Source organism: Drosophila rhopaloa, unplaced genomic scaffold (genome assembly GCF_018152115.1).
Source record: "Drosophila rhopaloa isolate 14029-0021.01 unplaced genomic scaffold, ASM1815211v1 contig_155, whole genome shotgun sequence".
Taxonomy (NCBI): Eukaryota; Metazoa; Arthropoda; class Insecta; order Diptera; family Drosophilidae; genus Drosophila; species Drosophila rhopaloa.
Window position 1 is genome coordinate 3,370,408 of NW_025335034.1, and position 111,859 is coordinate 3,482,266.

The 111,859-nt window shown below is 42.3% G+C and overlaps 18 protein-coding genes across 30 annotated transcripts; 11 read left to right on the forward strand and 7 right to left on the reverse strand.

The window, feature by feature from the left end:
• Positions 1-1,589: 1,589 nt before the first annotated feature.
• Positions 1,590-7,479, forward strand: LOC108041273 (protein krasavietz). 4 transcript variants are annotated; one of them, XM_017119168.2, is made up of 9 exons: positions 2,164-2,427; positions 2,622-2,700; positions 3,395-3,643; positions 3,713-3,813; positions 4,420-4,558; positions 4,815-4,980; positions 5,213-5,456; positions 5,529-5,871; positions 6,609-7,479. In XM_017119168.2, exons 3-9 carry the CDS (start codon positions 3,406-3,408, stop codon positions 6,644-6,646), a joined length of 1,269 nt encoding a protein of 422 aa, XP_016974657.1. In that variant the 5' UTR covers positions 2,164-2,427; positions 2,622-2,700; positions 3,395-3,405; the 3' UTR covers positions 6,647-7,479. The 4 variants fall into 4 exon arrangements, with proteins under 4 accessions (XP_016974648.1, XP_016974657.1, XP_016974665.1 ...); XM_017119159.2 differs by lacking the exons at positions 2,164-2,427; positions 2,622-2,700 and adding an exon at positions 1,590-1,714; XM_017119176.2 differs by lacking the exon at positions 2,622-2,700.
• Positions 7,480-10,767: 3,288 nt separating this feature from the next.
• LOC108043008 (V-type proton ATPase subunit E) lies at positions 10,768-13,757 on the reverse strand. The gene is made up of 5 exons (XM_017121535.2): positions 13,637-13,757; positions 13,427-13,539; positions 12,698-12,910; positions 12,297-12,623; positions 10,768-12,234 (listed from the first exon to the last, which is right to left on the reverse strand). The coding sequence occupies exons 2-5, from the start codon at positions 13,457-13,459 to the stop codon at positions 12,127-12,129; spliced, it is 681 nt and encodes a 226-aa protein (XP_016977024.1). The 5' UTR covers positions 13,460-13,539; positions 13,637-13,757; the 3' UTR covers positions 10,768-12,126.
• A 266-nt stretch (positions 13,758-14,023) lies between these two features.
• Positions 14,024-16,038, forward strand: LOC108043009 (splicing factor 3A subunit 3). The gene has a single exon (XM_017121537.2). The coding sequence runs from the start codon at positions 14,272-14,274 to the stop codon at positions 15,781-15,783; it is 1,512 nt and encodes a 503-aa protein (XP_016977026.1). The 5' UTR covers positions 14,024-14,271; the 3' UTR covers positions 15,784-16,038.
• On the reverse strand, positions 15,926-16,685 carry LOC108043010 (DNA polymerase zeta processivity subunit). Its single transcript, XM_017121538.1, has one exon. It carries the CDS (start codon positions 16,628-16,630, stop codon positions 16,028-16,030), a length of 603 nt encoding a protein of 200 aa, XP_016977027.1. The 5' UTR covers positions 16,631-16,685; the 3' UTR covers positions 15,926-16,027.
• A 552-nt stretch (positions 16,686-17,237) lies between these two features.
• LOC108043006 (serine/arginine repetitive matrix protein 2) lies at positions 17,238-26,880 on the forward strand. 2 transcript variants are annotated; one of them, XM_017121533.2, is made up of 7 exons: positions 17,238-18,012; positions 18,096-20,351; positions 21,048-24,990; positions 25,445-25,512; positions 25,577-25,705; positions 25,838-26,028; positions 26,079-26,880. In XM_017121533.2, the coding sequence occupies exons 1-6, from the start codon at positions 17,725-17,727 to the stop codon at positions 25,997-25,999; spliced, it is 6,846 nt and encodes a 2,281-aa protein (XP_016977022.2). In that variant the 5' UTR covers positions 17,238-17,724; the 3' UTR covers positions 26,000-26,028; positions 26,079-26,880. The 2 variants fall into 2 exon arrangements, with proteins under 2 accessions (XP_016977022.2, XP_016977021.2); XM_017121532.2 differs by having other exon boundaries at positions 26,094-26,880.
• Positions 26,881-27,068: 188 nt separating this feature from the next.
• On the reverse strand, positions 27,069-37,164 carry LOC108039678 (dihydropyrimidinase). Of its 3 annotated transcripts, none has more exons than XM_044457384.1 (12): positions 37,035-37,164; positions 33,563-33,650; positions 33,439-33,502; positions 32,879-33,069; positions 32,743-32,819; positions 32,189-32,323; positions 32,065-32,127; positions 30,861-31,007; positions 29,120-29,343; positions 28,620-28,855; positions 28,010-28,483; positions 27,069-27,891 (listed from the first exon to the last, which is right to left on the reverse strand). In XM_044457384.1, the coding sequence occupies exons 2-12, from the start codon at positions 33,639-33,641 to the stop codon at positions 27,812-27,814; spliced, it is 1,770 nt and encodes a 589-aa protein (XP_044313319.1). In that variant the 5' UTR covers positions 33,642-33,650; positions 37,035-37,164; the 3' UTR covers positions 27,069-27,811. The 3 variants fall into 3 exon arrangements, with proteins under 3 accessions (XP_044313319.1, XP_044313318.1, XP_044313320.1); XM_044457383.1 differs by lacking the exon at positions 29,120-29,343 and adding an exon at positions 30,391-30,629; XM_044457385.1 differs by lacking the exons at positions 27,069-27,891; positions 28,010-28,483; positions 28,620-28,855 and adding an exon at positions 30,391-30,629 and having other exon boundaries at positions 29,325-29,343.
• Positions 37,165-38,347: 1,183 nt separating this feature from the next.
• LOC108039684 (GTP-binding protein Rheb homolog) lies at positions 38,348-39,934 on the reverse strand. Its single transcript, XM_017116762.2, has 5 exons — positions 39,561-39,934; positions 39,360-39,431; positions 39,055-39,262; positions 38,870-38,999; positions 38,348-38,812 (listed from the first exon to the last, which is right to left on the reverse strand). Exons 1-5 carry the CDS (start codon positions 39,607-39,609, stop codon positions 38,723-38,725), a joined length of 549 nt encoding a protein of 182 aa, XP_016972251.1. The 5' UTR covers positions 39,610-39,934; the 3' UTR covers positions 38,348-38,722.
• Positions 39,935-40,240: 306 nt separating this feature from the next.
• LOC108039683 (RNA-binding protein 42) lies at positions 40,241-41,368 on the forward strand. Its single transcript, XM_017116761.1, has one exon. It carries the CDS (start codon positions 40,339-40,341, stop codon positions 41,254-41,256), a length of 918 nt encoding a protein of 305 aa, XP_016972250.1. The 5' UTR covers positions 40,241-40,338; the 3' UTR covers positions 41,257-41,368.
• Positions 41,351-44,055, reverse strand: LOC108039682 (phospholipid phosphatase 5). Of its 2 annotated transcripts, none has more exons than XM_017116760.2 (4): positions 43,927-44,055; positions 42,485-42,798; positions 41,997-42,415; positions 41,351-41,933 (listed from the first exon to the last, which is right to left on the reverse strand). In XM_017116760.2, the coding sequence occupies exons 2-4, from the start codon at positions 42,742-42,744 to the stop codon at positions 41,524-41,526; spliced, it is 1,089 nt and encodes a 362-aa protein (XP_016972249.1). In that variant the 5' UTR covers positions 42,745-42,798; positions 43,927-44,055; the 3' UTR covers positions 41,351-41,523. The 2 variants fall into 2 exon arrangements, with proteins under 2 accessions (XP_016972249.1, XP_016972248.1); XM_017116759.2 differs by lacking the exon at positions 43,927-44,055 and adding an exon at positions 43,514-43,824.
• Positions 44,056-44,091: 36 nt separating this feature from the next.
• LOC108039685 lies at positions 44,092-44,767 on the forward strand. The gene is made up of 2 exons (XM_017116763.2): positions 44,092-44,499; positions 44,558-44,767. The coding sequence occupies exons 1-2, from the start codon at positions 44,180-44,182 to the stop codon at positions 44,703-44,705; spliced, it is 468 nt and encodes a 155-aa protein (XP_016972252.2). The 5' UTR covers positions 44,092-44,179; the 3' UTR covers positions 44,706-44,767.
• A 747-nt stretch (positions 44,768-45,514) lies between these two features.
• LOC108039681 (phosphatidylinositol 4-kinase type 2-alpha) lies at positions 45,515-52,461 on the forward strand. Of its 2 annotated transcripts, XM_017116757.2 has the most exons (9): positions 45,515-45,641; positions 45,811-46,205; positions 46,263-46,905; positions 49,658-49,776; positions 50,028-50,158; positions 50,618-50,813; positions 50,874-51,679; positions 52,028-52,096; positions 52,159-52,461. In XM_017116757.2, exons 2-9 carry the CDS (start codon positions 46,041-46,043, stop codon positions 52,160-52,162), a joined length of 2,133 nt encoding a protein of 710 aa, XP_016972246.1. In that variant the 5' UTR covers positions 45,515-45,641; positions 45,811-46,040; the 3' UTR covers positions 52,163-52,461. The 2 variants fall into 2 exon arrangements, with proteins under 2 accessions (XP_016972246.1, XP_016972247.1); XM_017116758.2 differs by lacking the exons at positions 45,515-45,641; positions 45,811-46,205; positions 46,263-46,905 and adding an exon at positions 48,552-49,091.
• Positions 52,462-52,595: 134 nt separating this feature from the next.
• On the reverse strand, positions 52,596-55,719 carry LOC108039679 (DNA cross-link repair 1A protein). The gene is made up of 3 exons (XM_017116755.2): positions 54,577-55,719; positions 54,064-54,517; positions 52,596-53,842 (listed from the first exon to the last, which is right to left on the reverse strand). Exons 1-3 carry the CDS (start codon positions 55,644-55,646, stop codon positions 53,003-53,005), a joined length of 2,364 nt encoding a protein of 787 aa, XP_016972244.2. The 5' UTR covers positions 55,647-55,719; the 3' UTR covers positions 52,596-53,002.
• Positions 55,720-56,766: 1,047 nt separating this feature from the next.
• LOC108039688 (protein-L-isoaspartate(D-aspartate) O-methyltransferase) lies at positions 56,767-58,270 on the forward strand. The gene is made up of 4 exons (XM_017116765.2): positions 56,767-57,077; positions 57,139-57,275; positions 57,567-57,971; positions 58,033-58,270. Exons 1-4 carry the CDS (start codon positions 57,023-57,025, stop codon positions 58,114-58,116), a joined length of 681 nt encoding a protein of 226 aa, XP_016972254.1. The 5' UTR covers positions 56,767-57,022; the 3' UTR covers positions 58,117-58,270.
• Positions 58,271-59,361: 1,091 nt separating this feature from the next.
• On the forward strand, positions 59,362-62,066 carry LOC108039687 (transcription initiation factor TFIID subunit 6). Its single transcript, XM_017116764.2, has 3 exons — positions 59,362-60,268; positions 60,333-60,502; positions 61,138-62,066. Exons 1-3 carry the CDS (start codon positions 59,495-59,497, stop codon positions 61,949-61,951), a joined length of 1,758 nt encoding a protein of 585 aa, XP_016972253.1. The 5' UTR covers positions 59,362-59,494; the 3' UTR covers positions 61,952-62,066.
• Positions 62,067-62,482: 416 nt separating this feature from the next.
• Positions 62,483-71,750, forward strand: LOC108039328. 2 transcript variants are annotated; one of them, XM_044457058.1, is made up of 13 exons: positions 62,483-62,635; positions 63,977-64,256; positions 64,311-64,518; positions 64,981-65,052; positions 65,666-65,987; positions 66,270-67,479; positions 67,557-67,916; positions 67,974-68,431; positions 68,486-68,584; positions 68,644-68,954; positions 69,010-69,295; positions 69,359-69,523; positions 69,912-71,750. In XM_044457058.1, exons 2-13 carry the CDS (start codon positions 64,019-64,021, stop codon positions 70,116-70,118), a joined length of 3,936 nt encoding a protein of 1,311 aa, XP_044312993.1. In that variant the 5' UTR covers positions 62,483-62,635; positions 63,977-64,018; the 3' UTR covers positions 70,119-71,750. The 2 variants fall into 2 exon arrangements, with proteins under 2 accessions (XP_044312993.1, XP_044312994.1); XM_044457059.1 differs by lacking the exon at positions 64,981-65,052.
• A 70-nt stretch (positions 71,751-71,820) lies between these two features.
• On the reverse strand, positions 71,821-97,638 carry LOC108039332 (inositol 1,4,5-trisphosphate receptor). 4 transcript variants are annotated; one of them, XM_017116291.2, is made up of 21 exons: positions 97,489-97,638; positions 96,867-97,049; positions 84,704-85,008; positions 84,518-84,588; positions 84,338-84,453; positions 83,216-84,020; positions 81,903-83,122; positions 81,279-81,448; positions 81,064-81,219; positions 80,854-81,007; positions 80,651-80,792; positions 80,552-80,578; positions 79,543-80,192; positions 78,210-78,701; positions 74,782-77,547; positions 74,520-74,712; positions 74,336-74,458; positions 73,939-74,111; positions 73,716-73,880; positions 73,232-73,657; positions 71,821-73,175 (listed from the first exon to the last, which is right to left on the reverse strand). In XM_017116291.2, the coding sequence occupies exons 3-21, from the start codon at positions 84,802-84,804 to the stop codon at positions 72,609-72,611; spliced, it is 8,517 nt and encodes a 2,838-aa protein (XP_016971780.2). In that variant the 5' UTR covers positions 84,805-85,008; positions 96,867-97,049; positions 97,489-97,638; the 3' UTR covers positions 71,821-72,608. The 4 variants fall into 4 exon arrangements, with proteins under 4 accessions (XP_016971780.2, XP_016971779.2, XP_044312992.1 ...); XM_017116290.2 differs by having other exon boundaries at positions 97,419-97,638; XM_044457057.1 differs by having other exon boundaries at positions 96,867-97,638.
• Positions 91,063-110,052, forward strand: LOC108039327 (glutamate [NMDA] receptor subunit 1). Its single transcript, XM_044457060.1, has 15 exons — positions 91,063-91,182; positions 98,398-98,673; positions 98,757-98,879; positions 100,183-100,407; positions 100,507-100,709; positions 101,636-101,801; positions 101,868-101,973; positions 102,185-102,345; positions 103,383-103,599; positions 105,536-105,731; positions 105,785-105,997; positions 106,187-106,615; positions 107,556-107,728; positions 107,783-108,039; positions 108,835-110,052. Exons 2-15 carry the CDS (start codon positions 98,488-98,490, stop codon positions 109,180-109,182), a joined length of 3,003 nt encoding a protein of 1,000 aa, XP_044312995.1. The 5' UTR covers positions 91,063-91,182; positions 98,398-98,487; the 3' UTR covers positions 109,183-110,052.
• LOC123037232 lies at positions 91,177-91,991 on the forward strand. The gene is made up of 2 exons (XM_044457061.1): positions 91,177-91,616; positions 91,671-91,991. The coding sequence occupies exon 2, from the start codon at positions 91,714-91,716 to the stop codon at positions 91,909-91,911; it is 198 nt and encodes a 65-aa protein (XP_044312996.1). The 5' UTR covers positions 91,177-91,616; positions 91,671-91,713; the 3' UTR covers positions 91,912-91,991.
• Positions 110,053-111,859: the final 1,807 nt, after the last annotated feature.

The following is a 111,859-nucleotide window of genomic DNA, read 5'->3' on the forward strand; positions in this document are numbered from 1 at the left end:
CATTTAGTTATTGGTAATTTAAACGATCGAAAGAAATCCAGTCTGCCTTTATCGAGAAACCGGAGGATCAGCTAACGGCCACTCTGACCAATTGAACTCGAATGGCGGCACCAGATCGAAAGATATGCTCCGATTTTCGCACAAGGCTTCTATGGAGTGGGCGCAACCGTATCCCTCGTTTGTATACTTTAAAATATAAGAATTGCCAGTATTGACACTTTTAAGACTCTGAAGGGAACTGTCTCTGTTGTCAGAGCAGAATTTTCCTTAGGTTCAAAAATGGGCGCAAAAACAAAAGCCAAGAAAAATGGTCTGCAAGAGCTTAGGGCAGCTATGATCTCTAAATTACGTTATTATTGTTTTCTAATTTTGTTGTATAGCGGCAGACATGCCTTGCCAAAGTAGTTGAGAATATCCTTTAAAGGCTCTTTCCCGCAAATAAGATTTTTAAATTTTAACTGTTTGCTAATAAGTCCAGCTGATTGACAGTACGTCCGTAGCACACTCAATATTGATGATCTCTCAAAATTGCTACCACACTGATTAAAGTTCTTCCGCTGGCGAACTCGTTTTTCTATCTGAGTATTAGGTTCAAATTTTCGATTAAAATTTCCATAAAGTAGCAATTAAACAATTTAATACCCTAAAGCCTAGTACTCAGATCGACAAACGAGTACGCTACCGCAAAAACTTTAATCTTTCCAGTGTGACCAGCATATCGAGAGTTCTTCAGAATTAAGCGTGCTACGGTCGTACTGTCAATCAGCTGAGTTTGTTGACAAGCAGTTAAAAGATATTATTAACTACCTTGGCAAAACAATTCTGCCGCTGTACAAAGAAATTAAAAAACAATAAAATTTAAATTTAACAGATGTTTTTTTTAATTTACTGATAATTATTTGCTAATTTAAAGTTCCTAGCTGCACTTTTATTGTGTTTTTCGTAAATTTTTGATCTAAGAATTATTTGGCTCTGAGAAGAGGCACCCCAGATAGTATTAATGTTGTTTTGTCCTCACATGTAAACTCCTGCAATCGACTTTTGTGAGTTTTTTGAGTTTTTCCCTCCATTTCTTATAATGTTCAGTGAGAAGCGCACGCCAAAAGATTAAATTTTTTAATCTTTTCGCTAGGGTTCACCCAAAGTTTATTTCCGCAGACGTGGCAACGCTATGGAATTTTCTGGTATTTTTTTCGTCGATCAGGAGACCGACGTGAAAAAAAGGCCCGACGAAAAGTGAACGCCAGCTGTTTGCCTCTCGCTCTCTCTCATGACTGGCGTACGGTTTTCGTCGATCTGGATACAAGCTTAAATATTTTTATTTAGGACAAAACGCAAAATTGAGTACTGGCGCTCTGGTAACACTGCTTCATCGTGCCATGGATAAATAGCGTTTTGTGAACCTATTTTTCGGTTAATTCAAAGTCAGGAGCTTGTTTCACACTAAAAGGCATTGTGGCAAAGCTTTACACAATCGAAAATAGTTATTAAATAATAATTTTCAAAGAAAACGAATTTTATGCCAGGGAGGTGTGACCAGTTGGCGGTGAATACAAAATTCTAGCATTTTCCAGCTAATCTTGCGAGATTTAAGGGTATTTCGAGCGGAACCAGCTGCGGGCCCTCTGCAAGTCGTCGACAAGAAACAGCCCAACAGCTACGCTACACGAAAAGTTATTCTATTCGCAGCAAAACAGATTTTTTTGTTTTAATCGTAAGTACTTCAGTGCAAATACAAATTATATTAGATGTAAGATCAGATATGCCTAGTTATCGGCGGTGAACTCCAATATCTGCATTTACGCGAATTATGACGAATCCTTTGTCTGCGCCTTTGTTAGAAAAGGGGTTATGTACGAACTACGTGGGTACATATGGCGTGGTTAGTCATCGGTCGCCCATAAAATGTACGCAGTAAAGCGTTTAGTGGCCAGCGGGCCTTTGTCTGACTGTACCTTGCACATTATTTAATAAGAGCGACAGAAATATGCACACTTTGGACCCCCAGTTTTTTTTTTCTTTACATTCGCAGTTTCCCTTGTTTCGTTTCCCCCTCTTCAAATCCTCCATTCGCCATGTCAATGTGTCGCTTCAAAATGGCGCCGAACCACATGTCTTCGTTATCGGTTCGTCTCATTCGGACGTTCGTTCGTGTCATTCGCTCTCTGAATTTCATTTAACAAAGTGGTGCGCGCAGACGGGGCGCTGGACTTGAGGCAAACAACACATACCTAGTAACCGATTGTGATAGCTGTTAAAAATAGAATTCCGGACGTAGTCTGAAATTGACCCGAGCAAAATTTTTAACGTTCATTTTAAAGGCAGAAACGTAAATTACGTTACAAAAAATATTCTTTGGCTTGCTCCTCTTTTGTTCGTTGTTGAGTGAGTGTGTGCATGCGTGTCAATTTAACAGTGCAAAAGCTCGTAAGTAAGAAAAAAAAAAGAACGAAAAGAGATCTGTCTCTTTGCTATTGTCGGCTCACAAGTATTAGTAAGCTCTGCGCGAGGTTAAATTAAATTACAAATTCTTAAACACGTTCACACACGCACCCGCTCGCCAGTTGTGAGAAAGCAACAGGCGCACACGCACGCACACACTCACCCAAACCACACACCAGCATATAGACCTTCGATTACTTGCGAGGACAAGCGGAAGCGGCAAACACACGGCCAGACTTATTTCCGTTGAGTGAAAGTGTAAGTTTCAGTTCCGAATATCTGCCAATGTGTACTTGGAAATCTATGTATTTCCATTTTTGCGTATTCGCTGCCTTGACAATTTCCCCAGTCAGCCAACACATATAGAAGCAACATATAGGCCGTGTTGGTGTGTGCTGTGTGCACAATGACCTCGTTTCGTGCCGCGCGCTACCTAACAGAGTAACGTCAAAATTTCACTTTATTTCTCGTTTCTTTGTCGATTTCTTGGGCGGGCGGTTCTTCTCGCCTCGCGTTTATTTCATTTCTTCATCCGACATTATCAAACTGTAAAAATTAAGTGAGTGCGAAAGAGACAGGTGGAGTGTGCCCGTTCTCCGCTCGTCAATGTGTGAGTGTACAAAGCACATGTACGCGAGCATTTTTAGGTTAAGGGTTTTTTACAGAAGCCTAGTTTTCATCAGATTTCTTTAAAACAGAGGTGTAAGCTTTTGAATTCTTAAGTCATATATAAGCACCACTAAACAACTCTTATTATTCACTCCCACGAGCTCAAAATACCAAAAGCAGATCGTGTAGTGACGCCTTAGACACCATTTACTGTTCTTTCACTCTTTAGAATCTTGTAATATTGAAACTCTCTAGTGACCTTGACAACTTTCTGTACCTGATTTTGTTGTCACATTTTTAAACTGAAAGAGCTTCCATCTCTGATCGATTTTTTCCTTTGCAGCAATTTATTGTATGAGTCAAAAAACTGAAAGACCAGTGCTATCGGGTCAACGCATCAAGACCAGAAAAAGAGATGAAAGAGAAAAATATGACCCAACGGGATTCCGTGATGCGGTCATTGCTGGTCTCGAAAAAACTGAAGGCGACCTGGAACAAATCTCTAAATATCTAGACAGCGCGGGCAACAAGCTCGACTATCGTCGTTACGGTGAAGTTCTCTTTGATATATTGATTGCAGGAGGTCTACTAGGTGAGTCATTTTGCCTAGAAAGGTTCCCAAACTATTTTCTGACTTTCTATTGTTTGTTTTTGATTACAGTGCCTGGCGGTTCCATATCTCAGGATGGCGAGAAGCCGCGTACAAACTACTGCATCTTTGATGCTCCCGAGAGCATGGAGGCCATGCGCAACCATGAGCAGGTTTGTAACAATTTCGTAAAGTATTAGATCATACAAAGATAAGATATTTAATAATAAGACTGTCAAAATGTGCTTATATTATTTAGATTATTAAAAATAATTGGACGTTTTTAAAATTAGCCAAATAAATTGTATGATTAATCTTTTCTCGATCGACCATTAAGTTTCGTTTTTCAAAAGAAATTGTATTAAAAGTAGTTTTTCTGCATATCATTAGAACCGATTATAAAGTTTTACAAAATAATCGGTGTCAAGAGAATGCAATATGAATCGACACATTTACTTGTCTCTGGTTTGTTCTAAACACTAACAGTCTGGAGATTTCTTATGCGTCAACATATATTCTATATATAAAATACTCTATTTGAACAAGAAACTCGATTAAATCGAAATGCATATTATTAGAACCGGTTATCCATCTCAACAATGTAATCGGTGTCACTATATGCTAAATAAAAAGCAACATTTTACTTGTCTTTACTTGCGAAATTACTAAACTAGCAATCTAAAGATTTCTAATGTTGCTACAACGCTTACCATTATGGAAATGAATTGATTCAAATGGCACAAAGAAATTAACCTGATCATGTTTTTTACATTTTTTAGGTATTTGTTAAGCTTATCAGACGGTACAAGTACCTTGAGAAAATGTTCGAAGAAGAGATGGGAAAAGTTCTATTATTCGTAAAGGGCTTTACTCCAAGTGAACGCATCAAGCTTGCGCGTATGACTGCGCTCTGGTTAGGTAAGCTATTATTATTAAATACGATTGGGTTGGTGTTTATAGCCGGCCAATCAAAATATTAAAATACTTGAGTCTCGATAAACACATTTTAGACTTAGATCTGATGGCCAAAACTAAACTCACTCTTGGTATACTGACTCTTGGATGACTGCCCCATCCAAAAGCCACGAGCCCAAGGACAAGGTCGCTTTCAGACCCTGTTAAGCTCTTTTGCGAGAACGATAGACTAAGCGTTTGCATCTCTTCTTATCCACAGTTAACGGCTCTGTACCGCCAAATGTCTTACTGGTACTAAACAACGAGCACCTGATCAAGGATGGCATTGCACTGGAGTTTCTACTAGAGCTGTTCCAGACGTTCAAGCAAGAGAAGGGCATTGCATATCTGATACAGGCGCTTAAGAAGGGTGGACTGGAAAGCAAGTAAGTTTATATATTGGCTTGTAATCAGTGTGGAATGTTCTCAGGAAGATGATTCAATCAGCCAGTTGTGCATCTTTAATTGATATTCCTAGAGTAAGAAAATTCGACGGAGTTTTACCCATTTCGCAAATGAACTTTTGCTTCATTTGGGTGCCGATTTAATTTCGTACACTATTCAAATCAAAATTATCTATTTCGTTGATCTGAACTAATCCATTTCGTTTCACTTCAGACTTATGGACTTTTTCCCACCAAACAAACGTACTGAGGAATATTTTAAACAAGTTTTTCTTGACAAAGAACTCAACGAGATCGTTAAGCTGCATAAGGCTCAGGCTAGCCAGGAGGCGAAGCGCGAGCTGCAGCAGGCGCTCATCGATGATATCAACGATGACAAGCCACACAATGAGATAACCTCAGACATTAAGGAGTTCTCTCAACGCACCAACATTCCCGATCATGAAATTATTGTCATTGTAAGTCGAGATAACCGATGTAAATACCGTCCGTTTTATCCTTAATTCGTGGCTATCTATGGTTTTTCCCAGATTTGGTCCACCATCATGTCATTGGGCGAATGGAACAAAAAGGAGGAGCTGGTTACCGATCAGGCTGTTCGTCACCTAAAGACCTATTGCACATTGTTGCAGGCTTTCGCCTCGACAGATCGTTCAGAGTTAGCTCTAATCTTGAAGGTGCAGGAGTTTTGCTACGAGAACATGAACTTCATGAAGGCCTTCCAAAAGATCATTTTGTTATTCTACAAGACCGAGGTCCTGTCCGAAGAGATCATCTTGCGCTGGTACAAGGACGGTCACTCCAACAAGGGAAAGATGCATTTCCTCGAACAAATGCGCAAGTTTGTCGAATGGCTCCAGTCAGCCGAAGAAGGTTGGTATTTCTTGAAATAGGACTAGTGCAATTTTTTGAGAATGGTCTTGTCCTAAATGGCTTGATTCTGGTACACAATTGCAAGAGAAATTTGGGTTTTTGCTTGCCTCGTTGCTTTTCATAACACTGAGTTACGCAGGCCAATGAAAACTTGAACAATATAGTATTTAACTTTACGGAAAATGTATAAGCAAGTGCAATTTATGAGATTGATTTTGCCCTAATGGCATTTTCATTGTACAAAACTGCAAGAGCATGTGAGTTTTTTGCTTGCCTTGTTGCTTCACAAATCCCTAAGCATCACAGGCCAATGAAAACTTGGACAATCTTCTAACTGACATCACTGAGCATACTTCTTACCAAGCTTTTAAAGTGCTACTATAAATTTGGGGCCAATTTTAAAGGGTTCATTTACAGTATGCAAGAGCATAAGAATGATTGGGTGTCCATATAACCCACTTCCATGGTTAATTTTGGCCAATAATTGTTTGGACAACTACACACATTAGTATTAACTATCCTTCTGCACAATCCCGTTAAATAAGCTCCAAACGTTTATACGTTAGATTGAGCTAAAAGGGAATTATGCCAGAGCATTTGAATGGTTGGGTGTCCAAATAACTTCACATAGTTACATTTGGCCAATAATCATTTGGACAGCTTTACTAAAGCAAAATAAAATTAGTTTTTAACTTTTTTAAATTGCATACTTATGTTTTCCCCCTATTTATTTTCAGAATCGGAATCTGAAGACGAACAAAAGAATGGAGAGTAACACGTTGGTTAATGGCTAAAAAAAAAGGAACAATACAATCGGAGCCGCCCTTTACCATCCGATAATTCGGAACCAGCATCTGCAACAGCCAGTCGAACTATATATACAAACCACCCTATGAATAACGTCATTTTGAGAAACTCCACCTATATAACACTCAAAAAATTCCAACAATAAAGGAGAGAGTAAAACAACCGTCATGCTAGAAATTAAATGTTCGTAGTCCTCTGTCCGATATCTTAGATTTCCAACTGCTTTCTGTATATCAATCGAAATTTCACATTTAGTTCCCGTTGAAACACCCAGTATACCCAAGATGAACAGATAAGACAAACTGATAAAAATGTGTTAATAAAAGCTTAAAGTATAACAATACCAAAAAAAATCAGAAAAACGCAGTCAACGCTCGAAACGCAACTTCATACAGGAAATCATTCGATATCTATTAAACTTCGAGACCGACTAAAATTCGACTGTACTGTCGAAGTTAACTGTGCGGAAACCGATTAGGAAATATAGAAAAACAAGGATGGTAGAGACGCTTTATGTTAAAAAAGGGCTGTTTCCCGTTTGTATGTTCGCATTATTTATTTACAAAATTATTCCCACATATGCATATAACATCAAGACGTAGTATTCTTCCTCAAATGATCCGCTCCGTCGACAAAAAAGGACATCGACGAGTTGTTTTCAAATCGGAGATTGAGAGATCAACATTGACTTGCATGCTAGCAAGTTTCACCGAAACATATTTGAACAAAATCGATGAAATTACGAAATATTAATTGCATGGAAGTACATATAAGTATACAACCATTAAATGAAAAACAACACTGAAAAGTATTTAATTGTAAGGAAAAGGTAATTATACCCGTTACTCGTAGAGTAAAAGGGTATATTGTATTCGTGCAAAAGTATGTAACAGCTAGAAGGAAGCGTTTCCGACCCTATAAAGTATATATATTCTTGATCAGGGTCACTAGCCGAGTCGATATAGCCATGTCCGTCTGTCTGTCTGTCCGTCCGTATGAACGCTGAGATCTCGGAAACTATAAAAGCTAGAAGATTGGCATTTTGCATGCAGATTCTAGGAGTTCCTACGCAGCGCAAGTTTGTTTCAAAAAGGTGCCACGCCCCCTTTAACGCCCACAATCGCTTGTATACGATTTTAAAAATTTAAATATTTCGGAAAAGTAAAAATGCAGTTTTATTGTGTTTATCAATACCTATCGAAATGTAGAAGAAAATTTTCAAATCGGACCATTCGTTAAAAAGTTATGCGTGATCAAAGTTTCTATCTCCATCTCCCTCGCACTCCCTTTACCTGAGTAACGGGTATCTGATAGTCGGGGCACCCGACTATAGCGTTCTCTCTTGTTTTAATTTTATTTTCAGCTCAGATTGGAGTTTTGCGCAATTGGGGTGCATGTTAACGTTAAACTATATTATAGGGCTTAAACATATTAGTCAAAAGTTTGCATGCAGTGAAGATTGGAAGCTCGGTGTTTTTATACCCTTGCAGAGGGTATTATAATTTTGGTCAAAAGTGTGCAACGCAGTGAAGGAGACATCTCCGACCCTATAAAGTATATATATTCTTGATCAGGATCACCTCCTGAGTTGATATAGCCATGTCCGTCTGTCCGTCTGTCCGTCTGTCCGTCTGTCTGTCCGTCTGTCTGTTTCTACGCGAACTAGTCTCTCAGTTTTAAAGATATCGAATTCAAACTTTGCACACACCCTTCTTTCCTTTGCACGCAGTATATAAGTCGGAACGGCCGGGATCGGCCGACTATATCCTATAGCTGCCATATAACTGATTAATCGGAAATGCCATAACTCTGCTGTTTGTTAAGTTACGAAGTTGGGACTTTCTATGGGTTTTATATTTGGCCAATCAATACGACGTACCAAATTTCATAAGGATCGGCCGACTATATCCTATAGCTGCTATATAACTGATTGATCGGAAATGCCATAACTTTGGTGTTTGTAAAGTTAGAAAGTTGGGATTTTCTATGGGTTTTATATTTGGCCAATTAATCCGACCTACCATCCTTCATAAGGATTGGCCGACTATATCTTATAGCTGCAATATAACTGATTGATCGGGAATGCCATAACTTTGGTGTTTGTTAAGTTAGGAAGTTGGGACTTTCTATGGGTTTTATTTTTGCCCAATCAATCCGACATATCAAATTTCATAAGGATCGGCCGACTATATTCTATAGCTGTCATATAACTGAACGATTGGAAATGCCATAACTTTGGTGTTTTTAAAGTTAGGAAGTTGGGATTTTTTATGAGTATTAAGAATGCATCATATGAATAATTTTGGAGAATATAATTTGCAGAATATTCTGCAAGGGTATTTCAACTTCGGCTCCGCCCGAAGTTAGCTTTCCTTTCTTGTTATATTTCTCGTTCGTGGGATGTCGGAAACTCTAGGTTGATTGGACTATACATGTACATATACATGTAGTAATGATAAAACTGGACATACATATGTATATAGGCAGGGCCGTAACCAGGTTTATAACACAAAAGCACCTAAATCTATGCTGCACGGTTGCTCGAAAAACTTCAAATGAAAGCAAAGCGAAACCAAACTATTGTATATATATTTGACTTTTAAAAGCTAAGTTTCGATAACAGTACTTCAAATTTGCAAAACAAAAGCAAAATTTTTCTGTCGCATTTCTATCAGCAATTTGGAATCAAATATTTTAAAAATAGAATCTGGGAGCAAGATGGTTCCTAATGCCGGCCGAAAAAAAATATTAAACATTTATATTTATATAAAGCTCGAAACATTGCTTTAAAATTGTATGTGTTGCTAAAAATGGATTTCTAAGCTTTAGTCGAACCTGTTACAGTTTTCTGTAAAAGAGAATGGTTCTTTTTTGTTATACCCTTGTAGAGGGTATTATAATTTCGGTCAAAAGTGAGCAACGCAGTGAAGGAGACATCTCCCTATAAAGTATTTATATTCTTGATCAGGATCGCGTCCTGATTTGATATAAGCATGTCCGTCTGGAAATACCATAACTATAACTAACCATCTGACCTACCAAATTTCATAAGGATCGGCCGACTATATCGTATAGCTGCCATATAACTGATTGATAGGAAATGCCATAACTTTAGTGTTTGTAAAGTTAGGAAGTTTGGATTTTCTATGGGTTTTATTTTTGACCAATGAATCCGACCTACCAAATGTAATAAGGATCGGCCGACTATATCCTATAGCCGCCATATAACTGATTGATCGGAAGTGCCATAACTTTGGTGTTTGTAAAGTTAAGTTGGGATTTTTATAGGTTTTATTTTTGGCCAATCAATCCGACATACCAAATTTCATAATGATCGGCCGACTATATTTTATAGCTGCCATATAACTGAACGATTGGAAATGCCATAACTTTGGTGTTTTTAAAATTAGGAAATTGGGACTTTTTATGAGTATTAAGAATGCATCAAATGAATAGTTTTGAAGAATGTAATTTACAGAATATTCTGCAAGGGTATATCAACTTCAGCTCCGCCCGAGGTTAGCTTTCCTTTCTAGTTATTTTTTCAAAATAACGATTTTTCAGAAGTTGTATATTTTAAAATTTCAAAAGATAAACAAAAGATTCTCTTGTGATTTCAAAAAAATTTTTAAAAAGTTAACCTTTTTGACAATTTATGAATTTTCCATATATTCTAAACTAAATGTGGGAATTAATTTGTGGCCGAATGTGGGAAAAAAAGTGGGCAAGCGTTTAAGCTTTTCAAATTTCAAAAATTCGATTTGAGTCGACCCAAGTTCTTTGAGCTCATGCCCGTCCGAATGAACTTCAAAATCGAATATAGATCTCGTAGAGGGCAGATATTGGGCATAATTTTTTTAAACTCGCACTGAAATACTTGCTTAGTTAATATTTATCAATACTAGAAAAATGTTCCCAATCGCACCATTACTTTACAAGTTATAAAATATTTTAAGTGCTTCATATACTTGAAAGAGCGGGAGAGAGCGAAAAAACTGGTAGCGGGGGCGGGGTGATGATTGCTCTCAGCTTGTTGTGTTTTGCATTGCAAATCCTCCTTCCTAGTAATGAACATGTATTATAATTAAGTATAGTTTTTGGAAATACTGTTTTTATTCAACATAAATTTTGTTTAAAAGTAATTTTTCTTGCATTTCGTATTTCATGTAATGTATATAGTACTCGATGTTATATAATAACGCATATGCTATTTTGTATTTGTTTGCTAAATTTGTAGTTATTCATCATATTTGAACAATTTCAATTTACTCGGTAACGGTTAAAAAATGAGCCTGAAGAATACACTATGAACATTGGCGAACATGCAAATACAAGGTTTAAATTAGCTGTAGTTCCTGCGTGTTAGTCGTGTGTATGAACGTGGTGTTGCTTTAGAGCCTGATGTGGTGGTGCAGCGGCGAGTGGAAACGGTGGCAGTTCGTCAGCCCCTTAAATTGAGACAATCTAATTTCCATTTTTTTTTTTTTTTAGTAATTTAAGTAATTATTTAGTTTTATAGTTTGGAAGCTGAACTTCAGGGTCAACAAATTTAGCTTGGGGCGCTTGGCAATACTTCTTCGTCGTGGATGCGGTGTATTATAGGGCTTAAGTGTTGCGTGCTTAATAGTGTGTATTCGTTACTTTCGCTAGCTTAACAACAGACATTGATGATTTTCGGGGATTTGATGGGCCGGTGGCAGCTGCACAAGTGGCCGTTGCCCTCGAAGCAGCGAAATCGGTCATTTGGGTCCATTTCGGTTCTTCGCAGGGCAACAATGCTGAGTGGCTACTTGCGTAGGCTACCAGCGGCACTGGAAAGGGTGATCCGCTGCCGTTGTTCCTCCTAATCGCTGCACATGATAATAACAAACATAAACGACATAGACATATAAAACCTCAACAAAGACTACAGACGACGGAAATTAATGTACAAAAAAGAAAACAACGCAAAAAGAGGGAAAAAGTTAAAAACAAAATTCTTGGACAGGAATGTATGCAAAATTTTAAAGTGTATGTATACAATATAAGCACATTCCTGGACCTACTGCTCAGAAATATGTGCCTTAGTAAAAAAAACGAACAAACTTTAACAAACTCGTATTATGCTTTCGTATGCTCCTAGGATCATGTCCTCTAAACTATATAGTAAGTATTGGCATACAAACATATATATCAGAGTATATATATGTGTGTTTGGTGTGGGTATCATATAACTGTTACATACACAAGGACCGGTGTTTCAGTTTCCCTATACAAAGACAACGGCAAAATTATTTTGAAATCGAATATAATCCTAGCTGTTGCCCGACTGCCAAAGGATGAGTTTACTTGGGTTTAATATTTAGTGGGTGGAGCTTCTCTTGTAATAACTTGAACTTTTCCTGCTGGTTAGGTGTTGATGCTGGTTCTCTTTCTGATTAGTTATGTTTTTTTTTGCACTTAAAGAATTTAGTCGGTGAATTTGCGATTAACGTTGCGTCCGAAGAGGGCGTTACGGATCTCGGGCACCAGCTGCTGTGAAATCAGCTCTAATCTGGACTCCAGCGTGTTGGGCACCTGCAGGGATTATTGAGTTTAGTCAAGAGTGTGGTTCTACCATAGGTCAAGAGTGTACAAACCTTAATGCGTCCGTTCAGAGCCAGCAGCTCAACACCGCCGCAGGTATCAGCAGAGAGGAAGTCCTTCTCGTCGATGAAGAGATCGACGTTCTGGTTGATCTGGGCCTTGTACTGCTCCACGGCACTGGGCAGGACATCGCGCACCAGAGGCACGTCGACCTCGCGGCAACGCAGGATCACCTTGGGTTCCATGACCTGGAACAGGCCCTGGACGATGAGCTTGGTCAGCACGGTCTGGTACTCGGACTGCTTCTTGGTGACCTCGCCGAGACGCTTGCGGGCATCGTCCAGCACGCTGCTCACATGGTCCTCGCGCACTTTTAGCACCTGCAAGAAGGTTCAAAGGAATACCAAATGAGTTGGTTCCCGAAGGCCAAGGCCACCGCCTAGGGAACACCCACCTTCAGGCGAGCCTGGTTGAGCATGTTGGAGGACTGGATCTTCTTCTGCAGCTCCACCTGCTTCTCCTTCTTCTCGTAGTACTCCATGATCTTGAGACGCTGCTGCTGGACGAGGCGTCCCTTCTCGATGTTAAACTCCTCCTCGGCCTTGGCGTCGATCTCCTCGGCTTTTTCATTGGCCTCCTGCTCAATGAACGCCATCATGTGTTTGATCTGAAACAGTCGTCCTGTTTAGTAGTTGTCCTTTTCGTCACATGATAACTGCATTCGCTGGGAATCGTCTAATAACCCTATCTTCTATTTATTTTCGTTTAAGTTTTTGATAACGTAAGGGGTTTGCTGGTCGTGTGACAGAGAGTGCGAGTGTGGGGGCGCTGGGCTAGTCGTCTCGCTCGAACACATTGCCCCATTGCGGGGCCGTGTCACATGACCAGCACCAATTTTTTACTCACTTTTAATGAAAAGTATTTTGACAAATACTTTGGGAGGTTTATAATAACTAATAAATCTGAGCATATTGCGGGTTCTCTTTAAAGATTTAAGCCAATCAGCCTAATGTCAGGCCAATAAGACTGCGGATGAAAAGTTCACATGACTTGGGGGAACATTTCGGATCCCATGACTTCGCCATCTTTATTGTTGGGAGACAAATTTTCGAGGAATCCCTTACTTTAAGTATTATTCCCCATGTCCAAGAACGACCTTCGTCGCTTTCCCGCTCTCAATTACCTGTTTCTGTACATCAGCATCGCTCAGTGCCATCTTGACTGATTTTTTCACTCGCACAAAACCGAACCGAAAGGAAATTCAAGTGTTTCGAAGAAGTCCACGTAAAACCGTGCCTGTAATAGTTACAAATTTAGTTAAGCTAAAAAATTCAGAGCCGAGTAGGGTTGGAACTATTTGTTAACTCGAGGAAATTGGAAAACGATAAGTTACTTTTGCCTTCTGCCCAACGTCTGAAAATTTTCACTGCAAATCGATCATATGATTTCACGAAAAGTGTGACCCTGCAAGCGAAGGGGTTAAAATGTGTATTTGTTGATGAGTTAGCGCTGTCGGACCATCAATGTCACTATCGATAGCCGGTGATATCGATATCGTTATTGTGAAACAACTGACGAAAACTTGACCAAGTAAAGACCATTCAGACCATTTAATATCATAAAGATTTAATTATCATCAAAATAGTTGCAAATATATATATAACAAATTCGTTATAATCTCATTGTTAAGTTTTTAAAATAATCTTTATTCTTTTTTTTGACCTGGGCTAAAAATGCTGTAAACTATATAATATAACTCAAATTTTTAACCTGCGTCTTTGACGTCGACTGTTTTTGTAAACGCTTCGCAACCAGATTCATTATATTGCATTTTTAGGTGCTAGTGCGAAGAGGGTATAAACAGCGTACTTACAAATTCGATATCGATGTTTTCCCATCCTTGCTTCGTGGTGACTGTTTTTTAATGTACACACGCTAGCTAAAAGAACATTTTGTTTTCGTCGGTGTTTCGGTGAGAAAAAAGGCTTTTATTTACATTTTACTCTTGAATCTTCGCACTCGAGAGCCATGGAGACGCTCCTGGAGCAACAGCGGCGCTACCATGAGGAGCGCGAACGCTTGGTCAAGCTTATGGTGGATGAGCATGCGACCAAAAAGCCGGGTGAAAAGGAGCGGATCCACTCGGAGCACAGGCTAAAGTACCTCATGGAACTCCACCACAACGCGACGTCGCAGCTGCGCGACCTGTACGAGGACAAGGACAACGAGCGAAAGGCGGAGATCGCCGCTCTCTCGGGACCCAACGAATTCAACGAATTCTATGCCCGCCTCAAGCAAATCAAGCAATTTTACAAATCCCATCCGGCGGAGGTCAGTGTCCCGCTATCCGTCGAGTTTGACGAGATGATCCGGGTGTACAACAACCCAGACGACATGAGCGCTCTGGTGGAGTTCACGGACGAGGAAGGAGGCGGACGGTATCTGGACCTCAACGAGTGCTACGAGCTCTATCTAAACCTGCGGGCGGTGGAGAAGCTCGACTATATCACTTACCTGATGTCCTTTGACCACGTCTTCGACATACCGCGTGAGCGAAAAAACCGAGAGTACCGAAAGTACATAGAGACCCTCAATGATTATCTGCACCACTTTATTCTGCGTATCCAGCCCCTGCTCGATTTGGACGGTGAGCTTCTAAAGGTGGAGCTCGACTTCCAGCGCCAGTGGCTTCTGGGTACATTCCCCGGCTTCTCGCTTAAGGAGACGGAGTCGGCGCTGGCCAATACAGGCGCCCACCTCGATCTCTCTGCTTTCTCGAGCTGGGAAGAGTTGGCATCACTGGGACTAGATCGTCTAAAGTCCGCTTTGGTCGCTTTGGGTCTGAAGTGCGGCGGCACCTTGGAGGAGCGCGCCCAACGGCTGTTTTCCACCAAGGGGAAGAGCACTTTGGATCCCGCCTTGATGGCAAAGAAGCCCAGCGCCAAGTCCGCCAGTGCGCAGTCTCGTGAGCACGAGCGCCACAAGGAGATCGCTCAACTGGAGGCGCTGCTTTACAAGTATGCGGAGCTTCTCTCCGAGCAGCGAGCGGCCACCAAGGAGAATGTACAGCGAAAACAGGCTCGAACCGGTGGCGAGCGAGACGACAGCGACGTGGAGGCCAGCGAGTCGGATAACGATGACGACCCCGATGCGGACGACGTGCCGTACAATCCCAAGAACCTGCCGCTCGGCTGGGACGGGAAACCCATACCTTATTGGTTGTATAAGCTTCATGGCCTGAACATAAGCTACAACTGCGAGATCTGCGGCAACTTCACCTACAAGGGCCCCAAGGCCTTCCAACGGCACTTCGCGGAATGGCGCCACGCGCACGGCATGCGCTGTCTTGGCATTCCCAACACCGCCCACTTCGCCAATGTCACCCAGATCGAGGACGCGATCACGCTGTGGGAGAAGCTGAAATCGCAGAAGCAGAGCGAGCGCTGGATAGCCGACCAGGAGGAGGAGTTCGAGGATTCGTTGGGCAACGTCGTTAACCGGAAAACGTTTGAGGATTTAAAGCGCCAGGGACTGCTCTAAGGAGTTGATTTATATGTCGCTGAAAGACTGGTCAATCGTATGCGGTGAATAGTAATCTTGATGATTCGAATTAGTTTTGTTTTAAAGATTTGCAGCCCAGAAAGAACACCGAAAATATTCTAAGATTACCAAACTATTCCTCTTGATATTTAACGACCTTTAAAGTTTTTATTATTTAAAAAAGCTAATGTCTTGTAAACTATTCGACTTAACACATAATCAACTATAAACTTCAAACTTTAAATCAGCCAAGGATATGAGCTTGCATTTTTAATCCGACATTCTCCACAGTGGCCAGGGGTAGCAAGGAAATGGTTTGGGATGGCTGTGACTCTGCAGTCTGGGCCTGTAGCCAGGGAAACTCCTGGTACTGGGACTCGTGACTAAAGCGGACAAATGCATCCTGGGTGGTGTGCAGGTGGACTTTGAACTGGCAGCTTCCTGCAGGAAGTTTGGGAAGCTGTTTCAGGCGCTCGGATAGTTTGTAGATGGCAGCGCGCAGTTGCTGCTCAAATTCTATTAAATGAGGATCCTCCACCGTTGATTTGCCACCTGCCTCCAGAGATTTAAGGTGAAGTTGGTAGCTCTCCAGCGGTTCATTTTCTTTTTGGTACACTATCACCACCAGGCACTGCAGCTCCTGGCGGATGAGCAATTCCCGGGCGGATCTCAAAACGCTCGCCAGGTAATTATTGAGCGGCGGGAAAATGGAGACAAAGACCGGCGTGTTGTAGACTCGCCTCTTTTTAAATATCTGTGAGGGGTATAAACCACGAACATACAGAATGTGATTCAGGAGCACCTCTATCGCCTCCAAGTGAATGTCAGCCGCAATCTCCGCCTGCATTTCGCAAGCAAGCGCAACTTAATTAAAACAATGAAGATTCAATGAATATAGAAGATTGTGAGTTATCGATAGTACCGAATGCTCATAAAAAGTTCTTATTGAAGTATCTTTCCCAGGATTTTAAAGATATAAACTAGTTTGAGTGATTTCAATTTAATTATGAACTTTTTGTTAAATAAGATACCATCTTATTTCCATTTAATAATTTTATAAAAGTTTTTTATAAATTAATTTTAAAATATTTTTTAAATTTTATATCTTGCAAGCTATTATTTAAAACGTGAAATTACTATTTTAATCAAAGATTTAAAAAGAGTTTACTCATTTGTCTTAAATAAAAAAAATTCAATTTAATATTAAAATGAATTCAGTACTATTCAGTTCAGTTGTAATAAAAAAATTTAAGTTAAATAACAAGATCGAAAATCATATTTACGCAAAACTTATTGCTTACTTAAAGCTCCATTCAATATTGAATTCCCAATTGAAACCAAATAAACGAATCCGTTCGATTTTAATATCATGCAGCATGGCATCAATCGTCGTCAGCGATACATCGTCGGACGCAAGAAACTATCGAAAGGGCTCGCTGGCGCGTTCTTCCACCACTAGCTGAAAAAATGGCTGAAATCCTAGTGTGTGTGTGAAGGAAACAGTGTGAGAAAAATTTGCGTTTGCTACCAATTCGGAAATAACGGAGTTGCGGCGTCAAAATCGGACTCCATTGCCCCCTGTCCACCGCAGCTGCCACGCCCACGATTTCCTTCGAAGGCGGCGACGGGACAAACGTCAGTCGGAACGTCCGAAAATTGGCAATTGATGCAACTCTCGGCACTCGGCTATCCACTCACAGCGGCCTGCAATTACAGACAAGCCAGGCCAGAAACTGAATCCACCAACTCCGGCGGGTTATCATATCGAAATGTGGCTACCAGGCCGAGCAGAGAAACTACCAGGCGCGGATAACTAGATGAAAATTGAGCGACGAGCACTCCCTATATGTAATATATATGTAATACACACGCGCCTGCCCCGCCGACAGTGTACACACATCAATATATCGGCTTGATACACACATACGCAGTTGCATCAGCATGTCCGACCGTGATTCCGATTCCGAATCCGACGCTGGCCCGCCCGTGAATCAGCAGCGGGCACAGCGGAACCGGCGCTTCATCATGCGGATCGAGTTCAAGGACTCGGACACGGCCTCGGATCGCGACCTGGACGAACTGCCTTCTTGTTCAACGGCGACGAGGCTGCGACGCAGCGCCCGCCGCCAAGAAGTGGACTCGGAATCGGACGCCGTCCCCTGGAAGTCCACCCGCAAGCTTCGCAGTCGCCATGGACCGCAAAGTGACTGTTCGTCCAGCGGCAGCGAGGTAATGCTTTCCTTCCTGACCTTCACTTTTGCTGCTCCTTCCTGCTGTCATCATCTTTCAATGTTCCACATACTTAATTTCAGATCAACCAACGGCCCAAGCGCATCAGCAAGCGGAAAAAATTAGAATCCTACCATGAGGAGGAGCAGGAGCAGGCGAAGGCGCCCAGTGCTTCTGGCAGACTGCAGCCCACGACTGCTGAGCCCGATCCCGGTTTCAGTTCCGACAGCAGCAGCAACGATCTGCTGGAGAAGTGCCCCATTTGTCTGCTTACCTTCCGGCAGCAGGAGATCGGCACGCCAGCCACCTGCGAGCACATCTTCTGCGCTGCCTGCATAGACGCCTGGTCCCGAAATGTTCAGACCTGTCCGATTGACCGCATCTCGTTCGACCGGATTGTGGTGCGGGAGTCCTACGCTAGTCGCCAGGTGGTGCGGGAAGTCCGGGTGGACTTGAGCAAGTCCAAGACCGAATTGGCACTGGACGATGAGGCAGAGGGCGCGGTGGCTTCCGAAGAGGAGCTGACCAACTGCGAGGTCTGTGAAAGTCCGGAGCGGGAAGATGTGATGCTGCTTTGCGACAGCTGCAATCAGGGATACCACATGGACTGTCTGGACCCGCCGCTTGACGAGATTCCCGATGGTTCCTGGTACTGCGACAATTGCATTGATTCTGAGGACGAAGATCCCAATGAGCAGCTGGACGACTTGAGTCAGTTGTACGATGATATTAGGGGAATGGGCTTGCCGGAGACTCGACTCAGGGTGCGGGAGGTGCAGCAACCCCCGAGAATCCTGCGCACCAGCCAAAACGAGCGCATTCGGGCAGCCGTACTGCGACGCACTCGCTCCGGTATTGCATCAGCTGAAGATTCAACTTCAACCCGAACGCGTACGCGCACTACCACCACTACCACAACCACTACAACAACCACTCGTCGCACAACTTCTAGCACCACCAAACGTCCCGCTCAGCGTCGCCGGCGGAGGAGGACTCGCCATCGCACCTACGTGGTTGAGTACGACCTGAACAACTTTGACGAGAAGTTTGCCCTGAAGACGAGCAAGAAGGTAATCCGGCGACGTCGACGGCGGCGTCGCCGTGTCGTGGCTTCTGCCTCTAGTGCGGAACCTGGTCGTCGTCTTACCGCCAGCAAGCGACTGGCGGAGCAGTTGGGAGTGAAAACGGACGGTGTGCAGCGTTCACATCTAAGCGGTGGAGGGGCCTCCAGCTTCTCGCTCTTTGGGAACGCCAACGATCTGGAGTACTTCTCAGACAGTGAGCCAGACCCTGGGGGCAGTGCCACTTTTTCTGGATTTGGAGCGACTGCCGTGCAAACCTCAGTGCGCATTGCTAGTATAGGAGCACCGCGCATCCGTAAAGCGTTGCTTCAAGGTAAAGCACGCGTAGCTGCCACGCCTTCAGTTCCGTGTCCAGCTTCAGCTGGAGACATACTGTCCTCCATTTTGGATCTTCAGGATCGCTGGCACGACGCTTCGCGCAACCTGGGCGATGTCCATATTAGGGCAGATGGTACCCTCAACCTCCCCCAGAGACCAGCGGTTGCAGCAACACGAGTAGCAGCGCAGCCAGAAGCTTCTTCGAAGCCGGAGGAGCATGTAACCCAGGCGCCACTTTACCAGCGCGGAGGAGCCGGACCCAACTTTGGTAGGGGTGGAGGATCAGGAGCAGGTGATAACTACAACAATCGTTTCAGCGGAAATAACAGTTACAGGGGTGGTGGAGGAGGCGGCGGAGCAACAGGTGGTGGTGGAGGATCTTCCTCGCGTCAAGCGACGGGCAGCGAAGATGGCCAAGCGGTCGGCGGTTTCAGTAACCAAAACTTCAGTAGTCCCAGCTCCAACAATGGCAACACAAATGTGTCAAGCTTTACTCCCTTCCACCTCCGCTTTAACACGCCCACCCGCCAGCAGCAACAACGCCAGCAGAACTTGCCCCCTGCCAACCAACCCACACCACCTTTTCGAGGAAGTGCAGCACATTCGGCTGCGGTGGCATCGCCAGTGGGCAGCTTTCCAGGACAGCCTCCGATGTTCGCTCCTCCTGTAAATCACCATGCGGCACCGGTAATGGGACTGCCGCCATTGCTAACAGTACCACCTCCGCCCATGCCTCCCGCCAGTCTCCCATGGAACACTCCGCTATTCAAGATGAACACGCTGCAGCAGTCACCGTTAAAAGCCAATGATCGAAACGTGGATGACGATGCCGACAATTGTCCGAACTTCTCAATTTACTCGCAGGAATCGCAGGCGGTGGCCAATGCCTCGGCTATGTCGTCGGGGGTTCCACAAGGACCGGCTGATGTGTCTGATAAGGTATGATACTGACATAATTATACTTGAAAAACGTCAAACCAATTTAAAATTAACAAAAAAGCGTTGCAAACTTTTGACTGAAATTATAAGACTCTCTGCAAGGGTATAAAGATTGCGATGGTATTAGTTAACAAAAAGTATTCGAAATTTGTTTTAGATAGCTAATGTAAATACATTACTTATGTTATGGGCTTGACTTCACAGAGTCCCTTTATTGATGACTATTATGATTTTACAAACTGCAAGAGATATAGAAATCAAATTTTGTAGGCATCCCGAGCAGATCAAGTTTGTCTATTATGTAGTAGATCATTTTTCTTCCACGGGATTAGTAATTTGTGACAGAGTAATAAATTCTAAAATTTTTTTGGTTTTACATCCTTGTTTGAAACAAATTCACCAGATAAAAAATTTAAAATTATAAATATTTAAAATTTATAAAAGTCAGTTTCCACTAAATAAATCGAACCTGAAGGCTACTTGTTGGTTTGGCTCCCTGTCATTAGGAAATTATATAATTTGATGAATATTGTCTAGACTAATGTTATTGGGAAAAAAGAAGGTCATAGTTTTGAAAGGTGTGCAAAAAATGTAACTTTACATATATGCTTAAGTTCTTAGTTTTTTTCTGTACCCCTCTAATAGCAAGCTTTGGTTTTCTTATTTTCATACACTTAATCGTTTCTACTATGACAGGATGATGACGATATGAATGAAGATTTAGTACAATTAGATGATGATGACGATGACAACGAGATACCATTGCCCCCGGGACCCGAACCCGAATCCGTACCCGAAAAAATCAATGATGATTTGTACGAGCCGGAGAATCCAACGGATGAGCCGGATGACCCGGAAGTAAACGAAAAGTCCTGTGATGGTAAGCCCATAGAAGACTCGGAGGCCTCCGATCACGAGTCCAGCAACAGCATCTCCAACGAACCCGCAGCCCCTCTAGAGGAGAACGATGTAGAGGAAGCTAAGTCGCGCAGCACTCCCAGCCCGGTGGTTAAGGGGGACCGAGTTGCTGACCGAGATCGGGGTAAGGGCGTTTTAGAGCTGTATGATGACAGCGACTGGGAGGAGTTAGACATTGACAAGCCGAAGGAATATGAGAAGGCCCTTGGGACGGGTACCGAGGGACATGCCAGCCCCAACTCGGCGACATCTAAGAAGCCAGATTCCGAAAAAGATGGAGATGGTGAGAAGGATGACAACGCAAGCAGCAGCGAGCACGAGCAGGACCGCTCTTACACGCCATGTCTGGACGAAAAGAATATGGCGGAAGGTGAGGAGGATGAGGCGACGACTGGGGCAACGGAGCAGAACGATGCCAGCACCAGTCCCAAGACGGGTTCCTCTAAGGCTTCCGATGACGAGGAGGATCCGGATCAAGCTATCGTCACGCATGTTGTGTCAGAGGATGATCTGACCAACGAGAACGGCTCAAAGCGACGCAGTCGAAGTCGCGGCGGGGCGGCCAAAAGGGGCAAGTCCAAGTCTAAATCGCGTTCAAAGCGCAACAAGGATGAAACATTCAAGAAGGTTGGTAAACGACAGAAGGATCGCAACTACCGTGCTGACAAACCGGACCCAGAGCAGAGCCCCGAGCTGGGTTCTAGGAGTCGTACTCCAAAGAGCCGCACCAAGAGCCCGAAGCGAATCAAGACCGTCAGTCGTAGTATAAGTGGGAGTAAGAGCAAAAGCAGGAGTAGGAGCAGGAGTCGTTCTCCCAGCCGCATTCGGAACAGGCGTCGCCGTGGCAGCCGCTCCAAGTCATATTCCCGCTCCCATTCAAGGTCCCGATCGCGTTCCAACTCACATAGCCGCCAAAGATTTTCTCACCGTGGACGGGACCATCAGCGTGGCTTTATGCGTGGTCGTGGAGGCCTGCGTTTCAACTACCGCAACCAACAGTTTCACAACAGACCGTTCCAGCACTACAACCACAATTACCACCAGAATCATAACTACCACCAGCAGCACCATCAGCATCAGCATTACTTTAACTATAACCAGCAAGGTCAGCACCAGCAGTTCTTTCAGCGTCCTAAACGAAGAGAGCTACCTCGATATGATGTACGGAATGTGGTGGGTGCATCGAGGCATCAACACCACGCTAAGGATCGCTATGGACGAGACGCAACGCGGTCGGGCAGAAGTCGTTCGGGAAGGCGCAACTCGCGTAGTTTCTCGCGAAGCGTTTCGCGAGGATCGAGGGGTTCCCTGCGTTCCCGTTCTGGTTCGCAAAAACGGTTTCGCAGCTTTAGCATCTCGCCGACGCCACCACCAGGAACCTCCCCTTCACCTCAGAAGCAAGGCGGTCGAACAACATCTTCGGGCAGACGCTATGCCGCGCGCTCTCCCTCGCCGCTGCAGCCTCCTCCAATTGAAAGAGACCGTAGCCAAGTGTCTCTGCACTCCAGAGGATCCCGCTCGCGCACTCCCAATCGCATTAATGGAGGAGGTAATAGATCGCCCCTTTATATCGGCTCACCGCGTTATACGCCACGCTTGAGTCGCAGTCGGAGTCGTTCCAAAAGTCCCAAGGATGCCCCCAAGAAGAAGAAAAAGAAGTCGGATAAGAAGAAAAAGAACAAAAGGAGAACGGGTAGCGGCAGTCCGACGACGGCCGCGCGGATGCGACGCATCTCGCGGCAGCGCGATCCCTTTGAGGATGCTGACGACTTCCTGGCGCCTCAGAGAAAGCGAAAGAAGGGGGGAATGACCACTAGTCAGTGGTCACCATCGCCTTCACCAGGCCGCTGCGATTTCTTACACGATGGCGTATGCCAGGACAAGAACCCGTCTTGGACGCCGCCGCTGGGATCGCCCAAAGGTCCCGGTGGTCACTACGACAATGATGGCGGTTTGACGCCCAAGAGGGCAAAGCGCAAGCGGGATAAGAGCAAAAAGAAAAAGAAGCAACATCCCCTGGAGAAACAACGCAAGGAGAAAAAGCGTAAACGGCGCACACAGACGCCAGAGCCACTGCCCTCTAAGGAGATATTTGCCTCGGGCAATAACATTCTGGTGAGCGTGAGCTTCAACAAGGAGTCAAACACGAACAATGCGATCTCCACGTTGGGTTCTCAGCAACAGTCGATAGTCACTATGCCATCCGGCAGGGAAGATCTGTTGAGCAATCGCATAACCTCTATCGATCTCCTGACTAACAGTAACATTAGCAGCGTTGTGGGAGCAATCAAGAAGGGGAAGCGGGACAAGACCCGCAAGCGCAAGAAGCTGGAGGCTAAGCCGGTGGCCATCATCGATCTGGAACGCTCACCCTTCCAAGTGCACCAAGAGCCGGCGGATGTCATTGTGCTTACAGACAGCGAGGATGCGACGGACCAAAACTCTACGAGAAGGGAGCGGGACAGGGACCACGATTTAATGAGGGAAAACGGACAAAGGGAAAAAACCCCGCAGGTCGGTTCCCTGGACACAATCATGGAGACCTCGTATGAGAACATGACACAGTCAACTGGCCCCAAGACGCCGCCGGAGCCTCCCCTCGTCAAGTTCAACCTGCCCACCAAAAAGATGCAGCACAAGGCGCGCAGCAATCCGCTCCACGAAGACGCTGATGATATTAACTCTGCAGACGAGCTAGAGACGGCCTGTTCTCTGGCTCCCGAGGAGCAGACGCCCCAGCACGGCCACGGCACCCATGATGGGGGGCAGAAGATCGGTCCAAATACACCTCCGGAGTCGGGACCATGCTCGCCAGATGCCTACGATCCCTTCGAGCCAACCAAGTCACCCTCTCTCTCACCACGATCGCCCACACCAACGCCGTGTCAAAGCTTGGATCAGCAAGCAGCCGGAATGCCGGTGAGCAGTGCAATTGGATCTGGATCAGGAGACAAAAATCAGAACGATGCATCTCATGCAACCGTGTCCAATGCGAGCACCAGCACCCAGACCCAAACAAGCGTTCTCAACCCGGTGGACCTGGTGATGGCGCTAATGAACAAGCCGAATCAGAGCGGAGCTATCCAGCAGGAGAGCGAAGTGAGCTCCGCCCAGTACATCAGCAGCAGCTCCGTCAGCCTGGCCCTGGGTGTTGGGTCAAGCACTGGTGGGGGAGGAGCCGGCGGAGGCGACAGCCATGACAAGGGGCCTGATGGCAAGACGATCACCGTTCTCTCTAATGTGCTGCTCACGAGCAGCAGCGTTGTGTCCAGTTCGCAGCACATACCGTCTATATCTAGTCCAACGCCGCCTTCGAAGAAGTCCACTCCGCTGCCCAAGGCCGGTGGAAGTGTGGCCAGCAGCAGCAGTGGCGTTGGCAACATGCCCACCACGAGTGGTGGAGTGGGTGGCCTGCGAAACGGCAGCGCCATCGGGAATGCCGGAGGATCTAGCAACGCCCTAGACGACTCCTTTAACATGGATATCGAGAGCCCCTATTCTCCTGGCTCGGCGGACTACGAGGACCTGTTCGAGCCCCCCACCTTACAGGAGGGCAGTAGGCGAGCAAAGGGTGGAGCCTCCGGGGGCAAGGTGGAAATTTTCGATAACCTTTTTGGAAGCAGTTCGCCCGTGGGCAACATCCGGGTGTCATCACGATACAACACAGCGGCGGGCAAGAAGTCGCATCGCAGCAAGGGTGACCGCAAATCAAAATTAAAAAGTGAGTAGTGTTTTCAGTCAAAGCCTTGTTGAACTTCCGAACGACGTTAAAAAGTTATTTTAGTTACCCGTACTTATTTATGATTTCTTACCAAAAAAGATAGTTTAATTTTTCAATGCTAATAATTTAATTATTTTAATTTAATTTAAGTTTGTTAACTAATGTGTGTTTCATGAGGTGATTTGTGAAAACTAGTTGGTATAATGCTTGGCAAAAATTAAAAAAAAAGGAAATTTCAAAAAAAAGAAAAAATACTTTGTTACATTTGAAGATCTAGGCAGTGTTAATGTATGTATGTAATAACCAGCAAATCAGTTAAAAAATTAAGTTTAGAAGAATAAACACTGCTATGCGCCAGTCAAAAAAGCCGAAGCCAAGTCATTGTACAATTAGATAAACAATTGAAATTTAAAAAATTCCTTCACTCTTTAATTAAATTTTATTTAAATTTAAGGTTCAAGAAATCCTGATATTTATGACGATGTGCCGAATTCGGCAACGGATCTGCAAAATAAGGACAGAGTGAGTAAAAACTAAACACGCTTTTAGAAACAAAAAATATATAAATTTGGTATGTGATTTGCAGCTTTTACGCAAGTTAAATCGACAAGAGCGTGTCGTCGAGGAGGTGAAATTGGTGTTAAAGCCGTACTTTAACAAGAAAGCTATCACTAAGGATGACTACAAGGACATCATGCGGAGAGCCGTGCCCAAGGTAAATAGAATAATTCGTTAAGTTAGTCCGAATTAAATTAAAAAAAAGTATCTGCAATATATACACACCACATGATAATCTATCAAATTAGAAGAAGTTAGTATACGTTTTATTTTATTTTCTTTCCATTAGATCTGCCATAGTCGATCCGGCGAAATTAATCCACACAAGATTAAAAATCTTATTGACGCATATGTAAGGAAATTCCGAGCAAAGCACAAGAAGTTAAGTCTCCTTAACACGGGGCAGGTTAGCAGTGCGGTTAAATGTGCCGCGTATTTAAAAAAACTGTAAGCGAGCAAACGGGAACCTAGGATGTGGCAGTAAGTCAAAATTCACATTTGCTTTTTATTTAAACACCATAAAAATCCAGTTTGTATATTTTCAGCGTTTGGTAGAAAAATCTAAAGAATTTTGCGGTCGCATGCATTCCTACAATCTACCAACAAATGAAACCAACAATATTCAGCAGCCACCATCGCAAAACTATGGGAAAACAAAAGGAAAAACTCATAAACTGTCATTAACTATTGGAATTTAGTTGCTAAGTCAATTTTAGGTCACTTTACGAATGATTTTAGACTGTAAGCGAAACACAGAAGTGAAGATTTTAAATATTAAGCAGAAGCAAGTTTTGCCACCTTATTTTCGGTTTCCCAAAGCACTACAAAAACACTTTATTTATATCAAGACTAGTTCATTAGATTGTTTATTCGTACGACACCTGTAATGATAATATTATAACTATTTTGCATGAGCATTAACCAATTGTAAGTAGTTAAGCGAAGGCAAAACAAATCTGTATTTTACCTCTGATAATTTAAATATTTAATTTAAAACACATCTGAAAAAATTACTGATAACCTCAAACCATTGGCTTGCATTGAATAGCAAATTCCTCACAATGTCGTTCATGCAGTCGAGTATTTTTCTTGAACGAAGATTGTTATCGAACAATTGTAATTATGTATTCATATGAATAGCTGCATGGCCAGTTATGCAGTTCTTCAATAAAGCACTTGATTTTGCATAGTTTGTCAGTCATTATTTTTGAATAAAGAGTAAGAGTGTTGGCATTGCAACACAATTGATAACAGTAAATATAAATATACAAATTGTGCTAAATCGTTTTGTAAATATCCATATAAATAAAAGTAAAAGCGATTAATAACTAATCCAACAATGTTGTCTTTATTGATCTTGTCTTTTACCTCTTTACTAATACGTTCGATTCGGAACCTCCCATTAACAGCTGGTGCAAATAAAATCTCAATTTAGTTTCAAATTTCGAAAATCTTTCTATTTTTCTCAGCATTTCAAAGTAATATTAAGATATCAGTTTTTACTGGAAATTAAAACAAGCTTTTCAGTTTTTTGGTAAAGTTTATTAGTTTGATCTTTGTGTTCTGCTTTTTTTATTAAATGTATGTATATAAAGTATGTGTTTATAATAAATAGTTCTGCACATTTATAATTTTCATTGAAAAAATGATTGAAGTATCTAATTTTAGACATCCTCAGATGAAGTGCCGAATTTGCTCCCAAACGGTACCTTGTCTCACGTGGCATGATCGATGTACTCTTCTTAAAGCGGGGTTATCAATAAACAATTGCAATAGTGTAATATATTAAACTCAGTTATTCTATCGAGCCTTTTGATTTTGTTTGGATTGCCTATTTTAGCTTTCAAGAGTACAAACAAATTGTGCTACATTTACTTGTAAATAAACAAAGTATTTAGAATAAAAGTGTTCAACAAAAAATACCTTAATACGCAATTTCGTTTGATTTTCGTAGTCCTCAATTCGGCAATCAATTTTACTTGCTTAAAGGCTTCTTGGTTTAAGAATTTAACAAAAAGTTTATCAACGAGAGGCAATCGGTTCTAAATGTTAAGTGACGAAGCAGATTTTTCGGTTTTTTCTTAATCGTTTTGTGGCTATATGTACTTATTTTGAAATTTGGTTAGATTACGATTTTATTTCAGGGTTCTATATTAAATGCCAGTTTAGTTATCGAATGAGCGCAGACTTTGGCTTACACTGTCGTCGGAGATTGTGCGATTCCGCATCCACACACATTACGATGCGACTTCTGGTGTGTGATCTACCAGAATCCGGAAGACTTTCCGCCAGGTGGGTTCTTCACTTTAATGCACGCTCGAACGCCAGACCTGTCCAGTTCCTCTGTAATAAATTGAATTAAGTTATAAAAAGTTCTATCTGTGATAAAGCATACATCCATATATGAGGTATACAAATGGTTCTTGATAGTTAACTACCAAGGATTTTAGGAGTTACATACCGCTTATGGAGAAGGACGACTCCTGCATGTCACGCTTGCCATCGACGCGTCCACGCACCGAGGGCGTACTGCACAGTGATCCTTCCGCCGGCATGGCCAGGTTGCCGGCCAGCATGGCACTGATGGGCTCCTGCACTGGGATTTGGATGTCAAGCTCGGCGAAACGCTTGGCCACGTTGCCGTTCAGCTTCTCCTCGTGCTGATCCTCCGGCGGCGACTGCACCTTGCCCTCGATGATGTCATAGACGAATGGGGGGCGGACGGGCGTGGGAATGAACCGTCCGAAGCCCTCCGCCACTCGCACGTTCCCCTGCTCGGCGCAGATCCTTCCGCGCACCAGGACGAACTCGCAGACGCCGTGCACGGTCATGCCCTCAAATATGTTGAAGTCACATGCGTGGTGGTGGGTGTCCTTGGAAATGGTACGGGTGGCATTCGGATTCCAGATCACAATATCCGCATCCGAACCGACAGCTAAACAGAGACGGAGTAGGATTCAAGTAATTATTATTTAATGCTATGTTAAATGTATTGAAAGTATACCAGTATCCCACTGGAAGGGTTTATTCTTGATTTCGGATTGGAACTCGTGGTTTGCAATATCACTTACCGATGCGACCCTTCTGGGGATATATGTTGAATATCTTGGCCGCATTCGTGCTAGTCACGGCCACAAAGCGGCACGGATCAAGGAGACCGGCGTGCACCCCCTTCTCCCAGACCAGCGACATGCGATCCTCCACTCCATTGACTCCGTTCGGAATCTTGGTGAAGTCGCCCTTTCCCAAGGCTTTGTGCTCCTTGTTGAAGGTGCAGTTGTCGCTGCCAGTCAGCTGCAGGTCATCACTGTGGACACAATGGAAAATGTGATTTATTGAACGGATAAGAATAATCATTTTCGGAGGTCAGTTAAACGAAACAAAACGAACAATCACCGGCAGGGTGTGGAATGCAACGAAAATGTTCTGATTCTTGGATACTTACTTCTATAACCGGGTATATGTGGAATCAAAGTGAGCCGGTAAGCTGGTAGTTTCTAGACTAGTTTATAGCACTCGCTTAATTAAACCAATGGTGCCTTTGATTCCACATATACAGGGCAGTACTTACTAAGCCAAGGACTTCATCAACTGCCTGGGTGTCTCGGCGGAATCGCGGATCGGGGGACTGGTGATGCAGTAAATGCGGTCGCCCTTGGGCACGGCGCTCATGGAGCGACCCAGGGAGCTGGCCAGCGTCTCCCCGAAGACGCAGTAGCCACTGCGACGGGCGCGACCCACGAGCTCGGCGGAGGATTTGCTGGTCAGGCCGGACACGAAGAGCGGGGTCTTCATCTGGACGATGTGTGAGCGTGTGAGTGAAGCAATGGCAAACAGGGAAACGTCATCGGATTAGTGGGTTAGATCGGGCAAAGAGCGCAGTTAGTTAGTTAGTGGATGTGATTCAAGCAGGCAAAAGCACAGACCAGTTAGTATGCGGATTAACCAGCTTCAGCATAGACAAGTAATCCCAGGACCAGAGACCGTAATTATTGTAGGTATGTACATGTACATAAGTTAATGTTTAAAAACGACTCACATAAATTTTAAAGACATCAAAATCTATTTTCTTCTACAGTTTACCTAAATTACTCAAGTAAATGCGGGAAACTGATTTCTAATTTCAGAATTAATTTAAGAATTACATTTACAAAAAAAAAATACCCATGACCAGCTTTAACCACATTTGAATGGAGCCCCCGCTACTCGCTTTTTTGGGATCTTTAGAATTCTTTTTACAATAGTCGAAAACAAGGTACATCACAGTGTGGCGTGTTCAACAAACTTGTAAAATAACGAAAAAGGATTAAAAAAATTAAATCATAAATATTTCCCAGTTATTAATTTTGTAAGCTTGTCTTAAAAATTCTTATAGGTTTGAGACCTGCCTAATTTGAACTTGGCATTGTAATCAGTATCCCAACATCGTTTACTAATTTGCAATTAAGTAATTTAATATTTTAAATCTCCATTAAGAAATTAAAGAGCTCTTTCAAATCTCAAAATTTTGAAATTGTATCAACTTGATTGAATTTGCTGATCTTATTAAATAATAAATGAATTCCTATCATTTTTTCAAAAATGAAAAAAAGGTTTCTAGGATCTTAATATGCCAATTTAACTCAACGTTTCTAATTGAACTCGTTGATTGGTACTTTCTTTTAACCCTTGCAGGTCTCCAATTACTATTCCCAAATAAACTAATTAAGTGCCAGTTTGAAAAGAAACCCATAATTATATTTACGTCAAGAATAGAGTCGTAGAGGATATGAAAAGCTAACATATTTATTGACTCAGATTTTTACGGTCCCGGCCCGGAGTCTGAACCCAGGCACAACTTACTTCGCCAGCAGCTTCATCAAAAACTCGGGGGTCGTCTTGTCGGGCCGCAACGGCGGACTGAGCACATGCGCCGCCTCGTGGTCGAAGCCCAGGTGCTGGCAACAGGTCGCATCCGTGCCCAGCGCCGCGGCCAGGGTCTCGCCCATTATGTACCGCCCCCGGTATCGGTGGCGGGCCCTGGCCAGTTCAATGCCCGCCGACTTGCTCATCACGTGGACCACGTACAGCGGACAAGCGGCCTAATATATGTACGTTTATTGGGGGGTTATATCGAGTGCCGCATACCGCATACCGCATAATATGTACAAGGGTGCATCATACACAATGGAAATAATAAGAAATCAAAATGTGTAACATAAATAAACCGTAATTACAGCCCGGCCAAGTGACTGGCACTTAGCCCGCGTGGACACACACCGCCGCCTCCTGAGTCCCTCCCAGAGTAACTAGCGCCTTGGGAGTGGTCTTACCTGGTGGGCCAGCACGCAGGCGCGGTGCACGGCCTCGGCCTCCACTTCCTCCGGTCGCGACAGCTCGTGACCCTCCGGTCCATTGATGCCTTCGGCCAGCAGGCGCTGCGTGTTCTTCGCAATGATGTCGCCATTCTCAGCGTGGACCTGCGGAAACGGATCAAGTTGCGTTACAACTGGCCTTAACGGAAAAGGCAAAACAAATAATAATAAGAAACTGATGTACTAAAAAGAAGTGTAACGAACAACCAAACAAATTCGAGTTACAAAAATTTTGAGTATTGCATAAATGCGTATTTCCCATTTAAAACAAAAAGAATTAAAAACAAAAAATTCGCTTAAGGTTCTGGGCATTGAATTCCAAGTTTATCACTTATGCCCAGATGCCTTTAATGAAACAAAATATTTTAACTGGCATTACGTGTTGTATGAGCAAGTTTTAATGAAACTTTGAGACCTTAAACTTTAATTAAAATTGTTTCGCTTTCGAAAACATTATCACACACCAAACTCTAATTTTTAACCAGGAACTCGACTGCACTACAAAGTTATAATTAACAAGAAAGGAAAGCTAACTTCGGGCGGAGCCGAAGTTGATATACCCTTGCAGAATACTCTGTAAATTATATTCTCCAAAAATTATTGATTATTATTATTATCTTAATACTCATAAAAAATCCCAACTTCCTAACTTTAAAAACACCAAAGTTATGGCATTTCCGATCAATCAGTTAAATGGCAGCTATAGGATATAGTCGGCCGATCCTTATGAACTTTGGTAGGTCGGATTGATTGGCCAAAAATAAAACCCATAGAAAATCCCAACTTCCTAACTTTACAAACACCAAAGTTATAGCATTTCCGATCAATCAGTTATATGGCAGCTATAGGATATAGTCGGCCGATCCCGGCCGTTCCGACATATATACTGCGTGCAAAGGAAAGAAGGCTGTGTGCAAAGTTTCAACTCGATAGCTTTAAAACTGAGAGACTAGTTTGCGTAGAAACAGACAGACGGACAGACGGACAGACGGACATGGCTATATCAACTCAGGAGGTGATCCTGATCAAGAATATATATACTTTATAGGGTCGGAGATGTATCCTTCACTGCGTTGCACACTTTTGACCAAAATTATAATACCCTCTGCAAGGGTATAAAAATGCTGAAAAACATTAAATAAACTTGATATTCTTGACTTACCATTGCGACACCATTTAAATGTCGAATGCGCTCAAAAACATCTAAAAGGTCTGAATCATTCAGCTGAAAATGGTAAAAAATAATGTAAATATAAAATAATTGCTGTAGTTTAAAATTGACTTACCTGATATAGACCCTTGTATGCCATGAATGTTTTGAAGGAGTTCACTCCGAGCTCTTTGCACAGAATGCCAATCTCCTCAGACACCGACTTGGACCACCAGGTGATACCCACATGCAATCCGTAGTCGCAGCACACCTAAATAAACATGTGCATTTAGTAAGTTTGTTAAAGAATTTGAAGTGTAGTTTTTATGAAGTGGGGAAATGCAATTCGTCAATTCGAGATTTAATGAACCAATCTAACTGAAAGGGCTTAATTTTAAAAATGTCAAATTGGCATCATGACAAAATGAAAACTACTGATTGATGAGCTATGATGAAGATCTGTTCAAATGAACTTTTATAACTTTGTTTATTAGCGACTTTTCTGTCAATTATTTTTAATAAAAATTTTAATATAATTTAAAAAAATGGTTTTTAAAACATAGAAATATTAAAACTTTGGTTGCCAAACTACATAAACTATTGGCTGCCTTAATGTTGAGGGATGTTGATACTTATATCTTCCGATTAAAAGGGAAACGCAAAGTTATACCTTTCCTTCATATGTCTCACCTTAGGATCAGCCCAGCTGCGCCACTTGTCGTAGGCTTCGATCATCGACTCATGTTTGTTGGGCAGAACGAAGTCGACTGGGGAAATCGAAAGTTTAGAGCCAAGGGGACTCAAGTCTTGCTAGGCATTTTCTTACTTATCATGGTGGTGCCACCTGCAACGGCGGCCCTGGTTCCATGGTAGAAATCATCGACGGCCACGGCTCCGCCGAAAGGCAACTGCAAATGCGTGTGGGGATCGATTCCTCCCGGAATGATCATAAGCCCGCTGGCGTCGATGGTGCGGACTCCTCCCGGTATCGTAATTTCGGAGGAGGGTCCCACAAACCTTGAAGGAATAGAAGGGTGGATTTTTTCTTAGACTGGGTTGATTTAGGCTTTGAGTGAGAAATATGTATATTTTTGGCGAGTCATGCCAACGCCCTTAAAAATTGTGCTTAAGTAAGTGAATAAAGTACTAGAGTTTATGGATGACTAGAGTACTCCTTCTGGTATGATTATGATCGGAAATTATTAATTAATCGGAAATCATGAAGTCAAATTGAATTAAATTTATGAAACACAATAAATGATTTTTAAATTCTAAAAACTTTAAACAAACGAAACAGTTGCTTTCATTTGAAGTTATCTTAAAACCATAAACATAACTTTATTTTCACAGTATGCAATTTATAACTATCAAATTGTTTAAACATACTTGATAATTCCGTCCTCGATGTACACGTCCGCTTTGAACGATTTATCATGGTTGACGATCTCGCCTGTAATGAAATCAATGTTTCAACTTCAGTTTCCCACACGGAGTCTGTAAATGAGCTTACCATTTTTAATGTAGACACGATTCTGGGCGCTCTGCAAGTGAATCGGCACCTTCTTAACCGGTTTTGGGCTAGTCGACATGGCGAGAGTCTGCAATTAAATGAGTGCTGTGAGTGAGTGCTAGACTAGACTGGGGAGGATTTCCCCATTTCCCACACGCAGACACGCGAGCTGGCGTTTTCATTCATTCATTTGGGGTTGTTGGGCCTTTTGTGGTGGCCCATGACTCATCGGAGGCATCGCTTCAGGACGGGCTCCAGACACGTGCCGTACTTTAAGCTGCGCAGACTGAACTTAACCCCATGCACTCGAAAAACGCAAATTAAACTTAAATTTATTTAAATGGAAAATGGAATTAATTTCTGAATTTCTAACAATGTGTTTAGAAGTCTAAAGAAAATTACCCATTTTGGATCATAATTGCTTTTACAGCATTTATACATACTATAGATACTAGTATCTAACTATCCCAGTTCCCCCGCTTGCTGAATTATAATAAACTTTGGCAAAACTATGTTCTTTTCGACTTTGGCTCCACATACTCTTAAAAAGGACAAAGGAACTTCAAACTTTATTATGTTTTGAGTGTATGCACTCTCGAAATCAGTAAGTATTTATGCTGGGGGGTGCCCCATAACACCCCTTATCGTAGGGTAGATGCTGTGACCCACAGTGCAGAGACGCAAATGTCATCGCAGCTCGTTTGTCTTTTCAGCAGATTGGTTCCTCCACTTGGAAAACGTTTTGTTCCGCCGGCAGACACACCGAACGCAACACAATATGGTAACTGCATAACAGGCAGAATATTAATGTTGCGCCTAAGCCATTACAAGGGCCATCTCTTCCGACGTCTGCGCTGCAGTCGTAGCCCAGTCAGCCAACCAGGCCAGCGGTTATTAACCTCCGATGGTCTTGGTCTCCGCCTCTCGTGGCCCTCTCAAGTACTGAGTATTTGGTGTGGAGTGCCGATGCGACGTACTACGCCCTCGTCACACACTCTCTCACATCGGATGTATCACTATTGTGGCTAGAGAATGGCATTGACGATGGCCCTAAAGCCGCTAAGTTCAAATTGTGCCACACGGCACAGCGAACTGAAAAAAGAGAGTAAGTCAGGGCGGTGCGGAAAGCGTTTGTTATGGTGCTATGAGTAGCCTCCGTACAGCTGCGGTCAATGTGATTTATTTCATTACTACTGCTTTTGGAAATGTGTCAGCCAAGGAGTTACCCTCCTACTGTTTTTCCATAGATATTATGTCGCCAGAATAGCGATAAATAATTTTTAAATATCGTCAAAACTGCGTTTGGAATTTTGTATGCTATAAAATGTCTGTCACGGTACTACTTTTTATTTGGGACATCTATGTTGTACAAAATGGACAACTACGTTAAATGGAAAGGACCTTTGAATCATGTGAAAACTTGAAGAGCATATGCTGGAGTGACAATAAACAATCAAGAATACACAAAATCCATAAGAGCTGTTGGGGATTAGAGGGCTCTGTTTTCTCAGGCGATAGCAGCTCACACTGATTTCTTAAAGCCCAGGGCGGGCATTTCTCTGAGTGTATTTAAGTTCCGCCATATTCGAAATGAATTACCTATTAGCAGCTACAGCTTTTACCGCAACTGTGCGTCTGCATACTTTGTTATGGTAATGATTATTGGGGTGCATGACGTGTTTGAGGATGGCAACATTTCATTAATTCAATTTCAAATGGGAGCCTGGTGTCCACCGAAACCAGCGCAATATTGGATAAGTGAGCACTTTCCCCTTTGGTGGCGCACATCGAAAACAAAATGAAGTGCATGTGCTGGGATGCAACGAACTAGATTATCTCTCAACATGGGTATATACACTCGCGGTGTATTCGAATGTGTATATAATGCACACAAGTGGGTCTGTAGGTACATAATGCAATTAATGCAGCCGTATTAATGTTGGGGAAAATGTGCAAAGCTCATTCTCTCTAGACTTTTTGTAGGTCGCTAGAGCTCTTTAATTTGTAAAAATACAAATGAACGAATGTTTTTGTGCCCGCCTTTATTACATTCAGTGGTGTTCGTAAGCCGGCTGTCTATTAATTGTTTGTAATTTTGCATCAGCCACTGACACTTGCTGTTCCAATTAAGCACTCTAACATGACTCCTAGGCCAACTAAATGGTAATTTCTCATATGTACGAGTATTTCAGATAGATTTTAATTGTGGCACACTAACAAGTGTGAGTTAGTAACTTAATGGAGTCCGAAGACAGTAATATATTAAAACGCGGTTGATATTTCCTATTTTTAAAATTAAATGAGACGTTAAATTAATTTTTTTTGATCTGAAGGAATTTTAGAAGTTATATTCTTTAAACGTCAGAGAGAAATACATTCTTTTGAGGTTTTGGTTTAAAGATCATTATTTTGAAAAGTATCAGAAATGTTTGGACAATCAGTTACCCATAGTTAGAATGTCACTCTGAACATAATTAAATCCGTTTGTATTTGATGATATGTTTAAAAATGATTTCCATTTTTCACATAATAAATTGATTATGAACCCAAATGATACATATGTAGTCATCAAATAATACATCAAATACCTTTTCCTTTCCGTTTGCTGTATTCCCTTAGTAGCAGAATCGGCCGGTTTCACTCATTTAGAGGTGGCTTTTATGCCGACTATAAAATCTTTACTTATCTTATCAGTCTTGGGGCCCATCCTCCAGATTTCGTACCACTGGGGGTATGGCTATTATTGACAAACGTGCGCCACTATCGCATCTCAGTTGGATGAACCTAGAAATCAAGTCCTGACCCCATGTGTGCTCGATGTACAATGTACACAGGCACAGCTAAGTACGTCAATAAAATCAATTCCCCGCAGGCACATCTCCGCAGACGTCGCGGTGGGTTATGCGATTGCCGGTTTGCAGAGTCCAACGACTTGGCTCTTCGTTTGTTATTAAATCGATAAAAGGCAGCGGGCCCGGAAAGGAAGCAACAAGAAAAGCCTGTACCTGGACCCACCCATCGGCAATCGGTGGTCGGAGATGGAGATGGAGATGTACATTGCACCTGATTAGCGAGTTGATAAATGCAATTGCACAAACATATCCACACTCAGGTGCGCTTTATGTTCATATGTACGTTTTAGTGCACCTGCATGTACATATTGGGGTTGAGAAATGCCGTCATTCGATCAAAACGCACTCGCGAATGCTGCTTACAGCGTTGGAGAAATTTCAAATTAACGGCCAAACATAATGGGATATGTATACTAATGTGTGAGTCTAATAAAATTTGAAAATAGAACGAAAAACGGAAAAAATACCCACGCATTGCGCACAAGTATACACACACACACCTATACACTCGACCAGAAAAACAATTGCAATACAGAAAATAGGGAAAATCAACTCGCTTTTCTTTTGCATTGGGTACATTCACGAATTAAATCCGCAAATGCTTTCTTTCGGGAAATTACCGTTAAATGGCTACAATCTCACGCGATTTGGCAGATGAACGAATTTAATTTACACGCACGCACAAGTTCACTGCTTGAAAATCGAAAAACATTTAACTCTCGGTCCAATTGGAACTCGCCTTTTGGTGGGTTTTGTCTTTTCATGGTGGATTTTCTAGCAGCTGATGGACCGGCAGTGTGACCACCTTTGGTTGTAACGCAAATGTAGGCAAGGCGTTACGGGACTTTCTGCGTTTTCTCCCAAGTGGTCATACAGTTTTGGCGCCGATTGTGCTTATGTCGATTTTTTTTCAAAAATCATTTTTTTTTCAAACCAACAGTTGAAATATGTAGTTGCTTGAATTAATAATAAAGTGTGATTTGAGAGTGAATAACGCTTCGCAGTTTAAAAAATTCCAATAGGAAGGCTAAAAGTTCTGCAAAGAACATCAGAGGGGCTAAAAAAATAGAAAGAGCCAAAAAGAGACCAAAAAGCAGTTATTATAGAATAGCATCAGCAATTTCAGCATTTTGTTTTTGGTTCGAGTAAATTCGTTTTTTCTAAATGATGAAAGAGGTTTCGAAAATTTGAAATTTCCTGCTTTTAAATAACTATCCTGCGTCACATTTTCTGATTTCTAAAAATTGTTAAACATTTGTCCGAGGCTATACATGTATGCTTATTGTGTGAGAAATGGGGTAACATAAATAGTTTTGATACATTTTTCTAAAAGGAATTACTTCAATGATAACATTTAAAAAAATTAAAAATAAGCAATTGTAGTTTTGCATTTTATTTTCAATTTATTAAAATTTAGTCGTTGAAAATGTCAGCTAAGAAATCTCCCTTCTGTGTTAACAGCAGCGGTGTTTGCTGGCGTTACCAATCGAATTCTTACAAGCAGAAATTATTTAAAAATTAAAAATATATATTTGTTTTATGTTGTAAATAAATAAATATTGTGAACCTGTTTTTTTCCAACCCTAGCTTAAGTCCAAGTCATTGTATTATGGGCTGTTTCTCATGAAAGGAAGCCTAAACCACAGCAAAACAGTTTAAATTGTTTTTCTTGGGGGAAACCTTCATTTCTGACCTTTAAATGAAAATGATTGCGAACCCGTGAGTGCCCCAATTTCCTAAAACCTTGACGACCAATATCCTTTTATATACAAACATAGCTGTGACCGACATTTCTTTAATTTGTTTCTGCCTGTTTATTTAGGTCACCTAAATACCGCAACGATCCTTCACTTTAATGTCCTTTCTTGTTTCATACTTTCCAAAAATTCACCAATGCCCTGCATAATCAGACTAAAGAAAGAATCACGCAAAGTACTTGGAAAAATTATATTTAAATTGGAACTAAAAACAAAATGTTGATAGAATTTGTATATGAACTTTGTAACTGAATTGTTGTTGTGAAAAAAGTGTACTAACTTAAACCTGTTGTCTTGCGCTAAACGCGAACCACAAAACCTGCTGGGCAGCGTTAGCGGACGCATCTAAATCGCTTGATGTTGGTTACTTGCTGTGTGGACTTAAAGCTATTAGGTTTTTAGATTTTCCTGCTGCGCACAAGGGGCACGGCCCGCCCCCGCCACTGCACGCCGGCCCAACTGTGTAGATAAGAGATAATCGATTTTCGTATTGCCATAGCGATTCGCCGTATTCCCAGCAGTTCGGCCGTAGTTCCAGCTACCCAGGCGCCCTACGATACAAGGCAACTGCTCTTCTCCTGGGGATTGCCGTTCTCGTTTTCGATCAGGATCAGTAGCTGATGGAATATATCTCCCACAGACTGTGGAGGGAGGTTACTAAGTAGCTTTCACTTAGTTAATGTGGACCTGGGACTTGCCTCGTTTTGTTTGGCGGACGTTTCCAGAAATGCTGCTCGCCAGGACTCGGCCAGCTTCTTGCCCTCCTCCGTGGAAACGGTTCGTTCCTGGTGCAGATCAGTCTTGTTGCCCACCAACACCACAGGTACGCTGAAAGGCAAGGTAAATTAGCTGATTTCCGTTTGGAACCCAGTAAGATGCCTACTATTTCTTGCCCATCACATCCAGCAGCTTCTCGTAGATTATCTTGATCACCTCGAATGACTTTTGGCTGGTTATCGAGTACACTAGGACGTAGCCGTGGTAGTCCATGCTGTATTGAACCGGGAATATGCTGTACTCGTCCTGACCGGCCGTGTCGATGAGCTTGACGATGTAGTCCTGGGATTTGACGCGCTCGTTCTTTGTGAATGCTGCGAATGGGAATTACAAAACATCACATCTGGCATCTTGCAATAGCCATCCCAAGCCTTCGTGGCTCCTGAGAAATCCTGTCGGGATGTCACTTACTATTCTCGATTGTGGGGTCATAGGAGTCCACGAACTGGCCTTCAACGAATTGTATGCAGATCGATGATTTGCCTGCAGGTAAAGCGCAATTATTTTAAGGAATTGTTCGCAATTGTTGCTATTGTCAAAATACTACGCAATTACAACTGCCAGCAGCAACAGCATCTGCGGGTTTTAATAGTCTTTCTTGTGAAAACTCACCCACTGATCTGTAGCCCATCATGGCTATATTGCGCTCCTTGGTTGGCATTTTCCTGGGGTTTAATGCTTTCAAATCTGATGGGAAAAGTCTTGGTTTTTGGGGCTTTTCCACACTTTTTTTTTGTTGTCGCACCTACGACTTTGTGTGAGCTTGTGTTGGTGTGTGCCTGTGCGACCGTGACTGTGTATGTGGGGGATTATTGCTTCTTGTTTCACTTCGCTTGCTGGGTATACTTGTTGCTATCACAGCTAGGGATTTCCGACGATTTTTAATTCAATTATTATGTATAAAATCGTCGAAAAGAAAACAGCTATTCTCAAGTTGAGTCAGTGCTGGTGTGGGCTTAGTGAAGACGACGCCGAAATACCACTCCCAAGTCGCCCAAGAAAGGCTTTTTATTCGTCATTGTGGAATGGTCATACCGCGCGTTGCCACACAAATTTAACGGTTAATTTTTTGCATATGGAAATCTAGATTTCAAATCTTTAAAATTGTTCAACATTTTTTTCTTCATACAAAGTCAATAGTTTGTGTAGATTTCTTTACTGTTCTTCTGTTTACTAATGTACCTTTTGTGCCCAATGCTTGTGAATATTTTGTAAGGCTAGCTTGTACCTATTTTAGGTACACTCGATAGTTTAAGCATGCAATCGATGTTTAAAAGATTGAACAAGTAATCGGTGTGTTCATAGTGCCATCTCCTTTTCTGCAGCATTTTTCGTAAAAATTTGTTTTGATTTAAATCATTAAATAATCGTAGATCCGAACCCATTGCAAATGGGTACAAAGCGACGCAACATCGAGGACGAGCTGTCCCGGTTCGAGGCGGAGATCTCCAAGCCGCCGGCCCGCAATCTCTTCGTGCCCAACCAGGTGCGCCCGATCATCGCCGCCAACACGTACCACAACGTACAACACAAGTTGCAGCACCACCAGGGGAATGGAGGATCCCGCCTGACCGTACCGCCGCCCCCGATCCCGCCACCACCAACCTTCATGTCCACCTTCGTGCCCACGGGCAATGGCGGCGGCTCCTCCGGCGCCAGCAAGCCGATGTCCGCCTCACCCGTAGTCCTGAGCAGCGCTCCTAAGCTGTACCAGTGCCGGCAATCAGTGCACGTGCCCACCGTGGCCGCGGCACCATCTATCGACATCAACGCCGTCTCCTTCGACGTAACGCAGAAGCTGAAGAAGCTCAAGGCGGAGAAGTCCGGACCAAATCCTATAGCCGAGGAGGCCATCAAGGCGGCGCGCGCATCTTCGGCGCTGCAGTCCTTCCAGACTACGGAGCGCAAAAAGAAGGACCGCAAAACGGTGCGGATTGCCGGTGGCAGCGTGTGGGAGGACTCCTCGTTGGCAGACTGGCCCGACGATGACTTCCGCATCTTCTGCGGCGACCTGGGAAACGACGTAAACGACGAGGTGCTGACCCGGACCTTCAACAAGTTCCCCTCGTTCCAGCGAGCGCGTGTGGTCCGCGATAAGCGGACGGGTAAGAGCAAGGGATTCGGCTTTGTCAGCTTCCGGGAGCCGGCCGACTTTATTCGGGCCATGAAGGAGATGGACGGACGCTATGTTGGTAGTCGGCCCATCAAGCTGCGCAAAAGCACCTGGCGACAGCGCAGTCTGGACGTGGTCAAGAAAAAGGAGCGCGAGAAACAGGTGTTACTGCAGGCGTTCAACTCAATGAACTGAATCTGCGCGTGCATCCCTTGTCCTTTAGGCTAGTTTCGGTCACTTTGAAGTAGCAAATTAGTTTTGGGTGTTGCTGCCAAAGATGAGCAATAAATTTACGTTTAGCAATTGACGCACTACTTTTTATTGGAGAATCTACTTATAAACCCTACCCATTACGAGGTAACCCAATAGCACGTTTGTAAATTGGAAATACAGCGATGGTTTGATAAGTTAAGAGGAGCTTAGACGGGAAAGCAATAATTGACTATAAATTACATAAAGCTTTTAGTACCATTTGGATTGTTCCTTGCCCCCTATGAGTGGCCTCCGCACCACGTCGCCCTCGGCCCTTTCATCACGGCTCTCATTCTCGTCATTGCCTGCTAGCCGCTGGTATTGGTTTACCTCTTTCCTGGGCCACCGGACGAGCGGTGTGCCAGCATCCGGGCCAAAAATGGAAGGATAGTATTGTCTGTAGCTTATATAGCCCGCAAACAGGCCAATTAGGCCGCCTATGGTCACATCCTGCCAGTGGTGGTGGTAGTCGCAGGTGCGACTGACTGCCACCAGCAGAGCGATCACCAAGGGAATCACTGCGATGCAGAGTCGCCAGCTGTGCCCGCGTCCCCTGATGTCGAAAGCGTGCAGCTTGGCGCCCACATAGTAGGCGATGAAACCGAAACTAGCGAAGGCAACTGAAACGACGGATTAAAACTGTTAGCTGGGCATTCGACTACCGATGTCATGCACAAACTCACACGACGAGTGTCCGCTGGGGAAGCTCTTGCGGCCCTCGTTTATGTCACCCGGGAGCCCTGTGCAATTGAAGTCCAAGATGGAGGAGTCCAGGCTGCTCGATGTGGTGTTGAGAACCATCACGCCGTCGGGAAAACAGCGGTAAAAGTAGTCGGGCCTTGGCCGCCCTACTGTTATCTTCAGCATGCTCGTCGGGAGGCCATTCATGCACAGAGCCAGGGTCCAGGCCCAGCTGGCGGCTCTAAAGTCCCGCCTGTCTTTGGTGAACAAGTAGAAGACAACTGTGACCAGGAATGGAGCCACTATCACCCAGAAGAGCAGCTCCCCGCCTTTGACGATGTCCGGTCTCCTGGGGTTCTTGTACAGCCAGAGCTCCTCCTCGTGGATTTCCCGCTTGAAAGCTGTCATAGTCTCCAACTTGCTGCAGAGATGAATCATGAATGAGACATTGACATCGTCAGCATTGCGGATTTGTCACAAGGAAACTCACGCGAAGACAATCACGAGGAGAACGCGGAGTACCACATCAACTGCATCGCTAAGCCTCCTGTTGGAGCTCCCAGAGCCAGGACTATGGTCCTCCGGATGTCCGGGCTGAGTGGAGCTGCTGTTCGGATTCAATGAAAGCTCGTTGCGCCACATTCCGTCGCCGTTGCTCTTTGATCCTGTACGCCCGACGTCCTCGGCGGAACTCTCGCTGAGAGTGCGTCTGCTGGACTTGTATTCTTGACCTTCCTTGCCCGACGCCATTTCGTTAGCCCTCTGGGAATAATCGGTTGTCAGCTTTTGTCTGGTGCTTGTCGCCTGAATAATTAAAGAAATAGGTAAACGCCGAGTCATTAATCGTTGCACTTATGTGAAGGGTAAACATAAGAGGTCTTTAACTACGCCAGCTGTTAGCCGAAATACATAGTATGCCGTATCTTTTTCCGTGAATGAGATATTTGTAACTTTCAGAGGCTTATCAGCAGCGGGTTGAGAGGATTTTCGGAGAGAAATAGAGAGTATACCGTTTGCGGCCAGGCCAAAACCAAAACCTGTAGTATGGTGATGGACTGGGCAAGGTGTGAAAACCTCTGATTTCCGCGATAAGATACACACAGAAAAAAATGTTTTTCAAAAAGAGTAGCTAAATAAGATTTTGATAAGAATTACAACTTCTTTACCTAACATGGCAAAATTTGGCTTTGGCATAGAGCTCCAGTTTAGATCCCATCGATAAAAAATTATTTCATTATGTTCAGGATAACACAAATATTAGAGTAGTGAAATGTTTGAATACATCTACATAGTTATATAAATGCTGGTCTCAAATTACTTGTAAAATCATCATATTAGTATATAGTACATTGTAAAAATATTATATTAGTTTTTCTCCCTGTGCACACTCGCCACGCTATGCGTCAATGTTTGTCATCAAACGCGGTTACGTGTGGCAGATATCGCTATAGTGTAGATATGCACACATGATGGTTTTAATAAGTTAGGCGTCATAAACAATATTGGCTAGCCGGCGCACCTGCTCCTTGGCAATACTTCCGATATTGCCGTTTCGGTCGATTGGATTTTCGCGGCGGCGGCTACGTAAGTCCGCCGTATAGCTATCGGGCATTATCACACGCTGATCTCCGGGGATATTGATATTTGAGTTGACTTTGGAACTGTTTGCACTTGGCGCACTAGCTGTGGCATCCACTTGTTGCTCTCGACGTGTTTTCGACTTAGCTGCCTTCCGACTGCTGCTTAATGCTAATTGCAGGGCTCTTTATAAACTTTCTCTAATCTCGCGACAGCATCGTAAAACAAACAGCGAAGTAAACCCCCTCCCCCCTTCACAAAACACCAGAAAACAACAACAGCTGTTTGCCCTTTTTGTTAGTCAAATTCCATTCCACTAGAGTTTGCAGTTTGTGGGCTGTTTGGCAAGTTTACCTGTTAATTAACCATGTTCGTGGCGGCAGCAATTACAACTCTTTGCATTTCAAACGTGTCCACGCGACAGAAATACTCATCTTTCTGCCGTTTCGTTTCGGTTGTAAATTTGCAAATTCGCCCTGCGATAACTATAGTTATCGGCAGAGCTGCCAACTCGGAGTAGAACATTGCTTAAAACAGGGTTGTTGGTGGAATCATATGATAGAAAAATCTCGGTCGCCGCAAGGGATATATAAATTTATTAGCCAAAATGACCGCCGGAACAAGTGAAAAAGAGGCTGCTGGCCAGCTGCTGGATAACTTGTACCTGGACATGTTCCACCTAATCGAGGAGCACACCCAGTGCCGCGTTAATCTGGAACGGAGCAATGCAAGTGGGGCGATTCTCCTGGCTCGCACTCGGTTCCAGCACGGAGGCAGTAACTCGGTGTCCACGGCTCAGATTCCCACTGAGAACAGTGCCGAGTTCAATGCTCTCTGCCGGGTTGTGGACTCCGAAGATGGCATATGCGTCGAGAGGCAGGCGGTGGACAAATCCAAGGGCTATGTGGAGCCCCTGCACTGGTTCTCGTGAGTACTGATAACGCTTAAATGGGTCATTGTGATAAATGCGCTTTCTTTTTTTTAGGGTTCTGCCGCCCATGAGTTTGCGCCATGCCGTGTCCAAGTTTAAGGATTGCATCGAACTTGTGGCGGAAAGCACAAATTTACAGCGACAGCTGGGAGAAGCTTTGGATTGGATCGCTAAATTGCGTCAGATTGCCCTGCTAAACTAGTTATTAATTACCTACCCGAAATCCATACAATAATTAAGAATAAAGTAGAATTGAAACCGTAATGATGTATTTAGTCAAGTGCCTAAGTACTAGGAGAATGGTAAAATGGTCCTACAATGAATGCCATGGTATGCTCGGTACAGACAACGTTTACCAAAATATTCCAAAACATATTAAACTTTACCTATTATTAATAATGAAAACATTAAAAATCATCATGGCTAGACAACATTGCCTTACCCTAGGAATAAATCAGTTTAATGCTGCTTGCTTGCATGGCATAACTTAATTTATTAAATCGGAAGAATCATAAAATTTTCTATAAATCAACTATATTTCTATTTTCCTTTGGTTTAAAAATAACAAAACAATCGTTTGCTCAAGAAAATGTTTTTAATAAAAAAAAATACGATTTTTTTGTATAGGTCTATAAAACGACTCTTAAGATAAGAGACTGGTCAAAATATATATGTACGTATGTCAAAATGAGCACAAAAAATAAAAATTATCACAAATTATTTTTTTTTTCCAAAACACAAAAGTTTTTAAAATTTTTTTTCAGGAGTATCGTTAATTTATCAAAAAGTTAAAATAATTTTTAAAGTTTTTAAATAGAGTTTTTATAAGCCAATATGTTTAATTAAATTCTTGCATACTTGATTTGTGTTAAATTTGTTTTACGAATTTCACTATTTGTATCTCAAATCGATACAAATATTTTTTTGAAACAAAATTCCGGCTACTTGGGGTTAAAGTTTTCTGCGCTCTCATGTCTGGCGCTGCCACTTAGAGAGAACAGAACTCCCAAGTGGGTAGCGCCGTGCATTCTACTCGTCAGCTGTTTGGATTGTCAACCATTTTCGCTTCGTGTTCTTGGCGAAAAATAAAGTCAAACGCGTAATTCGCTAGTTATTTTTGTTATTGTTATTTTTCATGGTAAGTCCCTTTTTCGTCGTTTTTTGAGACACCAGCTGTTTCCAGACGTGTTCCTTTACCATTTTGAACGCTGGCAGGAGCAGAGGATTGAAACCAAAAATCGATAATTTCCAAACGAAATACAAGCATAAAATTGAAGCAATTAACAAGAAATGTAATCAAATTCTAGCCCGAATAATATAAAAACAGTAGAGGTGAGCATGCAAGCAGGGGAAGATCGGAGGAGCAGATAACAGAAAGCAAACCGACGCCCGAAAAGTGACAGATAGAAGCGTAAGAAGAAGCTGCAGCACAGCGCGGGCCTTTGTTGTTGTGACTGCCACGGATCTGGGGAAAAGCACCTTCCACGCCCTCCAATTCCACACCCACACCTATACGTGCCTATAACCCGCATTGGGCATGAGCGGTGCACGGGATCAGGCGGATCCCCCGCTGCTACAGCTTGAAGACGAGGAGGACCTCATCGGCGACTTTGTCAAGAACCAAACGCCAGCCAGCAGCCAGCTGGCCCCGCTCCTGAATGGCTTCGAATCGACGACTAACCAGTTGACCACAAAAGTAGAGGTGGGTGCGCTCATCTCTTCACCACAATCCTTTGTAATATGTGTGCTCTTTCCATAGATCAACACCATTGGAATGGGCAAACGGAAGACCAGAAGGCGAGGCAGAAAGGGGCGGGAACCCATGTTACTGTCGGTCGATGATGACGAGTACGAGGAGGAGGTGACAGAGGAGAAGAACCACACCAACGGCCTGCCTCCAGGGGAGGAGAGTGCCGGGGGCGATGCCGTGCTTCAGAAACCGCAACTGGATAAGTTGGTCATACTCCACGACGACCACACCGACGACGGCGACGACGAAGATGGCGAGGAAGAAGTGTTGCTGAAGAGGAGCTCAAACCTGCGCAACCAGAGATTCAAAGGTCGCGCTGATGAGAGCATTGAAGGCAGCAGCCAGCAGGCACAGATCATCAGTCACATAGCACCCACGAAGGCAGCCACATCTGCATCGACAGCGGCATCTCCGCTGAAAACCACTTCGCACATTGCCCTCGCCCGTCATTCGCATGACGAGGCTGACGACATCTGCCTGGTGCCAGAAATCGACTTCGAGGGCATGTCTACGGACGCAGGCAGCGACAACCGGGAGTCGCAGCCGCTCCTGGGAGGTGGCAGTGCCAGCCACGGAAGCCGCATCAGCGACCTTTTGGGTGGGCTCGGACGCGGGCACGATCATGTGGAGTTTGTGTCGAACACATTTGGCGGTGAGTGTGCATCAGTCTAACGAAGTCGTACAAGTTACCATATGTGCGGCTTAAAACTCTGTATTCCCCATCCCTTCATTGCCATGTGTGCACTCAAACTAGATTGCTCCTGTTTGCTTTGAGGCTTTATTTATGTAATACTTATCGCTTTGGCCGCCCCCATATTCTGAGTAATAGAAGCGCTAATTCGAATTAGATTTTGCTTACAGGGGGCCTCCCGTTCACCCCGATAAAAAATATATTTTATTATTATTTTTGTTCAATATACTATACAAATGTGGAAGAAAGATTAATAATATAGATCTAGAGAAAAATGAGGTCAGACAGAACTTCCACCTGTAATTGCATACAAGTCCAATTTTTTATTTATTTCACCTTCTAAAATGTGCAGCTTCAAAAAATAGTTCGATTACAAAGCTTAATAGTTCAAATGAAAACAAGTTTAATTTTATGGTGTTTTTTGTAAAAAAAAAACTGTCGAAAACAATCAAATTTAGCTAATTTAATAGTTTAACATAACAGTTTACCATAAAGACAGTTTTAAAGATTTTGAACCATAACCGCCCTTAACGTAAATGGGCTAAGTTCATATCCGGCAGAACGTGCAGATATTTACCAAGACTAGAATATTCGAGATTGTTAAGCCCTTATATTTAAATTTTATGATACATAGACAGAAGTTGATTGCAGTTTTTTATTATTTACTCAACTTTGCTTATATAAGTAAATCATTTATAAATACTAGTATATGTAAAATTATAATTATAATCAATACAATTGAACATTGATCAAGACTTTCAACCCTAACAAGGTCTCACTAGTTCCAAACCTCCTACCGACATAAAACTTCTTTCGTATCGTAATAATAATAATAATAATTTTACTCAAAAGCTTGTAACTTGTATATTAATGCTGATTTAGTTGCATATCGGCCAACAATATCTTTAAGCTGCAATAAGAAGTTTCAAATTTTGATTTATCAAAATCGACTGACAATATCCTTATTACCGGCTCAATCTGTCAAACTGAACGTCTTTTCGCATTTTTAAATGTGAATCAATTTATCGGGTACTACGACTTTATCATATCCTCTTATAGAAACCATAAATGTACAATCATTGTGGACGGCAGTAGACGTAGTGACGAATTGCACTTAATACCTAATTTATTTTAACAAAATAATGTTTATAAAGAATTTAAGGCTTAATTTACAATTAACGAATAGGTCCTCTGGCTGTCAATAAAACGATGGATATTTTAAAAACCTCATTGTTTTTATGATACTAGCCTAATTTTTTTTGATTAACTAGATGTTTTTACAACATTTTGTGCTATTGTGGTATTGGCGCGATCTTGAATCATTTTCGGTGACATGTGTTGCAAAGACGACTCGCCCTACCGCATTTCATCATGTGATGAGTAATAGCTTACAATCCCGTTGCTTTGTATTTCAAAACGAGTATTTTGCATTTGATTTAAGGCAGTCCCAATTGCTTACATTCGTTACTGGAATGGAATGTTTATATCAGGAGGAATGTAGTAGTAACCTTTTGGACCTACACAATCAACTGAACAGAGCTCTCCCGTTGTTCGTCAACTGCTGTAAAGCTTATCGTCATTGCCCCAACTTTCATATTATTTTGTATAGTTGTGCGGTTTCTATTAGATCTAAAACAAAAAATTTTGTGTTGTAAATGTTGGTTCAGTTGGATGTTATCGTGGTCCCTTGCTGCTCTGGTTTACAATCAGTTGAACAGAACTTTACAAATTTCAAGGCCGGCGTTTTTAAAGATGGAACTTGTTCTGTTGGCAACTGTCGCCAATTGGACATAGCCCCATGGCGAAGGCCAACCTTAAGATAGCTAAGGATAACAAGGAGCCATTGTCAGGTCCAAACTTAGTCGCAACTTCTTCCAAACCGAGTGACAATGAGCAGCCTACGACGAGCAATGGTGCGCAGGAGAGCAGGTCCTCAGTGGCTTCCGCCTCCGCGCCTTACGCCTGCATTTGCTGCGAGGGCAAGTGCCAGTTGGAGAAGGACTACCTCGAGACCCAGTCGGAGTTGGAGGGGGATCCTCCCTTCCTGGTCAACTCACCGTCGATGGCGCGGGATTCCAAAGACACAGTCACCGTCAAGATTGTGGCTCCGCGATGCAATTGTGCCAACTGTCCGCTGAAGAACATCTGTAAGTGTGTTTGGCCCTTATCGAAACGCTTTGGCTATGCTAATTGTGACCTGCTTCCCCATTATCAACTGCCAACTGAGTTGACGGCATTTGACTTCACAGCGCATTTAATTCGATTGTGTCTCCATGTCGCGGTTGTCGAGCAGCAGTCGTGAAAACTTTATCCAGCAAGTGTTCACCATTTGCCAGGACTCGCAGGGTGATTTCAACGACAATTTTGACTTCATAGGTATCGGTAGCATTGAGTAACTTCTATATGTTTTAGTCCCTTGCGTTTCATTTGTGTTTCGTGTGGGCTCGTTAAAGTTAATTTTACACAACAGCTGGTCAGGCATTGCCGACTCATTAAAGGCATTTACACGCCTGTTGGCGTATTAATAAATTATTGAGAATACAATTCCAAAGCAAAATTGTCCAATTTGTATGAGAAACTCGCAGTCTGTCTTTGTACTTTGTTTGAGGCTAAGGCATGCGAATCTTTGTCCTTCGCACGAACTTTATTAGTAATTTTAAGCTTGAGCCCGAATAAAACTTTATTTCAATACGATATTCTTTTATACTTACAGATGATCCGCTTTTCTCGGAGATTGTGGCGAAGGCGGAGGGAGCCATCGAGCATGGTGTGCTGCCCGAGCGCATTTACCAGGGTAGCAGTGGTTCCTATTTCGTCAAGGATGCCTCCCATGTGAGTATAAATGCTGGCGGAAATCTTCCAGCCTTTCATGCGCATTGTAGAAGTTTGGTCTTAAAGTTGTAGACCTAAAATTTCCATTTCGTTATCTATCCGCGCAAAGATAAATATATCAGGAAATCGGGGAAGTTTTGCAATTATGATGTTTTTGCAGATCTTTTGGGTTATCCTGCAACAGTCCATTTATTGTGATAAAAATGGTAAATCGGTTCCATAAGTTTTAATAATAAATTTTCTCCGTTTAGCAATGTCTTGCTGTTTTCAAGCCAAAGGATGAGGAACCCTATGGCAGACTGAATCCAAAATGGACCAAATGGATGCATAAGCTGTGCTGCCCTTGTTGTTTTGGTCGTGCTTGTTTGATTCCCAATCAGGGGTAAGCCACTAATATTATGTTTCCGTAAATAATTTTAATAACAAATACAAAAGTGGATTATGCTTAAAAATGGTGACGACAAAAATTAATGTATTAATTCATGTGAAATCTTGAAAAGTGTCCTAAGTCAATATGTAACCTTCAATTAAATATACAAAGTAGTAAAACGACTTAGAAAAGATCTTGTAATTATACATATTTTTGTTTTTTTGGAAAAATGTGACTGTTGTTTTACTGAAAAGCTTTAAATTCAAATTTAATAAATTAAACTACAAATATGAAAGCACTTTCATTATATGATATATTGAACACAAAATTAAAGATTACTTTTATTGGCATAATCCTAATTTATACGACATATTTATGTTATTTCGCCGCTTATTACTTTATCAGAAAATTGAACATTAATTCTGCTAGCTTGGGCTCACTAATTAATTTTATTATTATATTATTATTCAGGTACCTTTCCGAATCAGGTGCAAGCTTGGTCGATCGAAAGCTTAATCTGAATGTGGTTCCAAAGACGCGTGTGGTTAGACTGGTGGCCGAAAGCTTTAACTACGCCCGCATTGATCGCCAAAAGGCTAAGCTGAAGAAGCGTATCAAGGAGCACTATCCATCGGCCCACTTCAACAGGATGAGCCTTCCCCTGAAGGTAATCAAAATCTCAGAAAATAATGCAATAAGTTTTTTCAACATTCGAAATTCTTTGCAGACTGGCTCCTTCCAGCTCTTCGTGGAGGGCTACAAGGATGCAGACTACTGGCTGCGTCGTTTCGACAGCGAACCTTTGCCGCCGTCGGTGGCCAAGTCCTTTCAGTTGCAGTTTGAGCGCCTTGTTGTCCTTGACTATATCATTCGCAACACGGACCGAGGCAACGATAATTGGTTAATAAAGTACATTGCCCCAAAGGTCACGGGCCAGGTGGGCGGCACCGGGGGCCGGACTATGCATGGTGTAGTGCGTCCCAAATTGCCCGGTGCTTCGGAAATCGTTGATCTAAACGAGCAGCAGGGTAATCGGAATGTAAAGGCCGATGGTGTCTTAAGAAATCATCCGGCGGGAGAAGCAGCCACAAATGGGCAGCAGGACAGCAGCAGCCTGGCCAGCAGCGAAGATGAGCCCTCCTCGAGATCCCCAACGTCGGAGCCCGAATGGAATGTGGTGAACTCAGCCTTTATCCGAATCGCTGCCATCGACAACGGCCTGGCCTTTCCATTCAAGCATCCGGACTCATGGCGAGCCTATCCCTACCATTGGGCTTGGTTGCCACAAGCGAAGATCCCCTTTAGCGACGAAATCAAGGACCATGTCCTCCCCCAGTTATCAGATATGAACTTTGTAGAGGAGATTTGCACGGAGTTGTTGTATCTGTTCCAGCAGGATCGCGGCTTTGACAAGCGTCTGTTCGAGCGACAGATGTCCGTGATGCGGGGCCAGATCCTCAATCTCACTCAGGCACTGAGGGATGGCAAGTCACCAGTGCAATTGGTTCAAATGCCAGCCGTTATTGTGGAGCGGTGAGTATTCCACGATTGTTAAATACTAGGGTTTAACAGCTTAGAATGATTGTCTCTGTTTTACAAGTAGTCAAGACTCTTAATTGCAAGTTATATTACCAAAAAATTTAATTTGTTTCAATTATTTAATTTGTTTTCAAAAAAGTCTGATATTTTAATGAATTTTTAGAATTCTAAGAACTGCCACTAAATCAAAAGAGCAATCGTTTTTTGCAATACATACTAAGCCCTGTTCTGCCTGTACTACTATAAATGATTTATTTTTCCTTGTCTTACCATGAACGGAATATTAAAGTTTATTCAAATTGTCTACTAAATACCTTCTCTTATCTATCGGTTTCTTTACAGATCCAGCGGCAGTCGTTTCTTTTCATTTACGCAGCGCTTCCAAAACAAGAGCCCTTTCTTCTCTTGGTGGTAAAATTACCCATCTAATAATAAAATAGTTAGGTTACTCTCTAACTTTTGTCCATTTTCAGCTAAATGGCCATGGAGGAGCCCTTGCTTACCCCACCAAAAACCAAAACGTGCAGTCCGGACCTGCCGCCTCATCATCATCATGTATATGCGCCTCGTTGTTTTCTAGTATATTTCTAAATCGTAGTCAGTTGCTGTCGGCGAGGAGCCCAGAAATGTTTTTGTTAAATGTTAGTTTTCTTATGGCCAAAAGAACCAAGTCATACGGTTTGGCTTACCCAAGGTTATATATGTTTGTCATGTGTTTGTATAGTCAATTGTTTGTGCATAAAATAAGATGAAATCGAAAGATCCTGAAGAGTGAATTCAGTGAGGTTATTTTGAAAACAAACGCTCAACCGGTTTATACTTTTAGTTTCTTTATCATTTAACTATTACTTATTATTGGAATAATCAAAACTCATTTACATTCGTTAGCACTCGAAGCATCATTGAATTAGTTAAACTTACTCATGTATGGATGCCTATTGTTGTTTACATTAACATATATTTAATGGTTTCCTTTTAAAAACTGTCATTTAATTTATTTATAATGTACGGAGCATCCTGCCCCAAACTAGTTGGAGTTTATGAAGAAAGGTATCTTAGTAATGTGAAAGTATATAAATCAAGCAAAAATACATATATATATATAGTATATAAAAAATTGTTTATATGTTAAAGGCAAGCCTTATATTAACATCAAAACATTATTATTATTATAACCTTTGAACAGATCGTTATGGAACATATAAATCCCTGAGCTTATTACTTAATAACAAAATAACTTAAGGCATTTAGCATCTACACATTATCCTTATGAACTCTTAACATTTAACATTCAACGGTTGAGCATTAATGGAATCCTTAAAAGAGCCAATCATCGGAGGCATCGGACGTCAGTCTACTAACCAAGACAACCCTACATGGGCTGCCATTATTTTTAATTTGCTCGCCGATCTCCTGGCCATCGATGGTACAAGGGCCTCCAGAATCCTTTGATTTCCCAGGACTATCATGGGATTCATTATGTTCCGTGGGTATAGCAACCGGCTCGGCAACAGGGCACGTGTCTGGTGGCAAGGCTTCGTTTTTAATTTCTATTTCAATATCATAAGACATTTCTGGTTCTAAGGGTTCGTTTGCAATGATTATTTCAGATTCTGGGCAGGTTTCTGGTCCCAGGGGTTCGTTTTTAATGACTATTTCAGAATCTTGATTAATATCCTTTTCTGTGGTGCTGGATAAAATAGTTATATGGTCCGCTGGCACGGCCGTTTGCCAGTCATCCTCTCCATCCCCGTTCCCATGAGAAGCATTCTCATCCTCAGGACTTAAAGACATTGAACTCTCTAAGCTCATTTTTGGAAAAATAAATTTTGGCGTGGCTAGAAAAGAGGAAATCGATGGCTGATACCCTGTACTCAGCATAGAGGCCCGTCCTTCGTACTTGTACCACTGGGTAGGTACATCTCCAGTGACAAAGAGATCTCGACCCACGGGAACTGTGCTTATGACTCTCTTGGGCTTAAGGAAGCGAACGAAACGCTCCAACTCTTTGTAGCTGGAGTGTTCCGAGTACTCAATGCCAATCGTGCTGATTCGCTTTCCATATGAGGGCTTGCTATTTTTTTCCCATCCACTGGGTCTTATGCCCAACAACATATCGTATTGGTCCTCGAATAGACTGAAATATTCAACCAGACTCTGAAAAAAAAACGATTAGAATTTTTTAAGCTGTATTTGTATATCAATCTGTCTAGAAAGGTTTCCTTATCGAATTAAATAAGCGGTCAGATTTCTCAAGACAATTTTTTACTAACATAATTTAACAGTAAAATTATGTGGACACAACCTTAAAAAATGTCTTGAGATATTGTTAGTCAAAGAAATCTGTTAAACACCGAGATGAATATTTCCAAACCTACCGGATAGCTGATTTTTCCCATACTAAGAACGTGCAAGTTTGCTGCGCGGGGATCGTCTGTTAACACGAATTCCAAATCTGGCCAGTTGAGGCATTTGACTGCCGTGCTGCGAGTTGTCTCCGTCCAGACTTTCAGTGTGAACTCTTTCGCCAGGGCCAGCCAGATTTTCTCCTTTCCTATCACATAAGAGCCGCAGACGATGAGGATTCGCTTGGCCGGATTTCTCTCAATGAAGGCCCGCACTAACTCTACCGCTCGATCGACGCTCTCGGTTTGGTGGCAAAAGTCGTAGTTCTTGTTCATGTAGGTCGTGTCCAGGTAGAGCAGATCGAGGTTTGTGTGGTTCCAGAAGATCGGCAGGGATTCCATTTCGGCGCAGGCTCGAAAGTCTCCAGTGTGCAGAATGCTTTTGCCAGAGCTCAATTGAAAATAAAACATTAGTGCCCCGGGACAGCTGCATAGAGTAAACAGAAAGATTAGTAAACAACAAGTTTGTAAAATTATTTCCCCTACTGATTTGCTTCCAAGGCGGTCACTTGAACGTCATCCACCATTAGAGTCTGGTCCACTTCAATCTCGTTGATGCACACCTCGTCGACCTTGATAAAGGTTCGCACCAAGCGCGCAGTAATGGGACTCATGAATAGGGAGTAGCAGAACTTTTTGTTCAGGCCTATGTAGTGATCTGCATGGTAGTGGGTTAGGAAGTAATGTGTGACTCCATTTATATCGCCAAACTGAAAGCCGTCGACACAGAAAGATGTTCCCTCTACGACTTTATAAGGCGGGCACGGCTTTGGAGTCTTTTTTTTTCGTCCAGTACCTCTGTTTGAATTTTGGACCTGGGGGCTTTCTTTTGGGATTGTACCCATTGATCGCTTTAGAGAGGATGCCGCTGAGGGTCTTATGGACCGAGGGGAAGTTTTCAGTGTAACTGGACTGCTCGGGGAGCACTTAGAACTTCTGAGCCTCGCTGCTGGTATAGAATTCCCTGTTGAACTATGGTAGGTGGTCGCTAGGGACTTCTCCATGATGGTCCGATCGCCCTCGTCCTCGGAGCATAGGTCAATCACATCCGCTTCAGGGAGGCTTGTGTTCTCCTTGCCCTTCACTAAGCGACCAGGTTGTACTCTCTTCTCGGGCGGCTTTAAATTTAGAGTATCCGTGGACGTTGTGGATGCGGTGGTGGACTCGTCAAACAGCCGTTTGCGTCCCCTAGAGTTTCCCTTTCCCTTGGCCACTGGGGGATTCACAGCCTTAGCGGATGACTGGGGCACTGGCACCATGTTGACTTTGTAGCTCTTGGCGGCGCTTTTGAAGAATGAATCGATTCGCATTTGCCCTTGCAGCGGCGTCTTCTTGCTGGAACGCTTAGCCACAGTGCTGGGTATGATTTCGGCATTGTTTATCTCCGATTTAGACTGGAATTTCTTTGTTGTGGTAGCCGCACGAGTTTTTCCCGCTCTTTTTTTTTCTGGCGTTCTGACTTCTCTGATTGGCGTAGGTTCGGGCTCCACATTTATGCCCGTGGTAGCCTGCAGTTCTGCGAATGTTTTTATCTTTATTTTTCCGACATTGGACATCTTGTTTACTAGTAACTCGACGAAAACGCGAAACGGATCGCAAGGACGGTTTCAGTGTTGGAAAACTACTAAATATTTTTTGCCCAAGGCAAGGCCACACTAAACAATGAATGATCGAGCTCGAAATCCAAAACAAAATATTAAATCCATTAAGCCCTGTTCACACTAAGATGACTTCTCTGTGAAGTCTGAACAACATTGTGATTTACCTATTGGGCTTTCGGCTTTAGTTTCAATCGTAATAAAGGTCCTAATATGAAAATTTTCATTTGACAACAATCTAGCTTTGAAATGGGAAATATAAAATCCATGTTTTCCCGCATTCCCAGTTAAGCTGTTTTTGTGGACTGCTTATTGATGGTGATATTAAAAGGGCTACTTTGGAATTCCGCCGTTGATCCGGCAAGCTCAACATGGCATAGACGAAGAGGTAAGAGTTTTGTAATGACGTAACAAAGTCACTTTATTTTTTCCCCTTTTTTTTTGTATTTTTGTTGAGCACGGTACACAAAGATGGACCTTGTTTTCGTGTATTTTAAAATTTTTTTTTAAGATCCCAAAAAGCGGGAACAGGTGTTCTATTCTGAAGAGGTAAAAGCCGGTCATAAGTTAATCAGGATGTGTGTTTTTAGGACACTCAACAACCCAAAGACTCAGCCCCAGTGCAATATCCAATTTCCACAGTTCCATTAAAGACCAATATATTCTTATATTGGTCTTTGGTTCCAACCATTTGAGGAATAATTCTAGAGGGATTGGGTTTATCGACTGATGTAAAACTCATGTTCAAAGTTCAGATAAATGTATAATTATTTACTCATAGTATTTGATAATATTTTTAAAACAGTTTGATATAGTTAAAAGGCCCCCCAAAGGCTCAGTAGAAGCACGAGCTTCACATGTCTAAAATTCCAGCCGTTCCACTGGGGTGTGCTCTGTGAGATTTGGGTATAAACCAGAGGCAGTGGGAAGGTATGTGGGAGGTCAAGAAATTCTTTTCAATTTTTGAAATGTATAAACCTTTATCTCAGGACATAAAATAAAAATAGCTTAGAAATATGTTTGTTGTGATGTAGTCAAAATAACCTTTACCCCTCGTGTCTCTTGAATAATGCTCAGTTTCGGAGTTTTCTATTTGTCAAAAACACATCCCGATCCGCTGGGATATGCTTTGGATATAAATGAAGTTTTACTCTAAAATTCAGGCAAGCGATATTTTAATCGGTGTATGATTTAATGTTGCCTCGCCAATTTCATCGTTATCGAATTTCTTTCATCTCTTGTTAAAACAAAAACAATACAAAGTCAAAACGTTGAAAAATAACCTATTTATTTTGGGACTTATTAAGCTGGGCCTGTTCGTCCGCGCCTTCAGCATGGCGTGGCGTTCCGTGGGAGCCAATAATGAGGACCTGATACGACAACTGAAGGGTGAGCCGTTCTACATGTTTGCCCAGCGGTAAGAGATAATAATAGAACCGAAACCCCAAAGATCACGGTGTCATAGCCAGTGATGCGGTGGCCAAGGCGATGAAGGAGACCGACCGCAAGCACTACTCTCCGCGGAACCCCTACATGGACGCCCCGCAACCAATCGGAGGAGGTGTCACCATCAGTGCACCTCATATGGTAACTTAAGAGGCCTGGGCTAAAAATCACTAGTTTGTGTCATAAATTATATTTCAAAATCAATGAATCGAATAGACCTTTTAGCATAATTGTTACTCTTGCGCACAGAATGTTTTATTCTATTGTTTTTACTTAAATTCGATTGGAGATTTAAGGTAAATTGGTTAGGGAAATTCTAATTCTATTCCATGCAGATAGTTTGATCGAATTTCACAAGAACATAATTTAACAGGGTTGTTTAGAAAACCTTAAAGGATTATTGTTCAATAGCTTCTCTGTCTCAATCTCCAGCATGCCTTTGCCTTGGAGTATCTGCGGGACCAACTGAAGCCCGGTGCCCATGTGCTGGACGTGGGCTCTGGATCAGGATACCTGACGGCCTGCTTCTATCGTTACATCAAGGCTAAGGGCGTCGATGCAGAGACCCGCATCGTGGGCATCGAGCACCAGGCGGATTTGGTGCGGCTTAGCAAGGCCAACTTGAACACCGACGACCGCAGCATGCTCGACTCTGGTCATTTGCTGATCGTGGAGGGCGATGGGCGCAAGGGATACCCCGCCAGTGCCCCCTATAACGCCATCCATGTGGGAGCTGCAGCTCCGGACACGCCTACCGAACTGATAAATCAACTGGCAAACGGTGGGCGCCTCATAGTTCCCGTCGGACCCGATGGCGGCTCTCAGTACATGCAGCAGGTGGGCAAGGATCTGCTGTTCACTATTAACTCCAGTAATTTAAAGAAATCGTTCTCCACAGTACGACAAGGACGCCAATGGGAAGGTGGAGATGACTCGTCTCATGGGCGTTATGTACGTGCCGCTCACGGATCTACGCTCCTGACTGCACCGAGTGGGAAGGACGCTAGTTGTGGTGCTGATGCTCGGCCTGATTCTCTACCAACTTTGGGCTTATCGCTTGAATTACTAATCCAATCACAATTTAAAAGCTTGTTTTCACATTGAGTTTAATTAAATAAGTTTCCTGAACAAACCCATTATTATATTTTTGATTGCACAGGTACATAGGAGTAACTATGCGAACTAGGAAAACAATTATTATAAAAAATAAAATTAGGTATTTTAAATTTTTTTTTAGGAAATAAAAATTTTGAATCTAAAAACCAGAATTAAAAAAATGTAAAACTGAAAAATTTGATGCAAGTTTTAAAGTAATCATAAATCATACAAAAGTTTTGGGCAAACCAAAATCTACACAATATAATAAAATAACAAGCCAAAGTTTATTTACCCTTGCACTAACAACTAAGAAAAGTGAATTAATGTGTCATAGTTATTTTAATATCTCTTAATTATATTGATAAACAAAGAAGCTATCACGATTTTTCCAGAGTAAAACAATTTTTTTTAACTGAAAACATATTATTGACCTCCATTAAACGACTATATCTCGAGACTTAAGTTATATATATTATATATATCTATAAATTGTACTATCTTTTTCATATCCGCTTTATGATATGGTCCTTTCGACTTTTGTATTTCCTGCAAAAAAATATGTTTTTGTGCAGAATAGTTTTATATTTTTTCCAGACGCCTTCGTACTACGCTTTTATCACAATTTCACTTGACATTAATGTCAAAGTCTTAGTCCTTTTTTGTTGTTTAAATCGTAGTCTTCCAGTACTCAAAGGGAGCTCGACGTGAGTTGATCACAGGTTCTCCCAGCAATTAAAAAATAATACAAAAAAAAAACCGGTAAAAAACGCGATTTATTATGTAGTAAAAGTGAAATAAATCCAAAAAGTAAGGCGATAAGCTTTAAGGATAGTCTTAGAAGACAAGGTGTGGATGCTTTTCCTTAAAAGGACTTTACTAACTAGCTTAGTTAAATGGAAAGGTTTGATTGGTGATAAGACTTAGACCTTTAGAAGGGTGTGTAGTTTCCCTCATAGATCTAAATTCTTAATTTCAGTGAGTTGGTAAGCTTTTCTTTGGTTAAATGGGAAACTAAAAATTGTTAAGAAAATGGAATTGGAAGCTAGGGCTCTGCGGTTGGGAGGTAATATCGTTCTGGTAAGTTTTGACTGTGGCGTGCTGTGCCATTGATTTAACATTCAAAAAAATAAATGAGGCGCCTTTGTTACCTTTTAACTGGTACTTTCAATTGTTTTCAATATATTTAAAATTTCGATTGGCAAAAGGAAGTTTAGTTTCAACCTGACATCGCCAATCGAACCGCTGCCATCTCTAGTGGCAGAATGTGGCAGTTTGAAAACAAAAAGACAACTGAAATGAAAGCCTCGAACAATGAAGTGCACGCTAAGGACGAGGGTTTTCGCAAAAAGACCTTTTCGCGGCGTTCACTGGCTGCGATATCGCTGCACAGCACAGGTCGGGAGCTCGGCGACGGAGTGTCCCAGTGGCTGTCCCTCAATCTCAAGGAGGACATTAAAAACCTTCTAAACGAGGCGGGCAAATACATGCGGCGCATCCGGGATCACCAGGTGTGTCTGTCGCACGTCCAGCAAGCCGTCCGGATGGACGATAACCTGCCCACGGATGTGTTCTTTAGACTGATTCTTCGCGAAGATTTCTCACGGCCGCTTGCGGTAAAGGGTCGCACCGCGATCGGAGCTCCAACCTCCGAACCTTGCACCGTGCAGCTTTTTTCCGACCTGGAATCCCAAGCGGAGATTTCTCTGGAGCCGGCTCCCTCCCTCCATTCGGGATGGCTAAAACTGGAGCAGGTGCTGCTGAAGGACTGCAAACGCTATCCGTTGACCAAGGAGCAGCAGTCCTTTTACGAGCTGATCACCGAGGCCTGCGTGGGGTCCTCAGAGTCACGGCGCCAGCGGGCGCTCCAAACCCTCTCCACAGATCCCTCGCTAGAGGTGCTGCTGCCCACGTTGAGCGAGTTCATCGCGGACTCGGTGGTCGTCAACGTGACCCAGCAGAACTTATCACTGCTCCTCTATCTGATGCGCATGGTCAGAGCCCTTTTGGGAAACTCTAGGTTGAGTTTGTTACAATATGTGAGTATTTGGCACTGTGGCATAAGAGCAGCTGAAGAATGCATATGCATCTGTTGCGTTGTAGCTCCACCAGATCCTGCCGGCTGTTCTATCCTGCCTGCTGACCAAACAGGCCTGCCCATCCCCGGGCTTAGAGGATCACTGGGCCTTGAGAGAGTACTCGGGTAACATCATGGCCCAGATCGTGCGCCACTTTGACGCCGCCGACAACAGCATCCTGCCCAGAGTTATTGGGCAAGTACTGAGAATATAGCTACCTTTGCCACTTTCCAAGAGCGGAACTCCTTTTTCATATATCATATATCTGTCGGTTCCTTGACTTTAAAATAATCTTTCAAATTCAAGGATTCGCTTGCGGCTTAACTTATTCTTGGTCGGCTCGGAATCCGGGTTGATCTAGGCTATTATAAGGGCTATATAATGGTTGAGCTTTGTAAATGGATACATAGTATTCATTGTATTCTATTCTTAAAATGTTTAGTTCTCCTCACGTGTATGTCGTAGGGTGGAACACCGCTAATTAGGAGTAGTACATCATCGCGCTTCATAAAAAATAGTGAATTTCAATATTGTATGCATGATATATCACTTTTTAAATTAAAATAACTTAGCGAATTAAGTTGAAAAAAAAAACTGAACTCCCAGTTGTCCACATCTGGTGCAAAAAAGAAGAGCACTTTGATAAACAATATATAAAACTTTTTCAATTCAAAATATTTTAAAATGTTTAAAAATTATTTTATTTCTTATGGGGAACCCTTCCCCATGCTACAAAAAATGCGTTCTGAAACCTTCTACACCAAATCCGGGATACGCTACTGCTCTCATTAGTACATATATTGTAGTCTTAACTTCTATTTACATTGCAGGATCTACAAAAGTGCTCTTTGCATGCAGCCACTAACGACGGTGTTCGGGGCAGTCATCGGCCTGGGAAAGATGGGCAATCACGTGGTGCGGTCTTGCATTTTGCCTCAAATAGCATACCTTTCTGGACGGATCGAGCCTCATCTGACTGTCAACGGGTGCTCCAGCTCCAGCCTAGACAAGCTTGCCGCCAAGTACATTCGCCACCGTGTTGTGAAAATATGCACCAAGGTACTAAAGAACATTCCCGATGCGGCGGATCTCCCGGAGCAGTTTGCCGTCGCATACGGATTTTTGGGTCCGTCCTTGTGCGAATCCATTATTGTAGAGCGCATCAAGGTGGAGGTGATGGCTGCAGCTAAGGCGGAGACGGAAGAGGCGTCCAGAATGCAGCAAGCTAAAACAACTTCCGAGCTCCACAAGAACCCAACCGCTTTTATTTCTACCAATCAGATGCCCAGCAACGGTGTTCGTCGAACCAACGATATTCCCCAATCTGGGTCTAATTTTCCTCCCACGAATGGTCTAACCGGCAAGGTTCCACCGCGGATATCATACAGTCCAATGTCCCATTTAAATATGCATTCGATCACTGGGAAACCCGTGGATTGTGTGGTGTCTCAACCCGCGCAGGTTCCGATGCCTCAATTTAGAAACAATTTAATCCCGCCTACTTCCAAGCATTCCTTCTCTCCAGCCAGTAATGGAATACTCCCAAAGTCAAACAATCTGTTTGTTTTGCCACCTAACAAAAATGGATTTGTTCCTCCATCAAGCAATAATGGCAGAAAGCCCATTAACTATTTACTTAAATAACAATTTTAAAGGAAAAAGTTTCTGAAAAATAGATGTGAAATGTTCACAGCTGCAATATTAATAAAGCTTTTGCGATTCCTACCTTTGAAAAGCCGAATAAATCTGCCCTGCCCTGGAAATATTATATTCCTACAAGGTCCACCAGCAATAGAAGTGTAAAGCTAAAAATGATTTCTTAGAAAAATTATTTTCAATAAAAATATGGTTACCATTTTCAAACTAGCTTCAAGCCTTCGAGATTTATCTTGAAAACTGGTCTAGTTTTTAGACCCATTCTATTGGAAGGTTCCAAAGGCGAATTTTTCCTATTTTATTAATATTTGTGTATCTTTAAAAGCAATTAATACCTCGAATAATCATTTTGTATAAAACTTTCCTTAAATATAAATTAATGTGAATATTAATATTATTACCGTTACACCTGCAACTGCAACCCTGGCAAGTCGAACCATCGATATATGAAGGAACTATCGATATATGTACGACGTATCGATAGTATATAGTCGTTAGCAAGCCCATCTCCAACAGATGTGTGCCCCAGGGGTGCATTGAAAAGAGCGTATGTGTATTTACTTGTCTGCTCTATAAAGTAAAAAACGGAAAGAAACTGATTTGTGATCTCGCGACTGGCCACTACGATGCTTTCAGAGTCTGAAGCTCCGGGAATTTGATATTGGAAGCGAGGTAAAAGGCAGTTGTAACTCAAAACCGACAACGACAACACAGAACGCCTTGTGTGCGCAGTATAGGTGTGCGTCTCGTCTCGTGTGCAAGTGTGTGTGTGCGGCAATTAAACAATAAGAAATGTTGGGGCAGGGGCGTGGGGCTGGTTAACTGGCAGAGGCTCTTCAGTACAGTGTCTACTCATGGGCGTGGAACGGTGCATTTGGGGACTCCATTAACGCAAGCGAAGCGCGAAATTGGGTGTAAGTTGTGGTAGGTGGCTGAAATGTGCAGGAGCCTCTGCGGCAGGTGAAACTCGAGTTCCCAGACAGTATGACAAACTCGTTTCCACCCTCCTGCGGCTAAGTGGTAATTCGAAAAATGCGTTAACTTGAGTGAATCTGCTTAGTGCGTGAAACTAGAATATTCAATGCAGCGGATATTTGTTTACATCTGGACCCTCTGTCCTTCTCCCTCTCTGTCTGTATCCGATGGAATTCTAACTATTCCCACCATCACACATGCGCGAGTGAATTTTCAATTAGATCATTAATTTTAATATTGCCCGCGCTTGTGCCATTTCAATTAGCTCGGTCAGCCATCAAAGTAACAAGAATGAAATCTGCCAATTCTTATGACACTCCTCAAAAGCATCCCATAGATTTAGTTTCATTAAATTACATTATTGTTAATGAGCTATATCAGACGCCATTTGTCTGCGATGATTTTTCTAAAATATTAATTAAGAAGAACTGAAATAAAATATTAGTCCCAATTGGGCTAAGCCAATCTCAATTGGCGATACACACACCATATTAGATATTTAGATAAAGTAAACACAATTTAATAATACTAAACATACTTTCAAAGTGTGTCGGCTCTGAAAAATGTAAACTTAGTAGTGCTATTTTAATTAAAAAGAGTATTATGTATCCGATCAAACAAACCAAAAAAAACGTCAATTTGTATGCAGCTTACTGAAAGTATCTTATAAACCATTATGCCAAACATTTCTTAAAAATAGTTTGAAAGCTGAATTTAATGATTTGGTTTTTTTCTACACAAGCGAACACCACTTGAAAACATTTATCCACTATTAATGTGGTGTGATTTAAGAGTGAAATTAAAAAGGAGCCTTATCTGAGTATGAGTACAATAAATGTGTGAGGTGAAATCTGTGGAAATCTAGCTTTTTTAGGTGCTCAAACAGAAGGGTCAGGCAGACGAACATTGCTTAATCGGCTACATGCCATATAAAACCAATGGCAATGCTTTCTTCCTTCTTTTTTCTTAATTAATAATAGGTATTTTATAGCCCTCGAATGTTCATTTGTTTTTTTTTTAATATTTCATTTCAATCAGGAATGGACGCAATACTAGAGTGAACGGCGCAGCCCAATTACCATGACCATGTCCATGCAGGCCGCCTCGGTTCCGGTGCCTACTGCTGTGCCGGCTACTTTGTCGGTCAGTGCCTCCGGTACCCAAATGTTACGCCCCCAAACGCTGGCCGGTCCCGAGCGGGAACCCATCGAGTTCAACATCAACCTCGTGGGAGCTCCACCCGAGGTGGAACAGCTTGTGGAGCAGATTAAGAGCGTGGCGGAGCAGTTCCTCTACCACTGGAAGAGTTTTCCCATTGGTGAGTCACCGTAAAGATTACAGTGGTCCATGATACTTACCGAACCCCTTTTAGTTCTGCCCCAGGCGCTGGCCAGTAGCGGTCTGAATCTAACGGCCAGGAACGCGACCAACAGCGTGAGCAGCCGCAAAACGCGTCCCATTAATTTGCGCGACCTTTTTATAGCGCCTCCTTTTGACGAGCTGGACGCCGTGGCCTCGGATGGAAGTGGAGAGCCCCGTAGGCTGACGAGCGCCCAGCTAAAAACTCTGCGGGAAACTGGGTGAGTTTGCGGTCACGGGACAGAGACCTGCTCATTGCGATGATGGATAGATTGATGGATGAGTGGATTGTGGATGACGGATGATGGATGAAGCGACTTGCAATTGCCAGATAAAAAAGAAAAAAGTGCTATTGTGCAGCTGGCAGTTAACAGCTTGCTGATTAACTGCGCTTTTGCCACATTCCCCCACACCTAATAGTGATTTCTTTCGTTTATTGAGTTCCTTAACCATTACCAATCATTTCGCGACACTTTGCACCCAGCAAACGCAAAATCAAATTAAGGCATGCTCCAAATCTATATAAAAATTAATTCGATACCAGTTATCGTGATCTGTTTATTTGTTTCTTAACCAAACTAAATGCATGTCCCACTACTATTGTGTTTTTATTTCTGTGTATCACTTGCCAATGAAACATGAAACGGTAAACAACAATTTGTATGTGACATATTTCTGTAAAGCTTGCAAAAGGATAAATATGGAAAGCCGAAGAAATTAACTTTGGAACAATTGGAAACTATACGTAAAAATGGGTAAATAAACACTATCAAAAAGGCGATCAAGAAAAGCCAAGGCAGACTACTGCCACTGCATTCAAATCTGTTTAGTCAATGTTCTTCCGTTTGTACATACAATATCATTATTTACTCAATGTTAATTGTTTATATATTAAGTCATTGTCTAAAACCGCTCTGATAAATTTGCATGTTCGTTAAATTTAAACGATTGTTCAAAAGCGAATCTGCACGTTGAACATCTGTGGGACATATAAAAAAAAGTAAAGGGTAAACACAGATACTCCAGGAAAAACCTGTTTGTGTAGATTAGGCTTATATTTTTGACAATTATGTTTCATTATTTACTAAAAGTGCTGATGTAAGCAGCATTTTTGAAAGTATTCTTGTGTCTAATTAGGTGTATTTCCAGTGAAATTAAAAGATACCCCAGATCACTCTCACATTTTTAAACAAACATGTAAACATATAAATTCACTTAGAATCGGGCAAACCATAATTCTGAATCTGGTACACGCTTGTGCATGCCTACAATTTTTCATTGAATCTAGTTCATTTACGTGTTTTATGTTGCCTTGATCTTTTAGAATTTGAACCTCAATAGCTAATTTGTATCTTTACTCCTTCACAGCGAGTTCGATGTACCCAGTTTGCATTTTCCTGGTCAGGTGCATAAGTGGCGTTTGTCCCAACTGCTGCAGAAGGGAAAGATTCGAGCCCAGGACTCCTTTTTGAGCGACCTGGCTCTGGCTGCCCGTTTCGTGGTAGTCACAGCTCGCGCACGGATCTTCTCGCACTTCTTCTCCGTGGTACAGGCTATGCACGGCCTGTTGGGAGCGTTTACCAAGTTGGCGGACATGTTCATCGGCGTGCCGGCTCTGTTGGCCCACAACCTGGACTATAAGATCAAGGAGGAGCGTTGCCGATTCCTCATCGCCGAGTTGGTTTGTCGGGTAAGCTGAGAAATGTATTTCCCATCTTTCCTTGACGATTCAAACAACAATTTAAATATGTAGAGATCAATTAATAACAATAATTTGAATTGCCTTTTTAGATCTATATCAATTTTTCAGTGTAAACTTTAGAAAAAAAATTCTTTTAAAGTTTGTCGTTAAATACAATTTTAGATGTCTATTATTTAAAACCATTCACTTCATTTTCTTCACGTGAAATTCTCCTTTATTTTGGTTTAACTTATCCAAAATTTTAAATTTTTTTAAAATTTGGTCTTTCAGCCCGAGTTTGAGGACTGCTTGGATGGTCTGTGCTCATATGTCCGTAAGATGCTGCGACGCGCCACCATGGAGAAGTTTGACTTTAACAGCTGCGAGGTCAGCCAGCCTGTGCCCTATCTATTCCTCACACCCAAGGGACAGGAGATCGACTTGCGCCTGTTTTGCCGCGACATAATGCGCAAGGCTCTGCCAATTCTGATTGGCATTTTGGAGAGGGAAACGCGTGGCTGGTTCCTGCATTTCCGCGAGCGTTTGATTGCCGAGCTACGGGCGAAGAAGTTAAACGACAAGGAGATCGAAGAGGAAGTAAACGAGGCTGTTATGAAGGAGTATCTACAGCGGGTCTATAATTCCATTGTCTCCAATGTCAAGCTGGCGGAGCTAGGGGCCGGAGTGCCGGAACTCCTGGTGCAGCAGGCTCAGTCAGTGGTAATTATGTATAAGGCGGTGGACAAGGTGGAGCAAAATATTAAACGCACCCGGGAGGACCACCAGAAATGTCTGTCAAATGACCATTCCGTGCTGTCGCGCGTTGCTCCCTGGTTGCGCTCCAAGCTGCGACACGCCGAGGAGAACAGGCTGCACAAAAGCGCCTGGTCGGCCCACGAGGAGGCTCTGAAAATGTGCACCCAGCATAACCTGCATCAGACAGCATACTTCTTGTCCCGCGACCTGGCTTTTATGAAGGAACGCGAGCCAGTGCTGCTTAAGGAGCTAAAGAACGCCAAGACTCCCAACCGCAGCTTTCAGTGGGCTTGTCGCATATGGTCGCCGCAATCGTGGATTATCCGTCGCAACTTCCAGGGCCAGTCAGATGTTATTCCCACTGTGATCAGCCAACATGCCACCAGTATTGTTACCCCCCGCTCGGACCCTAGCCAGCCTGTGTTTCTGGTGGAAAAAGAGATTATCCGTACCACAAGCACCCGATGGCCTTTCTGGCGTCTACTGAACATGATCCAGCGCATCTGGTGTTGGTCCTGGAACATGATGTTCCTGCTGGGCATTCTTGTACCGTGGTGCAGTCCGCTGGGTTTACGCGCTCTCTGCTGTGTAAAGCCCTTTATGCCTGACCTGGAGCTATCGCAGATCAACGGAACACTATTCCCGAGAAAGACGAGCATCACCCAAACACTGGCTTCGCGACTCATAGAGTTGTGGCGTCACATATCAAAGTCCCGCACGCATTTTGAGACAGAACCGGACACGGGTGAGTTTAATGTTATATTAAATGGCTTTTTTTAAATTTAAATAATTGTAATTAAAATTTGTGTTTCTTTTTTTTAGGCTTTATTGGCAAGGGATTGACACGTAACTTGAATCGAACTTGGAACTATTTTGTGAAAGGATTCCTGGGCACCATTGTCATATTGTTCGCTTTTCCGGTCATCTGTTTGGCCGCCAGTTTACTGAGTATTAGTCTGGCTGTTACTGCACCTCTATGGATTCCCGTATTTGTATTAGTGCTCCACATTTACATGATCCTCGTATATGATTTGGATGCGCCTGACAACACGAAAAATCGTTATTGCATTCTGCTGGAGGCTATAGTTTGGAATCTTCTCATACAGGGTGTGCTGCAGCCGGTGGCGGCGGTTATAATGGCCACGCTGATATGCCCATTGGCAGCGGGAGTCGTTTTCATAGGTGCGTGGGTGTGCGAGGCACAAATTTAAATGTTTTATCGTTTCCTTCTTCCTTTAGTTGGAGTAGTTCGGTATTCCCTTCGCCTTGTCTGGGACTCGCTCACGTACCATCTTTTTATCAAGAAGTGTGGACGTGTCCCCGCCTCGGATAGCATTGCTGTAAGGCGAATCGCTGGACCTGGACTGGCGCTGGACTACTATTTCATTATCCGACCAGAGCAAGCTTTGGCTGCGTTAGAGGCTAAAATGGAATTGGACGAGTTGCAAGCCTACCAGCATGCCACGGAGCGGGTGGTGCTGCAGCCGCAGCAGGATTTCCTCCAGTTTGTCGAGGCTTGCTTCGGACCGTTTTCCGCCCAAATCAGTAAAACCGGTCCGTACTTGTCGCTTGACCGTGAAGCGCAGGATCTGATGAGTACGCTTCACGAGAAGTTGGAGAAGCGAAGAAGGGAATTGCAGACGGCGCTGACCACTCAGGTCAAATCGCGCATAAAGTTGAATACCAAAGAATTAAAGGTGCGTCTTGGGTAAAAATAATTGTTCATAAAATTAATTATTTTCTTTCTCCAGATTGCTATACAACTGGCCGCCCATATTTTAGAGAAGTACTATCCGTCTCATGTCATCGGCAGACTCTCGATTAGCGAAGAAGAATTCTGGGATAATAAGGTAAGAAACTATCATCAACATTTTTGAGAAACATTGATGAACTCTTTATTTTTTCACAGGGTCTCACGGTGAATGACTGGCCGGGACTCGCTGGTCTTATATACACCGACATATTTAGTTTAGATTTTCTAACGCCATTGACTGAACACGACACACATTTTAAACTAGAACCACATGCCTCGCTTGATCTTATGCGTTATACGGAGATGGTGAAGAATGCAAATGATGTGATTGGCTCTAAGGGCCTGGATCTACTCGGCAATGTGTACGCGCCGCGTGGCAACGTCCAGGTCCACCTGCCCTTCCTCGAAGTGACCGCATTTAATCCACGCTCTCGCATAACGCTCACGTTCCGCAAACCCGAGAAACGGTAAAACTTAAATAGAACTGAATTTATTGACTGATGCTAATATAATTCTTAACAGGGACATGTCAGTCGGGTTAACCACACCGAGGGTGCGTGCCCATCGTGCCCAGCATGTGCCGAAAACGACACAAGATGCCCAGAAGGCGACCTGGCGGCCGTGGAAGCAAAAATGTGGGGAGAAGAGCGTTACGGAAAAGCTGCTCATTCCGTTGCCCGTGCCCCATCCCGTTCACATTGCTATTGCCATCTACAATCGCGACACCGAACAGCCCATCCCGTTGGATTCTGAGCTGGTTTGGGAAATCCTCAAGTCGATCGAAGACTGTCAAGGCGGCGATGCTATGGTAAGTTTTTGTTGGTTGCTAAATGAGCTCAGCTAATGCGAATGTTCGTTTAATTTGGTTCAGGCTGTCCAGGCTGTGGCGCGATATCGAGGAGCGGTTATTGAATCCAGCAATGATTCCCTGGCCAGCAGCAGCAGCATTGGTAGTACACGTGACTCGGGCTCTGGTTCAGTGTCGGGCTCTGCCTTGGGCAACGGCACAGAAACATTGCCCTGCGGCAATCGTGAGGTGAGTTATTTTTAAAAACTAAATAATTATTAGGTATTTATTTATATATTAAGAAAGTTAAAGATAGCAAACTAAAAGTCAGTGTTAAACTTAGAAAGCTTAGGGAATTTTACAAACCTACTCTTATGCAATCATTAAGACAAGAACAACAATAAAAATAGTTTTAACAATTAGTTTTTAACCTGTTCACAAATGAATAAAAAGCATAATTATTTTTAGGAATGTATTACTTTTTCAATAAATACTTCAAGAAGCATTCATGAAAGATTATTTCTCTTTTTAAGTGTGTGTGTTATTTTTATTAACAAAAAAAGAAAATGACTACTAAAGCAAAATTAAGTTATTATTATTATTAAGCAGTCGTCTTAATATTGCATTTAATTTGCAGGTTTGCACGCAGGTCAAGGTGGATGCCGAACCAGCTGTAAGCTCCTCTGGTTTCCATTGGACTCTAAGCAATTGGGGCGCTGCGCAAACAGCCCGACGTCGAACCAACTCAAATGTGCGCGTGGACTTGGCCAGTCCCGAAGATATATCCCTGGATACGGATAGTTCTCGAGCCGTTTTTAATAATGCCTACGGCACAACTGTCTAACAGGCTTTCACTGGTTTGGGCACACAAGTATATATTAACCTATCAACATATGTAGATTTATTCGTGGCTGCTCGCTTTTAAGAAAAGAATGCATAACCCGTTTTATCGAATGAAATCTTGGATATGGTCCTAGTAACGCCATATTTTGGCAGGGAACCGATCGTTAAAAAAAAAACTTCAAACCATATTTTAAAAATATACTTTTAGAGAAGTTTAGAAACTGTCTGTGAGTGGTACGTTTTTGAATGATATGCCTGCCACATTTAAAAGCGACTCAGAAACAATCGTTAATATTAAAATTTCCCTTACCTTTTCAATTTTAAATCCAAGGCAGCCACGTTAGTTAAAGTGTAATAAGAACAAATTTATCCATCTTACTATATTTACATAAGCGTATATGATATACATATACAATTGATAGTATACACCGCATAGGCAAGTCGAAAAGTAACAAACTCCAATCTAGTCGCAAGCAGATTTTATGCAGCAATCTAATTCGATTTCTTATGCAAATAACAAAATATAATAAACGCAGCTTCATGACAGTTTTACATCAGTGTTCAGTTTATTCTGATTTCCGTTCTAAAACTAATAAAACTACTTATTGAGTGTGTATACATTAAAAGCCATGAGATTTTTTTGTACCTAACCAACAAAACACATTTATGTTTTAACAATTAAGAAACAAACTTTGTATTATAAATATGCCACGAATTGTACAATGAGCAGTAAACAAATATTGTTGATTAATAACTAATTTATTTGTATACACTCAAACTATCAAAATACTAATGTTTTATCTACTCCAGTACTTTCTTCCAAATACAAAATACTAAATATTTATTAATGTGAGAAATGGCACCGGTATTAACAGGACATCAATTGAAATCATATATAAATGCATTAAAAAAAGGCAGCGTAGACAACTTTTACAAAAATAAAATAGAACAAATGATAAACCATTTTTACATTTATATATACATATTTAGATCACATAATCGTAAATTACACCTGTTGATGCCTTTTGTATCTAACATTTTCCAAACCAGCTAATAAGCTGAATTCCAATTCGACTCCATCCCCAGAGCAAGATACCCTCCAAGTATTTCTCATACATAATTATTTTGAATATATGTTAAACTGCCACAAATCTAAGTATTACGATTTACGATTATATTCTACAATCCGCACTGCTCTCTAACAATTTCAATTTTGATATCGCTTCGGCAGCTTCCAGTGTTATGTTTAAGCCATTCAACTGATTTTGTAACCTTTTTTTATTTTAATTTCGAAATACAAGCAACGGGATGAATCTTTACATACAAATATACAAACATTTACATAAATATGTAGTTATACAAATTAAACAATGAAGAAAATCGGAGAACGAATCTCATGAAAATGCATTGAACAATTTTATGTAAAATGTTTTCTTAATATTAAACAAAAAAAGATGTAACAATAAATTATGAATGAAATAATGTGTGCAGGCAACTTTTTTAGTGAAGTGAAGTCGCAAACGCTTCGGAACATGAAGCGTAACTGTTGAGTGCATCTTTTAACACCTATGAAGTTGCCTGCACAATTGTAGTTTAATATGTAATAATAAAAATGTTGGCTAAAAATAATCAACAGATTTTGTTTTATTTATAATATGTATTGCCTACTTATGAAACCCACGAAATGCAAACAATTATACAAGTGAATTTGATAGTATTTATTTAAAAGATATATTTCCATTTACTTGTAAAGATATAAAGTTTCACTTAGACTTAGTGTAGTTTCGCTTAGGATATATACTTTAACTGTTAGCTTACAATGAATTTAACCAACACAACTCGTTTCGAGCACTAAGTAAACCATTCAGAAGTAAAAAACGCAATCAATATAGAAAAGAGTAATCACAATAATTAATTTTTTCTGCAAGTCGAGTTCTACTTGTATTCAAACTTATCAAAAAATATTTATACCATATTAACAATTAAAAATTATATTTAATTTAAGACAGCTTAAATTGTTTTCGAAAATTTTATAAAGGTCGCTCTGCGAACATTTTCAAGTTAACTACATAGGTCTAGATTCTAGCTTCAGGTATTACAAAGACATCGAGGAGGGTAAGGTAAAAACTTTTTAGGTTGTGAAAAAAGATTAACACGCCCACTAATTAACATGTTAACAGCCCTAAGTTCTCTGAGTGAAGTTACTACATATTAATGTACTCATTTTATAGAATTTAATCCCGCTAGATATTATTTGAGCAGTTTTGTATGTTTTTTTTTTGGAATTCGAATCTAATACAGAATGATTGTTGGTATTTACTCGGGATTTTCTACCGTTCTTCGAGATTTGTTTTGTATGTTTACTCCCGTAGTGAATACATTGAGAATGATTTGTTGCCAATACTTTTGGGTTCACAATTATGCGGGTGCACAGGGAATGTTAACCAAAATAAAGTGCCAAAACTAGTATTCTATTCTATTTCTAACAGCCTCACGGAAACGGCAGGAGGCTGTGTGCCGTTGTGTTGAGCAATCCTAACCGCTGCTTCTGTTTCCGCTGCTCCGTCATGTGATCTTTAAGTTCATGCAGCTGGGTAGAAAGATTTTTTATGAGCAGCTGCGTGTCCAGAAGCTGCGCTTGCATGCTGCGCAACTCGATCTGCTCTCCATCAGCATCCACAGCCGCCAGGGACATGGCGCGCAGGCGGGGAAACCATTCCAGGATTCCAGCCTTCACCATCGCATACACATAGCTTTCGGGTCCAGTGAACTCAGTGGGATCCTTGACCTTTACAAGGACAATAAAGTACAGATAGTGCCACATGTTATGTTCGCTTTTGATGTGCTCCTCGAAGCTGACCGTCTTGTTGTCGAAGGCCGATCGATTGAGGGAGCAGATGAAGCAGGTTGTTTTCAGGATGGCCTCTTTTTGCTGCTTTTCCGATCTTAGATCGGCGAATGTATCGATAATGACGCCAAATATGAGGTTCAAAACAATAATAATGACTATGAAGAAGAAAAGTAGGTCGTAAATGACACGAGCCACAAACAAGCCCTCCTAAAAAACAGAACAATTAGATATGCTGAGATTAACAGGCGGATATAATATTGTACCTTGCTTGAGGGAGCCCTGAGTATATCGCCAATGCCACCACCATTTCGCAAGCCTTGGTTAAGTGTGGTCACTATGCACATGACAAGTGAATCGCAGGACCGCTCCTTTACATCGCCACCTCCGCCATTTGAAGATGCCACATCTTTTGTCGACGGACAGTTTCCCAGTTCATCTGGGGCGGTACAGGCATCTCCTGACGCTGGCACTGATATAGTCAAGGGGACCGCCGGCGGCGATACATTGTCCTGCTCCTCAAAGTCCACACTGACCAGAAAGTCATCCTTAAAAAACATGTAGCCAATTATGGAGAACAAGTAGACCAAGATCAGAGCCAGGACAGCTGTCAAAACAATAGAGCGTCCATTGCGTGTCACCGATCGAATAACATTGACCAGCGTCTCCTCACGATATACCACATCAAAGAGCTAAGAAATAGGTAATTATAGGAAACTTTTATGGTAAAAAAATGTTATTATAGCTCACCAGCAAGGAGTAAAAGAAGGGATGAAAGATCAGGCCACAGAAGCAAAATGCTATATAAATGCAGTGGTAAAGTAACTGAAAGTCAGTTATGATTTTAATTAGTTGCTTCTCCAGAGTGCCCTTGTTTCCCATTATGCTCACTATGTGAACGCTTTTGAGAGTGACCTATTTGGGACGAAGCCAGTTAAAGTAGTTTAATTACGATATAGTCAGTTATTTATACCGTGACCACTCCCAGTAAGCAAAGGGTTGACTCCGGTCCAAGTAAAAAAATAAAGCGTAGGATTACGGATCCGATAAAAGTTCTTATTCCAGACTCACGGGGCAGCGTTATCACGATCACCAGTGAAAATATCGTTATGATCCAGAATAACAAAGAAATATGTGAACTGAGCTCTGAAAATATTAATAAGAATTTTCGGGTTTTCGAAATAAAAAAATGCTCTTAAGAACTGTGAAATTAATCTTCACCAAGCTAAACTTTACATTATTTATATATTTCATTTAAATAAACAATATTGCTTTTATTAATGGGAATCCCCAAACCATTTACTGAAATATTAAAGTATAAGTTTATCCCCAATCGCACAATTTCAAATCAGTCTTGCTAACCACCTTACCTGGTACAGTATTATCAAAAGGATAGAAGAAGGCCACAATCATATTGATAACAACCACACAATTAAACAGTATATTGCTCCACAGGGACATGTAACTGCTAATCCAAAATAGTAGAGGTTGACCTATAAATTTTCAAAAGAAAAGGTTAATTTAAAATTGTTAATCAAAGTTAAAGTTTTTTACTTCTAAGCTTCTTTTGCCATTTCATCTCGTTAAACATTTCCTCTGCCTTATCAAAAAAGTCAGCAACCTTGGAGCCCTGATCGTCCCGTTCGGCGGTGTTAAGGATTTTGATTTTTGTGTCTGTGGTCAGGTACTCACAGATCTCGGGAATGGGAAAGACTATCTGCTCCAGAGTGCGATCGTTGCGAACAATCTATAAACGTATGGTTTGCAAACATTGGGATTAGTTGAGAAAAGGACATTATAAGTAAATTAATTTCACCTCAATCTGGGCGGTGTGCGTGGCGTAGTACATCAAAGCCTGACTGGTCTTTGCGTCGAAGCTGGCGGACTGCGGATCCTCGGAGGCCTTGAGCAGGCCGGCCAACTCCTTGTTGTGCTGCGCCAGCTGGTGGCACAAGATGTAGATGTTGTGGCCCACCTCCCGCGGACTCACGGTGGCATCATCATCATCTGACCCGGCGTCCGGCTCATCCCCATCATCCTGCTCGTCGATCAGCTCCTCCTGGTGGTAGGCTTTGCAGGCCACCTCCACCAGTTGCTTGGGATTCATATTGTACAGAATACGCTCCGCGTTCTCGCTGTCACCACGACTCTCCATAATGGCCAGGAGCAGCTTGGAGGCGTTGTTCTTCAGCTCCAGCACAAGATCCATGCGGTTCTCGCCCAATGGATTGATGTTGTTCAGAATAAGCGCCGTTATGATGTCCAGTCCATTTGACTCGTGGGTGGCTATGCAGTTTTGGTTCTCGTGACACGGTCCCTGGCAGTACTCCGTGAGGGCCTCCAAGGTCTGATTGATCAGAGCCACATTGTGCTCGTTAATGTACAGGCCCAGTAGTCCCAATCCTCCGGTCGTCGAGCCACAGATGCAGTCCAGGAACATCAGCGTTTCCGAGACAAGATTATTGTTAGTCTTGTTGTTCTGGTTCCTAAGTAGATTCTGCATGTCCGGATTGTGGTTCTCGCAGAGCAGCTGCAGAAAACGCAGGATGGGCTGCATCACCAGCACCTTGTTGGACAGCTGGTTGCGCTGCTCCCGACTGTCTTTGTGCTTCTCCAGCTTCTCGGCCAGTATGTCCTCCAGCGGACTATTCACACTGATCGCAGAGCTCTCCTCGCCGGAGTGGATGTTGCGGGCGTTTCCGTAAGCCCGGGCAGTCGCCAGTCCGGCATTGTGCAGCTCCCGCTTGAGTTCCTCCGTGATAACCACTCCGTTGCTCTTGAGGCCGTGCTTGCGCGAGATCTTGTCCAGCTCCAGATTGGCGTCTTGTTTGTGCTCGTGCGCCTTGGCGGCGATATCGGTGGTATTCACCGACACTGTGGACTTGATCTCCTGCTGCGCATCTTTCATCTTTTCGAAGAAGACCTTGAAGAAGGCCTGGTTAAGGTCGTCGCTGAGGAACTTTTGGAACATGCCCTTTTGGATGATGGGGTTTCCGCCCTCCAACAGAGCAATGCCCAGCTCTACGGCCTCAACGAAAATGTTGGGCGAGTGCACGGACTTGATGACCAGTTCGACTACCAGATCGGAGGCTCCCTCTCTGTCCAAATGGTTTTGCATCTCGTGAAGCGTTTTGCCCGCTCTCTGTAAGTATTTGGCCCCTGGTCCATGTGTCACTAGGTGGTGTTGCTTGGCGGAATCCACCAATGGAGCGGTCAGCAGGGGCAGCTCCTCGTCCGGCAACCTTGGCGTGTTCTTTGTCTGGAAGTAGCGCAGCAGCAGTGTCTGACGCAGTGCATCGCCCTTCTCGCCGTAGTTCACATCGATGGCCATCATCTCGCGCAGCGTCCGCAGCACCTTGACGCACATGCGCTCCTCCTTCTCCTCCAGCAGCTTCTCGGTGTGCTTGATCAGTTTGCGGATAAAGCCGCCGCTTTCGCAACGTTTACGTGCTTCTGTTCCGGCAGGAAAGAGCAGCTCCGAGCGGTAAAGAATATCCACCAGGAGCGAGAGTTCGGCCTCCACCACCGGCTTTAGCTGATCCTCCAAGAGGGACACGATGTCCTGCAAGCCCTCGATGATTGAGCGATCCCAGCGCATCAGACTTGCCGACTGCTGAGCCTCGTACTTGGGCTGCTTTGAGGCCAGCAGCCACTTCGTGGTCTGGCGCGTCAGCATGGCCGTCTTGCTGGACATGGTGGCCACTTGCTGCTCCAGCTCCGGAGGCAGGGAGATGCTACGCATCTTGGCCGACTCTGTCAGCGTGCGGATGCAGTTCTCCACGTTGAAGCGATCCCCTAGCGACAGCCACCGGCACTGGGTGAGCCTGTGGGCAGCCTGGAGCAGCTGCACGAAGATCAACTGGCGGGACTGCACGATGGCGCTCTGATCTGAGAATGGACTGGCGAAGAAGCTGCTCAGAAGATTGGTCACTCCGTTTAGGACGTATGCCTGGAGCGTTTTGTTGCTGGCGGCGGCGGCGTTTGTGATGAGCTGATTGATGTCCACCAGGAAGCTCTTCTCAAACAGGTTCCACATGTGCCCGGAGGCATAGATCTCCTTCATTTCCACCTCCGTGTCGATGTAGCAGTGGTTGAGGAAGTCCACGTAGGCCTCCTTCACCTCCGGCATGCAGAGCGGGTGGCAGATGATGGTCACTATGTCGTCCAGCGAGAGCAGGTTGTTGCACTTGATCTCCGTGTAGACGTTCTTGCCCATCGTGCAGCAGGCCAGGAGCTTCACCAGCTCCACGTGGTACTTCAGGGGGCTGTCGTCGCCCAGCTTCTCCATGCGCAGCATCTGGTGCTGCATCATCTGCACAAAGTGGTTGAAGGAGCCCTTGTCGTTGTAGAAGACCAGCACATCCTCGCCGGAGTTGATGAGCTCCTGCATCACCATGTCCTGGCAGCGGCGGATGAACTGGTTCTCCGCTCGCACGATTGTCTGCAGGAACTGCAAGTAGGCGACGTGCCGGCCATGGATCTCGATGCAATGCACGAAGTGCTGCACTACCTTGTCCGTCACCTCGTTGCACAACGCCAGATTGTCCTTAAAGATGGCGCACACTGTCTTCGCCTCCAGTATCTAAAGGACCAATAATGCATTATTAGTTTATGAATTTATAATTAAGCGAAGAATCATGGTCATGTCAAGCAACATCTGTTTAAACGACTTAAGAATCGTATCTGGCTATAAATTTTAACAGATTACCTAAAGGTAAAGCCCCATACTTGATGCAACTGATGACATACCATAAATTATAGCGACAGTTAAATTTTTAGCGGAAGTACATGGATCTATGGTACAGAATCATTTATTTTGTAAATCAATAGAAATGTTAACCTTCCTCCATTGCACTGCTACTGTTTTTGCTGCAGCTCTGTTTCCAGTCTGAAGTAGTAAAATTACTTTTTAAATTTTAAATCACATCGGCGGTAATTTTTATAAAAGATTAAATGCGAACAAAACAAAAAATTTTAAGAATTTTCTCATGTGACATTTATAAATCGATTTAAATTTGTGTAATCTTTAAACTAAAATCAAGTTTTAATTTTTAATCAAACACGAGGAGTGTCTGTACACCAGAGGGTGAAAGGTTTAAATTTTCGAATTTTCAAGCTATTAAACGTGTTGGTTCAGCTTCAGATTGATTTTGAGAATTTTAAAAATTTTTTTTAATACATATTATTTATAAGGTGGAGCAAAATATGTAAAAAAAAAGTAATAACAAGATTTGTATAGCTTACACCCGGGTTCAGGAACAGATCGAGATGGTTGTGCAACAGGGCCTGGTTCTGCTGATTCCCGAGGCAGAAGTTCTGCAGGAACTCGTGAGCCAGGCACATTAGCTCCTTCATCAGCTCGTCGTCCTTCTCGTCGTAGGGGTTCTGGAGGAGATCGAGGACAACGGTGTGGACGCCAAAGTTGCGCAGCAGGCGCTGCTCGTGCTTTCGCGGCTTGACCACAGAACCCGAACCGGAGGCAGTGACGCAGAACTTGTTCATGCGGATGAGAATCTCCTTGACCTTGCGGTACTCGTTTCGCTGCTCCTGGGACAACGCAGCGTTGTACTCCAGGTTGACGGCGTCACCGCCGGCATCGGTGGCCCCCAGCTCATCCGTGGCCTTGGCCTTGTACACCCACAGCTCCGACTTTTCCACGCTCTGACGAAGGATGTCGAGGTCGGATTTGATCTGCTTATACGACTCCACGTCGCTGTCTGACACCAGAAGTTGCACCTGAAAACGGAGATGGATGGCAGATCCTCTTTAGTCTCGCACTGCCGGTTAGCCCGAAGTTTTTTCAAATCATGGGTACATACAAAATCAAAAGTTCGGTCGGTACGGTATGCGGTGTACGTCCACTTTGTTAGTTGTGTTTTTTTAAACTAGTACATGAGTTCAATTGCGTGAATATACGATTATATTAGTATACATGGTATCGGATTAGTAAGGTCGAGTCTCGATTTAGAGAAAGAGATAGAGAGTTAGCGCATGCAAACACAAAAGAAAAGATGAGCATTAGATCAATCAATGAGTTAGTTGTTGGTAAATATTTAAATTTATTATCCACGGCCTGCCGTAGTCTAATACAAATAAATGGAATCTAAACGATAAGAGTCCTTCTTTAAATAAAATATACTTTTTTAACGTAGCAATGTTTTGTAATTAGTTGTGGCTGTTTTAAAAATGTTATTCTTTTGTTTTGTGTTTTATTCCCAATTGCAATAACGATTTCCAAGGTTTTTGGGTTCCTGCGTATTTTAATAATCTATTGTTTATTCTCCACCATTGCATTATTTAGTTGATGGAAGGTATGTAAATAAGTTTCAAAAAATTAATAACTCAAGAATTTTTAAGACTAATTTTTAAGCGTTTTTATAATGAATAGAATGTATGCGTTTCAAACATAAACTTGTTTTCAATTAAAGTATTTAAAAATTTTTTAATTCTTTAACAAAAGCTTTGTTAGCACTTGTTAGCACTTGAAATACTTATAGCAATAAAGCTTCATTACAAATATTTGAAAGCTATTAAAATAACGTATAAATTATGCTGCTCTCTATCCAATGCAACCTACCTGTCGGAATGCTTGGAGGACCTCCTGGCGCTGGCTGAAGTGCCGGAAGAGCAGGTGAAGGGCACCCGAGACCAGCGGCGCATAGTCGTGCATGATCAGGTGGAGGAGGACGCGCAGAAAAGTGCGTCCGCCCTGGCCATCCAAGTCCAGGTTCGCTGCATCGCTGCGCTCGCAGTCGAAGATGCCCTCCGCCTGCACCCCGATGGACTCCAGGTCGATGTTCTTCTGGCGGGCAGCAGTTGCAGCGGCTGCTGCAGCCGCGGCAGCTGCCACGGCCTCAGAATTCTCCAAGGGATCGGTCTCAGTGGCGCTGCCAGGCGTCTGCGGTTGCTGCTGCTGGGATTGCTGCTGACTCCCCTCAATGTTGGCTGCCGAGGCGGCCACCTCGGACTCGTCAAACTCCCGCTTGAATATGGAGAGCAGGCAGCTGATTCGATAGTCCAGGCGTACGTCCAAAATGAATTGGAGTATCTCAATTATCTTCAGCTTGGTGTCCATCACCAATGGATACTCCTTCATCAACTGGGAGACCGACTTTCGCTGCTGCAGCGATATGCTCGGAGCAGCTATGGCCTGACCAACGGATCCCAGGGCCAGCGATGTCATCACTGTATTTATATCCCCGATGGAGCGCAGTACACCGCCCTCGGCTGAAATATTGATTATTTTATTTATGTATTAGGTATGTATTATTTTATATAATTCTTATACTTTTTATGGCAATGATGGGAGTGAAATAATAAAATGGTACTGCAAATAAGTCAATTTCAATAATAGATCAATTCAAATATCTAAAATACTTATGGCAAATAAAAGCTGTTAATAAAGGCTGGCTAACTCTAAAAATAATTATATTTTTAAAGTCGATAAACCTGCGTTATTGATTTAGTTTTTGTATTTAAAAAATTAAGTACAATTTTTCCCTTGTTTTTAATTTTCTTGTTTTTCTTTAATACAGTGAATATTTTGAGTTTTGCCTTATTGAATTTCAGACCTAAGAACGCCTTACCCTCTGTGCCTGTCTCCTCTTCGACAGCTTGTTAATAGAAGATCAAGGAGCGCAAAAAATTAAAGTTTTCTAAAAATTTTAACTTTTTGAGGTACTTACAATCAATATCCGTGCTGGCAAAGGCCCCCGATGAGGTATCGGATACACAATCTAGGATGGAAAGGAGCGTCTTGGTGAGTCTCAAAAGATCACTGAAGCTGTAGAAACCGAAATATATTAAGTCCCTAGCCAGTTTAACAACCTGAAAAGGGAATTCACTTATAGGATATCTTCGAATCTATAGTGTCTGTAGTCGAATTTACCTCGAAGGTGAGCTTGTTCTGTTCCTGATCAGTGAAGAGCCACACCTTGGTGGCTACATTGCACAGATAGTTCTCCACAAAGGCGATGGTTGTGTTGAACTTGGCCCGGCACGCTTGTTTGTTTTGGTCAGGCTGCTGGTTCTTGCCATCATAGCTGCAGAAGGAGATAGTTATCCACTTTTTCTCAGTTATATCCATATTTAAGCTTACTCCATGATTGACATTTTAGAGGGTATTTCGCTCCAGAGACGGGCATACTTCACGGGAGTAACTGGCTCCTGTGGATCGCGATCCACGTGGAGATGCAACATCAATCGACAGAATGAAGCTCGCAGCTCGTAGGGCATCGTTTCATCTGACATGCATCTGCAGGAATTTATTAAGATTTAATGAGGGATTCTTCATTTCTATCAGGAAATACTTACTTCAGAATCAAATCAATATCTAAGCGAGGGGAGAGTTCATTCAAGGCCAAGTACTGACGATTGAGGCACATGTTGGAGAACAGATTCAACTGGTGGCGATAGTAGTTCAGTATGGCAGCCTCTAGTTCGCCCCCATCGCAGTTGGCCAAATCAGCCATTGATCGAGAAGTCTGCAAGGCAAAAAATTACACACATAACAAGTAATGTCAGCACTTAGTTCCAATTGGGGGGCTTATTTTATATTTATGGTATAGCCCTAACAAAGCCAAGACCTGCATTTTGAAAATCGTAAAACCCTTGCAAATATAATACCATTTATCATTGCGAACTGCAGTGAATAAGTAATTAATTATGGAGAATTTATGTCTTTGAGCAACATTATCGATATAAGAATTTTTTCATGCAAGCTACTATTTATTTGTGATAAAAAAATGTATATACTTTAAGATAAAGAAATATAAGTTAACAATATGAATTTTATAAAAATTATTGTGATTATAAGCCTTAAAAAAAAAGTTATTTCCTGCAGTGATATATACTATAAGTTGCATCAATTAAACAATAAACATTTAGTTTCGTAATTTTCTCTTTACCAATATGAAACAAATAAAATTCACCACCCACCGGTTGTCCTGTCCACTTCAGGTGAATCTCGTACTTATCCCCCGTCGAGATGCTGTCCTCGTCCTCGTTCAGGCTTGCACTGTCCCACGTGGTTGTGGTGGACGTGGACTGCACATCCGACCGATCCTCGTCGTCGCCGGCCACCTCGGCCAGGGTGGCCAGGCATACGTCCTCGGAGGTGCCCTTGAAGCAGCGCGCTGAGGCGGATCCGCTCCGTAGAGCCTTCACCTGCGTCTCGATCAGTATGTCCTTGTTTTTGTCGCTGAGCACGCTCTTGCAGATCAGTTCCTGGGTGACGGCGATGGCCTTGCGGTTGGACACGCACAAATCGGAGAGGTAGTCGAGGAATCGAGAGTCCCAGTTGTGCATGTTCTTCCGCACCAGACCGACGAACGTCTCAATCTCGGCGGCGGTGATGTGCTTCTCCAGGAGCTTGCGGTTGTTGTGCAGCAGAGCCGTAATGGTGTCCTCCGCCAGGATATCGTATCCAATCTGCTTCTGCATCAGGCCAAAGTGCTTGGCTATGTACTCCTGATTCTTGCGATAATCCTGTTGCGACAGCCTCAGGATGCGATAGCACAGCCGGAAGATGTTCTTGTACGGACTGTTTTTCGGGTCACTGAGCTCGTCCAGCCGCAGAAATGGGCCGTCGCCAGCCGTGTGCTCCTGGAAAGGTCCCTGCAGGATCTTGAACAGCTGCTTGAGGATATACTGCTCGCGGAGCAGTTTCTGCCGATCCCTGATGGGGTTCTTTATAGTGAATTCCAAAGCCTTTGATTTGTTCTGCTCGTTCTCCATTCCGGCTATGAAGTATACTATGTCCTGCAGCAACGAGATCAGCGCCCGCCGCTCGTTGATGGAGATGCTGCCGTTGTCCAGCTTGCTGGTCACCGTGGCCAGCACTTTGCAGGCATCGTTGGCGAAGTCCAGGTCGCGCACCTCCACCGGAGAAACGGGAATTAGAGCAAAGGCCTCCTTGTCCTCCTTGATGGGCGAGCAGCAGACCATGGACATCACCGGCTTGTCATCGTCCGCATCGATGGGTATTGATGTGGCATGCACCCACGTATTGGAGCAAATGTGCTGCAGGCGAACGTAACTGGACTGCGGAACCAGGCTGTCCGGGCGAGCCATCGTAGTAGCGTCCAGCACGAACACCGAGGCAATATCCGCTGAGTACGGAACGGACACAAGGCGGTACTGCTTGCCTTTGGGTTTCTCTGAAATATCGGGGAAAAGTCAATAAGAAAGTGCTAATTTAAATTTATTAAAATAAATTTCAACCAGATAAACTGGCTTTCGATAGCACTTACCATTCAGGGTGGAGTTCATGGTGGAGCAGCTGAGGCCCGAGTCCTTGCTGCAATCCCCCAAATGCAGCTCGTGTCCGGATGTAGTGGGGGCTCCAGTTGCACCGGTCGACACATCCAGTTCCGCCTCGGCTGCCAGGTAGTGGCCCGTGGCCAGGTGCTTGAAACGGTAGAGCGAGTTCCAGTCGCCGGCGCCTCCTCGGCAGGAGTCGTGCTGGACCACTTCGATCTCCCAGAGAGCCTTGCTGCTGGTGGCAGCCGTAGCGCTGGTGCGTCCAGTTGTGCGCAGAAAGACGTGGTACTGCTTCTTGTACTCGTCCATGGTGAGGAACTTCTCCTGCTCGGCATGAAAGAGGCGCACCACGTCGCCGCCCTTGAGGATGTGCTCTTGGTTCTCCTTGTGCTCCATGAACAGCGAGATCTTCCACGAGGTGGACGAGTTGAGCACGTTGACCTCCTTGCAGCCAGGATTGTCGGGCAACTCGTAGTTGGCCGCCACATGAAGATTCTGCTGGTCGGCGTTTACCGGACTGAGGATCACCTTGTCGCCCACCACCACGTAGTCGCCGATGGAGCGAAGCTTGTAGAACGGCTTGATGTAGAACCAGGAGCCCTCGTTGCCATTGGCGTCCAGGTAGACCCGCATGGCATTCTTCTCCAGCAGCGACGGCAGCCGCTTGTTGACCGTCAGATACTTGTTGGACTTCAGATGCAGGAGCTGCACCACAGCCCGTCCATATTGGATTGAGGTTCCCAGCAGTTTTTTGTTTTCCGTTTCATTCTGTTTCTTCTCGATCTCGGCAGCGTGCTGATAAATATATTTTAATTAGTTGTAATATTTGAATAAAATGGTATTCATAAGTAGAAAATTGTATTTCTCCTTTTATTTCAATTTTAGTGAGAAATTATTAGAATTAGTTACTAAAGTTAGGAGAGTACTCATTAATGTGGCTTTAAATGTTTGCAATAACTGAAATTCCCAGTGATCCTGTAGTTTTAAGAATAACTTAAACAAGTAAGAATAGTAAAACCACTACAAATCTTCCTAAATATCAAGCATACGAATGTTTTATAAAAAAAATAAATTTAAGGAATGATTATCCTGTTTCTTTATAAGATACTTACATGCAGGCGCTTGAGCAGATTAGGATCTGTATTGGAGCTGGCCGATTGTTTAGCTGCTTTCCAAAATTGCTTTTGGGCGGAGTATCGATTCATGGGACATATTTTAATGAGGCAGTCTGAAAACGTAATAATAATTCAGTAAACATTATTTCTTAAATATCAAATTTTGTCTACACTTACCCCTAAACTTTTTGGGCGGACAGCTCAGGTCTCCGGCCTCGGGGCACACGACTGTGCGATCATCGACCAAGCTGGCAAAACAAATCACATATTTATTAGAACGTTCAACAACAGGTGGTACCAGGGGATCCGCCTCCGAGGGTTTCGCTCGTTAAAATCTCGTTCAGCCTGGACAATGGTACTTACCCGAGTGTGCTCAAGAAACCGCAAACGCTGCCCTCCGCATAAAGGGACACGATGTCGCCCAAGTGCAGGAAGCTCGCCGAGCCAATTATACTGTCGCCCATGCTGGCAGCCTTCTGTGAGCCCTAGCTCGAGGTGAGGATTGGATCTGGGTGGGGGGTGCCGAGTGTATGGAGTGGCTGCCGCCGGGTGGCGCAACAATGAACCTCCGCCCAATGCTCCCCACGTGGCTGCTTCTGTTGCTATTGTTTGGAAGGCGCAGGCGGTTACGCGAGTTAATTGCAATGATTTGTCGTCCTCGCTATGTCCTGCGGGTTTTAGCAAAGAGAACAAAATCATGAGTTGGCTTACATCTCTGGGGGCACATTAAGTATGCTTTTAGAATGACTCTTATATATAAACAGGTTACTTGAAGGTTGCTTATTCTTGTATTATTTTAAATACTACTTATTATAATTGTAAAACCACTCACACATCTTTAAAATGATATGTATTTTGTTTATGATAAATGTTTTCGGTAACGCCCCTTTTTCTGGTAATATGTTTTGTTATTCATTATTATTAATTTAAATATGTGTATTTCTTGATAAACTACTAAAGCTTTTGTTCTTTAGGAAAATGTTATTACATAGCTTCATAAATGTAGATTTATCGGACACTACAAACATAAAATATCAAACTATTTGAAAAGAAAACTATTTCGCCCAATAATATACGCAATCAAATTTTAACATTAACAGTATTTATCTCGTCACTGGAAAGCACAAAAAGCAGAATTCGAAATCCATTTATATACATACATGTAAATTACCAAACTATCGATTTTATAAATTTTAAAATTAGAACGCAAAAAAATGACGGTCTGAAGTGGGCTAATTATATTTTTTACTTTTTGTTCCCATATACACATAATAGTTTCAGTGTAATGGCTAACAATCTATGTGTAGTGCCTTTTAAAGCAAAATTTATTCATTTGTTATACCCTTGCAGAGGGTATTATAATTTTGGTCAAAAGTGTGCAACGCAGTGAAGGAGACATTTCCGACCCTATAAAGTATATATATTCTTGATCAGGATCACCTCCTGAGTTGATATAGCCATGTCCGTCTGTCCGTCAGTCCGTCTGTCTGTCCGTCTGTCTGTTTCTACGCGAACTAGTCTCTCAGTTTTAAAGATATCGAATTCAAACTTTGCACACACCATTCTTTCCTTTGCACGCAGTATATAAGTCGGAACGGCCGGGATCGGCCGACTATATCCTATAGCTGCCATATAACTGATTGATCGGAAATGCCATAACTCTGCTGTTTGTTAAGTTGGGAAGTTGGGACTTTCTATGGGTTTTATATTTGGCCAATCAATCCGACGTACCAAATTTCATAAGGATCGGCCGACTATATCCTATAGCTGCTATATAACTGATTGATCGGAAATGCCATAACTTTGGTGTTTGTAAAGTTAGGAAGTTGGGATTTTCTATGGGTTTTATATTTTCCCAATCAATCCGACATATCAAATTTCATAAGGATCGACCGACTATATATTATAGCTGCCATATAACTGATTGATCGGAAATGAAATAACTTTGGTGTTTGTAAAGTTAGAAAGTTGGGATTTCCTATGGGTTTTATTTTTGGCTTATTAATCCGACCTACCAAATTTCATATGGACTATATCCTGTAGCTGCCATATAACTGAACGATTGGAAATGCCATAACTTTGGTGTTTTTAAAGTTAGGAAGGTGGGATTTTTTATGAGTATTAAGAATGCATCATATGAATAATTTTGGAGAATATAATTTGCAGAATATTCTGCAAGGGTATTTCAACTTCGGCTCCGCCCGAAGTTAGCTTTCCTTTCTTGTTTTATTCTTAGTTTGTCAGAAGTACATCCATACATATATTCGATTTTACTTTATCTAATTGCTCACTCTAGACTTTGCTTTTAATAAGACACAAAAAATATGTTGTTAAAGCCACCAGGGCACGATGTGGGGGCCATTTATTTTTTTTGGGTTAGCTGGCTATAAAAAATTCATAGCAGTCGGTCGAGCGACCCCACATTACTCTGTATCGTGCCTTGGGACAGACCAGCGAATTCTTTATATTTCCACCCCTTGAGAGACGGCAAGTCGAGTCTTTAATAACTCCAATAAACATTTCTACTTGGTGTCCACATTTAAAATGTACCAACTAAAGTTGTCAGCTTTAACGATTTTTGTAGTCGACGCTTTTATGCTTTTTTATGATTTCTTTCTTTATTATCTGCACATAACGGATGCATTGCGAATGGAAAGAACAAATACATACATTGTCACACTAGATTGCAAAGGATGAGGCAAATGTTTTCATTGTGTGACGAGCGTTATGGAAGCAAGCAATAGTAGTTGGAACAGTGGTTTTTATTTGAAGGGTTCTTATAAGTTGTTTTAAGTTCTTTCGGGAAAATAAACTTAACATAGAACAGATATTCTGCTTTAGTACATATTTAAGGTGATTCTCCGAATGGATGTCTTTTGGTTTATTCTAACTTTATAGTCAAACGACGAATTGTTTGAAAAATTTAACTTCTGTTAGTCTTGTATTTATGTATGTCCAAATTGTTAAACATTTTTATACCCTTGCAGAGGGTATTATAATTTTGGTCAAAAGTGTGCAACGCAGTGAAGGAGACATCTCCGACCCTATAAAGTATATATATTCTTGATCAGGATCACCTCCTGAGTTGATATAGCCATGTCCGTCTGTCCGTCTGTCCGTCTGTCCGTCTGTCCGTCTGTCTGTCCGTCTGTCTGTTTCTACGCGAACTAGTCTCTCAGTTTTAAAGATATCGAATTCAAACTTTGCACACACCCTTCTTTCCTTTGCACGCAGTATATAAGTCGGAACGGCCGGGATCGGCCGGCTATATCCTATAGCTGCCATATAACTGATTGATCGGAAATGCCATAACTTTGGTGTTTGTCAAGTTAGGAAGTTGGGATTTTCTATGGGTTTTATATTTGGCCAATCAATTCGACATACCAAATTTCATAAGGATCGGCCGGCTATATCCTATAGCTGCCATATAACTGATTGATCGGAAATGCCATAACTTTGGTGTTTGTCAAGTTAGGAAGTTGGGATTTTCTATGGGTTTTATATTTGGCCAATCAATCCGACCTACCAAATTTCATAAGGATCGGCCGACTATATCCTATAGCTGCCATATAACTGAACGATTGGAAATGCCATAACTTTGGTGTTTTTAAAGTTAGGAAGTTGGGATTTTTTATGAGTATTAAGAATGCATCATATGAATAATTTTGGAGAATATAATTTACAGAGTATTCTGCAAGGGTATATCAACTTCGGCTCCGCCCGAAGTTAGCTTTCCTTTCTTGTTATGTCTAAGATAATTTCTGTAGATATTTCTGTAGATATTTATGGTTTATTTATTTATTTAATTCTCAGCTCGCATATCCCAAAGAGGCAGTTATTTATTTGCTATTTTTATTATTCTAATGTATTTGTTTCAGATGATTAGTTCGGCTTAAGGCGCTACATCATGGGCATACTAATGAGCTGAGTGGGATGTGAAAAGCGGGGAAGAGCTTAAGGTTAGAACGCATTCGATTTATGTATGGCTCCAGTTAATCATATTGATTGACATAACAATTACCGAAAATGTTTCTTTGCGCCTCCTTAAACTTCAGTTTAGACAGGGCTTATAAGCTCAAAAATTCCGCCGAATACATCACTTCAGTTGAGGAAATGAGAAATTCATAACTTTTCTCTGGGCCAAGCCACTTTATGGGTCAGGAATTCAGCGAAATCCGGCTCAGCAGAGCAGGATGGCAACACCCATCTGCTCAAATATGTCCATCTTGTTAGCAGTGATGAAGGGAAGTAGATGACTGAAGGCAGGAAACGAGGACCTCTTCCCCCTACAAGGACCGTGGAATTCGGAAGGCAAACTGGGTCCTCGGAGACAGCTGTGCCATCAACTCAAGACACCCCGCTACATACAATAAATTGGTTCTAAGGGTGGGAAGAATTTTCACGTTTTCCGGATGACGATTAAATCTGTTTGCCAACATAGCAATTATTTTTTATCACAATAAACTGTGGCAGTACAAGTGATTTGCCTAATCTATGGCTCGCCATTGACCCACCTGCTGTTAGGCAATTAAAACGGTATTTATTCGAACATAAATTTGGCCAACAAGCGCTTCAATCAAATTAGGCGGTCGAATAACAATAATCCAGCAGTTACCTTAAACAAAATCACACACAAATTGTGGATACACACACAGGGCCCTCAGTATCTACGAGTGGGAGCTCAGATATTTTGCCTATTTTTTTCGTTTTCGTTCTATTGTGGCGGAAGCTGGCATTGCCAGTGCCTCACGAAGGCTTCCCTGGGATCTGTTTTTCCAGGTGTACATTTTCATCCCGTCGGCCAAGTGGCCAGCAAACACTTACACTCGTTCATATTGTTTGGGCGCTATGTAAACACATAATATCATTGCACGCAGCCGAAAAACTTTAACAAATAGCAAACTGGGATGATTAATTGTGGCGATTTTTGGCCAGCTCTTTGAAGTTTAGTTTGCAGCAGCCCGACGAAATAGAACGGTCTACAAACACCGAGTGCTGGAGCGAAAATGTTGGCCAAAGTTCGCCGCAATCGGCCCGAAAAGCTAAGGCCCGAGCTTGCGGAAGCTTTTCCGCTTTTCCGCTCCGGGTTTGAGTGGAATGTAAACCACTTTCGCTCAAGGCACCCACAACTTTTCCTTTCATTCATGGCTTCTCCCAAGTCCGACCCCCTTCATCCCCCATTTCGACATGCTTCACGCATCAGCGCCGCGAATTAGCTGGGTTAGTAGTGCCACTAGCGTTGCCAATGGGACATTAGTCAAACCCTGCTTTGTGCCTCCGCCCGACTGCCCTGCATTTTGGCTTTCAGCCTGAGCATGTGCAGATTTGCATTGACTTTTCCGCCTCTTCTCCTGGTCTTAATGCGATTTCGCCCACCGGGTCAAGGTCGTCGGTGCGACTTTTGCATGCAGCAGCTCCGAATGTGCAAGTGTGCCCCCTCAAAAAGCCTTTGTTTGGGTTTCAATGGGGGAACATTCCTTAAAGATGCGTTTTAGCTAGATTATGTTGGCTTCACAGAACATAGATTTGATACGTTTGAGTGGTCCAACTGTTAGGAACCCATTTACTCACCACATCAAAATATGTTTGACAAGTAAAATGCGATTTTTCGTAAAGTAAAAACTTATTTTACCGCTGGACTAGGTCGAATGTGAATATTTTGCATCTATTTATATTTTGTAATTTTTTTCCAATGGAATATTTCACTCTTTGAGTGACATGGTTAAATACATTTTTCGTAAACAAATAAACGGCGAAGTTCCAAATAAATATATTTTTATTTTAGCTACCTTAGTTTGTTGAATAAAATTTATTACTATTATTACTACAAAAATTTATTTTTAAAATTAATTACTATTTAAAAGGTTTTTATGCTAGATTTATAGGAACTAAGACAAAAACCACATTACAATTAAATTGATTTAAGTTTGACATAAACACACCATCTATAAAGTCTATAAGGACGTACACGTTTTTTAAGAATTTAGTTAACTGAGTTAACAATAACATTTCAGAACTTGAATTTTGTTGAGTTTTGTTTACAGTTTCGAATCATTATGCTCGCTGATTAGGGATAATTAAAACTAACGTAAGTTAATTATATTTTTCACTTTGTTACTTGTGGCCGTCTAATTCAAGCCATCAGATTCAACAGATTCTACCTTACTTTTGGACTGACCTAGCTCACCAGCACAGTCACATTACTTGTCTAACGGTTGTCACATGACTCAGCGAGGATATTACGCTATCGGCCTGTCAAGTTCGGCGATTTAAACAAGTCGAGCGATTACGGACTGCTCAAAAAGCAATCACTTAAACAGACTAACCGGGTGCGTAAATTAGCGTTCGGCGGGCGGTCAAGCCAAAGCGAAAGCTTTGGGGCCAAGTCGGCCGAGTCACATGCGTGGGAAAAGCCAAACAAACAACAAAGAGCCACAAGTGGTTGGCATGCAAACAGATGCAGACGTCGCCGTCGGCGTCGCAGCAGCAGCGCAGTCAGGGGCGGCAGAGGCGCCAGTCAGCTGACCGGAATCGCGAGCGGCGTCGAACAGCTGAGAGGCGGGGAAAACAACTGGGAGCGGGCAGCCGAATTTGTTTACATGCCAGGGCGCAGGCGTGGCCCAGCCTTGGGCCAGCTTATAAAGCTCCGCGGCGGAGCTTAAAGCCCAAAAGTTAAGGGATTTCGGAGCAAGCGAGAGGATTTTTCAGTAGTCGAGCGACGCACAAAGCGCCACGTTGTCCTTCGCAGCGCCCCGGAAAAGAAAGGAAAAGCGGAACAGCCAGGCGTCGTGTCGAGCGGGCGTCGAAAAGTAGGCAACACTTGCTTCTGCTGCCTGGCCACGGTGCGTATGGGCGATGTGATGCTGGGCAAGTGAAATCCGAGACGAAAGCTCAGTCTGGGCGAAAATTGTCAGGCAATCGTTGGTTGAGAATCAAAATTAACAGAAATAACATAAATTACACATTTCGCCCAGTTCAAAAAACCGAAAATTGCCAGTGAAAACAGAGTAACAGAAGAACAAAGGGGATAAAAGTTCGTACTGTGTGCGTGTGATAAAAGTTCCCCCTGTGTGCGTGCGTCTGTGAGAGTGTGTGTGCGCGCAAAAAGAATAGAGAAAGCAAAGCATCCCGTAGGAGTGGCACACAAAGTGTTTGCATAACTTATCTCGCGATAACCACCCACCGCCCGTTGCCAATAACTTGATTAAATGCCCCGAATTCAAGGCGGAGTAGAGGGCTGAAGAAATGGATATGCAGGAAGGACATCGGTGGTGATGTAAAGAATCGAATTTGAGCAGTGCCTGACAATTCCCAAAATGACTCCAAATAGTTTGCAGTGTGATTGAGGCGTGGTCGTGCTTATCCATAGCGGCATGGATTCCGCCCGGACAGCCCAGTGCGTCGTGTATTCCGTAGTCGTTTGTGTCCTGCTTATTATGGTGGGCTTCCTTATATTTATGGTGAATGTGTTTGTCTTGGGCCCAGCCATTGACAAAATGCAAATTCGCTTAGTAGAGATCAATGCGACCACCACAGTCATGGAGCCGGTTCGCGATTACGTCTCCGATTGAGCTACAGGGAACTCTTCTTTCGGCCTGACAAAAAATTGTTTTCAACCAAAATAAATGCATTTTTTGTGTATTTATCTTTACTTAGGACAGTTGTTATATATTCCTTAAAACCTCTAAACTTACAACAAGGAATCATTAATTGGTTTTTATAATGAAGGAAGTAATATTAATAATTTTAAAATAATTAGGATTCTGAACCAAACAAACCTATCTCTACCTGAAATATTACCTTGATCTATATATAAAGAAAATAATTGCAATTTTAAGCAATAGTCGGAAATGTATAAAAAATGTCAAAAATGTTTTGAGTATCATTCATTCATATCATTAGAAAGTCTTTTTCTTTCTTAGTAGTAGTCAGTAGTTTCTTTTAGTAGTAGTAGTTTCTTTTAGTAGTCACTTGTTATTATTAAGGTAGTTTTCATATCATTAGAAAGTCTTTTTTTCTTATAGCTAAATGGTATAATATGATCGAAGTCAATTGGCGTTCCTTCTTCCTCGAATTTAGTGCCTGCACATATCGCCATAACTCATGCAGAATCCAATAAGCAAACTGGAATCCTTTGACAAAAATCCCTTTTCTTTGTTCGTCCAACCCCAATAGTTGCTCAAGCCCAACGAATGGTTGGGCATTAGGCACTTTAGCAACAATAGACCGAATGGGAATTTGACTCAGCGGGGCACATCAATGTGCAATGCTTGAAATCGTGCACAGAATGGTTCAATCTTTCCTTTCCCCCACTTTCCCCAATCTTGGGGAACAGGTTTGGCTGTCATCAATCCGATGGATTGGGACCCAGTGGAGCGAATCGGAATACGAACATCTGTTTGACAATTCGAGTGTGAAAAATGCTCAAGAAAATTACCTTCGAAGAGATGCTGCAAAGTACACAAAAATATAAAATGTGAATTGCCAACAATGGGCCAGGGAAGTCGCAACACTTTAGCAAGTTCGAAAGCTGCCAGGCGGATGACGGACATCCTTGACTTGGTTATTGGCTTAGATGGGTTTCCCGGCTAAGCCGCACACACAAGGCCGGACCACAACGAATGGAGGCGGGGAAAGTGGCAGAGGGGAAAGAAGGGAAAAAGGTTAAAGCAACAGGGCGTGGATGTGAACGACTGAGGCGACAAAGTTCGGTTCAAAGTTTCAGGGGCTTTTTATTGAAGCTTTTGTCTGCGGTCGGCTCCTTGGGGAGTTGTCCTGGCTGCTGGATCGCACATAAAACAATTCCCCTTTACAGGGGCAAATTAAATTATATTAAATTGGCCGGGGGGAGAAATTACTCGGGCATCCGCCCAACGACCTGATCGATATTGTCCCAATTGAGCTCTAACCGCTTTACGGCAGAGTCAAACAATCTGAACCCCTCTTGCGGTTGCATATTGATTAAAAACTATTTCTGCTACCTGCATGTCGCTGGAAATTAGTTCGAAAACCACTGCAAATATTTCAATGGAGCATCATCAAATGCGAGCCGCCGTCGAATCCGATGTTCTCATTGTTGTCAGCCTGTCAGTTCGAATTACACTGAAGCCACCGCCCCGGCCGCCCCCTTCCTCCCAATCTTCCTCCCCCTTTACGCCCACTATCACCCTGCGCTGCCGCATTCAATGAAGCTCGCAAGCTGCCACCCCCCCTCACGTTGCAGCAACAATGAAAATTGAAAAAATGCTAGCCATGGCACGTTCGCTATGTTAAATAGTCGAACAAAAACAGTCGAAAAAAATTCTTAAGGAGCTGCTCTGAAGCTAAAATACCCTTCTATTCGAAGTGCGGAAATAGTTTCTAGCTAATTCTATGATGTTGGTGTTCATGTATGCTCTAATGAGTGATTTAAAATAATGTAAAGAGCTTAATCCAATTATTTTGTTTAAAACAGCTTTAAACTTATTTACATTAATTTTAAAGAGCTTTTCTAAAACATGACACAAATTGAATTATATTTTTTTAAATATTAAATTTGTATCTTGGGCGAGTTAACTTTGATTATACTTTTTTGAATGATAGAAGCCAAATGCTTTAAGAATGCTGTGCTACTCTCACAATTTTCATTTGATTCTAAATTTAGCATAGTTGGATCTCAAAAGATTTTAAGTTAAAATGCGCTTTTAAATTTATAAAAAGTAGTAAATACAAATTTAAAATGATTCAGATTTTGGAAGTAATTTTTATTAAAGGCGAACTACCAATAATACTCTTTTCAGCACACTTAAAGTTCATTAACTGGCATATAAATGGACATGCAAAAATGTGAAAAGCGAACAAGTCAAAGTGGGAAATTCATATGAAACATTTTTAAAAGTATGAGGCATGCGCGATTTATTTACATATTTGTGACATCACATATTAATTGTTTTTTTTAAGTACACAAAAAACTAACATATACTTTTCCATATGGGAAATAATGTGACCTCACTAAACGGGGAGAGTAACAGCTTTCCTTGGGGAAATTCTGTGCGCTGTTCAGTCAGCTGAAGTCGTGGGATTTAGGGGCCTCCTTTGAAACTGTTGAAGTCTAATCAACTATTTATGGAGATTAATAGAAAATGAATGCAGATGGCAAAGTGAAAATCATTTAGAGAACATTTTACACGAGCTATTGAGAGGAAGGCAATTGAATAGAAGACCACATGTGTTTTACGCCCTTTTCCTTAATTTGACTATTTATTGAGTCTAGGCCCTGTCTAGCTACCCAAAGCGATTGAAAAGCTTAAGAGATCTCGGTCCACCTGAGCAAAAAACATGCCAGCACTCAGATACTCACGCAGACACAGAAAGGCGATGAAAGCACTCTTTTCCTCATTCAGTCTGCTTCATTGATAACACCCGACCTCCAGTGCAAACACTCGCCCATTAATTGCAACCAAGTGGGCTCGGTACTTGTGCATCACACGAGTGTGGTTGTCAGTTTGTGTATGTAGGTATATTTTATTTACAACATAAAAATGTCGCTTACACAATTTGCCTATTTATGTTAATTTTCCCCCGACTCCACTTCAACTGCTCAATTCAGCTGCACTTTATGCACATGCCCATGGGCAGCATATATAAATATGTATGTTTGTATATACGATAGCGGTCAAAATATTATCTATGTTTATTCCAGATATGTTTATTTTTTTAATGTTAGTTCTTTTGTGGTAATTTATCAAGAGAATTAATAGTTACAATAGATTAATGGTCTTGACAATTTATATTTAGCAAATATTAAAAAGAAATTTAATGAAATTAATAAAAAAGAATACATATCGTATGGCTAAAGGCTATACTGTTATTATATAATCTGTAAATTAATTATATCGTTTATTATACATATTTTAAGCCCCTTTGACCGTAGTTAAATGTTTCTGTAGTACATGCACACACAATAAAAACAAGTCAACCTATTCACGTGTGTAAGCATTTGATTACTACTTAATAAGCTCTTCGGAATTCTTATTAGTCAACTATTAACTGCTCATTTCCTTTGACTAATTAACAGCCACAGTTGTTAGTTGCAAGTCTATTTATTTAACTTCAAATAAATAAAGTATAGTTTTAAAAATTTTGTTCCTTCATTGACAAGTGTAAGATAAAGCATTTCCCTGTGTTTTCAAGTATATAAATTACAATTTTATATTTAAAGCACGGTAAAATTACCAGTTTTCTACGTCGCTGAATAAACTAACAACATAATCTCATTTCATTTGACTAATTGTTAAAAAAAAAATAATCACTGTAATTATTACTTATTATTTTTTCTTTCAGTTTAAGAATTTAGTAATTCATTAAACTGTATTAATGTGAAAATAATTGATAGTAATTTTACGCTGACAACTCTGCTAACTTAAACACTATTAGCTGGATATTAAGAAGTAGTAAGGAGCGCTTTCATAATTTCGCAAAAAATGGCAATTTGGCGATGAAAGGCAATCTTTATTGCGAGCAATTAAATTGAAATCATCGCGTGCAGAAGGCTCAACACTTCCATTTTTTTTTCCCCTATTTTCCCCTACACTGAGCACAACTTCCTTACACAACTGACTGCAGGCGAGAAAGCTCCGCCTGTCCTCCATCTCCCTCCATGGTTTTTGCGTCTCCCTCTATCTCCCAGCACCTGGCGGTCAACAATGTGGCGCTTAATTAAGCACGCGTCGGCCCTGTCAGCATCTCTTTCTCTCGTTCTCTCTATCTTTTAGCCTGCAATCAAGATTTCTGCACTGAAAGAAATTCGTCAGAGAGTAGCAATGTTTGTGGGGTTCTTTTTTTGAGCTCAAATTTATAAAATTTAAGTAGATTTAAGAAAATCTAAAAATAAAGAATAATAAATTAAAGTATTCAAATTGTAATGATATTAAAATTCATGAAAGTCTAAGCTGGAGCAAGATTTATAACTGTCATTAATTAAAAAATAAATAAACACTAATAGATACAACATTATTCAGACAAAAACATTTCTCTGAATATTCAACATATGTACATACATTTGTTCTGCGTAGGCACCCATAGACATTGGGTTTATTATGGTGTACACGGTTTTTAAAGGATTTTTTGTACTTTTACCAAAGAAATTTGAAAACCTAAAAAATCCACTTATTTTGTTTCTATCACTTTTAAGTTATCCCAATCTTTTTATTGATAAGCCCTTCACAGCATTCCCTATTTTTTCTTTCCATGTAAGAAACAAATAATTGCAAAACTGTTCGTTTTGCCGCTGCCATTGCATTGTAATTGAATGAGAGAGGTTTTCTGGCGTTTTCGCTTTGATTTACTTTCAATTATTCAGCAAAACCGAAACGAACCGACACCGAGCGAGGGCGTGACTGCTAGATAATAGCTATCTGGGTAATTAGCCGGGGCCCAGGCGATAGGCTTACTGCCTTATGACCTACTTAAATCGGCGGCAAGCCCTTTGGGAAACCAGAAAAACCAGAAAAAGTGCCTGACTGGCAACAGGTTGTTCAGTACTTACCGCAGAGAATTGAGCGGGATTACGTATCCGAAATGTGGCCCCTGAACAGGGATTGAATCATCCGCTGCTGCTGATAGACAACGATCGTAAATCGAATTTGACTTTATATTTATTTTATTCAAATGCAAACACTCGGGGGGGCACTCGAAAGAACTTAATATATTTTCACCTTGAGTGCGCGCACTTAGCCGCAAAAAAGAGAATAATAATAAGTGGGGGATACGGCGAAAAAAAGGAAAAGAAGCAGAAACCGCGCACACAATAACAATAACAATGCCGGGCAGCGACGTCGGCAGAGGCAGCGACGCCGACAGAGGCTGGCTTGTCAATAAGACACAGACGTAAAAAACACGCGACAAACAATTCCGGTTAATAGAAAGAGACAAGAAGCGCGAAACAACGTCAACAATTGGCTTTTCCGCCCCCGCGATCCCGTTAACGTTGTCCACCCCCCGGCAGCGCAGTCGCAGCGCAGCGGCAGCGAAAGGCAAACAAAACGCGCAGCTCGATTGTCGATTTCTTCGCACTTTTCCAGCCACTTTTTTCACTCACACACGCCCACCGCACCACATTCAGGCCAATAAATTAGCCATCATTTCGGCGATAAATTAGCGGCTCGAACCGTATGAAAATGCAATTTTCCAGGGCGCCGCGTCATGCACGACGTCGTGTACCGCTCCTCCGTTTCCCCCGTTCCACAACGAAGTGCCAGCGCAGCGCAGATAAGGCGGACCGACGCGGAAAAACAGCGAAAACACGTCCGACTGAAAGCGCGGTCGAGCAACAAGTGTTAGAAAGCAGCGGTTCCATATGATCGATAAGTGTGACCGCAGAAAATATACCAAATCCAAATCTACCGTTAGTACGGGCACAAAAAGATCTCCTTTTGTAGTTTATTTTGACCGAATGTGTACCAAATTATAAATAAGAGTGTCCGCAGGAAATAAAATAAAACGTTACTTGAGTACTGAAAAACCCGTCAATATAAAGGCAAAAAGATCCATTTATCATCGGTTAATTTTAGACTTTCTAATAATAATACCAATAACAACCTATGAGGCCGATAGGATAACATTTTCAGACTGAACTTTTACTTTTTTCAAAACAAATCAGCTAAATACTAAATTAATAAGCAAAGAATGGTCACCCTGATGATCGACATGCTACCGTTAACAGCTCTTGACGTCACATTATTCTATTTTGAACGATCTGGCATCATCGTAGGCTTGATCACATAGCGCGCATTCAAAAGTTGATTCTAAATGTGGGTCATACAAACAAGTTTAAATTATATTTTAGAACATGTATATTTAACGATAAAATCCGTAAATCTTACTTCATGCTTTAATGGCACAACACATTTGGCTATCATTTTTTAATAAAGAAGTCTATTTATTTAACTTTTATGCAAATATAAACGAAATAATTTATTTGCAACAAAAGACAAAATGTCAAAATTCGTGAAAATTAAAATGCTTTTAAAAGATAATTAATGGCATTACCAATGGTTGTTCTTCTTTTGGACTTGCAGAAAATGCTGAATGTTTGGCCGGGAAACCATTGAAATCATCACACAAAGCACATCGTTTATCCTCCCACAAAAACTACAGCGCTCTGCAGTATGGCTGATGGCGGTTTTGTTTATTGTTGGCTTTTGTTTGGGCTCGCCATTATTCTGCTAGCTATACTGGCGCCGCCGATTGATGCCGCCCAGAGGCACACAGCCTCGGATAATCCCTCAACATACAATATTGGCGGCGTACTGAGCAATTCCGACAGCGAGGAGCACTTCAGCACAACAATAAAGGCAAGCATCGCTAACCCGCGTTAACTAACTGGATTCGCCATTCATCCAAATGCCTTAATAATATAATTTCCAATTATCCCCAGCACCTCAACTTCGACCAGCAGTATGTGCCACGCAAGGTCACCTACTATGACAAGACCATTCGCATGGACAAGAATCCCATCAAGACGGTATTTAATGTGTGCGACAAGCTCATTGAGAACCGGGTAAGTCAGTGGCGAAATGCAATTACCTCCTCACTTCCGACCACACCATCGCACCGCTTGAGGCTGCAAATATACTTATGAACATCCCGGCCTGGTGCGCTTCATTTCAATAATTCAAAGGGAAATGATTCGGAAATGGCTTCATGACAAACGGTAATGCGCCAGCAGATTCCAATATCCACAAGCTTCCAGTTGGTTAACTCTCGTCCTTGCTCGTTCCTTTAGTCCACAATTCGCAATATTAATTTGTTTTTTATCCGTTAAAAGATACCATAGGGGTATTCAAAGTTTTGTGATAGTTTGGATAGAATTGTAAGGAACTAAAAATAAAAGTTTTGTTCAAGCTTGTTGCCCTATAAAATTATTAAAAGCAATAATAAACAACAATGCTTTAAAATTGTCAAAGTAACTTGCCAGCCTTTAACTGCCACTTTTGAAACGCACTGTATTTACAAGCAATGGAATCATCATTCAGCTCTCTTCAGAATCAAACTGGATTTTCATGCAATAAATTAACGCTGTCATGCACAAACAAAAAGAGTCCAAAAAATCCTAATGACGCTCCAAAGTGCAATGCACCCAGTCAATGTGGGGCCTCGTTAAAAGTTTACTTGAAGCTGAAACACTCTTTTTTAGCATTTTTGTCAAGCCACTTGGCTTATCTTTGGATTCCATCAATCACATTTGGTGAATTATAACACATTTATCATGGCTGATGTGGGTGGCTGTCTGGAGCAGAAGTTAACACCCACTAGACCAGGTCCAAATCAATTCGATGTCTGTTTTGGGGCGGCATTTGTCATCATTAATGCTAGAGCGAATTTATCATTGAAGGTCCCAAAATGCGCGTCCATTTGGAACCTTTCATTACCCAAAGGAAGCAAATCAACTGTCATTGACTCCATTGAATGCCCGATTCTGAACAGTGCGTCTCGAAACTGTCAGTTCTACGCTTTACCTTTAATGAACGCTTTTTAAATCTGAAAAGAAAAATAATTTAAGTTTGAATGGTAAATATATAAGCCAAAAGCTCTGTAAAAGTTTGGTAAGATAAAAAAAAAGTTTTGGAATTTTGAAAACATTTATTGAAAACATGTATAGAATCCAGAAAATAATGATGCGTTCCGCGTTTGTATTATTAAAATTATGTGACGGACGTTCCTTATAGCTATGCCAATTGAACGTCCTCCCGGCGCCAATCACACCTTCCACCCATCTGATGAACTCCTCTCCTTTGACACCTTCTCTTGCATTGCTCATTTCCACTGATTTGGTTTGTTCCCCCGCCCAATTTCCCCCGCAGGTGTACGCCGTAGTCGTTTCGCATGAGCAGACCTCAGGTGATTTGTCGCCGGCGGCCGTGAGTTATACGAGCGGATTCTATTCAATTCCTGTCATTGGCATATCCTCGCGGGACGCGGCCTTCTCCGACAAGAACATCCACGTCTCCTTCCTGAGGACGGTGCCCCCGTATTACCACCAAGCGGATGTCTGGCTGGAGATGCTCAGCCACTTCGCCTACACGAAGGTAGGTTTGATGGCCACCCATTTCGGTCCCAAAGCGATGCACCCGAATTTGACTTATTGACTTATCGAGTTGTTCCGTTATATGCTCCGCTGGCGCCAGGTAATCATCATTCATAGCTCCGACACGGATGGCCGGGCCATTCTGGGACGATTCCAGACCACATCCCAGACCTACTACGACGACGTGGATGTGCGCGCCACCGTGGAGCTGATTGTCGAGTTCGAGCCCAAGCTGGAGAGTTTCACGGAGCACCTCATCGACATGAAGACGGCCCAGTCCAGGGTGTACCTTATGTACGCCAGGTGAGTGCTTCGAATTTGCGTAAATAATGCATTCCCAATTGGGTTAGGTTGAGCAGTCTGGATTTTACTCATTGATTGTTTGTTGTCTGCAAATGTTTAAATATTCAAATTTAAATTCGTTTAAGTTCGTATCTTATTTATATAGTTTTTCCATGTCTTAGAGAACGGCCTATAAGATCATAGATAAGAATCGTTCAAAGTAGAAATTTTGTCATTCCTTCATACAATAATTAATTGGTCAGATAAGCACCATGAAATCTGTACTAGGCTTTCTTTTAGTTTTCCAGTTAGCTATTGTAGCTTTAAGATGCATATTGAAATTGGTGTCTGCCGAGAGGCCGTAAATTGTGAGCATTGAAGCGTGTCAGTCAATTGTTGTCAATTCTCAATCAAGTGATTTTATGTTGTACTCCGTAAATTAATTTCAATGGAAGAGCGATGCACCACCAGATTACTGAGATTGAATTTCCCCATGAGCGTGGCTTTGACTCAGCAACTGACCGCATTTACTTCTTTTCATTGAATTGACTGAACGATGTTCTGTGTCGAATGTTACTTTTATTAAGAGACTTTTTTATGTGGTCTCGCTTACTGGCTTGGTAAATGACAAATAACTTGGTTAAAGAATTAAATATTTTGTTTACTATATTTTAATACGAGAAATAAATCTAGATGTTGAGCGATTATTCATTCTCAAGTAAAAAGGAAAAATTTAAGGCCACAACGGAGATTGTGTTATATATACACATGTAAATGGGCTCTACTGAAAAATATAAATCATTAAGCCCGTTTTAATATTCCGTCCCGCATGTGTGATTTAGATATTTAAAATTCTCCAATCTCAATGGCAGAAGGCACATTACATTTAGAATTCCGGCATTATCATAAGTGCTCTGGCTATTTATGCATTTCGTATCGCCCCACAGCACGGAGGACGCACAAGTAATCTTCCGCGATGCCGGGGAGTACAACATGACCGGAGAGGGACACGTGTGGATTGTCACGGAGCAGGCGCTGTTCTCCAACAACACGCCGGACGGAGTGCTGGGCCTCCAGCTGGAGCACGCCCACAGCGACAAGGGGCACATTCGGGTGAGAGCGCCTCCTCCACCTGGAATTTAAAACATGCATGATGTGATTTTTCGGTTCCCCCAACAGGACAGCGTTTATGTTCTGGCGTCGGCCATCAAGGAGATGATTTCCAATGAGACCATTGCCGAGGCTCCGAAGGATTGTGGCGACTCGGCCGTTAATTGGGAATCGGGTGCGTAAATATTTTACATAAAGGCGGTAGTCATAAATCCCTCAAAAATGACTGATTATCCATCTGCCCATTTGATTTGTTGTTCTTAATAATACCACTGTTTATTTTATTTTTTTGGAAAAATCATGTTATGTCCTTTACAACCGATATTATCCTTAATGCTTCTAAATAATTTTATAACCCGTATGTTTTCTTAATTCACAAATGACAGGTAAGCGGCTGTTCCAGTACCTAAAAAGCCGAAATATCACTGGTGAAACGGGTCAAGTGGCCTTTGATGACAATGGGGATCGAATCTACGCCGGCTATGATGTAATCAACATTCGGGAGCAGCAGAAGAAGCACGTGGTTGGAAAGTTCAGTTACGACAGCGTAGGTTAAACCTCTGAAATTCAGTGCTGCCCAGTGGCGGATCCAGAGACGATTCTTGGGGGGGGAAATTGAAAAAGACGAAAACTGGAAATCGCGGTGATTTCTAGCAAACAAGTGAAATTTTCAGGTTCTGCGGTTCCAAGGGGGGGGAAATTTACCTAATTTCCCCCCGTGGATCCGCCACTGGTGCTGCCAGCAAATTACCCAAAAAGCCGTAGAAATGCAAAAAGGATATGAAAAGGGGCCAATTGTCTCACCAATTTTAATTAACAAACGGATTGTCTTTAAAAACATATACCTATTATTTTTAGTTAGTATTTGTATAAGAATGTTCTTGCTTGCTATGAGAGAAATTTCCTTAAAGCGCAGAGCTAACATTTTTATATATTGAGAGCTGTGGAAATATTAAATACAATATTTTCTATTGTAGCAGGGTTTTCTTTCTCATGCTTTAGCTACGAGAATCTTAAACTGGTTTTAGTTTGTTAGGTAACCTAACTTAGGTTAAATTAATATTTTTATATAAATACTTAAAAAAACAGGAAAGGAAGCAAACTTTAAACTTCAGCCAAAATAGCTGTTACAACAACAAAATATTCTATATTTCAATTTCGATGCTTATAAACAATGAAGTTGGTTCGATTTTTCGATACATTTTTCAATCGTTCCTATAGCAGCAATATGATATAGTAGTTAAAAACAAATTAATCAAATATATCTCGAAGTTAATGTACATATGTTAAGAAACAACAACAGCTATAATTTTTTTTATATATGCATTTTTTTCCCAATTGTTCTTATGAGAGCTATATAATATGGTAGTCCTATACGGCCCATTCCGACTTATATACTACCTGCAACACAAAGACTATTTGCTAAGTTTTATCTAAACAGTTTTAAAACTAAGGGATTAGTTTGCACAGAAACGGACTAGCCTGGTGGTGCTGATCTTTTGATTATAGATTTGTGACCGACGAGGCGAAACAAGATTAAAATGGCATAAAATTCAAACCAAGACTCACGTATACGATTTTCAGATGCGGGCCAAGATGCGGATGAAGATTAACGACAGCGAGATCATTTGGCCAGGAAAACAGCGGCGCAAGCCAGAGGGGATCATGATTCCCACCCACCTGAAGCTGCTGACCATCGAGGAGAAGCCCTTCGTCTACGTCCGCCGCATGGGCGACGATGAGTTCCGCTGCGAACCGGACGAGCGTCCGTGTCCCCTGTTCAACAACTCCGATGCCACTGGTGGGTAATCCCTTCTCCTATTCTAAAACAGTTTATTTATTTACTATAGTATATATATATATATATATATTTAACATTTTGAAAATTCATTTTACACAATTTTTTCACTTACTTGAAAGTAAAGAACTGATCCCTCTGTAATATCGAAAAATACAAAATCAACAAATTCGCAGTTTAATTATTCAAGTATTAAATGGATTTCCTATGTACAAATTTAATTTATTAGTTTAATACTTAAAATATTGATTACTTTAAACTCGCTTTTCTTAAAACCATACTTTTAATTTTTATACCCTTGCAGAGGGTATTATAATTTTGGTCAGAAGTTTGTAACGCAGTGAAGGAGACGTTTCCGACCCTATAAAGTATATATATTCTTGATCAGGATCAATAGGGGAGTCGATATAGCCATGTCCGTCTGACCGTCTGTCCGTCCGTCTGTCCGTCTGTTTCAATACCGTTTGCGAGCTCAGTTTAAACAAGTGTACGCAGATCAAGTTTGAAAATCGCCCCGATCGGATGTCTATATCCTATAGCTCCCATAGGAACAATCGGATATAACTTGCAAGAATGGAAGATATTTCGCGCAGTGTAAAAGCTATTGACATAAATCTTTCCAAATCTTATTTTTTATGCGTACCTTGATCAGGGTAAAAGCGCGTGCCGACGCGACGTCTATATCCTATAGCTCCCATAGGAACAATAGCGTGAAATCGGTCCAAATTTGATAATTATCAGAATATTTCGCGCAGTGTGTAAGCTACTAACATAAATTTTTCCAATTTTTATTTATTTACGCATATCTTGATTAGGGTAAAAGCGCTTGCCGATCGGAAGTCTATATCTTAAAGGAGATAGGAAAAATTGTTAAAGGCTGCGAAAGTATCCCTTTTTATACCCTTGCAGAGGGTATTATAATTTTGGTCAAAAGTGTGCAACGCAGTGAAGGAGACATCTCCGACGCTATAAAGTATATATATTCTTGATCAGGATCACCTCCTGAGTTGATATAGCCATGTCCGTCTGTCCGTCTGTCTGTTTCTACGCGAACTAGTCTCTCAGTTTTAAAGATATCGAATTCAAACTTTGCACACACCCTTCTTTTCTTTGCACGCAGTATATAAGTCGGAACGGCCGGGATCGGCCGACTATATCCTATAGCTGCCATATAACTGATTGATCGGAAATGCCATAACTCTGCTGTTTGTTAAGCTAGGAAGTTGGGACTTTCTATGGGTTTTAAATTTGGCCAAACAATCCGACGTGCCAAATTTCATAAGGATCGGCCGACTATATCTTATAGCTGCCATATAACTGATTGATCGGAAATGCCATAACTTTGGTGTTTGTTAAGTTAGCAAGTTGGTATTTTCTATGGGTTTTATTTTTGCCCAATCAATCCGACATATCAAATTTCATAAGGATCGGCCGACTATATTCTATAGCTGCCGTATAACTGAACGATTGGAAATGCCATAACTTTGGTGTTTTTAAAGTTAGGAAGTTGGGATTTTTTATGAGTATTAAGAATGCATCATATGAATAATTTTGGAGAATATAATTTGCAGAATATTCTGCAAGGGTATTTCAACATCGGCTCCGCCCGAATTTAGCTTTCCTTTCTTGTTTTCTATTTGTATATGACATTTTTGCAGTATAAAAGCAATTGACTTGAAACGATGCAAATCTAGTTTACTTATGTATACCTTATTCCTTTCGCTACTTTTTCACTTTTAGCAATTTCGGCAAAGTCTGCAAGGGTATTAAAACTTCGGCTTGCCGAAGTTAGCTTCCGTCCTCGTTTCAATTATTTCAAGTTAACGTCCTTTGTAGAGGATCCTATTTGCTGTTCAATCGGATCCTCTACAAAGACGGCTACTACAATTTACACTTTTATTAAGTGGCAGAGACATCCATTAACCTTCTCCTCCAACAGCCAATGAATTCTGCTGCCGCGGCTACTGCATCGACCTGCTGATCGAGCTCTCGAAGAGGATCAACTTCACCTACGACCTGGCCCTGTCCCCCGATGGCCAGTTCGGGCACTACATCCTGCGGAACAACACGGGGGCGATGACGCTGCGCAAGGAGTGGACGGGCCTCATCGGAGAGCTGGTCAACGAACGTGCCGAGTAAGCGATGCGGGATCCCCCAGCTACACCCACTAATCCGGACTTACATTTAGCATGATCGTGGCACCACTAACCATCAATCCGGAGCGTGCGGAGTACATAGAATTCTCAAAGCCATTCAAATACCAAGGCATTACAATACTCGAGAAGAAACCGTCACGATCGAGTACTCTCGTGTCTTTCTTGCAGCCGTTTAGTAACACGCTATGGATCTTGGTAATGGTGTCGGTCCATGTTGTGGCGCTCGTGCTCTACTTGCTGGACAGGTGAGTGAATGTGTGCCCCTGGGACTCCTGTCCCTCCCACTTCCACTCCCAAGAACCCACCCAGGCAAAGTGAATCAAAGAAGAAGGGTCGCTGCATTGGACGGTTGAATGGCACCCAGCTAATCCCCGCCTAGAGAGGCCAAGAGTTCCAGGCACCATTAACCACTTGTTTCCGATTTCCGAACTCAGGTTCTCGCCGTTCGGACGCTTCAAGCTCTCGCACTCGGACAGCAACGAGGAGAAGGCCCTGAACCTCAGCTCCGCGGTGTGGTTCGCCTGGGGAGTCCTCCTGAACAGCGGGATCGGCGAGGGCACGCCCCGCAGCTTCTCGGCCCGGGTGCTGGGCATGGTCTGGGCCGGATTCGCGATGATCATCGTCGCCTCGTACACCGCCAACCTGGCCGCCTTCCTCGTGCTGGAGCGGCCCAAGACGAAGCTGAGCGGCATCAACGACGCCCGGCTGAGGAACACCATGGAGAACCTGACCTGCGCCACCGTCAAGGGCTCCTCCGTGGACATGTACTTCCGCCGCCAGGTGGAACTGTCCAACATGTACCGCACCATGGAGGCCAACAACTACGCCACCGCCGAGCAGGCCATCCAGGACGTGAAGAAGGGGTAACGATTGGTTCTGGCCTCGCGACCTTTTCCGTAGCTGAGCGTAGCATCGCATGTCATGGCACCACTGTCCAGATCCAGATCCAGATCCAGACAACAACTATACTACTACTTTACTACTACTACAGTTCCAACTCACTCTCCAATACGCAACCTTCAATTCAGTCCACCTAACGCCACTGTCTCTCTCTTTCTCTGTCTCTCTATCTCTCGCTCTTTCTCTGTTTCGATCTATTAGATATGTTTTGTAATCGTTAGCGGTATCGTGTTCGTGTTGGTCTTGCCCCCGTATTATCCGCCCCTATGCCATCTTGTATTCCCATATCTTAGCATCTTCATGTACTTAAATCCTTGCAGAGCGTCTTCGTTGTAGGGCACAACAGCCTTATTATTAACTGGATTTGATCTAAGTCTGCTTAACACTTGTCCGACTCAATAAAAAAAAGTTATCTTAGGGCGGATTTCTCAATATCAATGCTGTTTCAATGACATTTACTTTATCCACATCATGTTAAAGTTTATCTGCCCGAAAACTTTTAGCTGCTAACTTTATGTTAACTTTTTCTGAAAAATTACAAAACCTTAACATGGCATTGAGGATTCAGCCCTAAGTCTTTTAAAGAATATCATTAAGGTTTTGCAAAAGAAAAGTATGTTTATGCCAAAACTAGTAAGTCAGCGATCATTATTAATATAAACTTACAAGTTTATACGAATCAATTAAACATTTAATTTATTTTTGATTGAGGTCAGTTGCTGCAATGTTAAACTGTGCCCTCCGAAGAATCTGCAAGGGTATGGGAGCTTCGGCCCATCGAAGCTATCCAATATTTCTTGTTACTTGAACGTTTCTTCCTACTTGTTGTACCCCTATCCTAATCTCAAATGCTTAAACCTAATATTAACATGTCATCCCTTCGGTCTGCGATTGTGTCCCCAGCAAGCTGATGGCCTTTATCTGGGACTCCTCTCGCCTGGAGTACGAAGCCTCCAAAGATTGCGAACTGGTCACTGCCGGAGAGCTGTTCGGGCGCAGTGGGTACGGGATTGGCCTGCAGAAGGGTTCGCCTTGGACGGATGCTGTCACGCTGGCCATCCTGGAGTTCCACGAAAGTATGAACTAGGGATAATTTCATAGTTCCACACTTATATCCCATCTACTTACAGGCGGCTTCATGGAAAAGCTGGACAAACAGTGGATCTTCCACGGACATGTGCAGCAGAACTGCGAACTCTTCGAGAAGACGCCCAACACCTTGGGGCTGAAAAATATGGCGGGGGTGTTCATACTGGTGGGCGTGGGCATTGCCGGCGGCGTGGGTCTGATCATCATCGAGGTCATCTACAAGAAGCACCAGGTGAAGAAGCAGAAGCGCCTGGACATTGCCCGACATGCGGCGGACAAGTGGCGAGGCACCATAGAGGTGAGAGCACGGAGTGCGAAAAGAATAATATCGTAGAACCGTAGAATCATTGTAGTTTTTATTCATTTTTGGCAAAAAAACTATTCGTTAATTTCTTAGAAGGGGCAAAAACAAAAACCATTTCATCTTATTAGGTAGTTATAATGGTTATAGCCTAAATTGTTGTAAAAAATAGAAGAAAAGTTCTTTAAAAACATAGTATATTAATATTTAATTATAACTTTTCGGATCGAGTAAATCAAACTTGAGAAATCTAGATTTCAAAACCCCAGAGCTAATCTTGGGACCACATAAAAAGTAAGGGATTTCATGTGTTTCATAGGCAGAAAGCAATCAGTAAAAAATGTATTTTATTTTAAATACATGTTTAGAACTTTAAAGGAATTTTCGTTTGATTACGGTGTACATCGTGACTGGTAAAAATTACTTTTCATACTAAGTCTGTATCGCCGAAATAATTGATTTGATAATTTGTACACTTACGGAGAAGGAATATTTAAAAAATATAAAACAGAAATCGAATACTGTTTTGAAAAAACGCTATACAATTGACCGCTAATTATTGACCAGAAGTTCGCAGTATAATAAGTTGAATGGGTCAACTTAAAATTTTGGTTGTATTTTCTAAGCATATTGAACTTATTGAAAAAGACAATCCTTAACATATTAATATAGATGATGCTACGATATTAATCATACTGTTTTACGAGGTCGAAGAAGTCTATTCTACTCGTCCAAAAAAATTAATGACCTTGGAATGCACCAATAAGCCTAACGTTTATATTCTTCCCACAGAAACGGAAGACCATTCGTGCCTCCCTGGCGATGCAGCGCCAGTACAACGTGGGCCTGAACTCGACGCATGCCCCGGGCACCATCAGTCTGGCAGTGGACAAGCGCCGGTATCCTCGCCTGGGTCAGCGACTGGGACCGGAACGAGCCTGGCCAGGGGATGCCGCCGACGTGCTCCGCATCCGGCGGCCCTACGAACTGGGCAAGCCTGGCCAGAGTCCGAAGGTGATGGCCGCCAACCAGCCGGGAATGCCCATGCCCATGCTGGGCAAGACACGGCCCCAGCAAAGTGCCCTGCCACCTCGGTACTCGCCCGGATACACCAGCGATGTGTCGCATCTGGTCGTCTAAGTTAACATTTTGCCAACGCAGATAGGACATAGAAAACAGTATTATTATCATTGCTCAACACATTGCGATTTGTCAGTCAGGGAGAATTTAAATGTAGCGCCTAGAGAGGGCGGAACATTGTTTCTTATAGCTAAATGGAGTGGCCAGGACCGAGAAATGGGCTTACTTTATTTCACCCAAAATTCACGTAGTTTTTTCATTAATTTATCGATGGTCCTGGGCCCGCAATAATCTGTTATATCAGAGTCTAGGTGTATTTGCGAAATTACTGGATAGTCTATTAAGTTTTTGTTGTTTTCAATGAATTTATGAGAGATGCTGGAAGTGTTTTAATTTTAATTTAATGCTTTCGATGTGCTTACTGTTCCTCTTAGCTACTATATCTCCGCTTAAGCTCTTCACTGTTTTTATATAGAACTTTAATGAACAGAAATAGAAACATTTATCTCTGAATACGAAAGTTATTCGACTTATCCTGACCAGCAACAATTAAAACAGAGACATGCTCACGTTGAACTTAAAATCACACAATTCACCACTTAACCCACCCATTGTTATTGTATACTAAACTATTCTCATCTAAACTAATCCCAAACCCGATTTGGATCTGGCCATAGGTTTGCCATAACTAAAAGCTCCGATTGCCTGTACAACTTATACAACTTATATTTTCTCTCGAATAGAAAGCTTAATGAAGATACATTTATCAATTGCAATAGTGGACCCGGACATCTAAGAAAGGGCAAGCCCATGAAAAGCAATTAATTAAACAAAAATTATATTTAACTCAAAGAAGCTTAAATGGAATTTTTAAACAAATAAAATATATATATACAAATATATATACATATTATATTGATAAGATTCAGTGTGAAAGTTAACAGCATAAATGGGATGCATCAAAAACAGAATTCAATAAGAAACAATGTGTAGTAGTGGAATTTGAATTTTAAATGTTTTGAATGTGTAAACCGTTTATGCAACTAAAATAAATATTTAAAACAAATAAGTAGTTGAATTGAACAATGAATTGACTCATCGATATGTTTCCATATGGGATGTGGGGCATTTGAAATAATTTAACTCTTCAAGGCATGTTTAACCCTTTAGCGTACAGTTTGCATTGGTAATAAGATAAGCTTATGGCTTTTCAATTGATTTTCGTGGGTCTAATAGGTTCTCCCTTTGATTACAGCATGGTCTTTATATTATAACAATGCAATGAATTGTTCGGAATGTAAATGAACAGACCTTATCAAATCATTTATTGGTATACAACATATTTCTTTGTTGTAAAACTTAACTGGTTGATAAGATAGGTAGACATGGCAAGATGAAATTGTGAATTAGGTATTTTATCTAAGAAACAAGAATGATCGCAATTTCAGAAATATGATATAGTCGTTCGAAATTTACAAAACTAAAAATGTGTATTTGAAATCTATTATTTTCCTGTTATTTTAGGATCTTTCCTTTGGCAGATGGATGACAAAGTCGACCAAAATGACTAGATGTCGGAGCTATTTAATATAGTCGTACTTTTGGACTAGTCCTGTCGACTTACATATACTAACCGATATCATATATACTTCAGATAGCCATAAAACTTATAATTAGATAGAGCAGACGGGAATTCATCTTGTCTTATCTATCCAGAATATATATAAAAAAAAGACGCTTATGTCTAGTTAATTATTAGCTGCACAAGTAAATTAAATTGCAACCAGGGAATCGCTTTTATAATTTTGGTAGATTGATTTCACACAGTTCTTGGCGACTTGCCGTGTTTACATATACCTGTTTTAAAGATAGCAAAGTTACAAAAGATAGTAAAATATTGGCAAATACTGATGTTATAAACAAACCTGTTCTAAGCCAAACCCCTTCTTACTGGATCGATTCGGATGTCAGGCACTCTGCACAATTTTCTTGTATGCTCAAAATTCATACGTATACAGAAAACTCTATAACACTTTTGATAACTAGGTTCTTTGGAAATTGAGGGTTCATATTAAAGGTATTGCAGGTATAGTTGTAATCTTAACCTATAGTTATAGAATGCCCTTTCCTTATATTGATATATCCACTAAGTCCCTCTTTGTTTGATATTTTTTTCCTTTAATGAACTCATAACTTTAAATTAATTTTGTCTCTTAAAACGTCAGCTTAAATAATTAAGTAAGCATGTGAAGTTCCGTTATGGAGTTGACCCCTATTCCAAGATTTAAAAGTTACATGCCGCAGTTATAACGGAAGACAAGAACAAAGTAAATTCAGGACGGGTTTGGACCTCGTTCCTGAGAAAGTAGCCGATATTATCGCCGTCTTACGGTGTGATGAATGGATATTGCACTACCCATCGAATCTGAGCGTGCCAAACTGTCGCCTAACACAGGGCTGCTTGAAATTATTAAATTCGTATAATTAGTACAATTAAAAATTTGATTGCAAATGATTTGCCACCAGGAGGGGGATGTGAATGTGTGTCTGTGTGCCTACCATCAATTGTAGCACTTGTCGCGGCACCCCGACCGCAAAAACTTGCGCCGATCGTTCAGACCTCCAGACAGACAGCCCGATACAATGAGACTAGCTGGCGCTGAACAAGTTGTTACTGCCACGAAGCGGTTCGGTTCTGCCTCTTATTACTGCCTTTGGCATGACAGAGCTGGTGGCG

Excerpts from the sequence above, each read along its gene's own strand:
- LOC108041273 (XM_017119159.2), top strand. The coding sequence starts at position 3,406 with ATGAGTCAAAAAACTGAAAGACCAGTGCTATCGGGTCAACGCATCAAG. Across the intron at positions 4,981-5,212 it reads AAGGGTGGACTGGAAAGCAA|ACTTATGGACTTTTTCCCAC; the intron begins GTAAGTTTATAT and ends GTTTCACTTCAG. Across the intron at positions 5,457-5,528 it reads ATCATGAAATTATTGTCATT|ATTTGGTCCACCATCATGTC; the intron begins GTAAGTCGAGAT and ends GGTTTTTCCCAG.
- LOC108043008 (XM_017121535.2), bottom strand. The coding sequence starts at position 13,459 with ATGGCACTGAGCGATGCTGATGTACAGAAACAG. Across the intron at positions 12,624-12,697 it reads TCAACCAGGCTCGCCTGAAG|GTGCTAAAAGTGCGCGAGGA; the intron begins GTGGGTGTTCCC and ends ACCTTCTTGCAG. Across the intron at positions 12,235-12,296 it reads CTCTGAACGGACGCATTAAG|GTGCCCAACACGCTGGAGTC; the intron begins GTTTGTACACTC and ends TAATCCCTGCAG.
- LOC108039682 (XM_017116759.2), bottom strand. The coding sequence starts at position 43,606 with ATGCCCGATAGCTATACGGCGGACTTACGTAGCCGCCGCCGCGAAAAT. Across the intron at positions 42,799-43,513 it reads GAAGTATTGCCAAGGAGCAG|GCGACAAGCACCAGACAAAA; the intron begins GTGCGCCGGCTA and ends TTAATTATTCAG. Across the intron at positions 42,416-42,484 it reads CTCCTCGTGATTGTCTTCGC|CAAGTTGGAGACTATGACAG; the intron begins GTGAGTTTCCTT and ends TCATCTCTGCAG.
- LOC108039688 (XM_017116765.2), top strand. The coding sequence starts at position 57,023 with ATGGCGTGGCGTTCCGTGGGAGCCAATAATGAGGACCTGATACGACAA. Across the intron at positions 57,078-57,138 it reads CCTGATACGACAACTGAAGG|ATCACGGTGTCATAGCCAGT; the intron begins GTGAGCCGTTCT and ends GAAACCCCAAAG. Across the intron at positions 57,972-58,032 it reads GCTCTCAGTACATGCAGCAG|TACGACAAGGACGCCAATGG; the intron begins GTGGGCAAGGAT and ends CGTTCTCCACAG.
- LOC108043009 (XM_017121537.2), top strand. The coding sequence starts at position 14,272 with ATGGAGACGCTCCTGGAGCAACAGCGGCGCTACCATGAGGAGCGCGAA.
- LOC108039679 (XM_017116755.2), bottom strand. The coding sequence starts at position 55,646 with ATGTCCAATGTCGGAAAAATAAAGATAAAAACATTCGCAGAACTGCAG. Across the intron at positions 54,518-54,576 it reads ACCGCCTTGGAAGCAAATCA|CTGTCCCGGGGCACTAATGT; the intron begins GTAGGGGAAATA and ends TACTCTATGCAG. Across the intron at positions 53,843-54,063 it reads TGGGAAAAATCAGCTATCCG|AGTCTGGTTGAATATTTCAG; the intron begins GTAGGTTTGGAA and ends TTTTTTTTTCAG.
- LOC108043006 (XM_017121533.2), top strand. The coding sequence starts at position 17,725 with ATGTCCGACCGTGATTCCGATTCCGAATCCGACGCTGGCCCGCCCGTG. Across the intron at positions 24,991-25,444 it reads CCGCAAATCAAAATTAAAAA|GTTCAAGAAATCCTGATATT; the intron begins GTGAGTAGTGTT and ends TTTAAATTTAAG. Across the intron at positions 25,706-25,837 it reads TGCGGAGAGCCGTGCCCAAG|ATCTGCCATAGTCGATCCGG; the intron begins GTAAATAGAATA and ends TCTTTCCATTAG.
- LOC108039678 (XM_044457383.1), bottom strand. The coding sequence starts at position 33,641 with ATGTCGACTAGCCCAAAACCGGTTAAGAAGGTGCCGATTCACTTGCAG. Across the intron at positions 32,128-32,188 it reads CATACAAGGGTCTATATCAG|CTGAATGATTCAGACCTTTT; the intron begins GTAAGTCAATTT and ends TACCATTTTCAG. Across the intron at positions 27,892-28,009 it reads GTCGTCCTTCTCCATAAGCG|AGGAACTGGACAGGTCTGGC; the intron begins GTATGTAACTCC and ends AATTTATTACAG.
- LOC108039684 (XM_017116762.2), bottom strand. The coding sequence starts at position 39,609 with ATGCCAACCAAGGAGCGCAATATAGCCATGATGGGCTACAGATCAGTG. Across the intron at positions 39,263-39,359 it reads TGACCCCACAATCGAGAATA|CATTCACAAAGAACGAGCGC; the intron begins GTAAGTGACATC and ends TCCCATTCGCAG. Across the intron at positions 39,000-39,054 it reads GATGTGATGGGCAAGAAATA|CGTACCTGTGGTGTTGGTGG; the intron begins GTAGGCATCTTA and ends CTTGCCTTTCAG.
- LOC108043010 (XM_017121538.1), bottom strand. The coding sequence starts at position 16,630 with ATGCAGGCGGAGATTGCGGCTGACATTCACTTGGAGGCGATAGAGGTG.
- LOC108039683 (XM_017116761.1), top strand. The coding sequence starts at position 40,339 with ATGGGTACAAAGCGACGCAACATCGAGGACGAGCTGTCCCGGTTCGAG.
- LOC108039681 (XM_017116757.2), top strand. The coding sequence starts at position 46,041 with ATGAGCGGTGCACGGGATCAGGCGGATCCCCCGCTGCTACAGCTTGAA. Across the intron at positions 49,777-50,027 it reads TCGTCAAGGATGCCTCCCAT|CAATGTCTTGCTGTTTTCAA; the intron begins GTGAGTATAAAT and ends TTCTCCGTTTAG. Across the intron at positions 50,814-50,873 it reads GGATGAGCCTTCCCCTGAAG|ACTGGCTCCTTCCAGCTCTT; the intron begins GTAATCAAAATC and ends AATTCTTTGCAG.
- LOC108039685 (XM_017116763.2), top strand. The coding sequence starts at position 44,180 with ATGACCGCCGGAACAAGTGAAAAAGAGGCTGCTGGCCAGCTGCTGGAT. Across the intron at positions 44,500-44,557 it reads GAGCCCCTGCACTGGTTCTC|GGTTCTGCCGCCCATGAGTT; the intron begins GTGAGTACTGAT and ends TCTTTTTTTTAG.
- LOC123037232 (XM_044457061.1), top strand. The coding sequence starts at position 91,714 with ATGGATTCCGCCCGGACAGCCCAGTGCGTCGTGTATTCCGTAGTCGTT.
- LOC108039328 (XM_044457058.1), top strand. The coding sequence starts at position 64,019 with ATGACCATGTCCATGCAGGCCGCCTCGGTTCCGGTGCCTACTGCTGTG. Across the intron at positions 64,257-64,310 it reads CTGGAAGAGTTTTCCCATTG|TTCTGCCCCAGGCGCTGGCC; the intron begins GTGAGTCACCGT and ends AACCCCTTTTAG. Across the intron at positions 64,519-64,980 it reads AAAACTCTGCGGGAAACTGG|CTTGCAAAAGGATAAATATG; the intron begins GTGAGTTTGCGG and ends ATTTCTGTAAAG.
- LOC108039327 (XM_044457060.1), top strand. The coding sequence starts at position 98,488 with ATGGCTGATGGCGGTTTTGTTTATTGTTGGCTTTTGTTTGGGCTCGCC. Across the intron at positions 102,346-103,382 it reads GAAAGTTCAGTTACGACAGC|ATGCGGGCCAAGATGCGGAT; the intron begins GTAGGTTAAACC and ends TACGATTTTCAG. Across the intron at positions 105,732-105,784 it reads CTGGTCAACGAACGTGCCGA|CATGATCGTGGCACCACTAA; the intron begins GTAAGCGATGCG and ends ACTTACATTTAG.
- LOC108039332 (XM_017116291.2), bottom strand. The coding sequence starts at position 84,804 with ATGGGCGACAGTATAATTGGCTCGGCGAGCTTCCTGCACTTGGGCGAC. Across the intron at positions 74,713-74,781 it reads CGCACACCGCCCAGATTGAG|ATTGTTCGCAACGATCGCAC; the intron begins GTGAAATTAATT and ends ATACGTTTATAG. Across the intron at positions 73,881-73,938 it reads GCTTACTGGGAGTGGTCACG|GTCACTCTCAAAAGCGTTCA; the intron begins GTATAAATAACT and ends CGTCCCAAATAG.
- LOC108039687 (XM_017116764.2), top strand. The coding sequence starts at position 59,495 with ATGTGGCAGTTTGAAAACAAAAAGACAACTGAAATGAAAGCCTCGAAC. Across the intron at positions 60,269-60,332 it reads GGTTGAGTTTGTTACAATAT|CTCCACCAGATCCTGCCGGC; the intron begins GTGAGTATTTGG and ends GTTGCGTTGTAG. Across the intron at positions 60,503-61,137 it reads ATCCTGCCCAGAGTTATTGG|GATCTACAAAAGTGCTCTTT; the intron begins GCAAGTACTGAG and ends TTTACATTGCAG.